Here is a 144,179-nt window from a genome sequence, read left to right on the forward strand (position 1 = left end):
AAACCAAAATGACCTCATTGACTTGATCAGAGATCTTGGTCGCACCAAGTTCAGTGCCGAGCTTTTGTTGTCTATGCTCAAGCAGTGGAACTTGGATGACACATGTACCACCTTCACCCATCAAGATGAGCTTTGCTTCTGCCACAATGTGACAGTCTGTTTGAGGTAATTTGAATTGCCTGTAAACCAAAAGAGTGGAGTCTCTTCATTGACAGCTCATCCAGGAGCATCAAAGCTGTGCTGCTCCATAATGGGAACAAGTACCCATCTGTTCCACTTGCTCACTCAGTGCACCTCAAAGAGGATTACAACAACATGAAGATCTTACCAATCGCCTTGAAATATGATGAGTACAGTTCAAAATGGTAGCATTCTTAGTGGGTCTCCAAGGTAGTATTACCGAGTTTTCCTGATATTCTTGCCTCTGGGACATTAGAGACACAAAGGCACATTACCAAAGGTGGGACTGGCCATAGTGGACGAAGTTCTCTGTGGGGAGAAACAATGTCAAATGGGAACCACTGGTTCGCCTCCAGAAGATGCTGATGTCACCACTGTACATCAAATTGGGCCTAATGAAACAATTTGTCAGAGCTCTAGCTAAGCAGTAGACAGCCTTCAAGTACCTTCAAGACATTCTTTCCTACTCTATCTGAGGCAAAGGTCAAAGATGGTGTCTTTGTTGGACCACAGATAAAGAAGATCCTGAAGTGTAAGGAATTTCACAAGAATCTAACTAGGAAGAAGAAAATGGCTTGGAACAGATGTGTCGCAGTAATTCAAGGCTTCCTGTGCAATCACAAGGCTGAAAACTATATGGAGTTGATTGAGAATTTGGTGAAGAATTTCAGTAAAATGGGCTATAGAATGTTTCTCAAAATTAATGTCCTTGATGCTCATCATGAGACATTCAAGGAGAACATGGAAGCATACTCAGAGGAGCAAGGTGAGCTCTTCTACCAGGATATACTGGATTTCGAATGCTACTACCAAGGAAAATATCATGAGAACATGATGGGAGACTAAATCTGGGGGCTGATTCATGAAAGTGACTTACAATATCACAAATCTCAAAAAAAACTGCTCACTTCTAAATCTTTTATAAATACATGTTAATTGTGACATGTTAATTATAATTCTTATGTTGCTTTTTATGACTTTATAAGAAGCATTTTCATGTTTTAAATAGGTAAATTGCAAAATTTGGCTATCCTGGTCACAAAAGCAAAGCTTTATGGAAATAACAGATATTTTCTATACTTTTTAGGGATGAGCAATTAGGAAAATACACTTAGGCCCGGATTCTGTATAGGACGCACAGTCTCAGAAGCTACCTAAGCGGCTTTTGAGAATGGCACATGGGTGTCCTATACTGAATCACGCCTAAGCCCGCCTAAGAATCTGATTCTCTAACTGACATCCATGTTACAGAGGCGGGTTAGAAAGTGAGGTTGCCGCTGAGCTTATTGAAGCAAGGGATCTCCCTGCTTTGATAAGTTTAGCGGCAACCCATCCCTACCCCCCACAAAGACTACCAGCAGGAGGCATGCCCAGTCCCTCCTGCCGTAATCTCCCCCATCCCCTCGTACATTGCTGGTAGGAGGGATGCCCAGTCCCTCCGGCTGACACTGTCCCACCCTCCTGAATGTTTGCCCCCACCCCCACCAGGACCCCCTAACCCCACCTGGATCCCTGAACCTGGAATCATTGGCCAGATGGATGGCTCCTCCCTGCATCCAGTTGTCAGGTCTGCCTCTGCTGCAATGGTGGGCACACCCCTTCCTGGTATATCATGGGATACACCGGGGAGGGACCTAAGACCCTGACTGGCTCAGGCGCTTAAGCACCTGGGCTAACCAGAATCATAGACATCTCCCAGTACATTATGGGATGCACAGGGAGTGGCCTAAGATTCTGATTGGCCTGATCACCAAGGCCCCCCCCCCCCATGGGATGGAAAGATGCTGCACAGGGGAATGGGAGGAAGGGATGAAAATGCTGCACAGGGAGGGGGGATAGAGTAAATGGTAGAGATGGGATTGGAGAAGATGAAGGGAGAAATACAACAGGGATAGAAAGGGCTTAGTGGGAGATATCTTACATATGTGGAAAGTAGGAAAACATGCAAGGGAATAGAGAGAGGGAGAAATGTTGGACATAGGGTAGAGAACAGGGAAATATGGTTCATGGGGAGAAAGAAATGGTGCACATGATAATGGAGGTGAGGAAGGAAGAAATGCTGTATGGAGGGAAATAGAGAGGTTTGATCCTGGGCACAAGGCAGGGAGAGAGAGAGATAGATGGTAGACAGTGGGAAAGAAACAAAAATGTTGGATATGACAGTAGAAGGGCTGGACAGAGATGGAAGATGGATGATGAGCATGGAGAAAGAAGGAAATGTCAAATGGCCAGGAGACCCTGACAAGTGAGTTAACAGAAGACAAACAGAAACCAGAGCATGGGACTAACATGATTTGAATAATAAAATGACAAGACAACAAAAGGTAGAAAAAATAATTTTATTTTCTATTTTGTGATTACAATATGTCAGATTTGAAATGTGTATCCTGCCAGAGCTGGTGTTAGACAGCAAGCATGTACTAGGACCTAACAGAGAGAGGATGTCTTTTTTGTTTATTTTGTTTACACTACAGCGCTGGCATGGGTTTAGAGAGAGCAAAGGGGGCTGAGGTGGGTGAAGAGGCTACAAAATAAACCCACCAGGACATCTGTTAAAAAAAACACCCTATTGGGTGGGAAAAGTGAATCAAATCAAATTGAAAAATCAATTCAATAGGCCAAATTAAATTGAATTGAAAATTTTTTCCCCTAAATCAGGCAGTACTAGTAGTTAAAGAGCAGACATGGACCCTTCAGGTTTTATCTGCCATCATTTACTATGTTACTATGATAAAGATAGGATAGCTATTGTGGCGGGGCCGGGGGTAAGCCTAGCGCTGGCAACCCGGCTCCCGCCCCAGGCGTAAGGACGGAGCGCTCCCAGGAGGACTCCCACTGGATGAGCAGTAGAATAATTAGTGGAGACTGCGTTCTTGGTAAAGTTCAGCTTTTATCTTTATTACCCCTAGTTCACAGCACTAGGGTTCCAGTAGTCCCTCTGGTCTGAGGAGACTTAAAACAAAACATACTTTCATAAGGTTTCTTCCTTACAATACAGTCCAGCCTGCTGCCCAGGCAGAAAAGCCAAAAAAATAACCAAAACGTTTTCTCCTTAATTTTGCTCCTTTTGTTTGGAAATACTTCAGGAAGCTCTGTGACCTAACCCACCCGAAGTCCAATGCCCCCCCACTACCCTATGCTCCTGGGTAGGGCCAGGGAACTTTATATAACCCAACCTTTTATGACTGGTGTAAGTCCCCTCCCGAAAGTTCTCTGCTTCAGGGTTACACAATGTCAGGTCTCTGAGTTCCGTTATAGAGAATGACACGGTGAAAAAATTGGTCCCCGTCACCGCCCCGTCCCCGTTTCACCATCCCCGTCACCGCCCCGTCCCCGTCTCACCATCCCCGTCACCGCCCCGTCCCCGTCTCACCATCCTCTTCACCGCCCCGTCACCGCCACTGCCACCCCATTCACCGCCCCGTCACCGCCACTGCAATCCCATTCACTTTTCTTTATTTACGTATAAAGGAAACATTCTTTAAAACTTTAAAACTTAGTTAAATATTAGTTAATAACTATACAAAAACAAAACACGCAGAGAAAAAATTAATTAATATAAATTCCCTGACTTCCCTGCACTGTCCCCCCTTGAAGGTCTGTCCCCATCCTGAAAGCCTGATGCCCCCCCCCGACGTCCGATACATCCCTCCCCCCGAAGGACCGCCGACTCCCCAACAATATCGGGCCAGGAGGGAGCCCAAATCCTCCTGGCCACGGCGACCCCCTAACCCCACCCCGCACTACATTACGGGCAGGAGGGATCCCAGGCCCTCCTGCCCTCGACGCAAACCCCCCTCCCCCCAACGACCGCCCCCCCCCAGCTTCAAAATGATGCCTGAAGTTACCTTGGGGGTTCTGAGCACTATTAATTTTAATTTATTACAGCACTCCAGAAATATTTTTCTAATTGTTTTAACTTGGAAAAGCGAACCAGGATTGTCTTAATGAAAGGCTTATGTTTGCACTGCAGCCCTCCTGCCCTCGACGCAAACCCCCCTCCCCCCAACGACCGCCCCCCCCAGCTTCAAAATGATGCCTGAAGTTACCTTGGGGGTTCTGAGCACTATTAATTTTAATTTATTACAGCACTCCAGAAATATTTTTCTAATTGTTTTAACTTGGAAAAGCGAACCAGGATTGTCTTAATGAAAGGCTTATGTTTGCACTGCAGCCCTCCTGCCCTCGACGCAAACCCCCCTCCCCCCAACGACCGCCCCCCCCAGCTTCAAAATGATGCCTGAAGTTACCTTGGGGGTTCTGAGCACTATTAATTTTAATTTATTACAGCACTCCAGAAATATTTTTCTAATTGTTTTAACTTGGAAAAGCGAACCAGGATTGTCTTAATGAAAGGCTTATGTTTGCACTGCAGCCCTCCTGCCCTCGACGCAAACCCCCCTCCCCCCAACGACCGCCCCCCCAGCCGACCCGCGACCCCCATGGCGACCCCCACGACCCCCCCACCCCCCTTCCCCGTACCTTTGGTAGTTGGCCGGACAGACGGGAGCCAAAACCGCCTGTCCGGCAGGCAGCCAACGAAGGAATGAGGCCGGATTGGCCCATCCATCCTAAAGCTCCGCCTACTGGTGGGGCCTAAGGCGCGTGGGCCAATCAGAATAGGCCCTGGAGCCTTAGGTCCCACCTGGGGGCGCAGCCTGAGGCACATGGTCGGGTTGGGCCCATTTGCCTCAGGCCGCGCCCCCAGGTGGGACCTAAGGCTCCAGGGCCTATTCTGATTGGCCCACGCGCCTTAGGCCCCACCAGTAGGCGGAGCTTTAGGATGGATGGGCCAATCCGGCCTCATTCCTTCGTTGGCTGCCTGCCGGACAGGCGGGTTTGGCTCCCGTCTGTCCGGCCAACTACCAAAGGTACGGGGAAGGGGGGTGGGGGGAGGTCGTGGGGGTCGCCAGGGGGGTCGCGGGTCGGCTGGGGGGGCGGTCGGAGGTTCTTGGGGGGGGCGGTCGTTGGGGGGGAAGGGGGGTTTGCGTCGAGGGCAGGAGGGCCTGGGATCCCTCCTGCCCGTAATGTAGTGCGGGGTGGGGTTAGGGGGTCGCCGTGGCCAGGAGGGTTTGGGCTCCCTTCTGGCCCGATATTGTCGGGAAGTCGGCGGTCCTTCGGGGTGGGGGTGCGAGTGGTCCTGCCGGGGGGGGGGGATGTATCGGACGTCGGGGAGTCAGCCGGGCAAGAGGGCTTGGGCTCCCTCTTGCTCCGATCGCGGGTGCGGGTGGGAGCGCTTGCGAGCGGTCGTTCGGGGTGGGGGTGCGAGCGGTCCTGCTGGGGGGGGTGAATCGGGCGTCGGGCGGTAAATAGCGGTTCCTAGAAGGGGGTACATTGGCCCGCGGGGACAAACCTGTTCACCGTTTCCGCGGTCGGTGAATGGCCTTGTCCCCGTCACCGCAGCGACTGCTAGTTTTCTTCCCCGTTTTCGGCGGTGACCCGCGGCTTAAATGCGGTGGCCGCGGGTAAACCGTCACCGTGTCATTCTCTATTCCGTTACACTTCTCGGGGAAGTTAATTAAAGGTTCTCACCTCCTTCCCTTTATCTACATGGCCTCCCTCTCAGGCTCTAAGTGATTCATTCACACATGCTCACAGTTCTGCTACGGGAGAAAGAACGCTACACAAAGATACATTCACTTTCATTCCCCTCCCCCATTCATACCTTGTTAACTGTGATTCTCGAGAAGATCCCATACTGCGAGACTGCACTCCATCTCACTGCTTTCAGATAGCTCTCCCTCTAATTCCATTAGGGAATCTCCACTTTCTGAGGCAGGGTAAGAACTCCCTTCAGGGACAGCTAACGGCCAGCCCTGCCCTAGAGGTCTTTCTACTCCCCTGCACTTCTGCTTAGGAGTCAGAAGTCTGTTAGCTCAGGAGGGTTGTAAGACCAGCTGTGCTTTAGCTAGGGTCTGGGACAGAGACCTCCTAGCAGGCTCTTTCCTGCTTAGCACGGCATGTCTCTCCCCTGCATTCCTCCCTCCAGTCTTCTCCCGAGTGTTCTCCCCTGCAGTCTTCTTCCCAATCTCCTCCCTAGTGTTTTCACCTGTGCTCATTTTATGCTGTAAGCCTAATCTCCCTCTCCCTCTGGGTTCATCCTGCTTGCCAGCCACACCTCTCTCATTAACCATGCCTGTGCTGGTTTTCTTTCCTAGAGGTTTTGTTGGAGATTTGCCCAAGGTATTATAAAAGGGATTATAGTGCCCTAAACCAGATGTTATGGTTTCTGCCCTTCTCTCTCTGCCTTGCCCTGCCTGTTGGCTCTTGGTGATAGGTACAGGATTATTAGGCAGCTTCCTGGGCTTAGGAACAGGGGCCAGCCTTGCAAGGCAGGGTTTAAAGCTGGGTTTAAATTGCTGATAGGCTCTTCCCTGTCACACTATTTATGCAATCTTTTTTTTCTTTTTTTTAAAATCTTTATTCAGTTTTCAGTCTAAAAACTGCATAAAGGAATACATACAAGTAGTTTGAAAAACAGCACTTAAATCTATCAATAAATACATGAGAAATCATTTTCACCCCCCTCCCACCCACCCTGATTCCAGTGTATTCAATAAAACCTTACACCAGTACATACATGTAGTTAATAAACAAATCCTAATATAAGATCCCTCTCCCTCCCAACCACTCCCCTTCCCTGGATGTGCAAATCAAACCAGTAATAGGGAAATAAACCATTTAATTAAAATTAATAAAATTGGTCAATGGACCCCATGCCAGATTAAACAACGTGTTATTACCCATTAGTTCAGAATTCATTTTCTTGTATTTATAATACAAGTATAATGAATTCCACCAAAAAGTGAAATTTAATTGGTCAAAATTCTTCCAATTTTTAGTGACCATTTGCATGGTTACCCCAGTCATTATACCAAGTAATCTGCTCTTATGTCTATCTATCAATCTTATTTGACTGCTGAACTTATCTGGTTAGATGCTGAATATCTGTGCCTAACTAGATAAATCATGCAATATAGCCAGTTATGTGCTAGGTGCTAACTGGTAATATTCAGCAGAGATAACTGGTTATCTCCTGCTGAATAATAGTGGTTAGGCACTGATATGCTGTTTAACCGGTCAGTGGTTGTATAAATAGCTTTGAATATCAGCGGGATTGATCTTTGTGATCAAAGCTTCAAAATTCTGCAACCATTCACAAAGCTACTGGTACATCAAAACTGCAATCACATACAAAGAAAGAATCCATCTTTCGTGAAATGCTATGGGGTTGTCAGGCTTCTATACTTTATTTTAAAAGTTACTGAAGGGACTTTAATTTTGGTTTGCTGCCTGACTTACATGACATTTTATAAATCAGTATGGGGTTTTAAGCCGCCTAAACTTAGGATATTTGTTAAATGATCCTATTCAAGTCTGAACCCTGTCAAGCTTGACCTAGAAAAGTCAAATGTTTGAGAGTCATTCTGAACTGGTTCAGAGGAGGTTCACCTATCCCTTTGCTAAAAATGTCAAATCTCAAAAATGAAAACAAATCATAGTAGAAACATTTGTCTGCATGGCACAGTACATATTGTAGTACGTAACCATGAAGATCTATCCCAGTGAATTATGACACCATGGAGAATCAATTAGTCACAGCTCAATGAAATCTACATTTGGAATTCGTTTTCTAATGAAATTACCTTGCTTCTTCAAATAAAAACTATTAAAACAAGGATCCTCCAGGCATTTAGTGTTACTATGACAAGTATGAACTGCATGACAGGCATTTTCATTATAGGAAAATACTTAATTTTAAAGTAAAATTATCAGAATTAATTACGAAAGAGGAAACATAACCTTAAGCTGAGAAATTATGTTTTACTTCTTCAACTAATCATGAGCAAATCTCATTGAGAACTATGAAATAAAGTCCATTTTTGGTACTTTGAGTTGAAATGAGCATAAGGGAAGCATTAGCAATTCTCAGGTATGGATTTCTAGTTTTATTGTGTTGTGCTCTCCCAAAAAATATCATTTGTTTCATTGTACATTATGGAGCATGTTGGAAAACAGGGTGGGTGATTCAAAATCAGGAGGCACTTCAGTTTTTGGACTATGCACTGGCTCCAAAGTGAATACATGTCCTTAGTTTCCTTTTGAAGATTGCTCTGGGAAAACGTGCCAAGATTAACATTAGATTTTCTGGCAGATACTTTTGTCCCCTGAAAAACAATGCCACCTCAACTTAACCCAACTCTGGAAATATCTCTGCAAAAAAGTAGGTACAAGTGCATGCAAGGTTTTATCCACAAACAGGTTGAACCATTTCCGAAGAGCCCTTTAGTTAGATAAATAACCATTTGTAAAGAAACTTTTTTTTTTAAGTTCAAAAATATATATATATATATTTTTTTTTTTATAATTCTTTATTCATTTTCATAATTACATTAAATGTATATATATATTTAATCACATTAACAATAAATATATCATTTAACATTCTATTATTTGTGCAGTACATCCTTTTCCCCCCCCCCCTCCTCCTTCCCATCCCTCTCTATCATATGTTCTATAATCATATAAATTCTTTATTCATATTCATAAATTACATTAAGTGTTATTTATATCTCTATTCCTCTTCCCTCCCTCCCATCCCTAAACTTCATTTTTGTATGATATATGTTAAAATAAAATATCCCCCCCTTTCTTCATAAATTAATAAACATAAGGGAAATATTTCTACTTAATCTTGACAATATTGTGTTAATGGTTTCCATACATCCTGAAATTTTTTAAAATATCCCTTTTGTAACGCAGTAAACCTTTCCATTTTATATATATGGCATAAAGAATTCCACCAAAATGTATAATTTAGTCTTTTCCAATCTTTCCAGTTATATGTGATTTGTTGAATGGCAACCCCTGTCATTATTAATAATAATTTATTATTGTTCGCTGAAATCTGACTTTTTTTTCTCATATCCATACCAAATATCACAGTATCATAAGATAATGCCACTGGGTTTTCTAATAAATTGTTAATTTGGTCCCAAATTGATTTCCAAAAATTATTAATGTATGGGCAATGAAACAATAAATGATCTAAAGTTCCTGCTTCTAGATGACAATGCCAGCATTTATTAGACAAAGAACTATCTAATTTTTGCAATCTAACAGGGGTCCATAACGCTCTATGCAATAGAAAAAACCATGTTTGTCTCATAGATGCTGATACCGTACATTTCATCCTCCAAGACCAAATTCGTGGCCATTGAGATGCAGTAATTTCATGCTTAATCTCAATACTCCAAATATCTCTTAAACCAGTTTTTAATTTCTTCTTAGTAAGTTCAGTTAATAATTTATACCATTGGGCGGCCTGGTGACCCAAGAAGTCTGTCTGGAAACAAAGAAACTCCATACTATGATGATTATTAAGGTTTTTCCATTCAGGGAACCCCGCCTGAATGGCATGCTTCAGTTGCATCCATCTGAAATTTTCTGATTTTTTAAGTCCAAATTTATGTTGCAACTGTGAAAATTCAAGCATAGCACCATTAGAGATGACATCATCCAATATACGTATTCCTGCTATCATCCAATGTTTCCAGACTAGTCTTTCTCCGCCAATTTGAATCTTGGAGTTTACCCATATAGATTGATTTGTAGATTTGTAAATTGGAATAGTTGTTAAGTTACTTATATATCTTAAAGTTTTCCATGTATCTGCTAGTATTTTGTTATCTTTACTATAGTTAGGCATTTTGATACTGAGGACATGGGACAATCGCAATGGAGACATGAGTTGCCATTCTATCCTTAACCAATCTGGGAGTTTTTCCATGAGTTCTGGGAGGATCCAATACATACCATGACGCAAAATATATTTAGATACATTAAGGGGCTCATAATTGAAAGAGAAAAACATCCAAAAACCGGCTTAAGTCAGCACTTGGACGAACATTTCTCAAAAACATCCAAGTGCCGATAATAAAACCGGGTTTGGGATGTACCGTATTTTCACGCAAATAACGCGCACCCGTATAAAACGCGCACACGGGTATAGCGCGCAGAAATCACGATGATATGTACAAAAACTTTGGTATACCGCGCTCACGGGTATACCGCGCATGCTGCCCGACGCTCCTTTCGCCCGCCCTGACTTTCCGTGCGCTGTCCCGACTCTCCGTTCACCCCCCTGACTTCCGTGCACTGTCCCCCCTTGAAGGTCTGTCCCCATCCTGAAAGCCTGATGCCCCCCCCGACGTCCGATACATCCCTCCCCCCGAAGGACCGCCGACTCCCCAACAATATCGGGCCAGGAGGGAGCCCAAATCCTCCTGGCCACGGCGACCCCCTAACCCCACCCCGCACTACATTACGGGCAGGAGGGATCCCAGGCCCTCCTGCCCTCGACGCAAGCCCCCCTCCCCCCAACGACCGCCCCCCCCCAAGAACCTCCGACCGCCCCCCCAGCCGACCCGCGACCCCCCTGGTGACCCCCACGACCCCCCCACCCCCCTTCCCCGTACCTTTGGTAGTTGAGCCAGAAGGGAGCCCAAACCCTCCTGGCCACGGCGACCCCCTAACCCCACCCCGCACTACATTACGGGCAGGAGGGATCCCAGGCCCTCCTGCCCTCGACGCAAACCCCCCTCCCCCCAACGACCGCCCCCCCCAAGAACCTCCGACCGCCCCCCCAGCCGACCCGCGATCCCCCTGGCGACCCCCACGCCCCCCCCACCCCCCTTCCCCGTACCTTTGGTAGTTGGCCGGACAGACGGGAGCCAAACCCGCCTGTCCGGCAGGCAGCCAACGAAGGAATGAGGCCGGATTGGCCCATCCATCCTAAAGCTCCGCCTACTGGTGGGGCCTAAGGCGCGTGGGCCAATCAGAATAGGCCCTGGAGCCTTAGGTCCCACCTGGGGGCGCGGCCTGAGGCACATGGTTGTGCCTCAGGCCGCGCCCCCAGGTGGGACCTAAGGCTCCAGGGCCTATTCTGATTGGCCCACGCGCCTTAGGCCCCACCAGTAGGCGGAGCTTTAGGATGGATGGGCCAATCCGGCCTCATTCCTTCGTTGGCTGCCTGCCGGACAAGCGGGTTTGGCTCCCGTCTGTCCGGCCAACTACCAAAGGTACGGGGAAGGGGGGTGGGGGGGTCGTGGGGGTCGCCAGGGGGATCGCGGGTCGGCTGGGGGGGCGGTCGGAGGTTCTTGGGGGGGGCGGTCGTTGGGGGGGAGGGGGGTTTGCATCGAGGGCAGGAGGGCCTGGGATCCCTCCTGCCCGTAATGTAGTGCGGGGTGGGGTTAGGGGGTCGCCGTGGCCAGGAGGGTTTGGGCTCCCTTCTGGCCCGATATTGTCGGGAAGTCGGCGGTCCTTCGGGGTGGGGGTGCGAGTGGTCCTGCCGGGGGGGGGGATGTATCGGACGTCGGGGAGTCGGCCGGGCAAGAGGGCTTGGGCTCCCTCTTGCTCCGATCGTGGATGCGGGTGCGGGTGGGAGCGCGTGCGAGCGGTCGTTCGGGGTGGGGGTGCGAGCGGTCCTGCTGGGGGGGTGAATCGGGCATCGGGCGGGGTGGGAACTATGTTTAAAAACTTTTGTATACCGCGCTCACGCATATAACGCGTGAGGGGTATGCGCGGTAGGTAAAAACGCGTATAACGCGCGCGTTATATGCGTGAAAATACGGTATTTCTAAACGACCTAGGCCTTCATAGTGCTGCTAAACGACCAAAGCTAAACGGGGCGTTTCGGGAGGCATGATGAGGGCGGGAGTTGGGCAGTACATGGGCCGGCTTAGACTTAGTCGTACAGCATGTATAACTGAAAGTTATACAGCCCACGATCGACGAAACTTGGACATTGTGACTTAGACCAGTGGTTCCTAACCCTGTCCTGGAGAACCATCAGGCCGATCGGGTTTTCAGGCTAGCCCTAATGAATATTCATGAGAGAAATTTGCATATAATGGAAGTAAAAGGCATGCAAATCTGCTCCATGCATATTCATTAAGGCTATCCTGAAAACCCGATTGGCCTGGTGGTCCTCCAGAACAGGGTTGGGAACCACTGACTTAAACCATGTAAAACATGGTCTAAGTCACAAAAACCAACCTAAAGTCACCAGATAAACACTGCAAACACATAAAACAGACCACCACATACTACCCCAGTGATCACTGACCCCCCCCACCACCATCATCACCTGGCTGCCTGGCATAGGAAAGCCTAGTTGTGCTGCACAGAGAAGTCTTAAACAATCTTGGGGGTGGGTTAGGGACCCATGTAGAGGAGGACCCATGCCCATAAGCACCTGTAATCACTGCATTGATATTGAAACATGTGCACTCCTCTATACACCTCCAAAACCCTTTTTTACTGGCATATGTGTCTCCTGCAGCCATAAGGGCTATTGGAGTGGTAGATAAGTGGGTCTAGGGGATTCTGGAGGTGGTTTGGGGGGGCTCACCGTAACTTATAAGGGAGCTGTAGGGAGGAGAAGCCATGGTACCCTTTTTGTGTAGTTCACAGCAGTGCCCTGTAAGGTACCCCACTGTTTAGGTGGCATGTCTGGGTGTGCAGTCCATCACTTTGCCGACCCCTCCCATGTCCAACAGGGCTTGTTGTAGGCGTTTTGGACTTGGATGGAAAATTGGACGAAAATGTGGTATAAAGATGGACGATTTAGTGGCTTGGACGATCAGATCGGCAAGACGTATAATTAGACGATTTTCAAAACAAAAAAAAGTTGGACGTATCTTTTGAAAATGTGTCTTAAGCTCTTTCAATTATGCCTCTCCATGGGAGTAATTCTTTAAAGTGACTTTTATTAAATGGCGATATAGGTTTCTACCACGGTCCAACAAGATAAATGCTCCAACACTCATAGAATTCCTAGGAGCATCAGAGCATTTCCCTCTGCCAGCCCGCAGTAGAAACCTCTACTACAGTTTAGTAAAAGGAGCCCTAAATATGCAAATAAATCACCAGAATACTGGAATTTGCACATGTATGTGTATACATATGGACTTAATGGACTAGATTCAGTAAATGATGCCCATATTTGGGCACTGAAATAAATCCACATGAAGTGTTATTTTATAAATAGCGCTCCAAGATGCATGCTTTAACTGCGCACGTGGAGGGGCATAATAATAAAAATAACATCTAAGTCCCATTTTGGCCTAAGGCCTTAAACGTTGAAAGTAGATGCAGGGAAAATGTCCATTATAAAAAAAAAACATCCAAAAGGAGGTTTTATTGATAATGGCCTGCCTCTACATTCAGCTGTTTAAATGCTCAGACCACCACTACGTCTACACTAGCACCATATAATCAACCTAAAAAAAGTCTAACTTCCAAACACCCATAACAAGAGCTTTTACAATCAGGCTTTTTGATCGTCCAAGTACCCATTTTAGACTTTTTTTTTAATTATGAGCCCCATAGCTTCTATAGTACATAGTTTGCAGGTAGGTATTCACATGAATGGAGTATGGGTAGCACTCTCAATTGAACACAACATTTATAAATACTAAACTGCTGCGGAATTCTGAGGTTAGCTACCAGCTTTATACTGATGATATTTTACTCTTGCTACCTGTTAATAGGATCGTGAGGGATATGGAAGAACGACTGCAAGTAGTGATGACGAGTGTGATGGAATGGATGGAGAGTAGCAGATTAAAGCTGAATGTACAAAAAATGAAGATGATGCTATTTCAGAGATCACAGATGCAAGAAACTCCTGGGTCTTTACAGCTTTGGAACACCCTGATAAAACTTTCTGATGAGGTTAGGTACCTAGTTGTTGTGGTGGACTCAAAATTGATCAAGCCATGTTCAAGATTTGATAAAAAAGATTTTTTTTTCAGATTGTGGCTCTTCAATAGGCTTCAACAATATTTGCCTGTTAGCATCTTTAGGGTCATTTTGCAGTCATTGGTATTATCTTGTATAGACTATTGTAATCTTGTGCTTTTGGGTTTACAATTAACCCTGATGCGTGCGCTACAGGTGGTTCAAAACTTAGTGGTTAGAACTTTTTTTTTTGTTTGGACAGGACTGAATGTGTCACAGAATATTATGTGAAGTTATACTCGTTGAAGTTGAAAGACCGTATATACTTTAGACTTCTTGTGATGGTCTACCTGTGCTTGAATGGTTTGGCTCCTGCAAGTTTGGTGGGTATTATTCAAGCTTATGTCCCTTTATCCAAGTTGCGCTTTGTCCATCATGGCAACTTGTTTGTTCCATAGGTAAGGGAATTGAGATTGAATACCTCATGTGCAACTATGTTTTCCTGTAGGGGCCCTCAGGAATGGAACCGCCTATCCTTGCACATTAGAAAGCAAAACAATCTCGAGGCATTTAAGAAATTACTGAAGAGGCATTTATTTTGCAAGATGAAATATGGGCATTAAGAAATTTGTATTTTATGAAAGCGCTGGTCGCTTACCTTGTTTGTTTTATATATATTTTATGGGTTTTTTAAATTATGTATGTTTATATTGTGAACCGCCTTGGGAAAGGCGGGTTATAAATAAAATAAAAAACTATAAGTGATGCACATGTTTCTGGAATTTAGGCATGAGCATTTATACCAGTTCTATGCAGTTATAAGTGTTTATTCCTAACTATATTTGTGTGCATATTTTGTAGTCACCAACAGTTCTTGTCCAATAAGAAAAGTCTCTGCTGCAGACCTAGGTGCCAGGTCTCTGGATACAATCTTTCACCTGAACCTGATTCCATGACCACCAGTATACTTCTTTGAAGTCTAAGCTATCTTTGGAACCTGGAAGTCCATCAAGTCCTTTCAAGGTGAAATGCTCTAAATCAAACGTAACCTTTAATATTAGTCCATCTGGTGTATCCTTCGCAAAATGAAGGGATCCCAAGCTTGTGTAAAATTCCCCCTCCCCCTTCTTGTTCAGATGCCTTCTCAGCCTTTTTCTATAAAAATCAGTCTTACATGAAAAAAAAACATTATGCAAATCACTTCTTCCTAGAATTCCTCTCAAATTATAACATCAGTTCTTAAAATGAGGATAAGGAATTTATTTTGTTTTTTAGCCCGTCCTCCCCAAAAAGGCCAGAACGGGTTACTGGGTTACTCGCTCATCGATTACTGCCCCCCCTGCTCAAATATCCAAAGCCCCAGACAAGTTCCTAACAAATCTATACAACTAGTTAGTAGAATTCCCCATAGGAAGAGGACACATCATCATCAGACCCATCAAAAAAGACAAGGAAAAAACTACCTCTCAACCTGACAACTACAGACCCATTGCATTAACCCCATCTTTATAAAACTTATGAAGGGAATATGTCAAACTCAACTAATGAACCACTTAGAACAATTTCATCTACTTCACAATTCCCAATCAAGCTTCAGACTGTCATTCAGCCCTGAGATGGTAATTGCCTCTATCCTCAGTGACCTATACAGCTTTTTGAGCAAGGGACTAAATAAATACACTCATACTCCAACTGGACCTCAACAGCGCCTTCGATCTAGTGGGCCATGACTTGTTACTGCTCTGCCTAGATTCCTTCAGAATATCAGGATATGTTCTCAGCTGGCTCCAAGGTTTCCTGAAATCTCGTAACTACCAAGTTCATTTCAAAGACACATTTTCCAACAAATGGGCATGCAGTTGTGGCGTTCCACAAGATTCCCCATTATTCCTCCTTCTTTTCAATGTCTACCTAGCCTCCCTAGGAGACCATCTAAGCAGTATAGACTGCCCATTATAGCTACGCTGAAGCCATCACAATTATCCTCCCTGTTACCCACCTGACACACATAGAGATGTGAAGAATTCTTCTCCACCATAGAAGACTGAATTAATCTTTCCAAGTTAAAATTAAATACTGCGAGAACAAAATTCTTCATAGCCACATCCACCAACTTCACAGTGGATTCCCTAACCCTGAGGGGATCGAACTTCCCAATCTCCCCTACAAATAAAATCCAGGTTGTTCACCTAGACAGACAACTAACCATGTTAACCCAAGTAGATCATGTCATATGCAAAGATTTGAACACACCTTTAAAACTTAGATCCGTAAGAAAATAATTCCAACTCCTAGTCCAATCACTGGTCCTAGGTATCCTAGACTACTGCAACATTATATACTTAGCAGGATTACGCAAACACTTCCGGAGACTAAGCATCAAACATAAAACTGCAGTTAGGCTAATCTTCAATCTTAGAAAATTCGACCACATCTCATTCTACCAAAAATTACACTGGCTGATGATAGAGAGATGAGTACTCTTCAAATTCGGCTGCCTCTTCTACAAGACATTACATGGCCTATTGCCCAACAGTGGCGTAGTGAGGGTAAGAGGTGCCCAGGGCAGTGGTGCCCCTCACCTGCCCCTTCTGCCATGCATGCATGTCCCTTCCCTTCCACTACCTCTTTAACATTTGCGGCGTGAGAAGCAACCCCAACCTGCTGCTCACACCAGCATTGACTCTTCCTTTTATGTCACTTCCTAGGCGCAGATCTAGGAAGTGATGTCAAAGGAAGAGCCGAAGCTGGTGCAAGCAGCAGGTTGGGGTTGCTACTCGCGCTGTGAATTTTAAAGAGGTATGGGGAAGGGAAGGGGTGCGCGTGCAGTAGTAGAATGGCGGAGAAGGAGCAGGGGGGGGGGGCTGAGAGGAGGATGGGAGCTGGCACCTCTACCAAGACAGCAAACCTCCCATCCCACTTACTATGCTACTGCTGCCCAACTACCTTACTAATAAATTCATATTAGTCAGACCTGACTGATCCACATGTCATCAATCATTCTTCATCTTCCCTTCAATTAAAGGCTGCACTCAAAAAAGATTAATCAACAGACTACTATCCTACCAAGCTGCCTCCAGAGACCCAGAATTGAACCAAATTGTCAAAATATCAGCCTCCGTCATTTCAGAAAGCTCCTAGAAACACACCTATTCCCTAAATTTGGCAGCCCATTTTAAGATAATCTCATCACGAACCTTATAAATCTTATTATTAACTGCTAGGCCAAGTTATGTAGCCGTTCCATGACATTCTTCAGCTCTACCTCCTTGTAAATCCAAATTGCCAACCTCCTTTGACAATCCTCTGTTAACCTTCTTTGCCAAGTTATGTTATAGCTCACTGTCTTTGGTCAGTTTTATCTCTTATGAAAACTGCATAGAACCAAAAGACTTATGTGATATATAAATAAAATTTTATGTTATGTTAAATCAAAAGGCAACAACAAACAAACGATTCAACTTGACTGCAGTTAAAAATCAAAACGAGAAACAAAAAACAGAAACTGCAGTGATGATGTATAGGACGGCAGGGCCCTGCATCGCACAAGAGCATTTATGGTTATTCACCGCTGTTTCCAGTTTTTATACAGTTGTTATCCATCAGGTTACTTTGTTCTGATATATGTTAGGACCCCTGAGGAAGGAGTGTTTCTTTGAAACACGGACCGTTTTGGGTCCAGTCTTATCAGTCCTTTTGGAAACAAACTGTTTTATGTTTTTTATGATTGTCTAATAAAGCCTTGGCATCCTGTACATCATCACTGCAGTTTCTGTTTTTTGTTTCATGTTATATTAAATCAAACAAGGTGGCTTTATGATCAGCATCTAAAGCTTCACAGGCCTTGCTGTACAGCTCTCACATGTAATGGATCTTGAAAGCCTTTATTATTTCCTGATCAAGAGGCTGGACTACTGTAATTCTCTTTTAATCAACATAACTCAAAAAGAAAATAGACGTCTCCAAATCGTCCAAAATACATCATGCAAATTAATTCATAAAGCAAAGAAATTCGATCATGTTACCCCCTTATTAATCAAATCACATTGGCTTCCCATAACTCATCGAATTACCTTTAAAACTTTATTTTTGGTTTACAAAACGCTGACCTTTAACGAACCCCAATTCATTGCTAAAATGATTGTCCCATACAAATCCTCTCGTCCGTTAAGATCCTCCTCATTGCAATTACCTTCAATCCCTTCGCTAAGAATCATAGGTACAAGACGAAATGATATGTTTTCTATGAAAGCCCCTACATTATGGAATTCTCTTCCAAACTATATTAAAAGCGAAACAGACCTTGTCACATTTAAGAAAATTTTAAAAACATATCTATTTCAAGATGCATACGACTCATAGAACATAACTTTTCAAGTTTTCACATTCTTATTAGATTTTCTTAACCCATTTTCTTAACCCATTTTTCTTAACCCTAATGTACTTTCCTTTTGATGTTAATTTCTATTGTAAAACAACATTGTAACTTTTTCCCTTTTTTCCCAACCCCTCGTGTCAGTCCAATACTGTCTGTCTTTTAATTAACTTTTGTTATCTAAATGTATTACCACAATCTGATGGTTTTTATATTGTACATCGCTTAGATATTATTATAAGCGATTTATCAAATAAAGATTAAACTTGAAACTTGAAACTTGAAACTTGTTAGAAGGCATGAAGAAAACTTCAACGTCAGGATGTGAATTTTCCAGGTCTTACTCACAGTGTACTGGTGCATTATCCAAAATCAGCAATACCTTAAATACAAGGATTTTATGGTGGAGAAAACGTTCAACTTCTGGAAATAAACTATTGTTGAATCAAACCCAGAATAACGCAGATGTCATCTAAGCTTTACGATACCATCTACAGTGGACCGGCATGCAGTTCAGGTTCTTTCCTTTAAGTGCTGAGGAATTTAGGCTAAGTGGCTGTGCTTTTTTTCTTATTCACCATTTGCATTATCCACAAATTTAGCTGCTTCTCCATCTTTTTCATTGATTGATACGAAGAGTTTTGGAATTTTCCTGTGCAGCTTCGCAAAAATGATGACAACTATCTTTCTCTTTTGCCGGATGGATGGATGCCGGATGGATAAATGTGGATTTATTCACATTTATCTTGCCGCTGACAGCAGAAACAGACATGCCAGAATGAAGCCTGTCTAAAACACACATTTCTCACTCAGACATATGACATGCTTCTTTCACTTTTGTTGCTTGCAACTCACTCCGTTGATGCTTAGTGGCCATTTCTGGAAACAAAGCCAAAACCACGAAGTGAAAGTAAAAAGAAACAAAGCTTTTTTCTAAGGCTGGAGACCTGCAAATATGTGTGTGAATGGCGAATAGCGGTCACAGTGCATGCAACCGCAGATAAGTGAACTCAGGAATCGGGAACACGCAAATAATGAGAATGGACTGTATTATTTTTGCTGTTGGGAAGTGTGTTAACTGACTATTAGCTAAGTCATTTGCAAATATACCAAATTTAGCTTCAAAAGCTCGACATCTGGATACCAGATTTGTAATTGTCTTTTCTCTTCCTTGTAAGGATATATTAAGTTCATTTAAATATCTAGTCATATCAACAAGGAAAGCAACAGCTCCCAGATGCTCAGGATTACTCAAGAACAAAAGAAACTCAGCTGCTTTTATAGATGTCAATTTTTTAAGAAATTCATAGACTTTATTACGAAGGCTCCAGAATCTTTGAATACTTTACTTAACCAGTGTATATCATTATGCAAAAGAAGATCATTAAAATCAGATGAGGCTTCCTCAAGGAAACTTCAAAAAAAGGCAATGCTGGAATGGGAAATTGCATCGAATGAAATTAATCATTTGCAGCACCACATGCATTGCATTTGTAAATTCAGCATTAAACTTTGAACGCAAGACAGATTGATGAATAACACAGTGGCATGATAACGGTTTTGTTTGAAATTCCATAACACATTTCATCAATCCTCTTTCTTTTCCTGTCATAAAACATGCTATATCTGTTGTTAATGATATTATTTTAGAAATTTGCAATCTAGGTTCATCCCCAAAATTTTGAGTCCTTGATAAATGTCCTTACCTCTTGACTGTTTAACCATTGGAAGCCATGTCAACAGATCGTCAACAAATTCTTTCCAACTGAAAAATTGAACGTAAGCATGCCACTTCTAAACATCAGTGCCATCAGACTTATCACGCACCAGTGCAAAAACTTTTATGTTCTTCGGATCATTAAATAACTGTTGGAACACATTTTCTGCTAAGTCTTCAAGTTGGTTGCTTGCTATGCTGTTTGACAAAGAAATTCTAATGATAGCTTCAATGACTTTTTTGTCATCAAACAGCATAGAAGTCATTTCTATCATGCACCCTTTGGCAGCTTCTGCATGAAAGAATAACTTCTTTCATCTACCCATAGTCCACATAGTATGAAGCAAAGCCTCAGCTGTTTTTTTGCTGAACTTTTGTGGCTGTTTTTCATTATAGCCATGCTATTTTCAAGAACTGTTTTGAGGGCAGCCACTTTATTCAAGCAAAGACTTGATCCTCAGGGATATTTAACAGTGAAATCTTTGAGTTTTGTTTCAAAGCATCTCTTAATATTGCTACTTTTTATCACTGCTACAGTCTTATTACAGGTCAAACAGAAGGGTTGTGCACAGGGCCGCACCAGCAAGAAAAAAAAAAAAAGATACTCCTTTGTCCAAGTTTCATGAACTATGTGATTTTCACTATTTTTTTTTGCTTCTTGTTTGGTGGTGTCATTTCATTGGAAAAGAAGGGAAATCAATTTAGACCAGAAACTGAAATGCAAGATATCAAAGTTGCACATTTTCCAAAGCTGACATGTTCCAATCAATAAATACTGAATAAAATACTCTTTTTCTTTCTTTCTTGTCTGAGCATTATGGTTTTCCATTTGTTGTGGCCCCAATATCTTTCTCTTTTCTTTTTTCCAGGCATCCTTTCTTCCCTCTCCTTCACACTTAAATGTTCCCTCATCTCTCTAAAAGTTTCTCTTTATTTTCTCACTGTCGTCTTGGTCCAATATCTCTTCCCATCTCACTTCCTTCCTTCCCCCCTCCTTCCCTTCCATTGTCTATTATCTCTCTCCCTACCCTCTGCCCTAAGATCTAACATCCCTCTATCTAGTTTCCTTCCCTCTTTCCTCACCTGATAGTTTAGAAGAGAATTATATTTATACTTTAAGACCAAAATTCTATATTTGAGTTCTGCCGATTAAGCTCACAAACTTACCTCAGTACACTTACATTGGCAGCACTGTACAAACAACTTGGTAAGATTTCATAACCTTGGTATATCAGTGTCTCACAGGTTTGTTCATGTTGATGTGTGGCGGTGTCTTGTTGAGTGGCATTCATTATTGTTGCATGCTTTTGTGTGCCCTCATGAGAATGTTGGAACTTGAATTAAAGCAATGAACAGACATTAAATTTCTTGTTTAAACTTGGCAAGAGTGGAAGTGAAATCAGGGACATGTTAGTCCAAGTTTATGGAGATAATCCATGAAGAAAATGGCAGTGGACAAATGGATTAAAGTTTGTTTGTTTTGGTTGGTTTATTATTATTTATAGATTTCAAGTTACTTATCAAGCATACAGACTTGAACTTAGATCATATTCAAAAAGAAAATACAATGGCTACAAGCCATCAAATATAAGGCAATTAACATTAAAGTTCAATTTTACTCAAGTCCACATTTTGATCCAAAATTTACTCTTGGCGAGAAATAAAGAAAATACCCTAAAAAACAAGAACTTGAAGCTGAAAGCAAAATGTAATAAATACTTTCTTCTAATGAGCTTAGGATTTTTCTTTGCCCAGTCGGGTGAGTGACAAGAAACAAGTTAATTGAAATGGTTCAAAGAAAACATACTTATTTGCTTGGTGATGCATGATACATTTACAGGGGTGACACAAATAAAAGGTAGCCCCCAAAGCTAAGACTCCTGGCTTAAGTAACAGAAATTCAATCCTACGCTTCTGCATCTGAAGTGATAAATAAATATTCTCAAAATCCACGACTTATGTGGTTGGAGAGCTACAGTTATTATCAAAGTCGCTGGAGTAACAATTTATTTGACGTCTCCAAAAGAGCCGAGACGTCCATAGCTTCTTGGTTTATTTGTCCTTGAATTTGGAATTGATCTCTTGAAGGTAGGTAATAAATCTGAGAAACTGGAGGTAAAAGTTCCTCAGATATACCCAAAACCTCTTGAAAATATTTTTTAATCATTTCTCTCGGGACCACCATTGTGACCCTAGGAAAGTTTATCAACCTTAGATTTGCATGCCTGTCACTTCCATTATATGCAAATCTCTCTCATGCATATTCATTAGGGCTAGCCTGAAAACCTGATTGTACTTAGTTTTGTTTTTGCGACCAATTTTATGGGGGGCTGAAGCTTTAAAGTGCTGAAGTGCTTGCTTTAAAGTGCTCAAGTGCTTAATGGAGCATCTCCGTTTCACTCTGTATAGAGCTTCTTCAGGAGAATTGAGTCTGTTAGCTTAAAACGCTAGTATGACTAATATTCTGTATTGTCGCATTTATCAATTTTCTAGCTCATAAAGGACATGCAGTATCAATACCATCCTTAGTTTGAACTAGGATTTTAAAAGAGCCAGCAGTCACCTGAGCACACATTGTCTAATGCATACATTTAGTGGCACTACCTATATAAATGGTGTAAGTTGGGGGGGGGGGGTGCCCCAAGTCAAGTGATCATGTTGCTCTAAATCTGTAGCTACAAAAATTACAAGTCTAATAACAGAGAAAAGAAACACCACCTTGTGTGAATCTCTTTATAAAGCTGGTTAATAAAACCAAAGAAATAAATAAAAATACATATTAAGAAAGAGTTAACATGATATCATACTGAAAGCAAATATGTTTCTAAGGTAGATCTTGTGTTTAAAGATAATATATCATATGAAACCAATTAAAACACATCTTTTAAGCGATCCACAGGATGCTTTATGAAGAAAAGAGTCTAAATATACTGTAGCTGAACATTGATAAAGTATGTGATATGGGGTAACATAAGAAAGTAGTGATTAATCTAGTAAAGTTAAGACCTAGACAAAAGTTTACAAATGAAATGGCCTTTGGGTACAAACAGCAGCCATGAATTACTGATAAATTACATAATACATGGTGGGGGGAATGTATAAAATAGGACACCTTTAGTGATTTACTTGTAAGGGCTTTACTTTGTATACTGTATATTCGTTAATGGTTTTCAAGAGGAAATTGACATAAAACAGCTGCTTCTGTTGATGTTAGAATTAGTAATAAACAGGCTCACAGAAGTCAGAGCACACTAAGGAGGGCAAGTAAAGAGTGGGAGCAGGTTAATGTATGAAAAATATTTGTGATCTGAGGACAAACAGGCATAATAATCTCACATATGGGTGATGTCATTCCAGGAGCTCAGTACGGACATGCCAAATGTACTGACACTTTAAATCTTTAGGCAATGCCCACACCATGCCATAAATGCCATCAATTTCAATGTTGAGGGAAGATAAATCTATAAATATATGAAATAATCAAATCATTAAAACTAACACCATTCAATACTAAAATGAAAGCCACTATAGCATCTAATGTAAGGAGTCTAAATCAAAATATTATCATGAATATTCAAATTACGATTGAAATTAAGTCATAGTCCTAATTGAAAATTTAAATATTTAAAGAAAACTGTAGTGGACATATCATAAATTATACAGACTTCAATCTTTGGAACCTCTTATGATGTATACCATTTCAAGCTCCTATCCTGTATATTGTTATAATCATTTATGTCCACCACCTCTTACCTATGAAAAATCTTTTAATATATTTATTACAGCCAGATTCTTTTCTTGGGCGCTAATTCCCAAGGTGGACCCTAGAATCTGGTAACTGATTCAGGTTATTCTTCCCAAAGTGCATCACTTTGCATTTGTCCACATTAAATTTCATCTGCCATTTGGACGCCCAGTCTTCCAATTTCCTAAGGTCCGCCTACAATTTTTTCAATCCACATGCGTTTTAACAACTTTGAACAGTTTAATGTCATCTGCAAATTTAATCACCTCGCTCATCATTCCAATTTCCAGATTTATTACATTTAATAATTATAGTTACTTAGTTTAATGAATTTAAAATTAGTGTTCATTACAATAGTAAATTCAATAAACTAAGTAACTGGAAAAGCGGAGACTCAGAGGAGACATGATAGAGACCTACAAGATCATGAAGGGCATAGAGAAAGTGGAGAGAGACAGATTCTTCAAACTTTCAAAACATAAAAGAACAAGAGGGCACTCGGAAAAATTGGAAGGGGATAGATTCAAAACAAATGCTAGGAAGTTTTTCTTTACTCAGCGGGTGGTGGACACCTGGAATGCGCTTCCAGAGGATGTAATAGGGCAGAGTACAGTACTGGGGTTTAAGAAAGGATTGGACAATTTCCTGTTGGAAAAGGGGATAGAGGGGTATAGATAGAGGATTATTACGCAGGTTCTGGACCTGTTGGGCCGCCGCGTGAGCGGACTGCTGGGCACGATGGACCTCAGGTCTGACCCGGCAGAGGCATTGCTTATGTGCTTATGTGCTTATTTCTTGGGTCAGAGCAAGGGCCCGTGCTTTGATGCTCCATAATGCACACTCGACAATCCTCTTGATGCACATTCCCTGATTCACCTAGCAGAGAGAATGTTGAAGAGTCTGACTCAGATATATCCAACCACTCAGACTAAGATCAGCCAGACTTGTCAACAGAAGAATCTTATGGCATTCCTTCTAATCTTCTGCTCCACCTCAGAGGCAAAAGTTTCCACCAGAGAGCATATTTTTCACTGACTTTGTCAAACAGATGGATCATGCTTTACCCATTAAAATGGAAACAGGAAAAACCTTGCTCTGACCTTTTTGAGCTCCTTGACTATGAATTGCATCCAAATGACTGCATAAAAGTATGTACCTTTACTTAGGGTCATGAAAGATGCCCTATTTAAGGAGTGGAAAAACATTCTATCAGTCCACAGAGCTCCCAATGTATAGAATAAAAAAGTATTTAGGTTTTGAGAGAGCACTTCAACACCATTCTCTAGTTGTGGAATCTGCCTTAAAATGTTCACACACTTCAAGATCTTATGCTTCTGCTCCTCCAGGCAGGGAAGCTAGGATATTGCAGGGAAGCTTGAATATTTAGACTCCTTTGGTAAACAAATTTTTCAAGTTTCCATGTTAACAAAATACTGGATTACCAATTCTATTCCTCCATTTATTTAAAGTCCTTACTTAAATAGTCCTTACTTAAAGTCTTTAACTGGTTCTCTTCCTATTTCTCAAATCACACTTCCGTGGTCTCCTTCAATAGCTCAACATCCACAGTTTTTCAAAATATCTTTGGCATTCCACCAGGATCTATACTATCCCCCTGCTCTTCAATGTCTACCTGGCCCCTTTAGTGACACTGTGCCAGTCTATCGGTCTTACTGCTTTTGCTTACGTGAATGATATTCAGATCATCCATCCCATTGACGCATCCAATCCCAATGACATTAATCTCATTAACTCAAAATTAGACAAGATCAGCCAATGGCTCTGAAAATATGCTCTTTCTTAGAATTTCCAAAACTAATTGAGAAAGAAGGAAGAAAAGGATCAGAAAGGTAAACACATAGCATGAGTAGAAAGAGAATACACATGCTAATCAAACAATCTAAGGGTGTTCCTGTAAGAAGCAGTGAGAAACACCAGGAGCATTGGGCAGCCCCACACCATAACTAGAAAATGCACAGTGCTATTCCATTTAGGTGAAAAATAAGAAAGTGACAACCAATAGCATACAACTCAGGTCATGGTGTTTTTAATAGTATCCAGGAAGTCTTTGAGATCTACAGGGGGTACGATTGTTATATGTGACCTTTATCCTTGTGGGGTACATGAGACCATACTTAGCCCCGATATCTTTCAACTCCTGACAATGAGATAGGAACGCTTTCTGCTTGAGTGCAGTAGTTTTTGCCAGATCCGGAACAATGAAGAATTTTTTCCCTTGATGGAGAAGCTGTAGATGCTACTTTGCTGCAGTCATGATTTGCAGCACATGTAGAAAGTGCAGTATTTTTGCGACAATAGGCCTCGTTGTGGTCTGCTGCGTGTAAGAGTATGAAGGGAAACGATGGGCGCGCTCAATTTCAAGCAGGACCGTAAGTGTTAGGCCCAAGATTTTAGGCAAGAAAGTAGTGAGGAAGGCAATCATGTCAGAGCCCTCTGATGTTTCTGGCAGGCCAATGATTCTAATGTTTTTCCTTCTGCTGCGGTTGACTATGTCTTCCATGTCGCGCTAAAGTGTAATAATCATTTTTTCATGCTTTTCAAGGATGAGACATTTGTTTTGCAGTGTAGCAGTTTGTTCTTCCAAAGCATCAAGACAGTGCCTGGCATTCACAAACTGAGCATTTAGAGATTTGATATCCACTCGCACCATTTTGGTTTCCTCAACCTGCTCTTGCATAACATGCTTAAAGGATTGCATTTCTTAAAATGTCGAGCTGCGATTCCTCGTGCTTCAACACCATTTTTTCCGGGGAGTCAGTCATAGGTCGCTTTCCGCTGGGTAGCTGGGTTGGGGTCGAATCACCTTTAGAATATTTTGGTGATGATATAGAGCAAAGTAAGCTCAATAAGATGTTAGCTAGAAACACTGTAAAACGAGGCAGAAATAGTCTCTATAATCAAGTAATTAGTGTTGGTGTGGAAGAGAGATTACTCCATGCGTCTGCTCTCCGCTCTTATCAGACTCCGCATTCTTCTAGACTAGCAATTTCTACATGAGAAAGTGATACCTAAAAGGTAATGTATTAACAGTGTTCAAGTGAACTCTACAATAACTTATCTACAATAAACATTCAGTCCAAACACAATGGATGTAATTAACATTTACTGGGCAGCAATACCACAGAATTATTTACCTTCAGGTGTGAAATTGGTTTCAGGATAGAATGGGTATAGTTTTGGTTACTAATTATAGTAATGATAATAAGAAAGTAGGAGTACCAGCAAACTGTACATGGAAGACTCAAATAAAATATTGTAGTCTGTGGAAGGCAAGCAATGGAAATTTGATCTCAACTATTGTAAAAAGGATATTTAACCAATAAAATACTCCACATACAAAAGAGTAGACAGATGTTGTTCTAGTATACTGAACTTTCACCTCTGTATCTGGCTAAGGAGACTGATTCTCCCAAATAATGTATAATGTGTCACTTATACACCTTCTAAAGGTCAAGGAACAGATATGTTTACCTACAAATACTCTAAATCCTATTGCGTTCTGGACTCATGCCCCCCAGAAATCATGAAAGCAGCACCTTTAGTATTTAAACTATCGTTGATGGAATATTTGGCTCATAACCTAAAAACTGGGAAGCTCCTCTCTAATAATGGTCACATAATAATAACCCCAATTCAAAAAAATCAAAAAGAATCTTCAGCTATAATATCCAACTACAGACCAGTATCATCCATTCCGTTTATTGTAAAAATTATAGAGGGATTGGTACACACCCAACTGATGGATTATCTGGATCAGTTCTCTCTCCTACATGAAACTCAATCCTGTTTTAGACCGTTATTCATTACTGAGACAGTAATTGCGGCTATTTTAGACAATCTGCGCCTACTGTTTAGTAAGGGCCTTAATGCCCTGGTTATGCAATTCGATATGAGTTCTGCCTTTGATCTAGTAGACCACGGGAAACTGCTGCAATGCCTAGATGCCATTGGTATCAGGGACGAGGTGTTGAATTGGTTCCGTGGCTTCCTTATGTCCCGCACTTATCAAGTACGTTTTAATTATGAACTTTCAAATACCTGGAGCAATCCATCCGGTGTGCCACAAGGGTCTCCGCTATCTCCATTGCTCTTCATTGTCTACATGTCCTCACTAGGCATGCAGCTAACCCAGTTAGGGATAAAACTATTTAGTTATGCAGATGATTTTACGATCATCATCCCATTCATTAATTCTATCTCTGAAACTATTCCTAAAGCTTCAGAAGCCATAAACGTGATGGAGCACTGGATGAAAACCTTTAGGCTCAAACTTAATTCAGAAAAGACAACTTTCTTCGTTGCTTCGCCACATCCGCTTGACGCCAAATCACCACTATGTATTAATAATCTTAATTACCCTATCCAACCTACCATAATGATACTAGGTGTAACTTTGGATCAGTGCCTAACCATGAGAGACCAGGTGGACTCCTTGATCAGAAAGGGATTTTTCACTCTCTGGAAACTCAGATCCATTAAAGCTTATTTCGATACAGCGGCATTCAGAACCCTAGTCCAATCCCTCGTACTGAGTCTACTTGACTACTGTAACATCGCCTATTTAGCAATTTCCCAAAAGAACATGCAGCGTTTACAATTGATGCAAAATGCAGCGGTCAAACTGATCTTTGGGCTGAGGAAGTTTGACCATGTAACACCCTACTACCGGCAGCTGCATTGGCTGCCAATGGAGGCGCGCGTAAAGTTTAAATTTGCCTGCTTCTGCTTCAAAGCACTACATGGACTTGCCCCTAAATATATAACTGACCTTTTCATCTTCTCAGCCAACAGACACAAGAGAAGCTCACATTCCAACTTCGTTTCTCCCCCAGTGAGAGGTTGTAAACTGAAAAAACACCATGAACATCTTTTCTCGCACCAAGCAGCATCATGGGGTAAAGACCTAGAACAATTGCTTTCGCCCACTACTTATGAGGAATTTAGGAAACGTCTGAAAACACACCTGTTCCTAAAGTATCTAGACAACTGATCCTCTCTTCTCTCTCCCCTCTATAGCGATTAACTTGTTCTATTGATCACTCTCTCCTCAAAAATGGATTTCCTGTCCTATTAACCCTCTTTCTTCGTCCCCTCTTAAAGTCAATCAATTTGTACCTTTGCTTAATCTTTGTAAACAGCATAGAACTTCACGGTATTGCGGTATATAAGCTGTTATTATTATTATTATTACAAGGAGCCGTTAAAAAGTTATCAAACAAACAAAGTTGGGGCAGTCTCCATCGAGTTCTATACACTTACCCCCTCTTCTATGAAACTACACTAGCTTTTTGTAGTGCAGAGAGCCGCGCTGAATGGCCCGCACTGCTCCTGATGGTCATAGGAACTTAATGAGCATCGGGAGCAGTGCGAGCCATTCAACACGGCTCTCTGTGCTAAAAACCGCTAGCGTGGTTTCGTAAAAGAGGGGGTTAGTCCAGTGATTTTCCACTTTTTTCTTTCTGTCAGTAAAATACAGAATGAAAAAAGTAGAAATCGCTGGACTAAGTAGGAGGGATTCAAAAACCGGAGTAGATTCCTTCTGCACAGCTCTCAGACATTGGGATATTACCCATCCATAAAGAATGACACACCTACTGCACTAGAAATTCCAATTATTGCCTACTAGCATCAATAATTTTTAGCGCCCAGTTATCAACACTAATTGACTTGTTAAGCAATTAAAATTGTATGCAAAATTTGGGGTGCTATATATAGAATTAGGAGGATAATAGTGTTAAACATACATATTAATTTAAATGCCTGCATTGGTGTTTAAATTAATATGATGAATGAGGAAAAATATATGAAAATACTGAAGAAAAAAAAAAAAAGCAAAGCTGGGACAGACTGACAGTATTTTGGGCCTTCGGGCAATAAAGGCCAAGGGCCCCTAACCACCTATCAAAAATGATTAAATTAGGTGGAAGCTAGGGGAGAATGTTTCCTCTACTGCTGTAAGCCCTTAGGTACTGTCCTATTGTTCCAATGGTCAGTCTACCCCTGCTAATTACTCTTGCCGACTCTGCTGTCAAAATGGCTGCCATGACTGGGGTATCATTCCTCCTCTAACTATACCATTAGACTACCAGGGATTGTATGGTAGTCCTGACAAGGTGGGGTTACTCTTTGTATTATTATTTTTTGTACTGTGATTATTTTGTACTGTGATTTTGTACTGTGACCTCGCACAATAATTTATATGGTAGACGGAGTGTCCCAAATAAGTGCTTTTGATACAAATTTTAGCAGGAATTTAAGTCTTTAAATTTGGGATAGTAAACTCCTTAGGAATTAGCCTTTCTGTAGAGTTATGATATCAGCTGTCACAGTGTGTTGCAAAGTTAGCCATGGTAAAAGCACTGTGGTTCTGCTTTCATTGACTGTGGTCCATGTGTATGGAGGTTCTGTTTTCATTGACTGTAGTCCATGTGTATGGAGGCTATTTTGCTTGGATGTAAAATATAGTCTTTCATTTAAATTATATCTGGTTTAGCATAGGGATGCAGACTGCAATCTGTGACAATCCCCAGTGGCATTGCAACCCACGAACGCCCCCCCCCCCCCCCGCGATCGGGCACCCTCCTCCCCGCGATCAGGCACCCTCCCTCCTGCGATCAGGCACCCCCGCCGCGATTCGGCATTCCCCCGCCGCAACCTGAAGTCCCTCAGACCTACCCGAACCTCCTTCTTACTTTCAGCTTGGCCTCGGCATCGGCACTGGCATGTCCTGTGCGTTGGTGCTGATGCCCGAAGATTGGCCTCCTCTTCTGTGCTGGGCCTTGAGCATCTGCGCATGCTCAAGGCCTGCGAGTTCACGTTCTCTCCTAGATTCTCGGAGATCTTGGAGAGTACGTGAACTCGCAGGCCATGAGCATGGGGGGGGGGGAAGCTCGTAAATCGAGCCACGCTCGGTTTCCGAGGCCCTGATTTTACAAATGTTTTGCTCGTCTTGCAAAACACTCGCAAACCGGTGCACTCGTAAACCAAGGTACCACTGTATTTATTTCTTATTTATAAAAGTAACATTTTTCCTTGTGATTTTGCTTTTATAATTGATATACATGTTGACATTTTTATACATTTTATCATATTTATGTATATTTACATATCTATACAGGATGATATCTCTATATAATTCATGAAGTATTATCATTTGTTTTAAGAACATAAGAATAGCCTTACTGGGTCAGACCAATGGTCCATCAAGCCAAGTAGCCTGTTCTCACGGTGGCCAATCCAGGTCACTAGTACCTGGCCAAAATTCAAGGAGTAGCAATATTCCATGCTACCGATCCAGGGCAAGCAGTGGCTTTCCCCATGTCTTTCTCAATAGCATACTATGAACTTTTCTTCCAGGAACTTGTCTTAACCTTTCTTAAAACCAGCTATGCTATCCTTTCACACATTACTTTTCATACTCCTGACGCTGGCTTCTTGCCAAAACATAGGCTATATTGGGTTATTCCAATATAGGTCATCTTAGTTTCTGTTCAGGCCATTTGTGTTCTTGTAGCCTGGTTCTATAAATGGTGCCTAGGTAAGGCGCCATAATTATGGACCCCTAGAGACACCTAACTTACCCCCTCTTTTACTAAACTGCGATAGCAGTTATATCAACCCGTTTGAGTATAATGTTATGTCCTTAGACCTAGTGACTATTCAAAGAAGCAGTGGCGTACCAAGGGGGGGGAGGGTGTGAGGGAGTGGGGGTGGGGGGGGTGGGGGTGGTCTGCCCCAGGTGTAAGCCATGAGGGGGGTGCTCCCGGCCTTGGAGTCATGGCCTGGGAACTTCCCTTCTCATGCCCCGACCCTCGCTTACCCTACTGCAGCAGAAAGCAACCTGCAAAAAGGATTGCAAGTTCTTTAGCGATCCTTGCAGATTGCCATAGGCCTCCGGAGTTGTCTCCCTCTGCTGCGATCCTGCCTCTGATATCAGAGAATGGGTGGGACCGTGGCAGAGGCCTATGGCAACCTGCAAGGATCGCTAAAGTACTCATGATCCTTTCTGCAGGTTGCTTTCTGCTGCAGTCGGGTAAAGGGAGGCCAGAGGGGAACACACAGGCCTTCCCGGGGGGGGGGGGAAACAGTCCTTCGGGGGGGACGATAGTCCTTCGGGCGGGACAGTCCTTTGGATGCAGGCCTTCAGGGAGGTGCAGGTCTTCAGGGGTTTAGAAGGGACAGACCTTCAAGGGGAGGTGCAGTCCTTCACGGGGTGCAGGCCTTCAGGGCTGGAGTGTAGGCCTTCGGGGGGGTGAAGGCCTTCAGGGGAACAGACCTTTGGGGAAGGTACAGGCCTTCGGGAGGGTGCAGGCCTTCATGGGTGGGTGTAGGCCTTCAGGAGGAACATACCTTTGGGGGGAGGTGCAGGCCTTCAGGGGTGGGGTGTAGGCCTTCAGGGCGGGTGCAGACCTTTGGAGGGAGGTGCAGGCCTTCAGGGGTGGGGTGCAGGCCTTCAGGGGGGACAGACCTTCGGGGAGGTGAGGTTCAGTCCTTTGGGGTGGGGGACAGGCCTTCAGGGGGGACAAACCTCTAGGGGAGGGGATCCTGGTGTAGAAGTACACAGAGGGAGGGAGGGAAGGGGGGTTCAAAGATACATGCTTATGCTAGACTTTGGGGGGAAGAAATAATGGTCTAAAAACAGAGGAGTGGGAGAAAAATGCTGTATAATGGAATTTAGGGAGGGAAGGAACAGAAAGGGAGAGAAGTTGGACACAAGGGATGGTGTGGAGGGGGGATAGAGATACTGGATAGGAGGATAGTTGGGAAGAGAAAGGGAGAGATGGTGGACCCTGGAGTGGTGGGGAAAGAGGGAGAGATGCTGGATGAAAGGGTAGTTGAGAAAAGGTGAATCTGTGGATGGAGATGAAAAAATAGGAAAGATGCCAGACCTCCGGGGGAGGGAAGGGAAACGGAAGTAGAGGACAGAGATGGCAGATGGATGGTTAGCACGGAGAAAGAAGAAAGAAGGAGACCCTGGCAAGCAAGACAACCAGAGCCTAGGACCAACAAGGGCCTGGGACCAACAAGATTTGAATATTGACCAGACAACAAAAGGTAGAAAAAATAATTTTATTTTCTGTCAGATTTGAAGAGTATCCTGCCAGAGCTGGTGTTAGACCGCAAACGTGAACTAGGATTTAACAGAGAGAAGAAAAGTACTTTTGTTTTTTTATTTTGTTTACACCACAGCGCCAATGTGGTTAGGAGAAGCCAAAGGGGGTGAAAAAGTTATAAAATAAACCCACCAGGATGTTTGAAAAAAAAAAACACCTAATTGGGCAGGAAAATCGAATCGAATCGAATCAAAATTTTTTTTCCTGAATTGGGCAGCACTAGTTTGTGCTACTGTCTTAGACTTTAGGACCTGGGAATGGGGAGAGATGGCATCCTCAGTACTTTATAATGCAAGTGAAACGAGGATTTGGTCAGACTTTTGAAGGGTCTGCAGAAGAAAAATATTGTATAGGCCGGGGACATGAGACAGCAGGAAATGGGAACTTTTCTTCCTTCTGTTTTTGTGAATGGCAAGACTGAGGATGTCAGAGAGTTCAGTTAAAATATGTGCTTTATAAGAAAATATAATAATGTGTTTTATAAAATTTATAAGCATTGCTGGCCTACCCGGTGAGGTGTTCCTAGTGGTGGTGGTGGTGGTGGCAGAGTGTCAATGTGTTGAGAGGAAGAGGTGGTCTGGGAAATTCTGCTGAGCAAACTCTGGGCCCATTTCCACCCCCCATTTAGTCCACTCCACTCAACTGGTTCACACACTGAGTGGGTCTTTGGGTGTTGTGCCTGGGTAGTTGTTTTGGAATCCCTTCCAGTGGTTTGTCAGTATCTCCTTCTGGTCCAAGGAAGGAAACTTTGTTAACCTTAGCATTGACCTTCAGAATATGTTTGTAACAGCACTGCTTGTGTGGCATTAGGCTATGTAGTGATCGAAAGAAAAAACCAGACCTTTGCACATTTTTGCACTATATGGTGGGTGTATAAGGAGATTCACATTTCCTGCATAGCTAAGTCTATGTGAAATTACCTTGTTCTGTATTTGACATCTAGCAAGGTCTCTATTTGGAAGGAAAGATCTAAGCTTAAAAATGAAGTGGCCAGAAGTTATGGTAAAAGCAGATAGTTTTAATAAAGGTTTGGACAATTTCCTGGAGGAAAAGTCCATAGTCTGTTATTAAGACATGGGGGAAGCATCTACTTGCCCTGGATCGGTAGCATGGATTGCTGCTACTCTTTGGTTTTTGATCAGGTACTAGTGACCTGGATTGGCTATCATGTGAATGGGCTACTGGGCATGATGGACCATTAGTCTGACCCAGTTAGGCTATTCTTATGTTATGTTCTCATCTGTAGGGGCCTTTGTTTTCACTTCTTATTTTAATGTATTTCTTTTTCTTGGAACTTATGAGTGTTTTTTTTTTTAATGGGAACAAAAATGGAAGAGAATTAATGTGTGTGGAATGGGCGGGGGGTGTTAACTAATTTCTTCAGCTAAATAAGTTTACTTTGGTGTTCAGAAGCCAGGCCATTAAAAATGGATATACTAACAGTATAGGATCCCTAGAATAGAGGTTCCCAAACTTTTTAATGTCTCCTTTTTTTTACCTATCTTCCTCTTTCTTTCACCCCATCCCAGTATCCACTTTCCTCACATGTTCTTAAGATAAGCCATGCTATGTCAAGCCAAGTTCCTTGGGCAGTCTGCATCATAAGTAGCTGGCAAATACCAAAGAGTAGATCATATTTTTCACAGTTGATCTGAAACAATGTGATGGCTTTTACTGGTCTTTTCATTCAGTCATCTCCGTTCTGTTCTTCATACTCTCTTTCTTGTTTGTTCTCCTCTGCTTAGGCTATCGGTCCCAATCCTAACTCTTACCCCATTGGTTCAAATTGCCACCTTTCCAATCTTATTCCTATTCCTCCTCTGTTTCTCATGTACCCTGTAAAAAAGTCTTTTGTCTCCACAAGTTTGCCTACATTCATCTTTCTCTCTCATACTTACCAATTCCCAGAGCATTGAACTACTCCTACTAAAAAGACAATGCAGACAACTAGAAAGAAAATGGAGGAAAAACAGTCAAGATTCCACAATCATGACAAAACAACTACAAACAATACAAAACACAGCCCTAAGACTGGTCTACTCACTGAAGAAATTCGACCACATAACAGAGGCATACCACAGCTCACATTGGCTCCCAATACAAGTGAGAATACACTTCAAATTTTCCTACCTAATATTTAAAGCAATAAACGGAGAAAGCCCAGCCTATTGGAACAATTAACTAGTTCAATCCACCTCAACCAGACATAGGAGAACCCACACACCCTCCAACCAAAAACATCAAAAGTAAAAATTGTACGACAACCTCCTAGCCACTCAAGCTGCAACACTCGACCCCCAACTCTACAACCTATTCACCTCGACCACAGACTACAAAACCTTCAAAAAAGAAATAAAAACCCTTCTGTTCAAAAAAACACATAAAACCGAACTAACTCAGTCATAATTGTCCCAAGCATCACCTGCAACTACTCCATATGTACTTCTAATGTCATGACAATTCAGACATAATTTATGTTATGTTAGGAATAATGGTTACATATAAAAGAAAATTTTCACTGCCTGTTTCTATTCTGACCATTTATTCAGTTTCATGGTTATTACCAAAAATATTTTTTTACATGGGGGGGATGTCAAAAAGTGATGGGCCCCGGGTGCCACATACCCTAGGTACGCCACTGCAAAGAGGTCATTTTATAAGCAAAATTCTTAAAGTTAGGAATATCAGTCATTTCACTACTGGGCCCCACCTAACTACCATATTATTGGGTGCTTTATACACAGTTTAATTAAGTAAAGGCATCAATCTAACTCCAAAGACTGTTTCAAACCTGCACAAGAAGCAATATATTTTCTTTTTCATGTGAACGATTTTAAGGTACTAAAGGGAAATGCAGTTTCCTTTATCACTGAATTCAGGAAATAATTTATAATGTTTGAAGTGAATTAGTGAAAGAAGGAAAGAGATTAATGAGTAGGGGCGCCCAAAAGAACTGAGGTAAGGTAGCAGATACACTATTGAAACTATCTGCTTTCTTTCCATTCGCTTCTTGTTCCTGATTTTAATTCTTATAATTAGTGTATGATTGTATGGCTTAATATTTTTCATATTTTGATTTTGAAAGATGTTTCATGATAATATTTTCTGATATTGTTCTGTGTCTTGCCCACTCACAAATTTCTGTGTGTTTTGTTTAATGGTCATTTGTAAAACGCCTAGGTTTAGGTGGTGTATACATTTTTAAAATAAAATAAATAAATGGGGGGGGGAGGGAGAGGGATTCTATAGAAGTTGCCCAAAATTAGACAAAAGGATGATGCGCGTTAAGCATGAATTCTATAAAAACAGTTCTACATGGAACTCTTTATAGAATGCTAGCTTAGTGTGCAATTTCAGTGCCAGTCGCATGTCAATCAAGCACTGGTGCCAGTTATAGAATCATGACCAGGTAAAACATAGGCACCGGATATGTAGGGCAGGGTTTTGAAGGCCTAAATTTTTGGCACCTATATTTGATGTGAATCGTGTCTACGGAGGCGTCTGCTGGGGCCTAAGGTCATTTCTGATACTAACCACGTCTCTGTCAACCTTAGGCGCCAGTAGGCGCCTCCATGGTTGAGATTCCCACGCTGGAAGTATAGGCACCGGTAGGCACCTATCTTTTTTTAAATGCAATTTTAATTGCTTTTAAATGATACAGCCAATTACTGCATTACTTAAAGGCGATTAAACCAATTGAGTTAGGCAGCAGTAGGGTGCCTACCGCCGCCTATCTTTTGGCACCGCTTCTAGATTCAGGGCCTTCGCGCCTAACTTTGGAACTCCTCTCGTATGAAGAAAGACTAAAGAGGTTAGGGCTCTTCAGCTTGGAAAAGAGATGGCTGAGGAGAGAGATATCAACGAAGTCTTCAAAATCCTGAGTGGTATAGAACGGGTACAAGTGGATCGATTTTGTACTGTATCAAGATTTACAGTCTAGGGGACACGTGATGAAATTACAGAGTAACCAATAGGAGGAAATTTTTTTTCACTCACAGAATATTTAAGTTCTAGAATGTATTGCCAGAGGATATGGTGAGAGCGGTTAATATAACTGGTTTAAAAAAAGGTTTGGCCAAGTTCCTGGAGGAAAAGTCCATAAACTGCTGTTGAGACAGACATAGGAGAAGCCACTGCTTGCCCTGGATCAGTTTTCCCACCGTCGGGGTAGGACTATCGGTCAAGCACTCCTCAAATCTGAAAGGATTAGAATGGACCCCAGTAAGATCAAGGGCCATGAAAAATGCCAACAGTGTCAATGGTGCCACTTGACACTGGAGGGCCCCCAATGGACTGACCCTCAGTCGGGGTATGTAATCAAGGCTAGGACTAATACCAACTGTAAATCCCTTCGAGTCATCTATGTTATTGTATGCCCTTGCAATTTGGTGTATGTTGGGCGCACCAAGAGAGCGATTAATGTTCGTCTCAACGAACATAAATCAAGGATTACAACACTAGCTATACAAGCTCCAATAGTCCAGCATTGTATCGATAAAGACCACGGAATCCACCAACTTAAATGGAGAGTCATAGACCATATGGAAGTGAATGAACTAAAAGGGGACTGGGAACAGAGACTTAACGTGCTTGAGCAGCGGTGGATTTACCGCTTAAACTCAGTAGTTCCATACGGACTTAATAACGAGCTAGAGTGGGCTTCCCTTATTTAGGATATGTCAGGATTTTAGATCGAGTTAGGTCTTGAGGTGTCCTCTGGTCTTATATAGATTCAATGTACCCAATTATAAAAGAATTGACTCCAACCCCTGACGTCACTACTCACAAAATGGTGGACGGTGACGTATGGTGGGAGGGAGCCTATAAATCATGTGATTTTAAGCCGGCCATCCATTTCGCTTTGGCGCTTTGGAGGCAGAATGTTTATGAACGGTAAGAATGATTTAAACACGTTTTAGATAACTATACTTGGCAATAGCGTTTTAATAAGCAGGGAAGGTGGATTAGCGTAATTTACACTTGTATTTTATACTTCACAGGGAGTTGGAGCCTTGAGAAAGCCCACTAATATACACGGGCGAAACATGTTGGTGTTGTCGTAAAAACTCCCATGCACAGCGTCTTGCTAAACAAGCCAACAGCTTAAAGCTAAGTATCCTCAGTAGTGAATTACACACTTATAAAATTGCAAAAAAGTATAAAACTAAAAAATATATTGGTTCCAATGAGGAGGGTGAGCATAAAGCCACGTACTATGAGAGTATTCGAGTATGTGGTGGCCCGCTGAGGTACCATGAACTATTAACGAATATAAAACTGAATGAAGGTAATTAATGCAGTGAGATAATTTCTCCCTGCTGAAGTATATATATGCCCTGGATCAGTGGCATGGAATGCTACTACTATTTGTTTTTTTGCCAGGTACTTATGACTTGGACTGGACTCTGTGAAGATGGGATATTGGCTAGATGAACCATTGGTCTGATCCAGAAGGCTATTCTTATGTTCTTATGATGCTTGTGTCCAGCTACTGTCAGGTACAGAAATTCAAGTATTCTATAGCCACCTGCCTAAATCCTCGGCATACCCTGAACCACCCATGCTCCTCTTCTGGCCATGTCCTCTTTGGTATTGCATAGAAGATGTTAGGTGCACAGGTTACAGAATAGGGGTGTAGGACGGCTCTGCACATAACTACTAATGATTGTCAGTTAGTGCTTGTTAATTCCACTAATTGGTTGTTATCACCTATTTAGTTAATTAGTTGACTCACAGATCAGCAACCAATAGAGAATCCAGCAGCAAATGCCTACATAGGGCTAGATTCACTAACCTCCATTGCGTTCCCGATCTGTGGCCAATCCATGCAGACCCTACAAATTTACAAAACAAAAAAATTAAAATGAGGGGGATCGGAGGAACCACACGGATCCTCCAACCACACGGATCGCTAGTGTGCAATCCTGACGCATGTGCAGACCATCTGTAGATGGTCTGCATATGCGTCTAAGAGTCATCTAGAGCCGTGACTTTTTTTTACTTTTACTAGTCCAGCGAGCCTGTGGTTTTAACCCGGGCTCGCAGTGCGGGGAAGTGCAGGAGAGTCGGGGCGGCAGGAGAGATTCGGGGCAAGAGCACGAGATCGAGGCAGGCAGGAGACAGCAGGAGATCGGGGCAGGCAGTAGATCAGGGCTGAGACAGGGAAGCAGATCGGGGCAGAGAAGCAGGGTGGCAGAAGGCAGGGCAGTCGGAAAGGACCTCAGCAACTGGTCCTCAGCAGTCGCTTCTTGTGTTGATCAGCCAGCCCAGTCGGTTTGCAAGATTTCTGTAGTGAATCGCGTCCCTGCCTACTTTGCATGCCATTCCCCTCATTTGCAAGCATGGATCGGAATCGGATCGGAGGAGAGGTAAGTGAATCGGGCCAGAGTAAAATCGGGTCACAAAGGAGTCACAAACCGATCGGCTCAAACAGCTAATAAGTATTAAAAGATCTTAGCAACTATTGAGATAAGTGAAACTTTATTTAAAATCTATTTAAAAACTATTTATGATTCATATTCAGATTTTGGTAAATGATAAAGAAATAAGAAATAACCTAGACCTATGAGGATTTAACACTTAATTCTCTCCGCTAAGAAAAATCACATATTGAGCAGTGGAGTGGCGTTTCTGAAGTCTTTGGTTTAAGAGATAGCCATGCAGATGATAACATGCAATTGGAAGAACTATGATCGACTTAACTTTCCTTTCTGGTGGGTGAACTTATGCTCCAGCTACAAATATGAAAAAATGAATGCTGAAATCTTGGGCATAGTAATGTATTTAACTTGGTTTGGGGCCCATTGGTATCTTTTATTGCTTCTATATAGTTGTCATTTCTCTTCAATTTTTGTCTGATTTCCTTACACATGCAGGTTGGGAATGTATTACTACTTTAAATAAGAGTGGGTTATTGGAAGGAAAATTGCATTTATATTATTGACTAGCTGATGCCCCGGCATTGCACGGGTATTTAATTATAGTAATAACACTGTAAATGGATTCAAATAAAGATACTTTATAGTGGTGAATGAAATTATTTTTTTACAGCTTTATAAAAAGTACAATATTCAAATTATAATGTGAAATATTTGACAAAATGAAGACAATACAACACACACAAATCTTGATTATAAACAACATTTTTAGTTTCACCTCCAGGAGCAAGAACATATAAATTCTTGGGTGAAGAGACCCCCAGAACATATCACCCCAGGTAGTGAAGGATCTGTATACCAAGTTTCGTTCAAATCGGTCAAGCCATTTTTGAAGTTATGTGAGAATGGCAGCTTTTTACTTTTTTCCCATTGACATGAATGGGTGAAATCTGATGTTCTGTTTGTAGCTCCGCCCATGTGTGCAGGTGGGCCGAGAGACCCCCAGAACATATCACCCCAGGTAGTTGGAATTACTGTGAGAATGGCAGCTTTTTACATTTTTTCCATTGACATGAATGGGTGAAATATGATTTTCTGTTTGTAGCTCCGCCCACATGTGCAGGTGGGCCGTGAGAGCCCCAGAACATATCACCCCAGGTAGTGAGGGATCTGCATACCAAGTTTCGTTCAAATCGGTCAAGCCGGTTTTGATCTACTGTGAGAATGGCAGCTGTTTACATTTTTTCCATTGACATGAATGGGTGAAATCTGATTTTCTGTTTGTAGCTCCGCCCATGTGTGCAGGTGGGCCGCGAGACCCCCAGAACATATCACCCCAGGTAGTGAGGGATCTGCATACCAAGGTTCGTTCAAATCGGTCAAGCCGTTTTTGAAGTACTGTGAGAATGGCAGCTTTTTACTTTTTTTCCATTGACATGAATGGGTGAAATCTGATGTTCTGTTTGTAGCTCCGCCCATGTGTGCAGGTGGGCCGAGAGACCCCCAGAACATATCACCCCAGGTAGTTGGAATTACTGTGAGAATGGCAGCTTTTTACATTTTTTCCATTGACATGAATGGGTGAAATCTGATTTTCTGTTTGTAGCCCCGCCCACGTGTGCAGGTTGGCCACGAGACCCCCAGAACATATCACCCCAGGTAGTGAGGGATCTGCATACCAAGGTTCGTTCAAATCGGTCAAGCCGTTTTTGAATTACTGTGAGAATGGCAGCTTTTTACATTTTTTCCATTGACATGAATAGGTGAAATCTGATGTTCTGTTTGTAGCTCCGCCCACGTGTGCAGGTGGGCCGCGAGACCCCCCAGAACATATCACCCCAGGTAGTGAGGGATCTGCATACCAAGTTTCGTTCAAATCGGTCAAGCCGTTTTTGCGTGATCGCGGCACATACACACACACACACATACATACATACACACATACATACCTCCGATTTTATATATATAGATTAAGTAAAGGGGGTGGGGGAAAAAGATTCCTTTTGAATATTTTTAAGTTCAAAGTGCTTTTCTTGATTTGTTATAAGTTCAGATTCATATGTATTATACTGCTACTACTTGAAATTCAATAAAAATTTATATTCAAAAAAGAGAGTATGAAGATTTGTATAAAGGAACAGAGAAATGAATTAAAACATATATTTACTTAGAGTGAAGATATATTAGTACTGTGATTTAAGGCTCTAAGTATAAACAGTGATTTGGATAGACCATTTTAGAAGAAACTGTAGTTTGACTAAAGAGCAGCATGGGAATGTGGATTTCAAGCAGTGGTTTAGTAAGGGTGGGGGAGGGGGAGGGGCTGTCTGCCCCGGGTGCCATCTTGGTAAAGGCACAGCCACCTGTCCTTTCTGCCCCCCACCCCCACTCCTTCCCCACTCCCACTGCTGCGCATGCATGCCACTTCCCTTCCCCCATACCTCTTCCCGGCATGAGCAGCAACCCCTGAGCTGCTGTCGTGCTTGCGTCAGCTCTTCCTCTGAGATCACTTCCTGGATCCTGGCCTAGGAAGTGACGTCAGAGGAAGACCCGATCACGCACACGGCAAGAAGGGGTGGGGAAGAAGCGCCACTGCCCCAGGCACCTCTCACCCTCACTATGCCACTGATTTCAGGAATCAGGTTCTGAGTCCTGAGTTTGTTGGATTCCCATGAGAATGGAATAAGTTGCTGCAGGTTTCAAAAGGCAGGATAGTCAAAATCTCTGGTGACACAGTAGGTATAAATCAGGTCAGTTCAGGGGTACCCAAATGACTCCTGGTTTCCAAAGGGAGACTAGTGCAATGAGGAATGAAAATGTATAATGCATTTCTATTTAGCACTCTGAATTATTATTACGTTCTTCTGGATCTAAGTTCTAGCCCCTGAAACACAATACTGACAAGCAATGAACCAGGCCAGGTGTTAGAAAAATAAAACTATTTATTTTAAAAGAAGTGACAGCTGAAGTAGTCAAAGAGTAAAACTAGGATGTGAAACTTATGCACTGAACAAGCTAGGGGCCTTTTTTATCAAACTGCGCTAGGAGTTTGAAACGCAGAGAGCCGTGCTGAATGGCCCGCACTGCTCCTGACGTTCATAGAGTTCCTATGAGCGTCGTTAGCAGCGCAGCTCTCTGCACTAAAAACTGCTAGCACAGTTTGATAGAAGAAGCCCTAGGATGCTTAGGTAATATACAATAAACACTATTGCACTATTATTGCATAAACACTCACTTCAGAGTAAACACACAATTACCCTACAGGCTTTAAATTATGCCTCCTAGACTTTCCCTTAGGTATAACAGAGCTGTATACAACCTGTTCATGAAGAGGTGTCTTCCTGGGTTAGCAGAGGAACTCTGAAGCAATTCCTAGCACAGAGTCAGGAGGAGGTAGCCCAGCAGAGGTTATGAGCTGCCGAGGGCAGGAACACAGGAACTGTTGCAGCTTGGATCTGTGCACCGGTTCAGGCATCTGGAATCAGATTTGAGGATCAGACCTCTATAATCTCCATGGATGCTTCTTCTATATCCTTCAGACAGAGGGCTTATCTTTGAAAATCAAACCTCTGGATAAAGTGTGAATGGATATGTAAAAACTGAAATGCGTATAATAAAACACCACTAGAAAGAATGGCTAAGGAATGCTGATGCTGAGCAAAAGCTGAGCACCATTTGTCAGTGGATTCACTACATTTGAATTTAAGTTCTACCATCACCACTTACATTGACACTAATTTGGGATCAGCTATTGACCAGATTGGCACAGCTTTTGGGACTCTGTTTCATATTTTAGAGCCAGTGCCTTCCTTCATTGTATGTATATATATTTGTTGTTACTTTGTGTTTTGTTTTTATCATTCTATATCAATAAACTTGTTGGTTCAGCTACTCCACTTTTCCGGTTTCTCTGAAGACTGGGATTTGTTTGTTGCTTTACTCTTTGCTTAGTGGAGATTTTTGTTTGTTTTTGGAATATACTAAGAAATGCTATTGAGCCTCAGAATGAGGCTTGGAACACTCATTGGCTAAAAGAAAATGCAGAAATCATTTCCAGGAAGGAGATCGGAGGCTACTAGGGACCCTTTTACACCAATTTACATAACATAACAATATGCTTGTATACCACAGCTACCTTTCAGTTCTGTTTGATTTACAGAGTAAAGATACTGGACATTCACAGTGAATTACAATCCATTATTAAAAAAAAATTACCAAACAAGTATGTTTTTAACAATTTTCTAAATGCCTTGAGGTTTAGCTTCAGCTTTCTTCTTAAAGAGGACACATGACACCTCTGTTTCACTTTTTTTTTTTTTAAGTTTTATATAAAAGATTATTGAGGCAGTCCTATGATCTTGGGCAAATCACTTAACCATCCAATGCCCTAGGTTAAAACTTGGACTGTGAGCCCTCCAGCGGCAGGGAAAATACCTGTGTACCTGAATGTAACTCACCTTGTTACTACTGAAAAGGTGTGAACAAAATCCCAAAGAACAAATGTATATAATATAGTCAGTCTGCCACCATCTGCTTAGTTTAGGCCTGCTATTTAGAAGACCAAAATTAAACTTCTTCAGAGTCCAGAGTGGTTCCAGAGAACTGGAAATGGACAAATGTTCTCAAAAAACTCTGCACCAGTTAGTCTGATTTCCATGGTGAGCAGATTAAGAGATAGTGTGATCTGAGGAAGCATGGCTTTGGTAGAAGTAGATCACCAAGAAAAAGTCCAAAAGGTTTATTCACCACAACTTAATTAAACAATTGTGCTGAATAAATTTCTTGGAATTTTTCTCAGTGATCTGCTCCTTGTGTTTGCATCATTGTGGAGCTCCTTGCAGATCGACTTCCTTTGTGTTTTTGAGACCTTTACTAGAACTAGCCCCCCCACACCTTTTTACAAAACCGTGATTGTGTTTTTTAGTGCAGGTTGAATGCTCTGTGCTGCTCCCGATGCTATTACGGTTTTGTAAAAGGGGTGGTAGGCCTTGTCAGATGAATCTAACCAGCTAGTGTGGAAAAGAGGACTACATATGGGGTATTCAGATTTCTGCAAGGCCTTTGACACTGTACTGCATAGAAAGCATAAACAAATTGAAATCAGTTGGCAGAGCCATAATGGTATGCTGTGCAACTCTCCCCCCCACCCCAAGGCAATCCACTCCCAAACTCCACCCTGAATCTGTCCCAAATCTGCCCCTAATCATGCCTTCTTGCCAATAGGCACTGGTAGGTGCCAACCAAGGGCTCCTTTTACAAAGCCATGGTAGAGATTTCTAACACAGTCCAATGAGGTAAATGCTCCAATGCTCATAAGAATTCTATGATCATTGGGGTATTTATCTTGCTGGCCTGTGGTAAAAACCTCTACTACAGCTTTGTAAAAGCCAGCACAAGTTACTACTACTAGTACAACTAATTGCTTATATAGTGCTGAAAGGCATATGCAGCACTGTACATTTTAACATTTATAGATGGTCCCTGCTCAGAAAGGCTTATAATCTAACTTGGACAGACATGATATGATATATATAGGGTTGGGGATGCAGATCCTAAGGTGAGAGGAGTTAGGAATCAAAATCATTCTCAAAGAGGTGGGCTTTTAACTGGGCCTTGAACACTGCTAGAGATGGAGCCTGCCGTAAGGATTTGGGCAGCAAGGCAGAAGGGACAGAGTCTGGAGTTGGCAGTTGAAGAGAAGGGCACAGACAGGAGGGAGTTACCAGGTGAGCGGCGTTCACAGGGGGATCATAAGGGAAAATAAGTGAAGAGAGATAATGAGGGAGTGCATTTTTAGGTCAGTAACAGGAGTCTGAATTGTATTTGGAAACGGATGAGAAGCCAATGAAGTGACTTTAGGAGAGGGGTAACGTGAGTAAAGTGGCTGTCCCAGAATATGAGTCATGCTGCCGAATTCTGCCCATGTCACGCCCCATTCTGACCCAGCCCTGCCCCCAAACATCCTCTCGGAACCATATCCGGAAAGGCCTCCGAGCATGCGCTAGTGTGACATTACCTCGTTGCATCTTCACATGAGTATATGCCTTCCACACACGGCCCCAAGCTCAAAGTCCTTCAAAACCTAGACAAAGTGCTGGGTCCCAAAAAGCCATCCGGACAGTTCCCCTCGAAAAAGGACATGTCCAGCTATATCCAGACATCTGGCGTTAGGCGCCTACCAGCAAAATAATCTTGTTTTTAATCATTTCTAATTGGTTTTTAATGGTGCTTTCAATTATCAGTGTTGATTAAGCCAATTAAAAAAATTAAGATAGGTGCCAAGATCGGCAAGGTACGCCAATCTAGGTATCTAACTGTAGAAATCATTTATAGCACTGAATAAAACAGAAAAAAGCATGTGTTGAAACTGGATTTTTTTTTTTTTTTTTGCATCATATGGAATAATCTCCTTGAATAAAATGTTGTGCTTATCATATTTGTCTCCTTAAATGTGGTCTTATATCATTTTATAAAATACAGATATTTGCTCATTTCAATTGCAGAAATAATGACATGGGTTAGAAATGCTTTACTGGTAAAACACTCACTGCCTTTTGCTTTATAAAATCAAAATATGTATCATCCAAAGAGAATGAACCAAAACAAGAGAAATTATTTAAGCAAAAAGACAAATGTCATCTTGGGATTGTTTGAATAATGAGGGAATAAATAATATACTGTATAATTGACGTGCAACCCAAAGCAGACTAATAGCTTCTTCTTTTGGGCTTCGGGGCTGTTGCTGCATGGCAGCCACTAGCGCGGCTTTGTAGAAGAGGGGGCTAGTTTCTTACTTTTATTTTATTTTTTTGATACTACAGTATTTCCCTGAAATCTGATTTGCTTATCAAGCTGATGTCTGCTTTTCGACTCAGTTGTCGCTAATATACCTAAAATGCCATGTCACTCCTAGTAAAGTATCCTCTGTTACAGATGTGCTAAGCCACCCAAATCTAATTTAGGCAGTCAACCACCTGAGCTAGATGCCAGTCTAAGAATATGTCACTGTCTTCTTCCTGTCTCCCAAGCTTCATTTCCCTGTTTGAGATGCCAATTGCTGAAATCAATAACATTCACTACATCACCCACAAAGAAGAGAGCAATGTTCATTCAACTTTTGTGTAGAAGAGCTTGCTAATTGATGCTTCATTGATCTGACCTTCTTGGTGCAGTTTTCTCTGCTACAAAAAAACCAGATGCCTTCGACAAGCTATAGCTTGCTGTGGAGATAGTTTTAAAACTAGTGGCATAAATCGATGCAGCTCGTATACATCTTAAAAAAAGCGACTTTCCCTTGTAAAATTGCTGTATGTGTACAATCAAAAGCAGAAGGCAAACATATATATTTACCACTGCTCTTGAGCATAAGAACATAAGAACATAAGAAATGCCTGCACAGGATCAGACCTGGGGTCCATCCAGTCCGGTGATCTGCACACGCGGAGGCTCAGCCAGGTGTACCCTGACGCATACATTAGTCACTCGTATCCCTCAATGTGTCCTGCAAGAAGATGTGCGTCCAATTTTCCCTTAAATCCTAGAATGGTAGTTTCTTCCACCATCTCTTTCGGGAGAGAGTTCCAGGCGTTCACCACTCGCTGTGTGAAGCAGAACTTTCTGACATTTGTCCTGGCAGTGTCCCCTCTCAGCTTCAGGCCATGACCTCTGGTCTGCCAATGTGAATAAAGCTATTTCTTGCTCTCCATCCTTTCCCCCTGCTGGTGAGTGAGCTTGCTCCATTTTGTCGATTCCTTTTAGCAATTTAAAAGTCTCTATCAGATCCCCTCTCAGTCTTCTCTTCTCAAGGGTGAATAATCCCAGTTTTCTGAGGCGCTCCTTGTAGCTCAAGTTCTCCCTACCTTCTACTAGCTTCGTCGCTCGCCTCTGCACCTTCTCCAGCAGTGTTATATCCTTTTTCAGGTATGGAGACCAGTGTTGGACACAGTATTCCAAGTGTGGTCTGACCATTGCTCTATAAAGCGGCATTATGACCTCCCTTGATCTACTCGTGATTCCCTTCTTTATCATGCCTAACATCCTGTTAGCTTTCTTTGCTGCCGCTGCGCATTGAGTCGACGGCTTTAGGGTCCTGTCTATCAGTACCCCCAAGTCTTTTTCTTGTTCGCTCTTCCCCAATGTTATACCTAACAGTTTATACTCATGCTCCTTGTTTTTTCTGCCCAGGTGCATCACTTTGCATTTTTCCACATTAAAACTCATCTGCCAATTTTCTGCCCATCTCTCAAGTTGCTTCAAATCTCTCTGAAGTTCCTCGATGTCTTTTTGTGACCTGATTGTCCGGCATAGCTTTGTGTCATCTGCAAATTTGACAATAACACTGGTCGTTTCTTCTTCCAGGTCATTTACGAAGATATTGAATAAGATAGGCCCAAGAATCGAGCCTTTTTTCCAATCTGAGTACTTCCCATTTATGCCCACTCTCTGTCTTCTGTTTTCCAGCCATTTTCCTATCCATTTTAGTATATCCCCTTCTATTCCATGACTTTGTAGTTTTTTGAGAAGTCTCACATGAGGTACTTTGTCGAACGCTTTCTGGAAGTCCAAGTATATTACGTCTACCGGTTCTCCGCTATCGACTTGTTTGTTCACTCCCTCAAACAAGTTGCAGACATAGTTATGTATATGCATATCTGACAAGCACCCTCCTGGGATTCAAGACAAAGTTAGACAAGTTCCTGCTGACCAAGAACGTGCACTGGTAGGACTAGTCTCAGCTAGGGCCAGGGCAGGATTAACCAATAGGCCAACTAGGCATGTGCCTAGGGCCCGAAATGGTCAGGGGGGCCCGATGAAGAAAGGCATCAACATTGTTTTTTCCAAACGGCGATGGGCCCCTTCAGCATTGATCAGCAATGCGGGGTCCCCCCCCGATCAGCAACGCGGGCCCCACCCTGATCGGCAACCCCCCCCCATCGACGGAAAGTAAGACAAGCAAGCAAAGCGGGTAAGAAAGGCAACGGGAACTGTAATTTTGCAAGCGGTGCTGCTTGCCCAAAGCTTCCCTCTGATGCAGCTTCCTGTTTCTGCCTGGGTCATGGTGGAGTGAGGCAGGGCAGGGGGCCCAGTGCACTTGTGTGCCTAGGGGCCCTCGACAAATTAATCCTGCCCTGGTTAGGGCGCTGGTCTTTGACCAGAGGGCCGCCGCATGAGCGGACTGCTGGGCATGGTGGACCACTGGCCTGACCCAGCAGGAGCAATTCTTTTGTTCTTATGTTTGCATTGTACAGCCGCAAACTCCGTTCCCAGGATCGCCTACTTTATATCAGCATAAAAGTATAAGCAGGCGGTAATTTTTCAGCTAGCATGTGCTAAAAACGCTAGCTTACCTTAGTAAAAGGAGCCCTTGGTTTAAGAGGGCAAGTAGGCTCCTATTAGATGCTATTTTGTAAAGTCACATGTAGGCGCCTGTGGAGATCATTTTCAAAAAAGAAAAATGTCCAAATAATGGCCTAAAAGGCAAATTGACATCTATATGGCCGGAAAATGTCCAAAGCATATAATCATTGAGATATATAAATATGATAAAACATATCATTATTTCATTTACCCCTCCCCCATTTTACAAAAGCGCAGAAGAGGTTTTTAGCGCCAGCTTGTGTGCTGAATGCTCTAATAGTCATTGAGTTCCTATAAGCATTGGAGCAGCACAGAGCATTCAGCAATTAATTGTATTATGATGCAGAGCTTTCATGTTTATGTTTTGTTATAGATTTTATTATTGTTGTGTATTTTATTTGTGATGATGATTTTATTAGTGTTATTTTGTGCTTCTCCTAGAAGGTTTGATAGGCAAATTATAAATATTTTAAATAAATAAACAGCATCCATGGATGCTAGTTGCTGAAAAAAAAAAAAAATAGACGTTCCCAAAGGGGAAATTCCATATGCATTGCATAGGCGTGACATGGGCAGTTTAAGGAAATAGACATTTTGTCTCCATAATGGATAGGGTTGGGTGGGGAAAAAACACCTTTAGTTAGACCTACTTTAAAAGCGTCCAAGGTAATGACAAACCTGTCTTTTGACCCAGCAGCGATTTGGTTGAGTTGGAGAGTGAAAAGCAAGAATTGGACATTTGTGAGAATTACTGGGGAGTTGTTAAGTGCTGTTATCTTTCTGTCTGTGACCCATTCTGAACCTCTTTACCCTCATCTATCCTACCATGTTCCTCTGCCTCCCACTTCTCTAACTGCACACCTGTCAGAATTTCAGCAACCCCTCACCCCTCCTTCCACTCCTCTTTATCTGCATGTTGTCTATCTCCCACTGTTTGTCCACTTCAGCCAGTCAGTCAGTCCTCTATATCTGCCCTGTCTGTCTGGACTGTGTGCTGTGAGTTGAAGAGTGAGCACTGAGTGCTGCAGCTGTGTGTGTCAGGACTACGAGGAAAAAATAGCCAAGGAGGCGAAAAACTTCAAGCCGTTCTTTAGATATATTAAGGGAAAATGACCCGCGAAGGAAAAGGTGGGACTGTTGGATGACCATGGAATAAAGGGAGTGCTAAAGGAGGACAAAGCAATTGCCGACAAACTGAACACATTTTTTGCATCTGTATTTACCGAAGAAGATTTACACAGCATCAGGCTAAATGCTGGAAACGAAGACGGAAAGCTGACAAGATTGAAGGTCAATCTAGAAGAGGTGTATAGGCAGATTAAGAGCGATAAATCAGCGGGACCAGATGGCATCCATCTGAAGATCATCGAGGAACTGAAAGGGACCATAGCTGAACTGCCTCAATCTGTCGATCAAATCGGGAAAGATTCCGGAAGACTGGAAGGTGGCGAATGTTACACCGATCTTCAAGAAAGGTTCGAGGGGAGATCTGGAAAACTACAGACTGGTGAGTCTGACCTCAGTACCAGGAAAGATGGTAGAGTTGCTGATAAAAGGACCGCATCATTGATCACCTTGATGGACATGGGCTGATGAGGACCAGTCAGCACAGATTTAGCAAAGGCAGATCGTGTTTGACGAACTTGCTGCACTTCTTTGAGCAAACAGGCAGATAGACAAGGGTGACTCGATCAATGCCCACATGCTCCTGCTTATCATGACTCTACCCTCAAAATATCCACCCCTACCTGTTGCAGCAGCTTACCAGTATTAACCTGAGCCCAAACCAAGGGGGCCTCTGCCCACTTAGGCCCCCCCTATGGCTATGTCACTAGTATACACAGAACTAACCCATTTGGAAAACTTGTTCCCTAAGATCCATTCTTTGGGTGCCACAGGCTTGATTAAAGGAATTTTCAAGTACACCTGGATAAGTTGCCTATACATGTTATAAACTCCAGAAAGAATCTCTCTTTGGCATAATGCAAGTACTACATTGAGTGTTAGCAGGAAAGTTGAGAGAATGAGCTCATACTTCAGATGCCCTAACTTAGGAATGAGGTTCATTGCTGTAATGGTATGTGAAAAAGTAACCCGTGTGGAGACATTGCACCTAAGATAACTACAGAATAGCCAAAAGAGAAGAAGAACTTCCATTAGACATAATATAACTCCATAAAATCCTTACACACTGAACCACTAGACTGGCCCCAAGTAACATTCCATTAAATTATTTGTGAGAAATTAAACTTTGGTTTTCTGCCTATCAAGCAACCAGTAAGGGCAAAAAGAGTGTTTCTGAGCAAAAAGAAGTTGCTGAGTTTCTTTTAGTAAGGAACACATGCACAGTAAATATACATACTGATTTGACATACTGTATGTACACCTCATACAAATGCTAATTTGACCTTTTTTAAATACTTGGTGTAAATGTGACCTTTGCATTCCCAGTATGAATATGAATCTCAAATTTATATCTGTGTCAAAGTGTCAAGGAATGTGTATAATCAGATGCATCTGGCTTTATTTGTTGCTGTGCCTATAGCATAAATGTACAGTATGTAAACTCAGTACATATTTTATAAAAGCCTTTGAGGGGGGGGGGGTAATTTTACAGATGATTGCATTGCTTTTCCACATGTGTACCCTGCAGGGTTTTCAACCCATGAGTCCTTTCTTTTATCCCAGAAAACTATCCCCCTCTTTTACTAAGGTGCGTTAACCGATTAGCATGTGCTAATTGATTTAGTGCACGTTAAACACTAATGTGTCCATTGACTAACATGCATGCATTAGATTTAGTACGTACTAATCAATTAGCGCCCCTTAGTAAAAGAGGGCCTGTGTGTGTCCATTTACAGCTGTTCTGTGAGGTTAAAATGAATGTCTGCTTTTCAGAAGTATGCACTAGAGAGTTGCACGGGGACAGAAATCCCACCCATCCCTGCCCGTTCCCGCTAGGATCCTCTCTGCCCCACCCGCCCCGCCAGGATCCTCTCTTTCCCCACTCGTCCCCGCAAGGAATTACCTCCATCCCCGCCCGTCCCCATAAAAAGCAGCAATTACTTCTGACAGGATCATCAATTCCACAGTTTCTTTTGTGTTTGCGTTGCTGTTTTCCTTGTGGAATCTCTTTGGTGGAGCCCCCTCTTTTAATAAGGCTGACGTATCCATTATATTATACGGACAAACCCTGCTTCCAAAGCCTTCCATCCCCGTGGGAGTCCCATGGGCTAGAGGGGGTCCCCGTGGGAGTCCCGTGGGCCAGAGAGGGGTCCCCGTGGGAGTCCCGTGGGTTAGGGGGGATTTCCACGATCCCCATTCCCGTGCAGACCTCTGGTGTGCACATTCATAGGTACATAGCCTCTCCACTTCCTACCCTTGGGAAAACCTCTTCCAACAGTGTATAAACTAGGGTAATTTTATAAAACACCACCTATATGGGAAGTCCAAAAATATGCCTTTAAAAAAAAAAAAGAAATTTCAATTATTTATCAAGCATTTAACATCTTGTACAGAAAAGTTTGATACAGTCACAATTTCTAAAAAAAGGAAAAAGAAAAATAATTAATAAAACAATATTGACTAATCAATCTCAAGTTCACAATTAGGGATCCAAGATTACTTTAAAGCATTTTATCATAAAGAAATTACTAAGACATTTTAAAAAGAAGAAACAAAAAACATCTGATGCCTGGGGTGAGAGAACTAATCTTTTTCATTAAGAGCTCAAACTTCATTCTCCCTCGAGGTGTTTCAAGGATAAAAAAAAGCTGGTAGTTGGGAAGGTTCAAAAAAAGACTTATTTCACTGAGCAATACTTTACTATACATTTACATGAGTATTTCAAATGAAAAGTCCCTCCTATTAAAGTAACTCCAAATTTCAAAAGTAAAAATTGATGCCTCCGCTTTTGTGTATCACAGGATACATTAGGAAATATTTGAATCCTAAGTCCTAACAATTCCTTATGTCTATTTTTAAAGAACATTTTCAGGATCCACATTTTGTCCGACAAAAGTGCTACTGATAGCAGAGATATCTAACTGATCTTCCTCTTGATTCGGAGTTTGCTGATCTTATCTTCTAATTGGAAGATAGTAAACCTGTGAGAAAGGAGGAATTTGGTCCTCTAGAACCAATAATACCTCCAGGAAATATCTTTTCAAAATTTCTCTTGGTGTTACTGTGAACACCTGTGGGAAATTCAAAAATTGTAAATTATTACTCTGATGATTATTTTCTAATATTTCTACTTTTCTTCTCATAAGAACATAAGAACATAAGCAGTGCCTCTGCCGGGTCAGACCACAGGTCCATCCTGCCCAGCAGTCCGCTCCCGCGGCGGCCCAAAACAGGTCAAGACCTGTCTGAATCATCAGAAGTGGCTCCCTTGCCTTCTCAGATTTATATTATCTTTAATCAAAGTCTCTTGGATTTGATTAATCTCTTTCAAATCTTTATCAGTTTTATCTAACTGAGATTTTGAAGAACTCATTTCAGTTTTGAGTCCTTTCAGTTCTTCCTTTTGTTCATTAAGTCTTCCCTCCAAAGATTGAATTTGAGGGCTTAAGAATTTACCTAAATTTACTACCAAATCCCATAAAGAATCTAAATTCACTTCTGGGGGTTTAGTAAAGGAAAATGGATGTAATTGCACATTCAAGTGTTGCTTACCATACTGCTTTCACCTCCTGAAGGCCTCCGTTACAGTTTTGCTCCTGTTCAATAGTTGGAATAACTACAGAGTCTGTCACTAGACTCTCCTGACCATGGGGAGAGTCCAAATCCACATCCACCGGCGTTGACAATCGAGCCTCCAGGAAAGGGGTCACTACCTCCTCCAGCGTGACCTGTACCCGAGTCGGTGAACTATATAATAAACTTGGAAACTAATGTCAGGACTTAAGGTAGTATCAAGCCCTTGAATATCCGCTGTGGCTCTGCTCACTGCCAGTGTCTCCTGCGGGCGTCGTTCCGACTAGAACGTCTCACGCTGGAGCCGCCTCAAAAGTTCATCAATTGTGCCGAGAGCAGCAGCCTCAGGGCACTGCTAGGCTGCAGCGGTGCTCCTGGCACGTCTCTTTAGCATAGCTTAAGGTAAATTTCCCCTTTAACAAGGAAAACTACCAGAAAAGAAAGAGCGCTTTGATGTGGCTTCCCCTGCTCAGATGCTTGAGGCCATCTTGGATCTAAAAAAATACGCCTGTTTTGATCTTATTTTATAAAGGCAACATAGGCACCTGTGGGAGTAATTCTATAACAGGGTGCCTATGCATTGTTTATTCAACAAAGGAAAGTAGATGACTACTTTACAGAATACTAGCTTAATAGATGAAATCTGTGCAAATAGTTAGATGCTGACGTTGACGTGATAACGTTGGTCTCAGCTGATTGGGCTCCCTGCCCTCTTTAACCTCTAAGAAAAAACGCCGCCGCCATTTCTGAGGATTCAGTGGTCATAGATGCTGATGGTTTACTTGTTAGGTAGGTGGAAAAGGAGGGTTGTAATTTGAATATAAGTTATATTGAGAACTCTGCTGCTTATATTTAGAGCGTCCTGATACAAATAGGTTTTTTTTTTCTAAGGGTCAAGCCTTGAAAAAGCTGTTCATGCGAAACATGTCAGCACTAGAATCCCTAGTCAGAGACCATTAAGCTTAAAGCTAAGTATCTGTCAAATATTTATTTATAATAAAAAGTAAAATAAATTAACGTAAACAGGCAATAATAGTAGAACTATGCTCTTGAAATAAGTTTATATCAAAGATCCAGTGACGATTAGACACATAAAGCTTAGGGCAATGAGATATATTGAGCTCTAAGTGGTGTCACTGAGGTTATCTGGAAAACTGTTACAGGGGTCGTTTGGAAGACAGCTTAAAGTAAACGCTGTCTTTATATCCATTGTTATAGTTAGGTGCGAGAATGTCAGTCATAGAGCTGGTGTAAATACTTGCACCTAAGTTCCAGAGATATATGCATAGAGGGGCATATTGAGCCAATCAGGGCCTTCGGCCCCTCCTACTGCATCCCAAGATGCATTGGGAAGGGGAAGCCCCCATCATTTCCAGTACACAGCTCTTTAGGCAGGAGGGAGTGAGCTTCCCTCCCACCGAAGGTACAGGAGGGGTCCGGGATTGTGGGAGATGGCCCAGGAATTTTGGAGGATCTTGGGGGGGGGGACAGAGATGTCAGGGGAGGTCCAGGGAGGTTCAGGGGAGGTCCAGGGAGGATATCAGGGGCATGTCGGGGATGTGAGGGGGGATATGGGGGATGTAGGGGATGTGAGAGGAATGTCGGGGATGTCAGGGGGATGTGGGGAGATGTCAGGTGATGGGGGAGGTCTGGGGATGTCAGGGGCAGGGTGTAAGGCTCCGCAGCTCAGCTGATCCTGGCAGATTAGCTGAGCTGCTAGGAATCCCCAAAACCAGCTCAGCTAATGGGAATTCCTTCTGCCGCGATCAGAGAAGGTAGTTGGTGGATACGTCTACAAAACTTGCTTTTGTGCGTTTTTCACATGGACATTTTTATTTTTGAAAATGGGCAAAAAATGTAGATATCCTAAGGACCAAAACTTATACCTAGCTCATTTTCAAAAATAAAAGATAGACGTTTGGCAGCTTTGAAAATGGACATTTTTCCTAATGGCTTTGTGGACATCTTGCACAAAACATCCAACCCCAGACTTAGGCAGTTTGGCCTGGTTACCTTTCATTTACAAGAATTCTGAAAATGTTATTTAACTAAACCTTTTTATGTTCTGCTTTGTAATACATTGACATTAATTGTTTGGCAAGTAGTCAATTGGAAACTTTCTTTTTCTTTTAAGTGTACAAAGTGTCCCCCCCAAAAAAAAAAACCCCCACCAAAGTGGTTTTTATCGTATTTTCCACAGAACTCGACTGATTCTTATGAAATTTACCCCCTCTTTTACTAAGACGTGCTAGCCGATTTAGTGCATGCTAACCAAATTAGCATGCGCTAAATGCTAACGCATCCATAGAATATAATGGGCGCATTAGCATTTAGCATGCACTAATCGTTGGCACGTGCTAAATCAAATAGTGTGTGCTAAATCTGTTAACGCACCTTAGTAAAAGGACCCTTTAGTGTGTTGTGTCCTGAATGAAGTTGATGTAAAATGTTGTAAATATTTCCCACCATGCCACAACACTACCTTGTGAAAATGAATTGCGAATTGAATAAAAACATATCAAAAAATTTTAGGGCTTATGTTGCAGAAAAATGTAAAGTCAAAAAGTAATATGGGTCTGCCTGCTGTATCACATTATGTAGATAATTTCTTGTGACTCATTGCATTGGTGCAACGCGCATGTTTCTTGCCTTGTTAACATTTATTGTACTTAATATACCAAACTCAATAAAATTTTTTGAATGGCAGAAGCCAAGTATTAAGAGGCAATAGTACAACAGGTGATCCAGTGTCCCTATATCAAGATGACAATGCCAGCATCTATTAGACTTTGAACTATCTAATTTTTGCAAATGAATAGGGGTCCAAAAAATCCTATATAACAGAAAAAACCAGGTTTGTCTCAGAGATGCTGACACTGTACATCTCATTCTCCAAGTCCAAATCCGTGGCCATTGAGTAAATCTGCTGCTTAATCTCAATGCTCCAAATATCCCTGAGGCTCGTTTTTGGTTTCTTATTCAGATATTAATTTATACCACTTGGCGGCCTGATGCCCAAGCAAATCTGTCTGGAAGCATAGGCCCGGCAAGCTATACTGATAATTTAAATTTCACCACTCAGGGAACCCCTTCTGAATGGCCTGATTCAACTGCAACCACTTATATGCTTGAGACTTTGTAATGCCAAATGATTGTTGCAATCGCGAAAAACTGAATACATCTTGAAATAAAAAAGTTTTTAAGTTAGATTTGAATCTATCCAAAATGGATTCCTCATGAAGACACAATGAGATCCATAATAAAGGGGTGGTTACAGAGAAGATCAATTTGCGAGTGGTATTATAGACAATTTGACGTAATGAAGTATGCACCGTTGATTTTAACAGGCACACTAAAACAGGGGAAACAAATCCACAAAAATCAAACAAGCAAGAGCAAAGTGGAAATGTCCAATCAGAATGGTGCACAAAAAAGTGTCTCTCAACTCATCTGATAAATCCAAATGTCTTTATTCATCCAAAATAACTCATTCATCCAAAGTAACTCAATGACTCGACATGTACATGTTTCGGCCACCCGGCCTGCATCAGGAGTCTATGAATTATATATATAAACAATAATGACTCAATAAACATAATCATACATAAAAACATAAACAACAAATATTAACAATATTAAAAAAATTTAAAAAATTTTAATTTTTTTTTAAAAAAACAGCAAAGAATAAAAATCATATTTTGATCAAATAACATATAAAAAGTACATAAAAATATGTAATACATAAAGAATCCATCATTGTTAAACACAAAATATTGTGAATGAAAAAATATAAATAAAAATCCATAACCACTGCATAAATACAAAGGCCTGTCTACATCTACACAAATTAAAAGATCATAAAAAAGGCTTTTCAAAACTAATATGTGCAAACTAATCAATAAATAAACAAACACCTGATAAACACTACATGAATAATACGTTAAAAGTGTCATGGCTAAAGGATAATAATGAATACATAGAAAAGGTCCATTGAAACTAATGATTACAAATTATTCAATGATAATCAACCAATGAATGAATGTGCCATGAAAATATTATAAATGACCTATGAGTCCAATAAGATAAAAAGTATGGATCACAAAACAACTATGGAATATTAAAAACTATGAGTCAAAAATAAAATAAACACACAAACATAAAAATAAATAGGACTAGTTTTAATGTAATGAAATAAATGACAAACAATTTATAGCCCCAGTGGTCAGTATTAATACATATGATGGATGGAAAATGTATATAACAAGATGGAGAAAACTTAAAAATAATGATATAAAAAACCTATATTGTATCAAACACATATAAGCTTGTTCAATAAGACAAGGGAAGGACATACATTTATTCAGAATGCAAAAATAATTATACCTTAGGAGTCTTTGGGTTTCAAATGGACAAATAGGATCTAAAACTGGCTTCTGCAGTAATAAAAATGAGGAAAATAAAATAAACAATGCCGAAAAATGAATGCAGATCAAGAATAATAAAGACCTAAGGTAAAAAACGTGAAAAAGTCAAAAAACAAAGTGTAAATACCGTTGTGAAGCCGAAAAGGAAGAAACACCAGAAAAAAGGAGGAGAAGGATACAAATAAGTAAAACTGAGCCTTGTAGCATTGTGAAACATGACGGGCCATACAGTGAGAGAAACCTAAATCGGAAAAACGGAGAATACCTACTAAGGGTGAATTGAAGAAGGATAAGGTGATTTAAAAAGACCCAAGAAAGGTACCCTGAGAAAGGTAAAAAGAACCGAAAGAAACCAGAGAAAAACTTACCGAATCTTGTGATGCTACAACACATCACGGCCTTGCTGTAAAAGAAAAACCAGGTCGGGAAAAGGCAGAGTTTAAGAAGGAAGACAGATCGAAACATGAGAGACTCAACATAGAAACATGAGGTCATGGACTATTTAGTTATCCAACTATTAAAGGGAAGAAAAGATTGAAAGCATTAGAGTTTATATGCTTATTGGGCAGCTAAATTGGATGAGGACATTTTAGGACTGTTAAGTGCTGTGTTGACTTTTATACAATTTACCCCCTCTTTTACAAATCCATGCTAGAGGCTGCCGCTACACTAACTGCTCCAAAGCTCCTAGAGATTTAAAGGGCTTTGAGGCTTTTGCCAGGCAGCTCTGTAAAAGGAGGGGGGTTAAAGTTGAATTAAAACCATTGCTATTTCAAAGATTTATGATAAATCAAAGATGATGCATGTTTTTAAAAATATATTTTAATTCTGTGATTCCTGATTTTGTTTCAACTTCTTGTATTATGTACTCTGCCTAGAACGGAGAGATATAGCAAAATATAAATTAAAATATAAATGTAAATACAGTAATACCTTGGATTGCAAGTAACTTGGTTTGCAAGTGTTTTGAAACATTTTATTAAATTGTAACTTGATATACAAGTAATGTCTTGCAATACAAGTACATACAGTATACACACATCACAACTGAGCCGATGGTTCTCTCTCTGATGCTGCAAGAGTGTAGTGTCTGTTCTAACCGAGCAAAGTCTTGCATTATGAGTACATAGAGTGTACATTCTTTACATCATCACAACAGAGCCGATGGTTCTCTCTTTGACGTTGCAGGAGTGTAGTGACTATTCTAAATGAACGAGGTCTTGCAATACAAGTACATATAGCATTTTGTATTAAAGTTTTTGGGTTGTGGAATGAATCGTCTGAGTTTCCATTATTTCTTATGGGGAAATTCACTTTGATATACGAGTGTTTTGGATTACAGGCATGTTTTCAGAACAAATTATGCTCGTAAACCAAGGTTTTACTGCATTAGTAAATCAATTTCTACATGAACTTTGCATTTCCATGCCCATTCCCTTCTTGTACTCTTTTTGTGGAACAGCCTCCCAGCTAATGTTCAAATCACTTTTTCCTTGGTTTACTTTAGTAGGGAATTAAAGGCACTGGTGTCTCTAAGCTCCATCTTCAGTTCTGCTATCTTAGGAGTGGGCAACCTAAGACCCACCATTGAATTTTATGCGGCCCCTTAGGCCATGGGAAATCTACTCAGAAAATATTGTTAAACAGAGTTTTGGTCAATTTTAAAACATTTATTTATTTATTCTAGTTATTTATATAATGCAAACTAAACTAAACTTTGGATTTATAAACCGGGTCATCATCTAAACAGGAGTGTGACTCGGTTAACAGTAGTTAAGAAAAAAATACATTGAAAATATACATAAAGAAAAGGGATAAGAAGAAAAAGACAATACAGAATAAATCATAGGAAACTTAATAAGAATGATTTCCAAAATGATTTGCAAACAGAAATGTTTTCAGGGTTTTGCAAAATAGTTGGAAAGAGCCTGGACCCCTTATAGTAAATGCCAACCCATTCCAAATTTCAGTCAATTTATAGGAAAGAGATTGGCACAGTTTACTGACAGCTCTAATTCCCTTGAATGAGGGAAATGAGAGTTTAAATCTTTGGGTACTTCTCACAAAACATGATCTCTGAGCATTCTAAGTGGTTCATATTCAGGTATTTGGACTTTGGCCCTATCTGTCTCTGTGGGCTCACGATCTATCTAACATACCTGGGAGGATTGAGTGACTTGCCCAGGGTCACAAGGAACAGTGCAGGGCTTGAACCCACAACCTCAGAGTACTGAGTCTGTAACTCTAACCACTAGGCCTCTCCTTCCTTGGAATACCAAGGGGCACCTAACGCTGCCTACGATACCTACCTGAAAAGTAGGCATGGTTAGGGGTGGAGAATAGGTGTGGTTGACTTAGGCATCACTAAGCATCTGTGATAAACCCCTGGCCTAATATACAGTACCACAAGAATGCCTAACAATGCCTAAACATGATTCTTAAGCAGTGGCTAGTGTTTGATTGACAACCACAATGACTGGTGCCTACAAGTTAGACATGTTTAGGCACTGTTTATAGAATCACGTCCTCTGTGTAACATGGTTGCCCTCCCCTGCGTTATCTACTATGCATTGCTGATTTGAGCTTTAATGTGCCCTGTATAGGGTGCCCCATAAATCCTATAACTAGATAGATGAACAGTGTGTGAGCTTTTGGACTCTGTAAACTCAACCCTTGAAACTTCTCTTTTGTGATTTAATGCATGGTACTACATAGTTATATCACCACTAACTTAACACTGTTGTAAAAACCTTTCAATAGCATTTGGGCAAAGAAGCATACGGGTTATTTTGAGCAATGTGAACCGCTATGCTGGCTTTTTAAGGCCACTTCAGCAGTATATCAAGTCCCAATAAAGAACAGCGATTTTCCCAAGGCTCCATTTTGGATGCAACTCACTTATCAGCTAAGCTAGTAATGCATTGTGGAAAACTAAACACGTCTGGCTGGCTTTGTATCTGCAAAGCACGTTGATATTTTTCCCATCACCTTAGGAATATTTGATTTTTATGATTCTCCATATTATGCCATTAAAATATCAACTGGAATAATTTTGTAATCCTTTCCTCTAGGGTAGATGTGAAAATCTGTGATTCGTCACAGGAAATATGCTCAAAATATATAAGCACCAGATGTTTAAGTATGGTAAACCCAAAGTAAACTTAAAGTAAACTGCAGTGAGCAGTACGTCAATAATGAATATATGTTTTATTGGTTGCAAGCTATTTAATCAGAAATCATATTTCAGCTCCAGCACAGTTTCATTAAAGCTTCTTATAACTCTACCCTTAATAATTACTGAGATAATGCAAAATATATATTTTATTAACATCCACTGATGAGCTGTTAAAGGAAAATTAATGCTATGGTAAGGTTCAATATTTAATTCAATATCTATTTTTTTATTTTATGAGATTTTCTTTTGAATAATATACAGTAACTCCATTGTGGAAAGTCATCACCTGTATAAGCGTGGCTATAAGGGACCTTTAATTAAAATGTGTTACCACATGGTAACTGATAGTGTAAAACCGCAGTAAAGGATTTTGCAGTATTCTGGAGGGAAACTGTGCAGTAAACTGTGCAGTAAGGCCCAGGTTCTCTGTTTGGAACCGATTTTGGCAGCCGCCTAAAAAGAGGCTGCTGATTGCCTGTTAATCTTGCGATGGTGTCTGTGAAAGAGAAAGGGGTTATCTTCCACTAATGCTACCATTCCACCTCCATACAACAGGGGCTGCTAGGCCAAGGATGAATGAACTACATGTCCCAGACCGCAATGGGCTTTACAGCTCAGTGCTGAGCCACCTTAACAAGGTAACCCTGCTGAGTCAGGACTCAGCAGGGATATGTTTATCTGCCACAAAGGAGATTCATTCCAAGAGATCTCATGGAAGAGAAAAATCTCTGAGGATGGAAGGAGTCCCAGGAAAGAGAGAAGCTTCCCCTTTCCTAGCTGTAGGCTGAGGGAGCCTTGGAAAGATTTGCGATGTGTGCAAGAACCTCCGGGGGTAACTGGTCTCTACTGAACAGGGTAAGCCAGTGTCTCTCAAACTTTTTTTTTACCTCTTGCACACTAAATGGAGAAAATGTTTTTCACAACACATTATAATTAAAATTATAAAGTTGTAAAACCAACAAAAAATTAACCCCCCCCCCCTTTTTCAAAACCACACAAGCGGTTCTTAGTGCCAGCCATTGCACTGAATACTCTATGAGTGCAGTGGCGTACCTAGCACATGTGACACCTGGGGCCCATCATTTTTTGACACCCCCTCATCTGTATGAAAAACATGATTTTTAGTAACAATCCACAAGTCACACAAGAATGTACCTAGGAAAAGGCAGCATCTTACATACTGCAGTGAGCAGTACGTCAATAAACCCATTGTAAAACTAAACAATCCAGACTAGTACAGATCAATCCTACACAGTCAATCCTAACAGGAAACTATGTCTTTTCAAACACAGAACACAGAAAACACCTTCGCCTAGTATGGAATCACAAACTAACCCCTCCCCCTTTTACAAAACTGTAGTGTGGTTTTTAGCCATGGTGGTAACAGCTCAGATGCCAATGTTAAAAATGCTCTACAGTTTTGTACATGGGGAGATAGAATAAAAATACGTAGACAAAGATTAAACTGAAGCACCAAGAAGCTGGACTCTGCATACAATGCAACACCACAGAAACAGCAATGCATCTCCCCTAAAGCAAAAAAAAAAAAAATAATAATAATTTTTTTTCTACCTTGTCTTCTCTGATTTATGCTTTCCTCATTTTCTTGTCACTCTCTTCCTTTAATCCACTGTCTACCCTCTCTCTGCCCCTTCTATATGGCATCTTCTCTCCTATTCACCTTCCGGTAACTTTATGCCTCCCCCTTCCATCTATCCCACACCCCCATGGTCTGGCATTTCACTCTCTCCTCTCCCTTCCCCCCACTTCCATCAGCAAATGCCCCCTTTCTCACTCTTCACCACGCTTCCGTACCATCCTGACCCCCTTTCTCTCCCTTCACCACCCTTCCATACCAATCTGACCCCCTTTTTCTCCTTCCACCACCCTGCTATGTTCCTTTATCTCTCCATCAAAATCAGCAAGGTCCCACGATGACTACTTCTGCTGCCTCTGCTCTGGAAGAGGTAAGTGACGTTGGAGAGGGCTGGGCTGGCAGACGCAGGGATTGCAGTAAGGTCCCACGATGACTGCAGCTGCGGTCCACCCCCCTCCGACGTCACTTACCCCTTCCGGAACAGAGGCAGCAGAAGTTGTCATCGCGGTACCTTCGTGCACTTCAGTGCGGCTGCCGTATTTATTCCAGAGCAGAGTCGGAATACAGCAGCCGCGCTGTGGTGCTATTTTCAGCAGTGCGGGAGCTTCCAGACCCAGCCAGCCCTTGGAATGTGTACCCGGGGAGGATTTCCCCCCCCCCCTTGATACGCCACTGTATGAGTGTCAGAACAGCACAGAGCATTCAGCACGCTGGACGGCACTAAAAACTGCTTGCGCAGTTTTGTAAAACAGGGGGAGGGTAAATTTGAGAGTTATTTATTTAAAGTTCTTTAAGCTATGTATGGGTAATTGTAATAACGGTGAAATTAAAGTAGATAGAATAAAATTGATAATCAATGCAATGAATATGCTTGTTTTTGAGTGCAAATTAACTCCAAATGCAACTCAATAGTCAACAAGCAGATATGCATTTCATCATCCATCATCTGCAGTCATTCTCTTTTTTTCAATTTCTGTCTGAGCTGAAATTCCAAGTTCGCAAAGATAAGAAGATCCAAACAGTAACAAAGCCTTGATTACTTTGTTGCTCAATATAAACAAAACTAAAATTACTTGCTGTTAGTTTTCAAGGACCAATCACGTCATAGAATGATGCTTGTCTGGGCTGTTGTATCCGTATGTACATAGATGCTCATAACATTGACATAATCTTGCTTACGCGACGTACATGTCATCTATTTTAGTGTATACTTATGAAGGGACTTTTTAAAAATAAAGTAAAATTCTGGAATCTCTCGTGGCACATCCAGAATCTCTATGGGGCACACCACTGTGCCCTGGCACACAGTTTGAGAAACACTGCTCCAGAATTAGCAGGAAAAATTGCAGAGTTTACAAGTTGTTGTAGTTGTGAAGGCAATAATAGTGTGTGATTGAACATGGACACTAGGCAAGAACATGCTTCAGACAGAGTAGCATGGAGGGGCATTTTTGATATAATATCTAAATTCAAGGTTAGTTGTCTCTCAGAAGATGACTAAAATCTAACAACGATAATCGAAAAACACCTAACACATATGGCATTTTTTTTGAAAATCACTAACATAAACAACTGGAAAATTGGTGTCTATAGATGGTATCACTTTTTCACAATAAATGTTGCCACGCATTAAAAATGTGCCACAGAAAATGTCTGCAGTCTTATCATACTGTGGTGTATCTAGTATATGTGACACCCGGGGCCCATCATTTTTGACACCCCCTCATCTGTATGAAAAACATGATTTTTAGTAACAATCCACACGTCACACATGAATATCTAGGAAAAGGCAGCATCTTACATACTGCAGTGAGCAATACATCAATAAACCATTGTAAAACTAAACAAGCCAGACTAGTAATAATAATAATAATAACTTTATTTTTCTATACCGCCATAATCTTGCGACTTCTAGGCGGTTCACAATGAAAAAAAAAGCTGTACAAACAGCGAATTACAGAATATAGGTAGATAAGAGAACATTGAAAGGTCAGTGAAATTACACGGTGAGTTACAAGGACAGTGAACTACAAGGTTCACAATAAGTAAAGCTATACAATCAGCGAATTACAGAGTAAAAAGATAAGAGAACATTGAGTGGTCAGTGAATTACAAGGTGCAAAATGGTTTGAAGAAAAATATACATAGGTTGTTGAGAAGAATTAACTTATTTTTGTATTTCATTAAATGACCGGGCACCAGCAGGAAACTGGGTATGATTGTGTGGAGGACATAATGGCAGACAGAGAATAAAGGGTTCCTATTATGAGGAATGAAGGAATTCGGGTGAGGTGTGGTAGCTTTGGTTGAGGGGGGAAAAAAGTCTGGCTAGGGTATGAATTTCATAAACAGGGTGGTCAATCCCAAACAGTACAGATCAATCCTACGCAGTCAATCCTTACAGAAAACCATGTCTTTTCGAACACACAGAACACAGGAAACACCTTCGCCTAGTATGTAATCACAAACTAACTCCTCCCCCTTTTACAAAACTGTAGGGGTTCATAATTAAAAAAAAAAATCTAAAAAATGGCCTAAATGACTACTTGGATGATCAAAAAGCCTGATCGTCCAAGTACCCATAACACTGCACAACAATTTTTTGGTTAAGTCTTGATTCCTGAAAAGTTTTTGGTGATTATGACAGGTACCAACTTGGTATGCTCAAATATGGTTTTGGTTTTACTGCATCACGTAAGAACTATGAGAAATAGACATTTTTATGTTTACTGACAATAAAATATATAGTCAAGTTTACGTTTCGCACAAGCGACTAAATGAAACAGAATTAAAAGTGTTTTGCTCCCGAGTTTCTTTTATATTCAGTGTCTGGTGCATCACGTTGTAGCATCCAACAATAGTCGGCAAGCATTGACGGATTCCAATTGCCCTGGTATCGTTTCTCCATCGTAGCTATGTCTTGATGAAACCTTTCACCGTGCTCGTCACTCACAGCACCGAGATTTGCGGGGAAGAAGTCCAAGTGTGAATGGAGGAAATGAATCTTGAGTGACATATTGCACTTCATTCTCTTGTATGCTTTGAGAAGTTTGTCTACCAGCTGAATGTAGTTTGGGGCTCTGTAATTGCCCAGAAAATTGTCAACAATGTCTTTCAAGGCTTTCCAGCCAATTTTTTCCGGCCCAACTAACAGATCTTCAAATCGCTTGTCACTCATAACATGTCTGATCTGGGGGCCAACAAAAATACCCTCTTTGATCTTGGCATCAGTTATTCTTGGGAACATCTGTCTTAAATAACGAAAACCTTCCCCTTCCTTGTTCATTGCTTTCACAAAATTCTTCATGAGTCCCAGTTTAATGTGAAGAGGAGGCAAAAATATCTTTGTCGGGTCAACAAGCGATTCATGTGCTACATTTTTCTGTCCTGGAACTAACTTTTTACGGAGTGGCCAGTTCTTTCTAGAATAGTGCGACTCTCTGTCTCGGCTGTCCCATTCGCAGATGAAACAGCAGTACTTTGTATAGCCAAGCTGCAGTCCTAGTAACAGAGCAACGACTTTGAGGTCTCCACAGATATTCCAGTTATACCTGGTATACTGGACATACTTTAGTAACATTTCCATATTCTCATATGTTTCTTTCATATGTGCTGCATAGCCAACAGGTACTGAAGGATAAACGTTGCCATTGTGCAACAGAACAGCTTTCAGGCTTAACATTGACGAATCAATGAAAAGACGCCACTCTTCCGGGTTGTGATCACAACCAAAGACCGAGAACAATCCTTCAATGTCACAACAGAAACAGAGACTGTCGACTTGTGCAAAAAATTTGGTTATATCATGATGCCGGTCTCGAAACACAGAAATTTTCGTACCTGGTGATAGCAAACACCATTCCTGCAGTCTCGAACCTAGCAGCTCAGCTTTTGCTTTTGACAGACCCAAATCTCTGACCAAATCGTTCAATTCGGACTGTGTTATCAGATGTGGATCGCCTGATGAGGATGGTTCAAAATCCGGGTCAATGTCACTGTTAGAACCCTGCACTGCAGTTTCTTCATCTGGTTCATCTAAGGTCCAATCCTCTGGTGGTTTCGGAACTGGAAGACTGTCATCATGTGGCATGGGTCTCATTGCTGAAGGCAGATTAGGATATTCAATTGACTTCTTGTTTTTGGCAGAGAAACCAGACACATTAGTCAAACAGAAATAACAGTCCGTCACATGGTCTTTCTGTTCTCGCCATATCATCGGAACAGCAAATGGCATCGTCTTTCGAGTACCTCTGAGCCAGGCTCTCAGACTAACAGCACATGTCGCACAGCAAATGTGAGGCGCCCATTGCTTGTCTTGATCACCTATTTTGCAGCCAAAATACAGATGATAGGCTTTCTTTACAAGGGCAGTCATCGAACGTCTCTGAGGCGTAAGTGTATATTCCCCACAGATATAGCAGAATGTGTCGCGGCTGTTACGACACCGACGAGACATATTGCCCGACACCAAAACGTCTATAGCATCAAGCTTACTTACTGTTATATTGCTACAGCTACTATACTACTATACTTTACTATACTGATACTATATACACACACGGACTATCTATATTAACCAAATGAGCAGGATCGGTGTATGGAAGCCACCATTATAGCATGGTGAGACAGCGCAAGCTCGTTCAGACCTGCCCAGACATGCCCAGGATGTCATCTTCCATAAAACAGCTTCCAACCTGGCTAGATTTTATGCATGGACATACCCAGGCGGCACAAACCGTTGTTGATAAGACACTTATGGGAGAAAAAATTGTTTGCATCCAAATATAAGAAAAAATCACGACAAAATTGAAGATTTCTCTGAAATGGTACGTGATGGGTAATTTTTGATGTAATATTCATGATCAGCACCCAAAATTCTATAAGAAACACCCAGCAGTGTTCAGGAAGCAAAAACTTTGTTGTGCAGTGAAGCTGGTTTTAGACGTATCTAAAGCCAGCTTAGGCATTTCCCCTGCCACTAAACGCACAGAGAGAAAAGAGGCGTGTTTAGAGGAGGGGAAAGGACGGGCGGTGGGCCGACCTACACCCAGGCATGCAGCAGGTATAACCAAAACCTTAGGCAGGTTGCCTAGTCGGCACTTATACGTTTTGACTTAGACAAAGTCAAAACAGGTCTAAGTGCCGAAAAAGGGGCCGCTGAGCTGATCATGGCTGCTGCAATCAGCTCAGCGGCTCCAGCAACCTGCCTACCCCCTACAGCAATGATCATGGCAGGCGAGATGCCTCATCTCCCCTACCATGATACCATCACTCCTCTACCCGAACTGCTGCAACCCGCGGCAGGAGAGATGCCCTATCTCGCCTGCCGCGGGTCACGGCAGTTCGGGTAGAGGAGTGATGGTATCATGGTAGGGGAGATGAGGCATCTCTCTTGCTATGATACATCACCCCCCCGACAACATCGAGGCAAGAGGGAGCCCAAGCCCTCTTACCCCGCGGCACCGCCCCCCCCCCCCCGATTACATTCGGGGCAAGAGGGAGCCCAAGCCCTCTTGCCCCGCGGCACCCCCGACCTCTCGGACGACATTGGGGCAAGAGGCAGTCCAAGCCCTCTTGTCCCACGGCACCGACCCCCCGATTACGTTCTAGGCAAGAGGGAGCCCAAGCCCTCTTGCCTCGGGCACCCACGGCACCCCCCCCCCCCCCGATTACGATCAGGCCAGGAGGGAGCCCAAGCCCTCCTGGCCTCTTTCCCTCCATCCCCTACATGATCGGGCAGGAGGGAGCCCAACCCCTCCTGCCCAGGCGGACCCCTACCCCCCACTACACTATGGGCAGGAGGGATCCCAGGCCCTCCTGCCCTCGACACAACCCCTCCAACGACTGCCCCCCGAACCCCTGACCAGCCTCCCCACCGACCTGCAAACCCCTGCTGACCCCACGGCCCCCCCACCCCCAATCCCACCTTCCATACCTGTAAAATGTTGGCCGGATGGATGGGTGCCAAACCTGCTCGTCCGGCAGGCAAGCCGGCTGCAGAAATGGGAAGGATTGGCCCAGGCATCTTAAACCCCACCAACAGGTAGGGCCTAAGGCACCTGGGCCAACCAGAATAGGCCCGGGAGTCTTAGACCCCTCCTGTGGGTAGGGGCCCAACCCATCAAGCCCATAATCCCGTTCTCATGGTGACCAATGCAGGTCACTAGTACCTGGCCAAAACCCAATGATTGAAGTCTACAAAATCATGAGTAATGTAGAAAGCGTACAAGTAAATTGATTTTTTTTATTCCATCAGAAATTACAAAGACTAAGGAACACCCAATTAAGTTACAGAGAAATACTTTTAAAACCAATAGGAGGAAATATTTTTTCAATTAGAGAATAGTTTAAACTTTGAAATATGTTGCCAGAGGATGTGGTAACAGCGGTTAATGTAGATGGGTTTAAAATGGTTTGGACAAGTTTCTGGAGGAAAAGGCCATTGTCTGCTATTGATATAGACATGAAGAAGCCACTGCATGCCCTGGGATTGGTAACATGGAATGTTGCTACTATTTGGGTTTCTGTCAAGTATTTGTGACCTGGATTGGCCACTGTGGAAACAGGATACTTGATTAGATGGACCATTGGTCTAAACTAAACTAAACTAAACCTTAAGCTTATACAGTATACTGCATCTTCTCTATAAAAATAGAGCTCGACATGGTTTACAGAAAATTAAAGAAGAAAATACAGTAGAGATAGGGATAATATAGAAGGAAACGAAGATCACAGTTTTGAAAAAAGCCAAGTTTTCAAATGTTTACGGAATAATTGGAGAGAGCCCAGATCACGCAAATGGACAGGAAAATTATTCCAGAGCTCAGTAATTTTGAAAAGAAGAGACTTCCCTAGTTTTCCAGTATAGATGACGCCTTTCAGGGTAGGAAAGGATAATTTAAGTTTTTGAGTAGGTCTGATAATCTCAGATCTTGTAGAATTCCAACATAGAGGAAGGAAGGAAAGATGCCTTACAAGATCTTAAATGTAAAGCAAGCACATTTGAACTAGACTCTAGAAATAATTGGGAGCCAATGAAGTTTTAGCAAAAGCGGCAAAGCATGATCAAATTTATTTTTTTGCAAAGATCAACCTAGCTACAGTTGTCTGGATCAACTGAAGTCTTTGAAGACTTTTCTTAGTCAGGTTAAGATGAACGCATTACAATAATCCAACCTTGAAAGAATAATTGATTGTACAAGAACAGGAAAATGTTGCTGATGAAAACAGGATCTCACCTTCCTCAACATAAGGAGACTAAAAAAGCATTTTTTCACCAGATAATTAAGATGTTGGTTATTATGTTTTTACTCTGTGCATATACTGGATCTTTTCTTAATTTATTATTCTTTTTTTCATTTATCATCCTCTCTTTTACGAGAATAGGAACTCCTAATTGCAGTGAACTTGAATTGAACAGTTTCTGGCTATTTTCATACTAGGTTTCCTATGATAGCACTGTGCTTATTTCAATCAATTTTTCTGAATATTTTGTTTGGTTTGATTTGTCTTTGACATTTCATAAATACATTTTTTAAAATACTTAAAAAAATTACTGTCAACAGGGTCTCCAGCTAATCCAGAACACTGTGGCCAAGTTGATCTTCGCAAAACGCAAATCTGATCATGTCTCCCCACTTCTGGCCAAACTTCACTGGCTCCCAGTGATTTCCAGTGTTCATTTCAAATGCATCTGCCTGGCTTTTAAGATCATTCACGGCATCCTCCCCCCCCCCCCTAATCCCACTGTCTTATAACTCATCGAGTCCTGACTCCACCAGACCCACCCAAAAACATAAACTATCCTTCGCCTCTCTACATGGTATTCTCTATGCAGGTAAACTGGGAAAATCCCTCCTCTTCAAAATCACAGGGCTTTGGAACAATCTTACTGTCCCACTACGGAACCTGAGCTACCCCCAATTATTCCGTAAGCACCTGAAAACTTGGCTTTTCACAAAAATGTAATGCTCTCTTCCCCCCTGTAAGCAAACACAACCCCTTATTCTTCTCTTCCTATATTTAAGTTTTTGTAAACCATGCCGAGCTCTACATCTGTGGAGAAGATTGCGGTATATAAACTTAAGGTTTAGTATAGCCAGCATGGTTAACGAGAGAGGTGAAGAAAGCTATTAGAACTAAAAGCGAATCCTTCAGAAAGTGGAAGAAGGATCTGACTGAAAATAATTATAAATAACACAAGGTATGTCAAGTCAAATGCAAGGCGCTAATAAATATAAATATATGTCACACCCTCAGCAGGAAAGGAAGATAATAAAATACACACTAGTTGCTTTATATAATTGCTTGGTCCAGATCATATCCATTTCCATATCCCTCTCTCTCTCCAGCCTGTCTTTCCAGGCCCAGCACATCTCCTCTCTCTTCAACACTCCCTTCACAGTCTTGCACATCTCCCTCTAACCTCTCCAGCCCAGAACTACCCCTTCCCCCTGCCCAGCACATCTTTATCTCCCTCCAACCCCCAGCCCAGAATAATTCCATCTCCCTCCAGCACCTTCCCCAGCCCTGAACCTCTCCATGTCCATCCAAAACCTCCCCCAGTCTAGCACATCTCCATCTCTCTAACCGCCACCCCCTCATTTTAGTCCAGCATATCTCTATTTTCCTCCAAACCACTCTTCTAGTTTAGCACATCTGAATATCAGCCAGGCCTACACAAGCTCTAGGCAGCCAGCTGCCAATAATTATCCCCCAATATTTGGTGCCCGGACATGGCCTGGCACTGAATGTCAGGAGGTAATTGTTTCACTATTTCTTATGGGAGATAAGGGGGTTTTGTTTGTAGTTGTTTTCCATTGTTACTCAGGATAAGTATACTGTACATGTTAGAATAAAGAGCTACCATAAGAACACACGTTGTTCGAAATTCATTCTTAATGGATTCAGTACAGACACATATTCCTACAATAAAGCTTTGTGATATTTATAATATTTAGTATTTATAACAGCAGGGGGGAACCAAAACAATAACATAATGGAAAAAAAACATGAATTGAAAGGTTTATGCTCCACATTGTCTTCCTATAAAAAACAAAATGCACCAGTACATTCAGTTAACATTATCGTTAATGTGCACTTGGGTCTCAGGGGAATGTTTTGAAAATGCTGCTACAGTGTGCTTCTTTTGTTATGCATTGGTCTGTGTTAGAATTATATGTTCTTTTATGTTTTAAGGGCATTATCGGAAGATTCTGATTTCTTTACTTCACAAATCCAAATCCAGACAATGGTTCTGAAATGCTAGTAAATAGTATTTAAAAACTATTGCTTCTACTTAAAAGTAACAGCACAATTTTTCTTGAATTTTTCTATACTCTGGTAATGCTTCTTGGGAAGAGTATCAACATGTGACTGTATTTAAAGAGCACATAACGCAGGTGCAGCTGTGGATGATTAAATACTAAAATGAGTTTGAATCAACTTGGTTGTTAGCTTCAAAGTATTTTCCCAAACCAAAATAATAGATGAACGGGGGAAATGCCCTTAGCTAGATTGTTATTTTCATAATATTCTTTTTCTGGATTTCGGTATTCACTTCGATTACAGTCTTTGTTTTCTAAGGGCTTGATGTTCAGACAGTGGGAGGCAGCCTGCCTAAGTCCCATAGTCAGTGGTGAGCCCGGATATTCAATGCCAGGTCATTTCCATTGACTGTCATTTGAATATCCAGGGATTTTTTTGAACTGCTGTAACCTACCCCTCCCCCCTTTTACAAAACCAAGCAAGAGGTCTTTAGCATCGGCCAACATGCTGAATGCTCTTGTGCTGCTCCAATGGTCATAGAGTTCCTAGGAGCATCGGAGCAGCGCAGAGCATTCAGCGTGTCAGCTGGCGCTAAAAACCTCTTGCGTGATTTTGTAAAAAGGGGGAGGGACGGGTGTTAACCGGTTAAGTTGATATTCAGTGCTGACCAATTAAGTCATAACTGGCAAAGGTAGGACTGCTGTTTAGATGGTCCGATTTGCCCACTAAACTTATCCAGTCAGTGCTGAATATTTCTGGTTATTGCACAATATAGATGGGCTTTTAGCTGCTAGCTGCGAATATTCAGCAGAGATAACTGTCACTAAAAACCTTCATGGCGTGGGGACAAAAAATTATCCCCGTAGTGGAGTGCATATTTTATCCCCGTCTCCATAGTCTTAATTTTCTTCCCCAAATCACCCCGCTCAAAGCAAAAACATGCTTTTATGCAATTTCATGAGCCTAGGGCATTGCAAATAAACATTTTAAGCAATCTATCTATCTATCTATATATACAGTATATATAAACACTCGCAGGGAAATTGAAAACAATGCCAGTTCCTGCTCGAAAGAGCTTACAATCTAAACAGTTCTTCACTGTCAGTTTAATTTCCATCCTATAAGTTCACATAGAATTTTTCTTTTTTCAACCATCTTTATTTTCTCTTCTTTATTAATTTCCAGGTACTTTAGTTAGATTGTGAGCCTTCGGGACAGTAAGGGAATTTTTTAAGTACCTTCTTACTTCTCATTTATAATCTTAATGTATATTTTCTTCAAACCGCTTAGAACCTAACGGATGTAGCGGTATATAAGAAATAAATTACATTACATTACAAGACAGATAAACAAGATGTCATGGATACAGTTAAGGGGAACGGTTAATCTGCTCCTTGTGACACTGGGCAAGTCACTCAATCCAACCCCCATTTCCCCAGGTACATTAGATAGATTGTGAGCCCTCGGGACAGACAAGTTAAAATGCCTGAGTACCTGAATAAATTCATGTAAATCATGTAAACCATCCTAAGCTCCCCTGAAGAGAACAGTATAGACAAATAAATAAAAGCAGGACTGAATTAGCTTGATCTTGATGACAGGAATCCAGTTAGCAATCCTAGCCATCAGGCCAGCCCCACTCCTCCTTTCTTCAATGCTATCTGGTTCAAGTAATCTTTTTGAATAATGCTAGGTAAATGAGTAAAACAACCTGTTCTGTAGTGTGGCTGTGCAAACACTTCTAACACAAAGCTACTAAATGCTACTGCTGATATTTTTAGCACTCTGTATCTAATACACACCAGCATTCTTCCAAACAGAATTTGATAAATTATTCTGCCCTTATGTGCTCTTCACATTCAGCTGCATCTATCACTCTCTGTCTGAAGATCCCCTGCTCAGAGAGCTATGAGGCTATATGTACTTCTGCAACAACAAAACATGGCACGGAGACTCAGAAATGAGAGCAGGCCCAATGACACGTTTCTCACCAAAGCCAAACTTAAAGTGGGTTATTGATGTCCTAGGACACAGTTGCCCCCCGATATTCAGTGTTATTTATCTGGCCAGGAACAGCTCCTGGCCTGTTAAATAGTGTTTGGCTGGCTAATGGCTCATATTCAGTGCAGACCAGACAGCTATCTCCCACTGAATATTAGTGGTTAAACTTGACTAGCTATATTGCATATTAGCCATCAATTTTAAGCACTGATTGGCCAGATTTAGTGGCCAAATTGTGCTGTGCAGAAAGCAGGTTTAATTTTGTCTACTATAACCTAGACGGCTAGTGATTAAAATTAACTTAACTGAGTTTGAGCTGGTCAAAGATAGATTGGATATTTAGTGCCAGTCACTGGAAATGGCCTGGCCATGAATATCAATAAAAGAAAAAATCCCTTGAGAAACATGTAAAACTGTACAGTATAATCCAATAGATCCTCAACACTAGCGATGTTAGTTCACAGGGAGTACTGTAGACGACTATTAGCTACTAAGTTCCTATGGAGGCTCGGGTGTTGTTTAAATTAGGCTGTTTCTGTTACAAGGCTGTTTATGGTATAGCTCCTTTTTACCTAGTCAACAGATTTTACTTCATATAGACATAGTAGAAGAACTCATCCTTTGTTTAACTTTCCATCTGTCCAGGGTTGTATGATTAAGAAATTTCTTAACCACAATTTGGCAGTTATTCATGACAATGACTTTCGAATACTATTGCTTACAACTCGTTCCTATAGACATTTTAGAAAACAATTAAAAATCTATTTCTTCTCTAAATATTTGACTGACTAACTAATCATCTTATTTTATGTAATATGCTTATTTTTATAATCTTTTGTAAACCGTGTTGAACTTCTGGTTAATAAGCACAATATTATGTTATTATTGTGTTATGTTATCTGTACAATTACAAATTTTATATATGTGTACCCTCAGTGTGTAGTCATAAGCTATGAGCGAGATAACTGAAACAGTTCAGGCTCTGTTGCTTAGACTTTCCACGGGATTATTTCAGCCCTTTAACACACACCATCATAGGCCCACACAATGGGGCCCATAATCAAAATTTAAAAATGTCTAAAAACCCACCTAAGTCAGCACTTTGACGTCCTAATAGACAGGATGTCCAAGTGCTGATAACCAAACCGACTTTCTGGACGTGTAGCGGGATTTCTTATGTCTCTGATTGCCACTGTGCACCCAGAGCTGAAAGAGATATATCTGAAGAAGTGGTCAGGGCAGTATATGGGAGGGATGTGAGACGACTTAGACTTAGACGCACTGCAGGGATAATTTAATGTTTTACTAGACATCTTAGACGAAACTTAGATGTTGTGAGTTAGACAATGTGAAAACAGGTATAAGTGCAAAAAAGAAATCTAAAGTGACCAGATAACCACTGCAGAGACAAAGTAAAGACCCTCATACACTCTCCCAGTGTTCACTGACCCCCCTCACACACTCTCAATGATCAGAATAAAAAACTACATACCTATCTCCAGAACATCAGCACCTGGTATAGGAAAGCCTAGTAGAGCTACACACAGATGTCTTAAATAGCCTGGGGGGTGGGTTAGTGAACCAAGGAGAGGAGCAGCAAGTCCCTTAAGCCACTCTAGCCACTACATTCATGGTGGAACATGTGTGCCCACTAAAAACCCCCAAACCCTACTCTACTGTGATATAGGTGCCACCTGCAGCTATGAGGGCTATTGGGGTTGTAGACAGGTAGGTATAGTGGGTTTTGGGGTGCTTGGGGGGGCTCACCATAACCTATGAGGGAGTTCTGGTGAGATGTTTATGTGCCACCCTTTATGTGAAGTTCACAGCAGTGACCTGTAAGGTGCCCCACTGCTCTGCTGCCATGTCTTCTTTCACTTTCAGTAGCAGTACTCACTCGGTGCATTAGCGCAGAAGGAGAATTTCTTGCATCCAATTCAAACAATTTGATTATTTTATATTACAACGTTGTTCTCCACATGACTCTTAATGTGATACATCGGATATCCCGGACCCTTGAGGAAGGAGTGTTTCTCTGAAACACAGACCATGTTGGGTCCATTCTCTATGTATATGAGAACCATTTTTATGGATTACAATTCTGTATAGACTTTTTATAAAGATTCCTGTACCTTATACATTCCACTTTGCAGTCTTTTCCTTGTTTTTGCCATGTCTTGGTGGCCAGTCCATTACAGGATTGGCCCCTCCCACATCCTAATGGTCTTGGGACTTGGGACTTGGACAAAATTTAAGTCAAAAAAGTGGTATAAAGATAGACATCCTGGCAGGCGGTCTGGGTGACCCGATGGCCTGGACATCCAGATAGACAATTTTCTAAAAAAAAAAAATTTAGACGTATTTTTCAAAAATGGGCATTTTTCCACTGCCGACTGTGGGCATTTAATTCCATACGTCCAAATAGGACTTAGACGTATGTTTTGATTATGCCCCTCCACATGTGTGAAACAATATAAATGAAATAGTGAGTAAGTGAAATCAAAAGGCAGTTAGTCCAAAATGTGCACCATGTACTCTACATATCTCACAAATTATCCATTGTTTGGTTGTTCTTCAATGGGGGGTTGTAACGGTTCTGTGAAATGGCGTGCAATCGAATAAAACTGCCTGTCGCCAAACTGTGCTTAATCCATGGTTCTAACAAGCTAGGTTTCAAAACAACTTTCCCTTTCTTCAGGAACCCCCCAAAAAACAATAACAAGAACCAAAATAGTAAGGCACACCGTGGTGACTGAGCTAAAGCATGGTTATTTCATGTAGTTGTACATTTTGGGCTAACTGCCTTTTCATTTCACTCATTGGCAGGCAGCTTTGATTATGGGAGTTAGCAGTCTCCCTCCCGCATCTTAATATTGGCCCCATTGTCTCTACTTCTTGTCTGGACAAATGAAAGGGAAAATTGTAACAAAAACCAACATGCTTAGAATTATAATAAACAAGTCAGCAATGCTCCTGCTAAGGTGGACAGTAGAGAATGACACGGGGACAAAATGTTCCCTGTCAAGTTTCAAGTTTATTTATGGCTTGATATACCGACCATCTGGATTGTTTACAATATTAAAAATTGGAAAAATCTTATATAGAAATTTGGTTAAAATAAAATAAAGAGGGGGTAAAACTAGGACTAAGACAAAATTAGACTTATTAGAAACGAGAGGAACTGGGGAATAGGGAAGTTTTAATTACAATATGTAAATAAAAATAAAAGGAAGAATAGAGGGATAGGAAGTAATAGAAGGGAGATGGGAATGTCGCTTCTTAAAAGCATTTTTTTCCCTTTAATAGGTTCTTAAGTGCATTATTGATAGGCATCTTTGAAAAGGAAAGTTTTAAGGTTTGTTTTGAATTTATTAAGAGAATTTTCACTATGAAGATAAAGTGGCATTGCATTCCAGAGCGAGGGTGCGACTACTATAAAAATGGAATTTCTAGTATAGTAGAGGTCCTTGATAGAGGGTACTGTCAGTAAGTTCTGATTTGTAGATCTAAGGGCCATAGGAGGGGTATGTGGGATGAGATATTTGTCAAGAAAAGAAGGAAGGTGGGAGGTTGTAATTTTAAAGATTACAAGAAGAATTTTATATGTTGTTCTGTGAGAGACTGGTAGCCAGTGTAACTCTCGAAGAAGCAGGGTAACATAATCATATTTTTGGCCTTATTGATAAGTTTGATTGTGGTATTTTGGATTAGTTGTAATCGATGGGTTTCTTATTGAGTTACGCTGTGGTAAAGCAAGTTGCAGTAGTCTATGTGTGAGATGATTAATGAGTGAGTTAGAATTTGGATCGAGGTGGGTTCTAGAATGGAGGTTATAGATTGAATTAAACAGAGTTTGTAAAAACAGTTTTTGGTTAGGGAACTAATATGATCATGATAGGTAAGATCTTTTATCGAAAGTGACTCCTAGTAGTTTGAGTTTTGGTTCAATTTGGAAGATATTTGTTCGATTAAAGAGTCTTTATTTTTATATGGGAATAGAAACCCTCGTGATTTAGCTACGTTTAGTGAGAGTCTGTTAATTCGGAGCCAAGAGCTGATTTTGTTGAGTGTAGAATTGATTTCTTGAATATCATTGATATTGGCCGGGTTGAGTGGATGAAGGAATTGAATGTCATCAGCATAGGCAAATGGAATAAATCCGATAGATTGAGCTAATGTCAGAAGCGGGGCTAATGAGATATTGAATGATAGGGTGGGAAGGATAGAACATTGTGGAACACCATAAGTTTGAAAGATCGGGGCAGAAGAGATTCCTTTGGAGTGGACTTGAAAGTTCCTATCAGCAAAGTTAGAGGAAAACCAGAGGAGAGCTGAATCAGTTATCCCGCTATCTTTGAGACGGTTGAGAAGTAAGTCATGGTCAATCGTAACAAAGGCAGCTGATAGATCAAGGGATATCAGAAGAACTGATTTCTTATGGTCATGATAGTAATAGATGGTGGTAGTCAGGCCTAATAATGATAGTTCTGTTGAGTGATTAGAGCGAAATCCATTTTGGTTAGGGTGTAATGCATTTGTTTGTTCAAAAAATTTGGAGATCTGGAGAAAGACAATTTTTTCTGTGAGTTTAGGAAATGAAAGGTAGGTTAGCGATAGGTCGATAATTGGAACTGAGAGTTTCATCCAGATTTTGTTTTTTAAGTTTGGGAAAGACTAAAGCTGATTTCTAAAATTTTGGGACAGTATTTTGTTGAGAAGCTTTTGGAAGCCATTTCTAAAAGAAAAGGACCTAATATTGGAAAAAAAAATTTAAAAGAGTAAGTGGGATGTTTTCTAGTGGATTATTAGAGGTGTTCATAGATCGAATAGTTTTCTGTAGCTGTGCTAATGAAGAGGACTTAAATTTTGAGAGTGAACTAAAAGGAAGGTGATGATCCTGATTTGGGGGCTCTGAATAGTTTGGGGTGAGGTGTTATTAAAGTTTAGGTGAATGTCTTTTATGTTTTGATTGAAATAGTTAGCCAGATCAGTTGCTGATGGTTGATTGTGTGGGGTTGAGGTTTTTTTGTTTTTGAGTAGGGGGAGAAAAAGCAAACTATAGCGTATAATACTGAGGTATTACGGGCCATTTTAATATGATTTGTATAATATTCCTTTTTTGCAGTTTGTATGGCGTGTTTGTAGTTGGTTGCTAGTTCTTTGTATTGAATAAGGGAAAAAGTTGATCGTGATTTTCACCATTTGGATTCTGAGGAATGGAGTTGTAGATGAAGGAGTTTCAGGTTTTCTGTAAACCAGGGGTTTTGGGGGGGTATGAATGATAGGTTTTTTGTTGAGTAGGAGCTAGGGTATTGATAAGTAAATTTGTTTTTTCATTCCAGATGGTTGATTGTTCTTTAGATTCGAGTGCGAGTTCATTTACACCTAGGTTGAGAGAGTTTTGAATTGAAGAAGTAGTAATTTTAGAGAAATCTCGAGAGTTCTGAATATGATGGGGGGTAAGAACATAGTCTGTAGGTGAGTGAAGAGAAAAAGTAATAAGGACATGGTCTGACCATGGGAGGGGGTGAGTTGTCAGGTTTTGGAAGAGATGGGTTATTGTTTCTGGGCTGAATATCATATCAATAGTGTGTCCTGCTTGATGGGTAGGGGAGGAGATCAGAGGGGTTAGGGAAATGTCTGAGGTTAGAGTTAGCAGTTTGGTGGTGTTGAAGTGGTTTGGTAGGTCAAAGGGAATATTAAAGTGACCCAGTAAAATGGGGTTGAACTGGGAGATGCAGAAATCCTTGATTACAGATAACAGAGAAGAAAGAGAGGATTTAGAGACGGGGTGGGGGTGGGGGGTTAAGGTAAATAAGTAAGAAATTGAGGGGTGGATTATTAGAGAGTGGAAAATATAGAGTTTCTAGTGGCGAAAAATTAGGAGTGAGGAAGGTTCCAATTTTAAGGAGAAATGAAGTGTGAAAGATGATGGCTAAGCCACCACCTTTTTTTCCCATCGAGTTCTTTTCTTGTCCCTGCCCCATTCCTGCAAGCTCTGTCCTCATCTGCACAAGCCTCAAATACTTTAAAATCATAAGTGTTCAAGGCTTGTGCAGTTAAGACAGATCTTACAGGAATGGGGCAGAGACAGCGACAGCGAAAAAACTCACAGGGACGAGAAGGGGAAAGTGAGTTCCTGCAGGCACGGGGACAAATTTGTCACCGTGTCATTCTCTAGTGGACAGTTTCTGCTTGGTGAGCAGCCTTAAATGTTGGAAAAGCTTGTAGGGGCTCTGACATACTCAAGTGAATTAAGCACCACACTGCTTCTGAATGACATAGCCATTTCTGACTCCATTAATATGGAAGATTTCAGCCAAATGCTTTTAAACGATAGCTTCTCTTTTATTTGTAATTTCAGACTCTATTGATTTCCTTCTGTTCCCTTCATTATGATTTCAATTGATTACCTTGGCAACTGCAATAACAATGATTGTGCTTGACACTGCTTGAGACTCTTGAGATGGTATTTGAATAGGAATGATATAATTTGGGGGAGGAGGAGGAACGCCTGTGAGAACCTTTCATTGCTAATAGAACTATACATTTTCTTGCTTCCCTTTTATTTCAGTGGGCCTCTGTGGTCAAGTCTTCAGGTCACTGAGCTGCCTCTGCTATATTTTTGTAGAGGATGCACAGCAGTGATCTAGGGGGACACTTCTACAGCCTGTTATATTTCTGTTCCTGCAGCCATCTCTCGTGGTAGCATCCCATGTAAGAGTGAAGCTCTCATGTCCCCTACATATTAACACCTCATTTTATAGCAGGGGTTCTCATATTCAGTCCTCAATCTCCAGAACCTAGCCTAATTTTCAGGATTTCCGCAATGAATGTGAATTGACCTCGAGGACTGGATTTGCAGACACATAAACGCATACAGACACAAATGCACAATAAAATGAGTCTTTATAAAATGACCCTGGCTAATTGTCTCAACAAGAATTACACATCTTGAGGGACGCATTCCATTTTTGTTTTTTAGCAGCAGAGATACCGCAAGATATGCCTTTAACCAGAAAGCCCAGCACTTGCAAACTGAAAATAAAAAAAGAAGTCTACCATCCCATCTCAAAGACTTTAGAGTTGATCTCAAAGCGATTTAACAGTCCGGCTAGTTAAGTCACTTGTGCAGGGCTATCCGCTGATATTCAGCAGCACTTAACTGGTTAACACCACAAATGATCAGAATTAGATGATTTCAAAAAAAGCCTGAAAACCTATTTATTTCAAAGAGCTTTTGGGACAGAGGACTAAATGCCTGATATGAAGCTTGATATGTTGCCCGAATCTGAGCAATTATTACTGGCCCTGGATCATTCTGAAGCAGTGTATCACAAACTGTGTGCCACGGCACAGTAGTGTGCTATGAAGACATTCCGGGTGTGTCACTGAGGATTCAAGAACAGATGATGAAGAAGATAAAGAGAGAAAGAATAAAACAGAGGAAAAAAAACCCACAAACTCAAAAATACAAAGAACAGAGTGGAATTGTCCTAATCAGAATGATATGCATAAATAAAGTGTCCTTCAACTCATCTGATGATTCAAATGTCTTTATTCATCCAATAACTCAATAACTCATCCGATGACTCACTCGACATGTACATGTTTCGGCCAAACAGGCCTGCCTCAGGAGTCTACAAATACATATCTAAACATATAAGCAGGTTAAAAAATATGTAAACAAGTGAAAGAAATTGGTTAAACAAAAATATTATATATATATATATATATATAATGCATCAGATCACAGCTAAAAACACAAAAATATATAAATATCAATCTTTAACAAAAAAGAAGAAAAAGCAGGTGTTAATTATATATTTTTTAATGAATGTTTTTTTGTATTATGAATTAACACCTGTATTTGTAGACTCCTGAGGCAGGCCTGTTTGGCCGAAACATGTACATGTCGAGTGAGTCATCGGATGAGTTATTGAGTTATTGGATGAATAAAGACATTTGAATCATCAGATGAGTTGAAGGACACTTTGTGCACATCATTCTGATTAGGACAATTCCACTCTGTTCTTTATATATTTGTGCTCTTTTTTGTGTGCTACATAAAAACATTTGCTTTGTTAGTATGCCAGAGCTAAATTTAAAAAAAAAAAAAAAAAGTTTGCAGGACACTGTTCTAAACGATAAGTTTTGTTTGTTTTATTGTATTGCTTGTTATTGATTCTTGTGTTATGTCTCTTGTGATCTGCCTCGAATGGTAGATAGTACGGAATAGAAGATAGTTTTATTTATATTTATTTAAACAACTGCTAATTTGAGAACTGGCTATTTGTAAATAATCTGGGGGCAGAGATGGCACTTTTTAAATTAAGTACCGATATTCAACATTTAACCACCTAAGTTAGACGGTCAAATCGGACCTGATAAAACTCTGCCCTATCTTTATCCAGTGTTGCTAGATGTTTAAGGTCCCCTTTTATCAAGCTGCATAAGGACTTTTATTGCAGGTTTGGTAACAGAAAATAGTTGGAGCAAGATCTGGTGAGTAGGGGGGGATGGTCTATACACTGAAATCCCAACTGTGTCAAAACACCCATCATTTTTCCAGCCTTATGAGCAGATACACTGCCTTGCAAAAAGATAACTCCTTTCTGCAGCTTCCCTCTCCTTTTTTTCTTTCAATGCCTCCTTTAATCGGCACAATAAGTTACAGTAACATAGAAACATAGAAACAGAATATGACGGCAGAAGAGGGCCGGTGGCCCAACAAGTCTGCCCACTCAAGATCCCTCCCTCCCTGGTATACCCATCTTTTATGCATAACTCTGTAGCACCCCACACCTGTTTGTCCCATCGACTTTTGAAGTTGAGTATGCTACTAGCCTAGCTACTAGTATTCTGCATTAAATGTTTGGTCCCTTGGAAGATAGTCAGTCATTACAACACCTTCTTGATCCCAAAACACTGTGGCCATGACCTTTCCTGCTGACTTTAGGGCTTGACTATTCTTGGCCTTGAAGAACTTGAGTGCTGGACTGTTGTTTTGTCTCAAGTTTATAATGGTGTATCCATGTTTCACATCAACAGTAACTAATTCCAAAAAGTTGGTATCAGTTTAGTGAAAATGCTGCCAAATCAACTTGGAAGTGTCCACTCAATGTTGTTTCTCATCAGCATTCAAACATTTGGGCACCTACTTCGTTGACAGCTTCTGCATACCCTGCTGCTCGTGGATGCTCATAGAATTCCTATGAGCGTAGGAGCTTATACCACAGCATCCGGCGATTAAAAAAAAAATGTAACACAGCTTGATAAAAGGGTGGGGTGGGGGGGTTGTAACTGCTGAATATTGCACAGCCAGACACCTAAACCCATATATTCAATGCTGGTGCCCAGACATGGCCTGGCACTGAATATCTGGGCATAATGCCGGCGGTACATAAAAACATTGACCACCTCCTGCTGAATATTTACCCCTTAACTTATGCACAGTGGCTTTTGTATGCAACGTGATGTTTTAATTTTCCATTGATCTAATAAACACTTTCACAAAAAAGATGTACAATGTCTGATGGATACCAACAGCACAGTTCAGGCTTAATCACAATGTGCAATTTGAAAAAATAGAGGAAAAAGCCTAAGACTGAGGCCCTCCCACCACCACAAAAGGTGGTTAGGCGGAGATGCATTTTGGCGTCCCATTTAAATTTCGATCGGATACATTATGCCCTGAGGCAGCAGACTTGTGAAACGCTGGCCACTGTTGGTGCACCGATCAAACAGAAGATAAGTGGAAAGATATTTTTTCTTCTATCTTTTAAGCACAAATAGCATAAACAGCACCGTATAAGGCTTTTATCTGTCTGCAATGAAATAGAGGTTTTTTTTACCAGTGAAGTTAACGCCTAGCCACCTTTAACCACCTTTTGTGGCGGTGGGAGGGCCTCAGTCTGAGGCTTTTTCCTCTGTTTTTTTTCAAATTGCATATTGTGATTAAGCCTGAACTGTGCTGTTGGTATCCATCAGACATTGTACATCTTTTTTGTGAAAGTGTTTATTAGATCTAGTGGGTTTTCACAATATCTGAGTTTTTTTGGCTATTCATTTTCCATTGAGACAACTGAACCTGAGCCCAATTATATATATGTCACCTAAAAAATCAGACCCTAGGTGCTGCTAGGTGCCATGCTGTAGGCGCAATTCCAGGGCATACATTATTTAAAATGTGTTTTTAATCAGTTTTAAATGGTGTGTTGAATTACCATGCCTATTAAAGTCGATAAATGCAATAAACTTAGGCGCAGGTAGGCATGAGCTAGGCTTCTATCTTTCAGTGACATTTACAAAATATGGCCCTAACCATATGATCATTGTGATCTGCCTTGAATGGTAGATAGTGCGGAATAGAAGATAGTTTTATTTATATTTATTTATTTAAACAACTGCTAATTTGAGAACTGGCTATTTGTGAACAATCTGGGGGCAGAGATGGCAGATTCAGAACACATCTACTCCCATCCCAACCTGCCCTGGGATATGTGAGTGTGCCCTGCAGTAAACACTTTTTGCCACGGTAAGCACACACTAGTGCTTACTACTGCTTAGTAGAAAAGGCCCCTAATTTATCTTTCTAGGTAGTATATCATACAGCAAGTCAAAAACAGCAAAATAAACTTTAATAAAGCAGAATATTGATTGGGAAAAGTTTTGTGTTATTACAATTTATTCCCATAACAATATGCAGTCTGAGAGGAGATTTAACAGCATCACAATTTTTTCCTTCTATTTACCCTGCCTACAGAATTCCCTCCTCCCTTTTCATGTTGACAGATTCACTAGACATCAGATTAACTGCACCAGAAAAACTAATTGCATGCTCTACAAACAGATCCTTGCAATTCAATAGGGCATATTTAAACAACATTACACCTTTTTCTCAGCTATATACAATGAATCTGTAGCACAACTGAAGTATATCAGTTGAATTTCTTGAAGCATAAACTTGCAATTGTTGTATAGCATTTTTAGTTAGTGTTCTGAAAGCAAATTATTGCTGCTTATTCAGATAATACAGTTCCTAAAATACAATTAGAATTAGACTTCCACATAAATATGTGCATTAAAATTAAAATGACATCTATTCATCAAACTGAGATCAAAAAGAATTCAATGACCTCACAATCAAGTCTTAGAGGCTGACCCAAAGCAGAGTATCCTAACTATAGGCAAGGAATGAATACGTCCATACATGTTTCCCAAGCCCAGTTCCTCTATAAAAAAAATCTCTTACAATATATTTCTATTACACAGGGATACTTTTACTAAGCTGTGATAAAAAGTAGTCGTGGAAGGGCATAATCAAAAGAAACGTCTAAATCCGATTTGTACGTAGGGTGGTAGTCACTCAAAATTGGCAGTGGCAAAATGTCCATTCTCAAAAAGTACATCCAAAATGGGATTTTTTGAAAATCGTCTACCTGTACATCCAGGCAATTAATCGCCCAAACCGCCATTATGTCTATCTTTATAACACATTCTCAACCAAAAATTTGTGCAAGTCCCAAACGCCCAGAACAAGACCTTTTAGATGTGGGATGCCCAGTCCCTCCTGCCAGAATCCCTGAAGCCAGCCACCCCATCCCCGAATGTCCGTGGCAGGAAGAGTGCCCAATTCCTCATGCCACCACCCCCCCAAGACATCCCCGGCAGGAGGGATACCCAGTCCCTCCTGTCTGAACCCCCGAAGCCGCCCCACCCTCTGATTGTCTGCAGCAGGAGGCATGCCCAATTCCTCCTGCCACCACCTTGCCCAGACATCCACCAGCAAAAGAGATGCCCAGTCCCTCCTGCTGGAACCCTCACCCCCTAAGATCATTGGCAGGAGGGATGCCCAGTCCATCCTGCTGGTACCCACCACGCCCCACCTAAGATCATCGGTAGAGGGGATGCCCAGCCACTCCTGTCAGTAACCCCCCCACCAAAAGGCATGTTCCCGAAATCCCCCCTCAAGCCCACCTGGACCCCCATAGTACCTTTTTTAGTTGGCCAGTCAGAGGGATGCTTCCTCCCTCTGGCTAGCAGGCCCGCCTCCAACTGAATGGCGGACTTGCCCCTTCCCAGTGCCTCATGGGATGCAACAGGGAGGGACTTAAGGCCCTGATTGGCCCAGGCTCTTAAGGCCCCTTTCATTGGAAGGGCCTTAGACACCTGGGTCAACCAGAATCTTAGGCCTCTCCCCCAGTACATTCTGGGATGCTCTGGGAGTGGCCTAAGATTCTGATTGGCCAGCTCCCTTAGGCCACCCTCAAGATGGGGCAGTGGGGACTGGGCATCCCTCCTGCCATTAGTCTTCGGGAGGGGTGGGGGGGGTTCCCTGCTGCAGCCAGTAAACTGATTGTGGCAGGCAGATTCGCTTGCCATGATCAGCTCAGTGGCAACCTGATTCTTTAACTGGAACTTATGACATATATGCCAGTTAGAGAATTGTGATGTTAGATGATTCTATATAGAACACCCGTGTGCTGACCTACATTTAGTCATACTGCAGGGATACTTGAAAGTTTTATGAGGCTGCCTGGAAAGAACTTATATGTTGTGACATAAACGATGTAAAACCAGGTCTAAGGGCATATCTTACGGCATCTCTGCTGCTAAAAAACGAAAATGGAATGGGTCCCTCAAGATGTCTTCATGTAATTCTTGTTGTGGGAATGACGAAAGCTACTCTGAAGCAATTTCAATCCCTATTAGGGCGTTTAGCCTTTGCCTTGTGTATTATTCTCATGGGTAAGATATTTTAATGTAGAATGTCCTTAGCGACTGTGGGGGGGTGCTGGAATCACCCCTACAAAAGAGTCACCGCATCGATGAAATCAGATCTGTGTCTATATATGGCTGTTTGGGGGAGGATGGGCTTCAATGGGTGGGAGGGTTTAGATGGGCTGGAGTAGGTTTTAATGGAGACTTCGGCAGTTGGAACCCAAGCACAGTACTGGGTAGAGCTTTGGATTCTTGCCCAGAAATAGCTAAGAAGAAAAAATTTAAAAAATTTAAATTGAATCTGCTGTGTTTATTATGTTTATCTATGAGTACGGTGTAATTTTCTTCGGTCATTTAACAGGTAAGCATTCTGGCAGAGGCATCCGGCAACATACGACGAGCCTCTGGCGGTACAGGTTTTGGTGTCTATTTTCAAGGTACCTGGTGCATTGAGCAGTGGTCTGCTTTCTGGCATGAGACCGGAATTACTAGGGCTATTACCTTTCTAGAGCTATTCCCGATATTGATTGCTATGGCGTTATGGGCCCCACAACTAGCCAATCCACCACATATTATTCAGAACAGGCAACATGGCGGTAGTAGATGTAGTGAACCTTTTACACGTTAGATCGCAAGGGGTGATATCTATTTTGAGGCAGTTAGTTTTAAAATGTTTGTGTTTTAATATCACTTTCTGGGCAGTGCATATCTCAGGTGTACAAAATAACATAGCAGATGCTCTTTCTTGTTTTAAGATGGAAGAGCTTCGTCACTATACACCAGCGGCGCACAAACACAGAACACCCTTCCCCTCAAAGCTCTTGAATTTTGCCCCCCCCCCCCCCCATATGGCGAATGATCTTCTCAGCACTATCTGAGGCAATGCAGAGGAAATGCAATGCAGGAATTTCCTCTTTCATGCAATTCTGCAGGGATAATTGGTTTCAGGGGACATCCATCTCCCAAGGTGTGGCTCCTATATCTCCTCCATTTGAGGGAGAACGGATCATCAGTATCCAGTGTGCGATCACGACTGGCTAGAATTGGATTCATTGCCAAGGCAATGGGTGGCAAGAATCCTACCAATCACGTCGCCATACGCCACATACTAAAAAGGTTGGGCGATGCAGCGTCCCAGGACCCCAGATGTCAGAAGGCCCATCATATCCGCCATATACGCAAATACATAGGCACATTTACTCAGATACATAGATACATACATACAAGTTTAAAAAAAAAAATTGTTGCGGAACCTGGGCTCTCTCTAACTATTCCGCAAGCAACTGAAAACTTGGCTCTTCTCTAACATGTAATTCTATTTTCCCCCTTACTCTTCCATTCTATATGTATGCTCATTTAAACCTTTTCCTTTCTCTTCTTATATTTTAAGTTCTTGTAAACTGTGCCGAGCTCCACTTCCGTGGAGAAGATGCGGTATATAAACTTAAGGTTTAATTTAGTTTAGTTTAGTCTAAGCAGTGTACATTACATTAAAAAAAAATAATAAAAACTTTGGGGGGATATAAATAAGACATGAACCAAAACAAGACAAACTGAAACAAGTAGGAAAGGGGGGATGAATTACAATCATAATAAGAAAGAAAGACAGAAAAGAGCAACACAGTAGGAAAGGAAGGCTATGCTCTTCCTTATTTAGTTTTTATGGGGAGTTGGTGGTCTAGGACGGATAGGATGTCACATATCGTAAGTGTCCCTAAATAGAAAAGTTTTTAAGTTCATTTTAAATTTATCTATATTTTCTTCCCCTGTTAAGTAGAGTGGTAGTGAGTGCCAGTGTGTGGGCGCAGTAACTGAAAAGATTCTTTTCTAGGTAGTATCGTAGAAAAGGTGTCTTAAGGATGGAACATGTAAGAGTGATTGATTGCATGCATAAACACATAAATACAAGCACACCTGGGCAGATATAGAGAGTTGCACGCCAATACACACACACACACACACACACAACACATACACACATATATATATATACACACATGCATACATACATAGCCATAAGTTTAATCAGATTTTTTTTATACTGCTTTTTCACCATAACATCAAAGCTGTTTAGTGATATATAATTAAAATCCACACCAAAACAGAACAATGGAGGCTAGATGTGATTAAAAAAAAAAAAGGGTTAAGATTAGAATTCATCTGTGAAAAACAGGAGAAAAAAGACTCAGAAATGAAACATAAAAATATCAGTCACCCCTTTCAATGGCTTAAAGGAACCAAAGAGTGGTTAAAAACTGCCTTAGAGCAAAGAATTAGATGGAGTAGTGGTAGAAACAGGCAGAAAATTAGATGGCAATATAAGAGTCAGAATTATTATCTGACAGCTAGTATAAAATCCAGACGGCTGATATTCAGCGTGGTTTAAGTTAACAGGAGCCTGCTTAAATGACACTGAAGGGGCTGGTCACCAATATTCAGTGGCATTTAATGGGGCAGTGCCACTGATTAACATCTGTGACTGCCATGGCACTGACCATTCCATGGTCCAGGGCAGCAGTTATGCAGGCACTGGCTATATGTCAATGCCCACCTAGTTTCAAGTTTAATGAGGATTTGATTAATCGCTTAATCTAAATTCTAAGCGATGTACATTTCGATAAAATTACAATGTAAAAGGGATAATACAATAAATGAGACTAAAACAGACTATTGACAAAATTTTACAAGACTGGAAACAGAGGGAAAGGATGGGTAAGAAATTACAATGTAAATAAAAGTTAAAGAAACATGTAGGGAAAACACATAAGGGAAGGGTAATAATAATAATATTGTTAAGATAAGATTGTAGAAAGAAAGTAAAATTAGTTCTAAAACAAAGGATTAATTTAAATAGAACAGGTAATGATTAAAAGGTCATTTTTATGATTAATTTGTGAAGGCGTCATTAAAGAGAAAAGTCTTCAGTTTACATTTAAATTTTTCTATGTTAATTTCTTCTCTTAAGTGACCAGGGAGAGAATTCCAGGTTTGGGGAGCTGTAACTGAAAAAATAAACTGTCGTCGAGTATTTATGATTTTAAGGGAAGGAATCGTTAACAAATGCTGTTCGGTAGATCTTAATGTTCTATTGGATGTGTAAGGGATTAATAATTTGTAAATGAAAGCAGGGGTTTTAGAAGAAAGAGATTTAAATGTGAGCAAGCAGAGTTTGTATATTATTCGATGTGCCACCGGAAGCCAGTGGGCTTCCTTAAGAAGGGGTGTTACATGATCAAATTTTTTGGCTTTAAAAATGAGCTTAATGGACATGTTTTGAATTATCTGTAGACGTTTAATTTCTTTTTGAGCTATTCCAACAAACAAAGCATTACAATAGTCTATTAAGTTAAGTGGGCAATGAGGATCGCACATAAAGCAGTCCTAAATTTGCCCACTTAGCTATGCAGGTTCTGGCTCTTGAGTCTCTGGTTAACCTGGATATTTGATACTGGAACTGGATTAGATTTAGCCCACTATGGTCAGTGGTTTTAAATCCACTGAATGTCATAAGCTGAATATAGGAAGGTGCGATTTTAAGCCCATCCTGAAAACAGAAATATTATGCCCTGAACGTATATGAGAGGGTGCTGAAAAGTTCTCAGCCCAGGAAGGTAATGACACGGAGTCATGAAACTTACAAGTTATTCAACATATTCACCCCTAAGTTTAACACACTTGGCACATCATGTCTAAAGTTTCTGTAAACCTTCCAAAAAAATACTCTGATGTTCGGTCACTGAAATACTGCTCCGCTGCTGCAATCACCTCCGAATTGCTCAAAAATTGTCGCCCTTTCTAACTCTTTTTAAGGTTTGGAAAAAGAAAATAGTCGTAGCAAAATCTGGTGAGTGTGGGGGGGGGGGGGGGGGGGGGGAATGGTCTATACACTGAAATCCCAACTGTGTCAAAACATCCATCATTTTGCCAGCCTTATGAGCAGGTACACTGCCTTGCAAAAAGAGAACTCCTTTCTGCGGCTTCCCTCTCCTTTTTTTCTTTCAATGCCTCCTTTAATCAGCACAGTAAGTTACAGTAGTATTCTGCATTAAATGTTTGGTCCCTTGGAAGATAGTCAGTCATTACAACACCTTCTTGATCCCAAAACACTGTGGCCATGACCTTTCCTGCTGACTTTTAGGACTTGAATTTCCTTGGCCTTGGAGAACCTGAGTGCTGGACTGTTGTTTTGTCTCAAATTTATAGTGGTGTATCCATGTTTCACATCAACAGTAACTAATTCCAAAAAGTTGGTATCAGTTCAGTGAAAATGCTGCCAAATCAACTTGGAAGTGTCCACTCAATGTTGTTTCTCATCAGCATTCAAACATTTGGGCACCTACTTCGTTGACAGCTTCTGCATACCCTGCTGCTCATGGATTATACACCCAACATGTTCCCTGGATATCTGTAGTGTCTAAGCAATTGTTTTAGCTGATATTCACTGATCTGCCCAAATCAGGTCAACAATTTCAGGAGTTGGTACTGTTTGATGCCTCCCAGACCTTGCTGTTTAGTCTCAAAATCTTCATGCTGAAAGTTTGCACACTACTTGTTCGCTGTGGAGTATGATAGGCATTTGTCACTCAATGTTTGCACTATATATTCATGGATTTACATTGGAGATTTCTTCTTCAGGAATAGAAGCTACATGATGGCTTGGAGTTCCACATTTTTCATTGACATGGTCCAATCGATGATCTGAAACAACGTCAAAACATGGCATTACGATTTTGCAAATTGGCACTTTGCTATAGTGGCAAAAACGCTCAGACTTTAGGAAGTTGGTCAGGCTGAGAACTTTTCAGCACCCCCTCGTATAGAAGCATCAGCTTCCATAAGTAAGGAGCCCTTGAACAAAAAGCTTGAGTGCAAGCACATTCTAATCAGATTTTTCTAGGTGATAGTAGAGCAATAAATTGGCCTGAAACAATCTAAGATATCTATTTGGAACACTGGGAAATAATAGGTATGTTTTGAAGACTAAATTCAAGATTTTATACAAGCAGTTCTCAACCATGAGGTCTCAACACACTGGTCTATTATGAGGATCAGAGTTGTGGGATGTGTTGTGAAGCTAGAACCAAAGGGAAGCTGCTCTAAGGCAAGGCTGGCAGCACGGAGTACAGGCCGGTGGCAGATGAAGCAGCTACACAAGCTTTAGTGTACATCCTTAATTTGTTGTGAGTCACACACCTTCCCAGAGTAGCCAGTAGCAAGCTGCACTTAATAAGCTTTCACTTTCAATGACTGCATATCAGAAGTGGTAGCTTAGTTAGCATGGTTCACTGCCAGCATCCTGGGGAAGGAGTGTGGCTTACAGCAAATTAAGGAAAAAATGTCAGAACTTTTCTAGCCATATCTCTTGCTGCTGGGCTTCTGCTTATTCTGCCATTCTACCTTCAGAGCCAATACCCTGCTGCATTTTGGAGGGGGAGATGCTATACTTTTGATGAGGGAGGGAAGGCAAGAGAGAAGAGGATAGGGAGATGATGAACCATAAGAATGGAGGGTAAAGGAGAAAGTACAGAGAGCTGCTGAACCATAAGGCTGGAAAGGAAGGGAGATGGACCATAGGGGTGAAGGAAGGAGTGATGCTGGACCATAGGAAGGAGAAGAAAAAGCAAAAGAGGGAAAGAAGGGATAGGTAAATGCTGGGCTATAAATGGAGAAGGAAGAAAGAGAGAAAAGACACAGGGACATTCTGGGCTTCAAGTGTGGGTGGAAAAAGAGAGGAGATGCTGGGCTACAAGGATATAGGGAGGGAGAGGGAGGGGAGATACTGGGCATAGCAGAACCATGTTATAGAGGTTATGAGGGAAGTCAAGGAGATGAGTGAGAAGAAGATGGTGAACATGGAGTAGAAATGTGGTAATTGGGAGTGGGTGAAATATAGAAAGAAAAATTAGACTAGGAAAAGGAGTGAGACAGAAGATATAGGAGAATTAGGGGGTGAGAAGAGGAGAGATAAAGCTGATATATAGGTGAAAAGTAGATGGAAGCCTGGAAAGTAAGATGCTGAAATTTCAGTGGGCAGTCAGGCAGAAAAGAAAAAGGATATATATGATTATCTCTGGAAAAACTTGAATAAAGTCATAGATCCAAAATGTTAATAATGAGCAATTTTCATGTCATGGGTTCATAAACAATCTGAAATGCTAAATTTGAACTTCTATATCTTTTTTCATATAAAAGGATGGGGTTTGTCCTATTTTATTTATTCAATTTTCTATACCGTTCTCCCAGGGGAGCTCAGAACGGTTTACATGAATTTATTCAGGTACTTAAGCATTTTTCCTTTCTGTCCCAGCGGGCTCACAATCTACCTAGGACAATGGGGGGGATTAAGTGACTTGCCCAGAGTCCCAAGGAGCAGCATGGGTTTGAACCCACAACCCCAGGGTGCTGAGGCTGTAGCTTTAACCACTGCGCCACACACTCCCCTAATTTGTTTTATTACAAATTACAGGTATTTGCTCTAATAGAATTCATATAACCTTTTTTTTTTTTTGCTTTTGCTGACTTTAGTCATATTTTCTTAGAAAAAGTCATACGTCAGAGCATATGTAGGGAGGGAATGGAAGAAGAAAATAGGAAAGAAGAGAAAGGACACATGGACAAAAGCCACTGGAGAGTTAGCAAAGGACAGGTGGGAGGAAAGTAAAAAAGAAACTAGACCATCATGCTTGGAAAAATAATGCCCAGAAAACAAAGGCAGAATATAATATTTTATTTGAGTTTATTAATTGTAATAGGATAGCTGTGGGAAATATGGATTTCAGATATCTTGGCACTTTGCTTAGTCGAAGAAATGCATTTCTATGTTGATATTTCACATGTTGTAAAGTTTGACTTCAATTTTTGTCTTCATATTTCTAAATCTAATTTGTGATCACTTGTTCTGTATTTGGTGAAGGTCTGTCTGTGATTTGCATGTGGCTGAGGCTGTGGTATCCTGTTTGCATGTAGATTCTGTGTAGAACTCTGAGAAGTCCCACTTGTTCTGTAGATTTATTGGTGTTCCTGGACAGCAACAACAAACAAAAAATCCAACAGAACTGCAGTAAAGTATCAAGAAGAAGAACAAAAGCAAAAACTGCAATGGTGATGTACAAGATACCAAATCTTTAATTAAACAATCATCAAAAATAGTCTTTAAAAATAATCATAAAAAAATAATAAATAAAAAATATATAATCATATAACAGTATGTATCCAAAAGGATTGATGAACCTGGACCCGACACGGTCTGTGTTTCAAAGAAACACTCCTTCCTCAGGGTCCTAATTGGTATCATATGCAGGAAATCTGATGTATAATAACGAGAATAGGCAGTGAACAGCCAAACAATCTGTGAGAGCTCCTATGCTCCTGCATATGATACCAATTAGGAATCCCTGAGGAAGGATTGTTTCTTTGAAACACGGACCTTGTCGTGTCTGTGTTCATCAATTCTTTTGGAAACAAACTGTTATATGATTATATATTTTTTATTTTTTTATGATTGTTTTTAAAGACTATTTTTGATGATTGTTTAATTAAAAATGTGGTATCATGTACATCACCACTGCAGTTTTTGCTTTTATTCTTGGTGTTCTTGGACCCCATGTAATATTTGTAATGCTGCCTATTGTTAGGGTTCATGTTGTTTGAATCATAGGAATTAGTGCTACTGTTGAATGGTGGATTCGTAAGTCATGGCAACTATTTTCTTCTCTCTCGAAAATGCACTAACACTGGAAAACTAACATATACAGTACATTTGAAAGTGTTGCCACCAAATGAGAGGTAAGTGCTGCAGTCTCTGGTAGGGAGAAGCAAAAATCATAACATTTGAAATCATCGTTTTATTATGGCAGAATATGTACAACATGAGCAACAAAGTAGAAACTGTTTAACTGTTAACATCCTTCAAAGTAGTCTCCCAGGTTGTATTTGTGTATCATCTAGTTCATAAAGGGCACGCTGTGAAAGCACAGTATTACAAGTCATTTCTGCGGTACCACCTGTGTCATTTAAGGAAGAGTGACCAAGATGATATAGGAAATGGAACTACTCTTTTATGAGGAAAGACTAAAGAGGTTAGTCTCTTCAGCTTGGAAAAGAGACAGCTGAGGGGAGATATGACTGAAGTCTACAAAATCCTGAGTGGTGTAGAGAATGTCACGGTGACAAAATTCATTACCGTCCCCGTCCCCGCGGATAACCGCGGGAAATAATCCCATGTCATTTTTTAGTGTCTATTTCAACCGCAGTCCTTCTACACCAGCATTCTTCAAAGCAAAGCTTGTGGGTCAGTGGTTGTGGCCATTCATACTCTGATTCTTCCCTCTCTCCTTAAAGAATGACATGAAGATGGTTTACCATGGTTATCCGTGGGGACGGAAACGGTGATGAATTTTGTCACCGTGTCATTCTCTAGTGTAGAATAGGGTACAAGTGGATCAATTTTTTACTCCATCAAAAATTTAAAAGACTAAGGGCTCCTTTCACAAAGGTGCGCTAGCGTTTTTAACGTACACACCGGATTAGCGTGCGTTAGCTGAAAATCTACCGCCTGCTCAAAAGGAGGCGGTAGCGGCTAGTGCGCGTGCTATTCCGCACGTTAAGGCCCTAGCATGGCTTTGTAAAAGGAGCCCTAAGGGACACCAGCCCCCTCTTTTACTAAGGTGCGCTAACCAATTAGCGCGTGCTAAGCGCTAACACGTCCATAGACTAACATGCATGTGTTAGCATTTAGCGCACGCTAATCGGTTAGCGACCTTAGTAAAAGAGGGCCTAGATGAAATTACAGGAAAATACCTTTTTAAAACCAATAGGAGGAAATATATTTTCACTCAGATAATAGTTGAGTTCTGGAACGCATTGTCAGAGAATATGGTAAGAAGGGTTAACATAGCTGGTTTTAAAAAATGTTTGGACAAGTTCCTGGAGAAAAGTCTATTGCCATTGAGACAGACATGGGGGAAGCCACTGTTTGCCCTGGATCAGGAGCATGAAATGTTGCTGCTATGTGGGGGGTTTTTCCAGGTACTTGTGACCCGGATGGGCCACCATGAAGATGGGATACTGGGCTAGACGGACCATTGGTCTGACCCAGTAAGGCTGTTCATATGTTCTTATGTCTCCATACTCCTTATGACAAAGACCACCAACCATTTTAGTAGTTTTCCTTTGGACCGACTTCATCCTGTTTATATCTTTTTGAAGGTGCAATTTCCAGAATTGTACACACTCTTCTAAATGAGATCTCACCAGAGGTTTATAGAAGGGCATCATTACCTCCTTTTTCCTATTGGCCATTCCTCTCCCTATGAAGCCAAGCATCCTTCTAGAAATGCATACAGAGACATACACCCAAATACCCATGCACATACATGCACACACAGACAGACACTCACACATATATACAAAGGATTGGAAATTATTTCATGAAGTATGCTTTATATGCATTCACTACTAGGGACCCCCTTCACTGCTGAGCTATCTTTTTATGTTTCTGATGTGTATAATTTTTGTTGTTGTACTGTGAAACCTAATCACTATTCTATATCACTTTTTTAATTGTTGCCATGTATGGTGACTGAACTATCTGCTACTGGTTACTATGTGCATGACTTCTTAGTGGTAAATGGTCATAGCAATACCTATTACCAACAGCTGGGATTAATCAGTAAAATAGCATATTTTAATGGTAGCCCATGTTGATAATTTCTCCCCTGATATTACTAAAGTTGGAAGTTATCCATGTGGGCTGCCAATGCTAAAATAGCATGAGTCAAGGGGGAAGTTGTTTATGTGGATGTAGCAGCACAGCTAGCGGCTAGCTGCATGACCTCATGAAAATGTGGCAAATAAACAGGTTGCAGGCAAAAGCCAATACAGTAGTACTTTATCCATACCAAAAAGGCTTTAATCTGCCCTGTTACTTCACAGGCTCACGTAGTCCTCTCAATAAAATCTCTCGTTTTCTCTCTCTTAATACTCTTAGCCTGGCCCAAACACTACAGTAACTAATTCCATCTCAGGTCCCTTTTGGACACAACAAATTCATATATTTTATGAATATTTTGCACAGTTCTCTCCTTTCTTGGAAGTCTTCTGTTCATGTACTCTTGTATAATCAACCCCTGGAGGCTGACTTGACAACTTACAGTTTCCCACCCCAGGGAAGCTCTTGGGGTCAGGCTACTCTTCTTCCCCCAGGACTGTAGCCTTCACTATCTGTCTCTCTCTGTATTGCTGCTGGGAGGTCCTCACTCAAGAACTGCTTTCTAAAGGCTTCTTGACTCTGACTCTCTCATTACTCCATTGGAGACTCTCTTCTAGCCCAAAATGATCATATCTATTGACCCACCACTGGTTGTGTATGTGTGTTCTTAGGTCTGTCCTATATTTTTATGGCGTTCCTTTTCTATTTATTTTATGTATTTATTGTAAACCACTGAGAACTGACTAAAAATTTGGCTGTTTCTTCTACAAGGCCCTATATGGTTTATTGCCTGATTATCTCACCAATCATTTCTTATTTTTCAGATCTGGGCGGACCTTTCAATCCCAGTCACTCTTTTCCTTCCCATCTGTTAAAAGTTTCTCGCATAAGAGATTAATCAATAAATTCTTATCCTACTAAGCAGCTTCTAAAGATCCAGAATGGAGTCATCTTGTCTCTTCATCTACATCATACAGTTCATGCATTTTAGGAATCTCCTGAAAACTCACCTTGTCCCCAAACCTGACGACCCAGTTTTAAATTAACCCTTGTTGACCCAAGACTAGACAACTTTCACTCATCATCTTACCCCATCACTAACCTCAGTGTTTTGTTTATTGTTTTTTTATGCATTTGTAAAACTGTATTATTCTAATTTGTTAAAAATTACTGTTCCTTGATGATTTTTACTATCCTGTACACCGCCTTGAACCGAAAGGCTAATACTCAGCAGATGTAGCTCCACCTACCCTACCTTCACAATGGGTTACTGTACAGTTGGGTTCTCTTACCATGAGTCTAGTTATTTTAGCAGAGGGTCTCATTGCTTAAAATGGGACCTGAGCAAAAAAATCACCCAACTTGTAGTAAAACAACCCAACTTAACAGTACCCCACTTTAATAACTTCCCATGTTAGTGGTAAAATAACAAGTCTTGATGATAGTCTACATTGAAAACTATGGCCCCCTTTTATCAAGCTATAGTTGAGCGTTTTAGCACGGGCTAGTGAGGTAAATGCTCTGAATGAGTGTTGGAGCATTTACCTCTCCGGCCCACGCTAAAACACTCTACCGCAGCTTGATAAAAGGGGACCTATATCCCTAGTGGTAAAACAATACATCTTAATCACAACCTATAGGGGGAAGTGCATAGCATGCGATAATACCCTTTATTACAAGGCTGTGTACTGTCCTTTAGTACTTCTGCAGCTGAATGAAATAGCTTATATCTAAAGCACTTGTGTCTACTATAATTCAAATTTGTTTTGTTTCTCTTTGATACACAATGTAACTGCACGAAGAGGAACATTTTGATGCTTCTGAAAATGGGAAAACATTTTAAAATAGCCCAAAGGTGTACTATTTCAGATTTGACACCACTGCAAATTACTGCTTCTTGCTACATTAAAAAACTGCCTCTCGGAGTACCTAGAGTTAATGACCTGATGAAATCAGGGCACTGCTTATCCTTGAAATTGAATTGTTGGAATTTTTCTTTGGACTGAAAAGCATCTATGGGACTGTGAAATACATTCTGAAAGTACTATTTAATCTGCAGGAGAAGTAATCTAATAAACAATGAAGAAATGGAATTACAATCCTCCATAAATATATTAATATGAAATGCTTTTATGTACTCTATTGGAATTTGAAGTCTCATAAGACAAGCGCATTACCAGGTGCAGTGTAGTGGATTCCATTTGTAAAAATCCTATGCTAAGGAAATTCTGCTTGTAATAAAGTAAATCCTTTTTTAAATTCTTATAGCAGTCTTTTCATGGATGTAATTATTGGTTGTTTTTATAACTTATTCAGATTCAGTTTCAAGGAGCAGGCGAAGGCTCCTGGCATCTCACTGAAGAGAGACTGATGAGATGGGACCAGGAAGAGTGAAAGAGATGTGTGTGTGTGTGAGAGAGAGAGAGTGAGTGAGTGAATGAGAGAGAGAGAGAGAATGTCTTTGGCTGCCGGTCTTTCTAGCACTCTCATAGTACATGATGGCAGACACAAAATTGCCTATCTGTTCTAATCAGATGATTTATCCGCTTTAGATAGAGATAGATAAATTCCTGTATGCCATCCAAAACCAACTCTCCCTTCCCACATGTCCTTTTGCTGACCACTCAAATTTTTGCTTACCACTGCCCTCTATGGAGGCAACTCTGTAGTAGGGCAGTTACGTTTATGCACTCATGCACATAAATGTGCAGAATGGTGGCACTGATGAACTCATGTGCACATATATGCATGTAAATGTCAATATTCCCCTTAAGTGCTATTCTTTAAGAGCATGTCTAAGTGGCATAATGCCTAAATGCAAGGGAAGGGAAGTGCACGGGCAGTACTGCAACTTATACACACATCTTGCAGCATGCTCTTTCCACATTGGGCACCTGATCTACAGCTGGTATAACTGTGGGTATGCAGATTCTAGGTTCTATAACAGTGTCTGGGCACCCATATGCCCTTAAAGAATAAGCTTTCAACCTGCAGCAACAAGATTCCTAAACAGCGGTGCCCATTTAAACAATTATCTCCTACTTTTGTCCATATGACCATACCATGTGCAAAAACTTTTAAAATGATAACCTTAATTGCTTCTACTAGTGAGCCATTTCAGGTGTTGTCACCTTCAAATGTGTTTCTTATGAGATATAAGAACACTGGGCCAGAGCAAAGGCCCATCAAGCCTATTATCTTTTTCCAACAGTGGTCAGAACAGGTCACAATTGCCTGGCAGACAGGGCCAGGCCAATCATTAGGTCTACTAGGTGAACACAGTTGGGGGGAGGGGGTGGCAGTGGTCTGCAACTCTACAAAAGATTCATCACTGCCAGTGCAGGGCCTTCACAATCTGTGCATATTCAAAGCCTGTCAGGAGCTAGACAACCTCCAAACTTCTTGTTTCAGAGGGGTCAGCAGGCCTTTAGCATGTGCAGATGCTCAAAGTCCCAAGCCAGCACTGGTGAGGCTTTTTATTACACATTGATTGCCTGAAGTTGCCACCCCGGAGGGACTAGGAAGAGAAAAGAAGTAATTGAATACCCTAGGGAGGGAAGGAGGCACAGGTGATGCTGGATACCTCAGGATATGAGAGGAATACTGAACACCTTGGAAAGAGGAAGTAGGGAAGGAGAGAGATGCTGGATAATTTTGGGTGGGGGCAGGTAAAGAAGGGAAGGAGAGATACTGGACATAGCAGGGAGATGGCCTTGAGCTATCCCTTGGACAGCTGAAAGTTTGCCTAGAGTATCTGATACTCTTTGGCTGGCCCTGCTGGCTGAATTCCAGAAAGAAGATATTGCTTACACTGAGGGATAAGCAGTGGCTTTCATCAAATCTAACTTAGTAAAGATCTATGAACTTTTCCAAACCTTTTTTCAAATACTTTATTTTTATTGAAATTTTTTGCTTTTCCATTGGGTTACAACTTTTAGACTTTATACAGAAGTTAAACCTAGCTATGCCTCACCTGCGTACGTCCCAGTTTAGCAGGAACTTGTCCAGCTTAGTCTTGAAACCCTGGATAGTGTTTTCCCCTACAACAAACTCTGGAAGAGTGGTCCAGCTCTCCACCACTCTCTGTGCACAAAAGTTCTGCATCCTCTAAACTGTGTTGCTTCCTCCCAGTTTTGCAGTCCAATTGCATGGTTCTGCATTTCTTAGTATTAAGTCTTAGCTGTCAAATTGCAGACCATTCTTCAAGCTTTACTAGGTCCTTTATAATATTATCCACACCATCAGAGCTGTCTATCCTATTTCAAATTTTGATATCATCTGCAAAGAGGCAAACCTTACGACATACCCCTTCAGCAAAAAAACATAAAAATGTTGAAAAGAGCAAGTCCAAGAACCAAACCTTGCGGCACATTACTGGTAACATCCCTTTTCTCAGAGTGAGCTCCATTTACCACTACCCTCTCTCACCTTCTGTTCAACCAGTTTCTAGCCCAATCTGTCACCTTCAAACCCATAATAAGTGCAGTCAGTTTATTTATTAGATGCCTATATGGAACAGTGTCAAAGGCTTTGCAAAAATCTAAATACACCCTCTATCCAACTCTCTGATCACCCAATCAAAGAAACTTTTAAAATCTTAGTATTAGTATTCAAAACCCTTGATACTAACGAACCCCAATTTATCAATAAAGCACTTATTCTTTATAACACATCGCGTTCCCTTCGGTCTACTAACCAAAAACTCTTAGTGGTTCCCTCCCTGAAAATTATTGGAACTCGACGACAAGATATGTTCTCGGTGATGGCTCCACAACTTTGGAACACTTTACCCCAGCAATTGAGAGAGGAAAATAATTTGAGTCATTTTAAAAAGTAATTTAAAAAGCTTTCTTTTTATAGACGCTTTTAATCTATAAATTATGTTCAAAAATTTTTTACATTACCTTCCAGGTTTTTACCTTCCCCCTCCTAATGGTTTTTTTTTTTTTTTTTCCATTTATGGTTCTCTTCTGTACCCTAAAAATATTGAATTGTAGTTCTGCCCTAGTGTCTCGGTTGGTCTGTATGTCTGTTGGTCTTAACTTTTGTTTTAAAAATTTTTAAGCATTATATTAAAATTAATGTTTGGGTTTTTTTCTTCTCTATGTTGTAATTCGCTTAGTAAAAATTAAATTAAGCGACTCATCAAATTAAAATAAAACTTGAAACATGTCATGCCTCTAGTGAAACCATGTTGCTTCAACGTCTGTAATCAATTGGATTCCAGAAATATCATTATTCTCTGTTTTAAAAGTGTTTCCATTAATTTACTTACTACAGATGTCTGACATAGGGAACTACAGTCGGGTATCTCGTACTTCCAATTTTGTGGAGATAGACTACTGCCCTCCAGGACCACTCTCAATTATAGAGAAGCATTGAAAATGTCAGCCAGCAGAACCACCAGAACATCCCTAAATTCCTTCAGTCCATAAGAACATAAGAATAGTCTTACTGAGTCAGACCAATGGTCCATCTAACCCAGTATCCCATCTTCACGGAGGCCAATCCAAGTCACAAGTACCTGACAAAACCATTTGGTTATACTCCATTTGGCCTCATCGCTGTCAGCCTTTAGTTTAGCTAGTTCCTCATGAACACATGAAATCATTCAGGGTCTACCACATCTCCATTCTTATTTGTGTTTGTCTTCTGCAGTCCTGTTCTAGGCCTTTCAGCTGCGAGCACAGAACAGAAATATAGTTTGATAAGCAATTCAGCCTTATCTTTATCAGCTTCTATATATTCCTCCCCTATAACTTTGAGTCTCACAATGTCACTTTTGCTCTTCTTCCTATCACTAACATATCTAAAAAATGTCTTGACTTGTCTTGTCTCTTCTCTCTCTTTTGTGCCCTTTCCTGGATTACATCTTTCGCTCTTACTTTTACTTCCCTACCCAAGTCTGGCATCTCTCTTCCCTTTGCTCTCACTCTCCCCTCACTAGTCTGGCATCTCTCTCCTTCCTTGTAAACCCCCCTCCCCCCAGTAGTCCAGTTCATCTCTCTTTTCCTTTCTCCTCTTCCTCCAGATCCCCCCTCCCTCCCTTATAGGTCCAGTTTCTCTCTTCCCTCCCTCCAGCTGCCCCCTCCACCTTTGCAGAACCAGCTCCTTTTTCTTCTCCCTTCAGCTGCCCCTCCCCCTCTCCTTTATAGTTTCCGGTTTCTCTTTTCCTTCCCTCCAGCTCCCCCCTTTACATGTCCAGCTGCACCCCCCCCCCCTTACAGGTTCAGTACTTTTCCCCAACCCCCTCCCCATATAGGTGCAGTATCTACCTTTTCCCTGCTGGTGTAGCACATCCATGGCTTCCTTTCCTTTCTTTTCCTCACCCCTGCCAGCTGCTGAAGTGCACTTTGCTTTGGCACTTCACACAGGCCTTCTCCAGGATCTGCCCTCTGCTGCATCTCATCCACCATGTATAAGCAGGAACTTATAGCACAGCATGTGGGAAGCAGCAAAGGGCTGGTCCCGGAGCAGGCTTGTGTGAAATGCCAAAAGAAAAGTGCACAACGGCAGCCGGCAGGCATGGGAAAGGGAAAGAAAAGGATGTTGCGGATGTGCTACACCTGCTGGGAAAGGGAGAGTAAAGGGACAGAGTCATCTCTGGGGTATTCTGGGGGGGGCACAGTGGGATGCTGGGATCAAATTATGAAGCCTGACCGAGAGAAGCTAGAACTTTCAAGGATGCATATAAATAGATTATATTTTGTTGAAATGGCCAACCTCCTTAGAATGTGTGTAAATATAGTGCACTTAGCTGAAATAGTAAACCTAGTTTTTATATGTGTTTGACTTGATATAAACGTATGCATATAAGTAGGATGATCGATGGGTCGATAACATAAGTAGGATGATTGATTATGGCATAATTATGCCATCATTAAAAAAAAAACAAAAACCCTCTGTATCGTAATACCTCTACAGAAGTCCCTTGTAACTCTGTATGGAGCACATGCATTGTAATACCTCACAGAAGCTCTTTATAACTCTATAATATAACACCTCTACAGAAACTCATATATTGTAACACCTTCACAGAAGCTCATGTAAACCCGCTATGAATTGACTCTCCAGTCATTAGTAGTAGTATATAGAAGCTCTCAATAAACATAAACAACACTTGGATCCTGCACATACTCCAAGCCAAACTAAGCTAAACTTGTGGATTCCTTACAGATTAGGAATTTGATTTTTTTTGAAAGTTCCATTTCCCAGGACCCCTGTCATTTACAGTTTACCTATTCATAAGTCTCTTACATCACCTCCTAGTAGGCCTATTGTCTCAGTGATAGCTTAGGTTCTCTTTTGGAGCCATTATCCATTTTATTGATATGTTTCCAGTGCCTACCTTTCATGTAGCCGCAATTCTATAAGCAGGGCTGTTGCGTATCGACACATGATCGGCAGACATTTTTAAGGTGGCTGCCAATAATGGCACTGTTTACAAAATATGGACCTTAATGTTTTTGTAATCTTGGATTAGTTTTAGCATTTTTCAGCCAGCCCTTGCTCTGACGACATAGTCATGTTATTGGTGCGCATAAGATGGCCACTGAAACACATTGAGTTTTCTAGAGAATTTTAATTATTTAAGGTGGGCATTAGCTCCTGTATTGATTTTGACGGGTAAGGTTTTTTTTGTTTGTTTTTTTTAGAATATTTTGAAGAAAAACAGTCCCTTGCGATCTTAATGAGATAATTTTTAAAGTTAAATTTGGTTTCTATGAATAACAGCATGTGCTAGGACTGAATTATAGCCTTTAAAAATACTAAAAAGATATTTGTGAAGTTTGTTAGACTTTTGAAATTTGACTTTTAAAGGAAGTGGCTTTTGACCTGTTTGCTACGGATATGGTTCAATCAATGATCTTAAACAATGGGCTCCTTTTACGAAGGCGCGTTAGCGGGTTTAACGCGCGCGACTTTTCATCACGTGCTAACCCCCGCGCTAGCTGAAAAACTACCGCCTGCTCAAGAGGAGGCAGTAGCGGCTAGCATGGCCGGCGGTTTAGCGCACGCTATTTTGCGCGGTAAACCGCTAACGTGCCTTCATAAAAGGAGCCCAGTGTCAAAGCATAGAATTTTGTTCCTGCAAATTGGCACTTACCAAAATAAAATAGCACTGTTTTCAGCTACAGTGGCAAAATAATGCTCAGAATTTAGGAAGTTGGTTGGTTGGGCTGAGAACTTTTTAGCATCCCTCCCCACCCCCCTCCTCCATATTGGCATTGTAGGTCTTCTGCCTCTCTTGTGCACTTATGATTAAGGGAATAACATTTCCTAAGTTATTTAAGACAGAGTGGACCACAGTTTGTGATACGGATCATACATAGGTACTAAACATTTTCCCCAATGACATAAAAAATGGGAAAAGGCCCTTTAGAACATCTGACCCTATGATGCAGTAAAATGAGTTCATGGAGCAGGGACCAGCATTCTCCAATCATATACTTGAAGTTAGCATAATTTGTCAATTTAAGAACTGACACAATGTGATTTATCAGGATTAAGTAAAGGTCTTACTTTTTGCACCAACTTAAAGGTTCAATGAATTTCAAATGAAAACAAAATTTCTGTAAAATGAATAGAACAACAGAGCTGAAAGAATTTTTAATAAAACTAGTAATGTGTGAATAACAGTGAAGCATCACTCCATCACACTAGCAATGCATTTAAATTGAAAAGTGTGTTCACATCTCCCTGTATCAAAGCATCTATTGAAACTTACAATGGTCTGGGTCGATAGGCAAACTTTGCTGTACAATATATATATAATATGGAAATCTTGTTAAAATAGAATATGAATCTCACAAACAGCTGAAATTTAATAAGATTATTAATAAACCTGCGGAGAAGGGTTAGGCTATAGCTCAGTAAAACAACATGGATTATAGAAGTCATTAATATAAACAGTTGAGAGGATTCCTTCTTAGATGGAGATTAAGGTTGCAATTTAAAAATGCCACATGACCCTGTTGTTTGGATATGTCTTAATAATGATTGGATTAACCATGAAACAGCAATGATAATACAATTACAGTATGGAAAAACACATTTGTACATATTTCCTAAACTCTATCGTCAGGGTAACCTGTGGCTGCTGTGCCCATGTGCCAACTATTGTTAGCATTGGTTAACTTTTTGTGGCTTTGGTTTTTTTAAACTTTTTCTTTTTTTACAAAGTTTTGTTCAAATTTATCATTCATAAGATATATTTAATACATGTTAAGTGTTCAGCAAGATGTAAAATGACTGTCAGTCACTAATGCTGGCTTTTACAACGTAGAGGTTTTTACGACAGGCCGGCAAGGTAAATGCTCCGACGCTCATAGAATTCCTATGCGCGTCGGAGCATTTACCTTGCTGAACTGTGGTTAAAACCTCTATCAAGGCTTTGTAAAAGGAACCATTAATCAATACAGGAAAAACAAAGGGCTCCTTTTATCAAGGAGCACTACAGGGGGTTAGCGCGTCAGACATTTCATCACACGCTAAACCCCGCAGCAAGCCAAAAAAACTAACACCTTGTCAATGGAGGAGTTAGTGACTAGCGCGGCAGGCAGTTGAACGCGCGGTATTCCGTGCATTAACTGCCTACCGCATCTTGATAAAAGGAGCCCAAAGTATCACTATAGTGCGGAAATCCATTTAGGAAGATCTTTAAAAGATATTCTATTTAAGGGTGTATTGCGAACACTTTCTTTCAATTTTGTGGGCTGGATGGAATTCTGATATGGAGATAGATGGTGGATATGATTTATTTCTTTATTTCCATATTACTAAACTCTGTGATGCTACCTTCTATATGCTTATTTGAAGATAAGTGTTTTTCATTTCTTTTTGACGATTATTATTGTACTAGTCTTTAAGCCTGTTACATTAACAGGTGCTAGAATATGTGTGTGTAGGTCTTTCTTTCTTTTTCTCTCCTTGGCCGCTTTCTGTCTTTCTCTTTTCTCGGCTGTCCACAACCACACCTTGCCTGCTTCCCCTGTCCAGCAGTAGCCCTTCTCCCTTCCTTTTACCTCCCCCCTATCCTGCAGCACCCCTTCTGTGCTCCCCCTGTGCAGCAGAAGCCCTTCTCCCTTCTTTTAAAGTCTCCCCCTGTCCAGCAGCACACCTTCACTGCTCCCCCTGTCCAGCAGTAGGTCTTCTCCCTTCCTTTTACCTCCCCCCCTGTCTAGCAACACCTCTTCCCTGCTTCCCCTATCCAGCAGTAGGCCTCCCTTCCTGTTATCTCCTGCCCTGTCTAACAGTACCTCTTCTGTGCTCCCCCAGTCCAGCAGTAGGCCTCCCTTCCTATTACCTCCCCCCTGTCCAGCAGCACCTCTTCCCTGCTCCCCCTGTACTGCAGCACCCCTTACCTGCTCCTCCTGTCCAGTCCGGCAATCTCTAGTCATCGGGCTGGCTCCTGCAGGGAGTCTCGTTCCTGCCTTGTCCCTGCTGGGCTGCTCCTCCCCCTCCCGACCTGCCGGGAGTATTTTAATTTGATCAGACGCTTCCTGTTGAGGGAACATCTCCTCACCGGACTCAGCGGCGATCTCCAGCCATTGGGCCGGCTCCCTCAGGGATCCTCATTCTTGCCCTGTCTCCGCAGGGCTGCTCCACTCCCTCCCAACCTGCCGGGAGCATTTGAATTTGACCTAACGCTTCCTGTTGAGGGAACCTCTCCTTGACGGACTCAGCAGTGGGAGGGTTGGATGGGAGGTTCAACGGGGGTTCGGGTGTGCCGGGGAGGGGTGCGCCGGGGGGGGGGGAGTGACGACGACAAACTCTGCCTTACAGTGAGTGAGGGGGGATTCGAAGCGCGAATGCGCACTCCTACCTGCCACGGACATACGGATCACGGAACACGTAGATAGGAGTGCGCATGCACGCTTAGGGTTTTATTATAGATAAGGAAGGTTTAGGGACTGTGAGTACAATGATGGTCCCTGTTGTACAACTGGCACTTGTACTTTTAGTAGTACTTTTTGCATGGATCGGTTGGTGACTGAGCACTTCACTTATATTAATGAATATTTATTATTACTACACAATATATTGTGATTTTTATATACATATTGTTTCTCTAACTTGTGGAGTATTTTTATGAAACTGATTCATCAACACAAGTAATTACTACTTAACTCCTTAATATTGGTGATTTTAAAATAGTAAACAGCCTAATGCAAACCCCACAATAGAACAAGCTTTCCCAGTTGCAACTAACCAGCAATGATTTTGCCACCTATTTTACCAACAAACTTAAAAGTCTCCAAAAGGATTTACAGACAGTCCCATCAAAGCTTCCACCAGCTAATGAAGAGAACACTCCCCACCCTCCCTCTCCCTGCACAGTCATTCAGGACTCATTCAACCAGGTCAAAGAGGAAGCTCACAAAAAAAAAATCCTGAAAGATCTACGGCCTATAACTTGCCTTCTTGTTCCCTGCCCTGCCCAAAGAGTGAAGAGTCTCTGACATCAATTTAATGCATTTCTATTCAGAATGGATCTTCTTTTTCACACCTTGAGACAGCTCTAATAGCGAAACGTCGGTGTGGCAAACCCCTGGTTACAGATGAGCTCATTCCTTTGTTTATAAATGACTGTATTTATTTGCATTGCACAGTCTTTTTGCATGTTTAGTGCTTTTAAGCCACTGAAAATATGTGAGTGAAGGGGGAATTTTATGCCAGTGATCACCCTTTATAGTGCCTACCATCATATGGCAGACAGTGAGGTTGTGAGGGTTTTTATCCTCCTCACTTTCATCATTACTGGCTATTCTCATTGCTGTGGTAAATACCAGTTGTTTTCTAAGTAGTATTGTTGGTTTGAAAACTTATAGAACAGACAGTCTGCATTCAACTTAGTGATTGGCTAATTGAAAGTTATTGGATAGACCCATGTCAGTCTGGCCTCAGACCAGGTTGCAGAACAGAGACAGTTCTTGATAATCTGCACAGAAACCATGACGATGGATCTGCCTCAATACTAGTGTTGATGGATTTCTCAGCAGCTTTCAACACTGTGGGGGAGGGTCCAGATGCTCCTGGCCCACTTATGTTGCCTATGGTTGCCTAACCCCAGATATTTAGCAGCACTAATCAAGACAGCATTGCTAAATATCAACTCTGACCAGCCCAGAAAAAGTGGACAGGTCAGGGGTAGCATGGGGGGGGGGGGGGCACTGGGGTTCAGCTGGAGAAGGGTTACCATATTTTTCTCAGTAAAATCCTGGATGCCTGACCCTGCCCCCAAAAGTCTCGTCTCATTATTCCTGACTTCTGGGTCATGTCTGGGGGGCCTTCGAGCATGAGTGGACATGTGTTACATCATCCATGCATGCCCAGAGGCCCTCCACACATGGCCAGAGATTTCCAAAACCTGGACAACTGCTGGGTTATGGAAAGTCCTTCCAAGCACCTGGACAGCCCTCTAAAAAGAGGACCTGTCTGGTTTTTCCTGGATGTCTGGTAACCCTAAGCTGGGGGTTATGCAAGTCCTGGCGGATATGCAGTACCAGAACACATATAACTAAGTGGGTAAATTTGGGACAGTTCAAAAACAGTTAATATCAGCCAGGACCACACATAACTAGATTTTCCTTTTTTAAGTGGCCTACAATCCCTCTCCTGGCCCCTCTAAAAGGGCCTCTCTCCTTCCTATCCCCTCCCTCCCATCCCACAAGATTGAAACCTTTCCTCCCCCCGCAATAGCCCACCAAGCCCTAAACCCCCAATCCAGATAGTACCCCCTCCAAGAACCCTGGTAGACCTAGTGGAGGTGATGAGGCAGAAACAAAGCCCACTCCCTATTTCTTTTTGTGGCTGCCATTGGAAAATAGCTGCTCTGACCTCTTGTGGTAAGCTTATAATACTACGCAATATTGGGAAGCTAATGAGGCTGGCCACGAGTTGCTGTAAGAGGTTGCGGCACCATTTTCCAATAGCAGCCTCAAGGGACAGGAGTAAGTAGGCTTTGCTCCTGTCCCCATCGACCCTACTAGGATTACTAGAGATATCAGGTAGGCCCAGGAGTTCTATCTGGACTGGGAGGTTAGGGATTAGGATGCTATTGCATGGGAGAGGAGGGGTTTGACTCTTGCAGGCTAGGGAGAGGGGTTAGGAAGGATAGGAACTCTTTCTTAGGGCAGGGAAGTGAACCACTCGTGTTATACAAGCTCTAGCTGAATATCGGCTGGGACCCACATAAACTTTGAGAGCCAGCCCCACTGGATTTAGCCCCCGATATTCACCGCCAGACAAAGCCTGGTACTAAATATTCAAGGCTAATCTAGTCACTGACCACCATTGGCTGAATATTGCCCAGACTGAAATTACCTATTTAACCAAAGGTTGCCATTTTCAAAGTTCAAAACAATACCCTAGCAGGCAAAATACTCACAAGTTAAGTTTTCTTCTCCTCAAAATATCCTCTCATAGTCTAACATCACCTTTTCTGAACTCAAATGAGACCTAGAAAGAGCACCTCTTCTAAAATTGCTCCTTGTATCTGCATGCTGATTGACACTTGTAAATCTACTACTAATGTATCTAAAATTCTGTCCTTAATCTCTCTCATTTCTTTTGTATGAAGTAGAAGTTGTTTTTAATAGTCATATAATAAATATCCCTAATAATTTATTATCTGAAGTCCAACTCTTTGAACAAGTAAATTGATTCTTCATAGGAATTCTGTTATTCTCACTGTGCATTGGTCTGTTAAAAATTAATGGATACAGTATAAATGTTTTCCCCCCTTGGTAGCACAAGGCATCATTGGGTTCCTTACTAAAGCAATATGTTCCTGTCAGAGTAGACATTTTTGTTGATGAGAGTGGGTAGGTGGACTAGACCATTTACCAAGCACTCCTCTGAGATGCAACGGTGGTTTATTTTCTTGATTTAATATTGTGAACCCCCAGAGTGTAAAGAAGAGGAAACTGTTCATTGCATCTTACCTGATTTATTAAAACTATTTATTATGGGGAGAAAAAAATACAGCAGTGTCAACAATACAGCAAATACTGTCATATGCATAATATGTGAGACAATAACCAACTAAGTTCTGGCACAGAAAATACAAGTAACTGCACATAAAATGCTTGCAGACCTTAGGAAATTGGAAGATTGGTCGTCCAAATAGCAGATGAAATTTAATGTTGATAAATGCAAAGTGATGCAAATTGGGAAGAATAACCCAAATCATACCCCCTCTTCTACAAAGCCATGCTAGCGGCTGCCATGCGGTAACGGCCCTGTAGCCCTTTAAATCTCTATGGGGAAAGCCACTTCTTGCTCTGGATCAGTAACATGGAATGTTGCTACTATTTGGGTTTCTGAATTGGCCACCTTGAAAAGGGTTATTGTGCTAGATGGACCACCGGTCTGACATAGTAAGACTATTCTTATGTTCTTGTGTTCATATAAATGTCAATTTTTAGCCAGATAGTTTTAGCAGTTATCAGAAAAAAAGAACCAAAACGTAAGGGACTCCATCTCAGAACAAACAAATCTATAGATCCTATAGGCAATATTGAGTGCTGTTGCTGGGATACTGAGAGAAAAGGCATCCACTTGCCCTTCTGCGATCTCTAAGGTCATCTCAGCATGATCCTATGATCATATAACACCAGTTTTGAGAAGCCTACATTGGTTACCAATCCAGCAGAGGATTATGTTTAAGGTGTTTCTGTTAGTATTTAAGACACTGAATTATTCCACCTCTGTGGTGAATGCAACTGGTTTGAAATTATATCAGCCCTCAAGGTCTCTGAGATCTGCTAATCAGACAAAATTGGATGTCCCTTCAGGGCAAACTGTAAGACTGGAGCAATATTGATCATCTATTTTCTATATAATGGGCCCTAGGATATGGAATGAATTACCTGGTGAATTGAAATTGACACACAGTTTAAAAGAATTTAAGAGGTTTGAAGACACTTGTTCCAGCAGAAAAAGGAACCTAATAAACTGAGATGTAATTGTAATGCGAGGAGAGTGTGGTGTAGTGGTTAACGCTACAGCCTCAGCACCCTGAGGGGTGTGAATTCAAACTTCCACTACCCCAGGTATATTGGATAGATTGTGAGCCTACCAGGACAGATAGGGGAAATGCAGAGTTCTCGAGCAGGACCGTTTTTAACCTTTGATCCACGTTTGTTGCCATAGGACTTTCTTTGGGATATGTTCCATTTAACATTTTATTATTCATAGGACCCCTGAGGAAGACAGGGTTGTCGAAACATGGACCGTGTTGGGTCCATAGTCCCCATCATTTGGGTCCTAGACATTTTATCATGTGAATTAAATGACTGTATTTTCAATAAAGCCTGCATCCTGGACATCTCATCCACAGTGTTTTTGTTTTTGAAGTATGTAAACCACTTTGAGTGCAGTTATATAACTGAAAAAAGGCAGTAGACAAACGTATTTATCTATTTCGTTTTCTAGACCGTCCTCCCCAGGAGACCAGAATGGATTACAGTGATACACGCACAGAGGGCTTCTTTTACAAAGGTGCACTCGCGTTTTGTTTGAACATCATTTTTATTCAAGAGACCACAATAGAAACAGGCATAAATCCAAAAATACAGAACACCAGTGCAACACAAAATTGCAGATACATGCTGGTCATACAGAGGCAGAGCAATCCTCAACAGAAGAACAAGAGAAACCACCAAGCACAGGTCATTCCCAATAAGAACAGCCCACCTCTTATGGAAGCCTCAAGACTTTTTATATGTTAGTGGAAAACAGACCCAACCCACCCCCCATAAGGTCCCCCAAAAGAATAAACACTCAAACCAACCATCGCAGATCAGGCATCCAAACATGCAAACCCCGTCCATACACTCCATACCCCCCATCCAGTCACACCATCCCCCCCTCCCCACCCACCCCACGCCGGAGAACCAGAGGTAGCTGCAGGAACACCCTCCAAAGAGCCATGTAAGCCAGAAGCTCAGGGTTAAAAGAACATTTAAAATAACAAAGTTCGAACCGCGCCAGCTCAATCATCTGAGTCAGCCAGCTATCCAAGGGGACAGGTCCCACCTGCACCCAATATTGTAAGATCGTTCGTTTAACCGTTAGTACTGTCATGTAGATGAAGCGCCTTTGTGGCATCGTGAAACCCTGCTCCTCCAACAGAGACTGGTCCCCGAGGAGCAATGTCTTGTAATCCCACTCAACTGATCGTTGCAAGACCAACTGCAACTGTGCAAAAGAAAAATTCCAGATAGATAAGCCAGGGCACTCCAAAAAGGAATGGATGAGCATCCCCGGGGCTCCTGAGCACCTAGTGCACATCGGGTCTTCCCATAATCCCATGCCCGCCCCTCGCTCTCGAGTAATGTATGCCCTGTGGAGGATTTTAAATTGAGTTTCCTGCCAAGCCGCAGACTTCACAAAAGCATGCAAAGTGGAAAAAAGATCGAGAAACGTATCATGGGTATATTGAGCGGCAAGATCGCGGTTCCACCGGTCTCTGAGAGCAGCTAAATGGTCCTGGGAGGCTACAGATCGAATCACCCTGTACCATACCGACAAGGAGCTCTGAGAAGCCGAGATATTAAGTAGGTACGCATCCAAAGAGCCGCACAGCCAATCCGCTCCAAACTGTTGATGCAATGTCTGGCAATAGTGCCGGGCCTGTAAATAAGCAAAAAATTGCTGGTTAGGGATGCCACATCGTTCCCGAATAGAAGCAAACGAGACAAAAGTACCCGTATCAGCCGCAATCAGAAAAGATAGGTTAGAGGCCCCTCTAGAGGCCCAGGAGACGAATGGAGAATGGCCGAGACCTGGTGGGAAGCCAGGATTACCCTGAAGTTGCAAAAAAGGGGAGGCAATCGGAGACCTGTCCTGCAATCTACGCCACCACTGCCAAGCCAAACGGAAGGGACGCAAGAACCGCAACTTAGAAGGCAACACTCCGCCCCCCGCCTTACTCGAAGACACATGGAGAAGATTGATAAAAGTGTAGGGTGCGCACCACCCAGTCAGCCATCCAGACGGAGAAAAACGAGCAACTCCAGTCACCCCTTCATGTACAAAACGCAAGAGAGCCGCCACATTATACGCACGGATGTCCGGGAGGCTCAAGCCCCCCTCCCCTTTAGCGAGAGTCAATTTCGCATAAGCTATCCTCGCCGCCTTCTGGCGCCATAAAAACGAGGTAAAAATGGACCGTAGCCGCCCCACATCTCGCTGCAGCACCCAAAAGGGCACTGTTTGTAAAGGGTACAGCAATTTGGGTAGGAGGATCATTTTAACCAGAGCCGCCCTCCCCAACAGGGTCAGTGGGAGATCTCGCCAGGCAGAGCACAAGTTTTGAACTTTATCAATAGCAGCTAGCACGTTACTTCTGTACATAACCCGAGGATCAGTATGAAGATAAATACCTAGATATCTCATCGGCTTCCGCACCGGCGGTATCTGCAAATTAGCATGCCAAGGTTCAGGACCCAGGCCAGATAGAGGAAGAAGCTCGGACTTAGCACAATTTACTTGGAGACCCGACAGTACACCAAACTCCGCTACCAAACGCAACGCCACCGGCAAATGAAGGGGCGCCTGATCCAAAAATAATAAAATGTCATCCGCAAACAACGTGATACGGCACTCCACGCTCCCTATCTGGATTCCCCGCAACAAAGGAGTATTACGGATCTTAATGGCGAGCGGCTCCAGTGCCAAGACAAACAGAAGCGGGGAAAGGGGGCATCCCTGACGCGTGCCCCTACACAGCGAGAAGGGGGACGAAAGGCCTCCATTAATGATAAGTCTGGCCTGCGGCAAAGTATATAAGCCCTGAATCCACATAAGGAAGTTCCCGTCCATGCCATACTCCCGAAGCACCCAAAAGAGATACTGCCACGAAATACTGTCAAAGGCTTTCTCCATGTCTAACCCAACGATAGCAGAGGTGCCCCCTCCATCGCGATGTTCATGGATCGCCGTCAAAGCCTTAAGGAGATTCATAGAAGCATACCGTTGGGGTACAAATCCAACCTGATCATCCGCGACAAGCTGGGGCAAGACCAAATTCAGTCGTGCTGCCAGGATGGAAGCCAACAATTTAACATCTTGATTCAGCAATGAAATCGGTCGGTAGGATCCTACCTGGGTAAGATCCTTTCCGGGTTTAGGGAGCAGGGTGATGTGGGCTATGTTACTCCGGAGACCAGAGGTAGACGCGGCTAAAAAGTTAAAGAAATTCCCCAAGGGCTGCGCAAGAAGATCAGGTAAGAGTTTGTAATATTCCGGACCAAAACCATCCGGCCCCGGAGACTTAGTAAGCTTCAACTTTCGGATCCCTAAACGAACTTCCTCTAGAGAGATAGGGGCACTCAGGTGTTCAGCCTGAGTAACGGAGATCCGTGGGAGACAAATATCCTGGAAAAAGGAATCGCGGTCCGCCTCCGTAAAATCCCTTCGCGCATAAAGAGCGCTATAAAAAGCCACAAACTGTTCCTGGATTTGGGCTTCCTGCGTAACGCTATCCCCCCTAGCATTCTTCACCTGCCGGATGATTTGTTTCTTCCGATAAGGCCGAACTAGGTTCGCAAGCAGTTTACCCGCCTTACCTCCCCACCGATAAAGCCGAAACCTCTGATAATATAGATTCTGACGAGCCCGATAGTCCAATATCTCATTGATCTGACGGCGTAACAATTTGATCTGTTGTCCATCCGACGCCGTCAAGGACGTCCGGTGACGGGCACGTAACACAGCCAAGCGGTCCGTAAGAGCAAGAAGTTTCTCTCCCTGCTGTTTCCTTTTAGTGGCCACATATTGAATAATATGGCCCCGCATCACCGCTTTAGAAGCGTCCCAGAACACCTCGGAGTCTACGTCAGGGGTATCATTATGCGCAATATACTCCAGCCAATGGGTCCGCAAATAGAGTCCAAAATCTCGGTCCGAGTACAAAGCCGCCGGGAACCGCCAAGTTCTATCCCCCTTCAGGCCCGTGATCCCTAAAGTAAGCACCACCGCCGAGTGATCAGAGAAGGGGACATCTTCAACAGTAACCCTATCCACGCAGGCGAAAAAATTGGTGGACACCAGAAAGTAATCCAAACGGGAATACGCAGAATGAGGGTTAGAGTAAAAGGTATATTCCCTATCAAATGGATGAAGAGTTCTCCAAGCGTCCACTACCTCCAGCTGAGCACATAAAAAATTCACCCCCATGCGAGCATAGTGTCTAGGCCGCGGCTTGGCAGGAGAGCAATCCAAGGTCGAATCAGCAGTAATATTAAAATCCCCCCCCACAATCAATTGATAAGTGGGATATTGAGCTAGAATTCCCAGCAGCCCAGAAAAAAAACTATGACTATAAACATTTGGGGCATATAGGTTGCAGAAGAGGAGCTGAGAACCCCAGACCTCTCCCACCACAATGACATATCGGCCATCTCTATCTGAAATAATCTTATGAGTTTGGAATGGTAAGTGTTTGTGCAGTAAAACGGCCACCCCTCTCTGCCTTCCATTGTAAGCGGAGTAACTCACATCTCCCACCCATTCTCTCCGTAGTTTCTCATGTTCAGTACCCGTCAGGTGTGTTTCCTGCAGGAAAGCTACGTCAACGTGGTGTTGCCGAAGCCAAGTGAGGATTTTTTTGCGTTTAACTGGAAAGTGTATACCATCTACATTCAGAGTAACTACAGTTAAGTTAACCATAACTACTGAGCAGAAAAAGCCACCATAGCAATCTATTTGCACAGAAAGAAAAGCATGCCAGAAACCGGACCTCCCAGCCAAGCCCGGCTCCAGAGAAAAACAGACGTCCCGCAGCCCCTCCGGCCCCCCAGTCATCACGACCCTTAATCACCACCCCACCACCCCCATTCACACCCCCCCCGACAAGCATCCACAGCCATACAACACACATCCTACCCCCCCTACCACCACACGCCCTACTCCCGGAAAGTCCTCCCCTGACTCTCCAATACCCCAATCCCAAGGAAAACTGTCTGCACACAACCACCCCTCCCCCCTCCCTTACCCTAAGCCGATATCTGGCAGAAAAGGACATCCCGCTAACCGAACCTTGACTCCCTATCCCACCCCATAACACCCCAGTCTATACCCACTCTATAGAGCTACCAGACCCCTGCCCACAAACTCCTACCCAACAAAGCAATGAACGGACACGTATCAGAACTTTAGTAAGTGTCCTTAGGCATATGTTGTTTAAAGATGCAAAGGTAGGCCCTGTTTATCTTTCCCTTCTTTGAAGATGGTATAAGGACATCTATGTTTGTCTTTCTTTCTTTGACATGAATGTTTAAACAGAGTTGTAGTGAAGTGAATTCAATTGTTTTGTTAAGCCGTATTTACAGACAGCTTTAGTTAAGAAGCTCTGCTGGTCAAGGCTTTTTCTTACCTTTTGGACTTCAATCTCTAGATAGGAAAAATGCTGATGTGTTTAAAGTTTCATGTGACCTGTATCCATATATGGTTTGTATTTACGTCACATGCCATCACATGCTGACAAACCTGATTCGTATAAAAGATGTGAAACTCATAGTAAAAGACGGACATGTTTTGAAAGATGGTTTCTGGTCTTTAAGATGTGTCCCCAGGTACCTGACTTACATATGACAGAGACAGAGAAAGTATGGGGCAGGAATTGGGACCTGAATCCTTTTCAGTTGGGGGCTTGTCCGCGATGGGCAGATGATATCACCGGTATTTTGTGAGTATTTCTGAATTTTTTCTGTTCTTTAATACTCACTAGGTAGTGGTGACCTGTACCCACCCTTTATTTTAAGTTCAAGCTTTGGGTTCTATTATGGAGTTTTTTTGGGAAAAATCTCGGGGTACTTTCGGTAAGCGCCCCTCATGAATATATACGCAGCTGCCATTCTTTCGGAAAGAATGAAATTATTTATAGAACCCCCCTGCCCACTCTGTCATTTGTAAGGTTAAAAACTTTTATAGAGTATAAGATTTTATTGTCTCTTATTACTGTACCTCGCTTATAAGGTAAGATAAGCGAATATTTTTGCATTGTTATATTGGCTTTGTAATGAGTAATAAGGCACTTAGGTTACTCCTAGACAAATGAGACTTGTACGGCTGTGTGTATGTATGACATTTTTTCCTTCAGCTCCCATCTTTCTGTGTCACCAATGTTTACTACTGAGGTAGGACATGCTGTTATGTGGAATGAATTGAATGCGCTGTTTGAATCAGTCTAAGATCTTTCCCTTGTAGTTAAAAAAAAGAAACAAGAAAAAGAAAAAATTCCGTTTTAAAGGTTTTCTTTCTTGTGCAGAGCAAAGCTAATCTGTTCTTTGCTTTCATTATCAGGGTCTGTGCATGAATGTTTTTGTCCCTTCCCCCAGACTTCTCTGTTTGGGCTTCCACTGACCCCCTATAGTGCTTCTTTGAAGTTACTCATTCTTGGTTTTATAAAGCAGTAAGGTGAGATTCCACTGCTCGTCTCTTGACTTTTCTCCGGCATTATCAAAACCACCATCTCTTCTTATAATACGCCCATCGCTCTTGTTGTCAAAGCTGATGGCATTCCCTGTTTCGTCCTAGATTTAGGGCTGTTAGAGTTTTGGTAATTCTCATTGCCCTTATGTTTCTTCCACCATTCCACCGGCAGCCAATGATTTTTTTTTCTGTCATTATCCTAAAGAATGCTTTATTTTTAGTCCCTGTTGGTGAAGCTTTTCAGCTCTTTTTTCTGCCTTCACCTTTAAGCAACAGTATACCTAGTGTGGAATGTCCTTCGGGCTATTCTACAAGTCATGCACTGCCCCTCATGGTCCTATTCTTATTTTGTACAACTTTTTGTGTTCCATAATTCAGGAGACCTGTCAGGCTGATAGTTTGTACCTTTTATAATGGTTGTCTGTGTGTGGTCACAAGGTGTCATGAAATAAACTGCACTGGTGTACATCTGAAGTGAAATACCTGGGTTTTGTCCTGTCTCATGGTCAAAGGAAAATCTGCACTTTCTGCATTGCTGCTATTCTGGATCTGCCCCTCCCAGTTACCAAGAAAGACATGCTTACTTTTCTTGCTATGATTGGTCACTGCCGCCAATGGATCTCTGCTTGTTCCTTCTATGACCAGATTTTGAGACAGACCCTGGTTTCTGAAATGACTGCTCTTATCAGATGGACTTATGAAATGTTGGACATTTAAGATGTGCTTTGGTTTCTAGCTCAAGTTTGGGTTTTCCTGCTTATGCCCACATGTTTTATCTCTTTGTTTGGGACTATTGTAACACCATGAAGGGAGAACATGGCGGTAAATTACGCTCTGTTGCCTTTTTTTATAGTCACTCCTGTTCAAGAAAGCCCTGGCTGCTTGTGCTATTGTGGTAGAGATGGTTACTTCTCTGATCCTAGGTCACCCCATTACCCTTCATACTTTTCACGATGTCCAAGCCCTTCTTTTAAATAGGCTTCTGGGTCTCAAGGGTGAACAGGATTCTCTTCCTCTCTTTTTTCACAGCTTCCTCTGAATTTGATGCCTGGCGTTTGGCAGGTGCCCAAAGCCGCCCTTTTGGACGGACTTTGGTGCAAAGAGGGGAAACCCTGGATACCAGCTGCTAGCTCTCCCTTATTCATTGCCCAATATCATGGTATTGGTTATCGTAGTGCTCGCTCGACATTTTAACTTCTTGCTAGTGATATCTTCATTCTTGACCTTTTGCTCCTTGATACAGATATATATAGCTCAATAATTACAGCTGGCACGGTTGTGAATTGAAAATAAATTGGAAAATACAATTCCTTTCTAGTGTTTTAGCTGAAATTAGGATGTTGCTAATTTAAAATGGGTTTTTCCGGATTTATACATAGCCATCCCAGATCCGTTTTGGCACAGATATTTCTAATGTTTTCCACGGGTCCTCTTTATCACTGCAGAGATAGAGACGCTCCAAAGAGACATTAGCTTTATGCCTTTTTTCAAATATGAGATGGTTATGATATACATTATTTGTTGTTTTGGTTTTTTTATATCAATGTGTTTATTTGCAGAGTTAAATTCAGCCCTGCACACTTGACAGATGAAGAAATAGCTCCACGCTTAAAACTTTATGTTTTGTCTGTGTCATGTCTACTTGTCTTAGTTTAGTGGGTACCCCAGGATACATAACATTGGCCATTTCTAGAGCTCTTTTTCCACTTCTTACTAGCCTAACTGCGCAATGTTCTTTTACTTATAGCTTTTATATTCTGAATATAGTTTAGTTAGGGGTTATAAGAAAAAGCTTTATTTTATGCAGCGTTTATTTCGTGGTGTTCCCTACATATGATCCATACATTTCTGAATACATTCAGTATATCAGTATGGTTTCTCTGAGGTGCATAATAGTTATATGAAGCACGAAAAAACATATCCTTTTGGATTGTTCAATTAAGAACCTTAAGTAACTGAGTATTGTCTCTCTTTTGCCATAGCTATGTCAAGTACATGAATTGGTATTGTTGCATGTTGCCACGTTCAGTGCAGGCAACATGGTTTCTCTTGTTTTCTATCTCTTATTTGGATCACATTGGAGTACAGCTGCTGAATGATATTTGGAATGCTTTTCAAGCATTTCTTTTCAAGTATCTCTTTCTGTAGGCACAGACATCTGGCTGCTCTCCCTTTGAGATTCTCACGGGATGACCTTTCCCTGCCCCATGGGTAGATTTTCCCTTGATACAGGAGGAATACGTCTAAAAGCTAATTGAAATATTAGGGCTTGTTCAAAGAAACGTGTCTTGCACTTCTCCTTTCTCTCCACAGATTCCTACCCATTTTTTCCAGCCTGGTGATTGTCCAGAAGCTTTCCAAGGATCGGAAGCAGACGGATTTCCCCTTTGGCCTTCCCACTACTGTGATCGCTGCGACCAGGCCCGCTGCACTCACTGAGGAGTTTCCTGTTTGGATCCACGCAAGTCGCTTGAAGAGGGTTAACCTAAAACCCCAGAAGCAAGTCTTCCCTGCGCAGATTTCACCTCCTCCAGTGGAACAACATGATGATCTCATTGCAGCATTCTACCAACTTTATCATTCTCTTACTGGCACCGCTGCTGCTAGTTTTTCTCCCTGTATGGATCATTTCTAACTGGGTCTACAGGGATGATGTGTTCTGGGTCCACGACACTTTCTGCCCATACCCATCTGTAAATGACACTCCTACTGTAAACAGCACCCCCGACACCTCTTTGCGAACACGACGTCAAGCTGGACTACTCCCTCGCAAAGGCTGTCCTTCAATTGGAATCCAGAAAAGACCGATGCTACCCTTTGGTATAATTCCAGCAGTGTGCAAGTTGCCACCTTCTCCTTTGAGTATTGTGACATTGTGGACTGTTCATCAATTGATATCCCAAGGCTGTGCCATTGGTCCTCAGAGATTCCTAAAACTAAGGACATATATGTATATGTTACTGACTCACGTTGGGGGGTTAAGTGTGCATTCTGGGGAGTGGTGGGGTGGAATATTAATACTGACTGGGCTTATAAACTAGAAAATACCCTGAAAAACAGTGGACCAAAATGGTAAATCACTGCTTACTTGTATGACTCTTCATAAGGTTGGACACTGTTATAGGAAAAGTGTTCCTGTACAAATTATTAAGCTTTCTCTTACTATTGACAACCCTAGACCTACTGATGAAGGTATGTACATTATGGACATGTGGTTTAAGGGTGGGTCTAGCTATCATCAGTTTTCTTACGGGATCTATCTACCTCCACTCATCTTCTCCCGCCATTTTATGGGGGCCCCAAAAAATACTAACCCACTGGCCCCTACATTCAATAAACTTACTGACATGATGGCTATTGCCAATCCCACTTTTGAAGATATTGTGGCTGTTGAGGTAGGGTTTTCAGAACGTAACCTTTGGTTAGAATGGATGAAATTCACTGCTGATCAACATAATAAGAGTAATTGTTACATATGTGCTCAAGCTAGACCCCATCTAGGAACCGTACATCTGGACCTCCCTCCTGGTATCCAACCATGCTTTTTTGGGTTATTTACCAGTATCTCCTCTAATTTTACCTATCCTCTTTGTGCACTGTAGTGTTCTAAATACCCTTTGTTGCCAGGACAGCAAAAGCTTGATATTGCCGTTATCATCTATAAGGGCAATTACATATGTCATGTTTCTAATCTGACACAGAGTAGTTTTGTAGGTAATTTACCCCCAGGTTATTGTTCTGTCTTGGCTCATAGGTGTGCCCCATTGTTGCTGCATCAGAGTTGATATTTACTGGCTTTATGGAGACTTTTGGCTCCCTGTTAAGCTACCCAGCCAGTAGATAGGCCAGTGCACTTTAGTTAAGGTTACCATGCTCCTGCATATCTTTCTGAAAGGCATCCTTCCTATTCACATGGTTTTTCCTCTTTTCTGTCTTGATATAAATCTGATCACATGTATACATAAGATGCTATAGGGGTCCCAAGAGGGGTCCCAGATGAATTTAAGGCCCGAGCTCAGGTTAAGGCTGGGTTTGAGTTCCTTATTCCCTTTATTACTATTAATAAGAATGTTGATCGGATTAGTTAAAATTATTATAATCAGCAACGCTTTGTGAACTATTCTAGGAACGCCTTGCAAAGTATTACTGATTAATTAGGCTCCACTTCTCAGATGGTTCTCAAAATCATATGGCCCTAGATATGATTTTAGCTGAGAATTCTGTTAAATTCTCCTCAGTATTTTATGCTGTTGTACTTTTCTTTCTGACAATATAGGTCCTACTATGGACATTCAGAAATTAGCAGACCTCTTTGCTGAGTTCAAATGTAACTCTTATTTATCTAATTTTTGGGATCAGCACTTTAGTTGAATGCATAATCTCTTATTATTTGCACTCTTGTCTTGACTGCTCATGTACTGTGTTATTCGTATTACAGCTCCTAAAAAGACCCCTCCTTGAGAGACATACCTAAGGTATCACTCCCTTCCAGCTCATGCTGTGTATTTGTGACGTCATTTACATGACGTAAGAGGGGAATTGAACGGACACGTATCAGAACTTTAGTAAGTGTCCTTAGGCATATGTTGTTTAAAGATGCAAAGGTAGGCCCTGTTTATCTTTCCCTTCTTTGAAGATGGTATAAGGACATCTATGTTTGTCTTTCTTTCTTTGACATGAATGTTTAAACAGAGTTGTAGTGAAGTGAATTCAATTGTTTTGTTAAGCCGTATTTACAGACAGCTTTAGTTAAGAAGCTCTGCTGGTCAAGGCTTTTTCTTACCTTTTGGACTTCAATCTCTAGATAGGAAAAATGCTGATGTGTTTAAAGTTTCATGTGACCTGTATCCATATATGGTTTGTATTTACGTCACATGCCATCACATGCTGACAAACCTGATTCGTATAAAAGATGTGAAACTCATAGTAAAAGACGGACATGTTTTGAAAGATGGTTTCTGGTCTTTAAGATGTGTCCCCAGGTACCTGACTTACATATGACAGAGACAGAGAAAGTATGGGGCAGGAATTGGGACCTGAATCCTTTTCAAGCAATACTCCCAACAAACCCGAAAGCCCCTACCTCCCAGAAATACGTGAAAAGAAATCCCCTCATGCCCCGATGAAAAGCCCAGCAGTCCCAAAAACAACATCCCCTCAGGGGGCAACCCAGTGAAATCAATAAAGAAATACACAGTAAGATCGGAGCAAAGCACAGGTATTTCACATTACAATCTCCCAGAGACCCACTGGAGCCAGAGAACGGCTACCCCTGCATACCCAAACAATCCACCCCAGACCCAGATCCCCCCTCCAACCCACCCCAAGGTCCAGGAGAGAAAAGTGAGAAGACGCTAGATACAGCAAGCAAAAACCCAGATAAGGAGGAAATCAGAAAAGCGAGGGGGACTCAACAGCACGCGCCCCACTCACTGCCCGGCTGAGAACCGTAGCCATGAAGGCAGCAACGAGCAGAAGCAGGCTCACAAAAGGGGCACATAGCCTCGAGCCCCCGCCTAGCAAGAAGAATCACATGAGCAGGATAGTAAAAGAAATAGGAAAAATAAAGGATAGGACCCCGAGACCATTTCCACTCGGTCTAGGGCCCAAGGATCACCAGCTCACACTCCCAACTGGAGACAACAGGTCCTCCCCGGATCCCAGAGGTCCCCAAACAACAAAGAAGAGAGGGAAAGAGAGGAAAAAAGCCAAATCAAATAGGTGAGCATCACAAAAAGTCCAGATCAGCAATGTTACAGCAGGGTATCATCCTCACAAGGCACAGAGCTGGATCGAGTCTCCGTTGCAGTGCAGACTGGAAAGGTAAGGTACAGGCAAGTGCAGGATACTCAGTCTGGCAAACTCTCTAGAAAGGCTCGAATCTCCGCCGGGGTGTTAAAATAGTGCGATTTGTTGGCATGGTGGACCCTCAGTTTTGCCGGGTATTGCAAGGCAAAACGCAGCTGCTTCGTGTGGAGCTGCGTGCAATACGGAGCCATAGCACGGCGCTGCTCAGAGACCCGAGGGGAGTAATCCTGAAACAGGAGAAGCCGCTGGCCTTCATACGAGACTGTGCCTTTCGCTTTATATTGAAGCATAAGCTTAGTCTTGTCAGCGAAATTAAGAATACGTGCAATGACCGGCCTCGGCTTCCGTTCTCCCTCCCTGTAGGCTCCGATCCGATGCACTCTCTCAACCAGGAGGGGCGAATCTCCATTATCCATCTCCAACTCCTTAGGTAGCCACGTGGAGACCAGGTCATGCAAACTCGCACCCGAAATTGATTCTGGAAGTCCGATAAGCCGTATGTTATTTCTACGGCTCCTGTTCTCAATATCTTCAGCCCGGTCCTCCAGTTTGCGGCACTTCTCCTCCAGGGCACGGACTCCCGCCTCCAGAGCCACCGTGCGATCATCCTGCTCCGAGACCCTGTCCTCCACGTGTTGCAGGCGAGTGGTCTGCCGCTCCACCGAGTCTTTTAGACCGTCAACCGTGGATTGCAAGCGCGTTAGCTTGTCGTCCAAAAAGGTTGTAAGATGTTTTTTCAGCTCCTCGATTGCATCCGCCTGCAGCATGATGGTGGGGGTGAGCTGCATGCGGTCAGATGAAGTATTATCCGCCATCTTAGCTGGTGTAGCAGGGCCTCTTACAACTTTAGTAGACCTCTGGACTCTGGCCGGCATAACGAAGCGCCCCTGCCAGAATTGGTACAGACGAGCAGCCAAGACCTTGCCCCAACCGGTAGCTAAAGAAAACAGGCTGGAAATGCAGATATATAGCGGGATATGGCTAAAAATCAGCCCAGAGTTCGGGAGAGGTACTCAGACACGTCTGATCAGGATGAGTGCATCACGTGACCCCCGCACTCGCGTTTTGAGCGCATGCACCGGATTTGCGCACACTATAGTGCACACTACCCGAAAAACTACCACCTGCTCAAGAGGAGGTGGTAGCGGCTAGCGCGTGCTAAGCACGCCCAAAGTTTTTGAGGCATACGAATAGTGGTACATTCACATTACATTGCCATAAGGTACAATCACATTATATTGCTCTTTCCCTATACATGTGACAATAGTTCTTAGGGTGATTTCGAGGGTATGTTTATTGTGAATGTATATTGTAATCCACTTGGAAAGATTGATATCTTTCCAGAAGCAGCCTCAGTTTATTGGGTTTTTTTTTTACTTTATCTTTATTGAATTTTGTTTGTTGTGAATTGACAGTGAATCTTCAGAGATAGCACATTTATTTACCAGGGCTGCACATCTATTAATCACAATTAAAATTTTTAATTGCATAAAGCACTGCCCCCTTACATTTCCTTCTATAATCATACATTGGCATACATAGACAGCAGAAATACATTCTCAGAATCAACATGTTTTAATTACTAAAATGATTTTCTTATAAAATGATTAGAAAAATAAAATCACCAAGCAACAAAGGTAAGAAAAATGATTTATTTTCATTTTAGCAATTAAAACATGTTGGTTCTGAGAATTTACTTCTGCTATGTATGCCAATGTATGATAATAGAAGGAAATGTAAGGGGGCAGTGCTTTATGCGATTAAAAATTTTAATTGTGATTAATCACAATTAATCAATGTGCAGCCCTATTATTTACTAGACAGTCAAATAGTTTCATTTGATTTGCAGATCACAATTGCCACATATATATAAGGTCGCTTATTCACAATTATGGAGACTATTACATAAAATATAAGAAAATCCATTGAGTCACTTCTTGTTATGTGGTGAAAATTCCTCCCTTTCCCTCTTGGTTCCAAATTTTTCACTAACAATGTATCACATAGAGAGAGTATATGTGCTCAGAGCGACCTATACAGGTATCCCTAAAAATGATTGCTCAATAACAGCCCAACCAACCCATGGTGAGAGACTAATCGAATCTCTCTGACATGTTAGTTTAGAGGTTCAGTAATAGGACTGGAGATTGAGAAGCAAGATTAACCTTTACCCTCCACTGATAGCCACACAATTCTGAATTTGTGTTCCCCAAAGAAAGCTTGAAATTCTACTTTTTTTTTGGGGGGGGGGGAGGGGGAGAAAGACAAGGAATATTTTGCAATAGGTAATGCAACTTAGACAGCACATTCATTTTAAGAATATTAACTCTACCTGACTATGCTTTGGGCAAAATATTCCAACTTCCCAAACCCTTTTTTAATCTTGAGCAACACAGTGGTGTAAATACATTTATATAAGACTTTGAAAATCTGTAATCATCTCTATTTCTAGATAGTGTAGATTGCCTGTTTTGATCTAGGACTAGCAAAAAAAAAAAAAATTGAGTGTCACACTTAGGGCCTGTTTTACAAAGCCACGCAGCAACAGCCCTGAAACCCATAGAGATTTAAAGGGCTTCGGGGCTGTTGCTGCGCGGCTTTATAAAACAGGCCCTTATTGTCATGAGTACCAGAGCCTAAAAAGTTAATCGATATTTATTAAATGGACCTCAAAATCCACAGGATATAGCTCTATGAAGTAGCAAGACTTGGAAAAGGGAGACTTACGGATTATCACTGGTCCGCACCGGAGAAACAATTAGCTAGGGAGAAAAACCCAAAAAGAGGAAAAAAAACTCCCTAGACTTCTAATCATCGGGCAAAGTTTCAACCAAAAGTAGGCTCAGGAACTCCTGCCATTAAGGGAAGTAATGTCAGGAAGTAAGCTTAAAAAAGCCCAGGGAAACAGCTTATCAACAGCATTTTACATAAATACATATGAAGCAGCTGATAAATGTAAAAGCATAACACTTAGCTTAACTGTAGTTTTCGCATTGCTGTCTGATGTATCTCGTTACACGGCTCTCCAACAACAGCCCAGGGCAGAGCCGTGAAAGTTTGGCCGCAGTCCTTGGCAGGAAACAAAAAACAGCTGTAGGCTGCTAACAACCCGGGTTCTTACGTCTTGCTACTTCAGGGAGCTATATCCTGTGGATTTTGAAGTCCATTTAATAAATACCAATTAACTTTTTAGGCTCTGGTACTCATGACATTAAGGGCTCTTTTTACAAAAGCGTGGTAGGGCCTTAATGCGCAGAATAGCGCGTGCTATATTACCACGGGTGCTAGCCGCTACAGCCTCCTTTTGAGCAGGTGGTAGATTTTCAGCTAGCGTGCACTAATCTGGTGCATACGTTAAAAACGCTAGAGCACCTTAGTAAAAGGAGCCCTAAGTGTGACACTCAATTTTTTTTTTTTGCTTTATTACTGGATAGTAAGAGTGTCTTTAGCTCCTGATTGTATATTAATGTAGGACTAACCAGAAAAACCTCAGAATTACTAAATACATTACATTATATTATGATTTATATTCCGCCACTACCCTGAAGAGTTCAAAGTAGATCACAAAGAAAAACAATGACTATGATCAAACCTAGTTAAAGAATAGTAATATGAATAATTTGTCTGCAACAAACCACCTAAAAAGTTCTTAAATAAATGTATTTTTAATAATCTCCTAAATGTCATGTAATTACCTGCAGCTCTTATTTTTTTAAAAAAAGGAATCTTATTCTACATCATAGTTGCCTTACAACTATGATGTAGTTTAAGACTTGAAAATGTAATATTAAACAAATTTCAACACTGATGACCTATTCTCCCTGATTGTAAAGAGGTTAAATCCAGTAAGTACAAAGGAGACAATCCATATAGAATTAAAAAAACCACTGCATCCAGGCAGTAACAGGAAGACAATACAATAATTTCATATAAGGGGTAATCCTGTCAAATTTACATTCCCCCCACCCCCATTTTTACAAAACCGCACAAGAGCTTTTTAGCACCGACTGGGGCGCCGAATGCTCTGTATTTCTCCAATGTTCATAGGAACTCTACGACCATTGGAGCATTCTGAGCGACGGCCGGCTCTAAAAACCTCTTAGAACAGGGGTCTCAAAGTCCCTCCTTGAGGGCCGCAATCCAGTTGGGTTTTCAGGATTTCCCCGATGAATATGTATGAGATCTATGTGCATGCACTGCTTTCATTGAGACCGTGGGAGATTGCTGATGATCTCCTGCAGTCAATAGCAATGCTGAAAATTCAATGCTGGTGTCATATCCAGCAAATTGCATTGAATTTCCAGTTTATTTTTGGCTAGCCGAGACAGAGTTGGCTAGGCCAATATTCAGTAGCTAGTCACCTAATTCTTAACAGCCAAATATATACCACCCTTTTAGGCACTGATCAATAGTCTGACCGCCCACCTAGCCCTCAGCAGTACTGGGAGTCAATAAGGTATCTCAAGAGTAAAATTTAATTTAATAGGAAGAGAAATGAACTGATATACTGTATTTGCAGATTTTCATTGGCAATCACATTCCCTACTGCTGTCTAGAATGTGAACATCGCGTAACCCGTCTTGCCCCTATCTTCACCATTTTCCTGGCACCTTTACTTACATTAGCACAATCACCAGATCTATTTTACTACTTGGGATCTAGCTAGATACTTGGGACCTGGGTTGGCCACTATTGGAAACAGGATGCTGGGCTTGATGGACCCAGTATGGCAATTCTTATCCTGCCTTTCTAGACTGCAATTAGTCCAGAATACTGCTGTTAAATTGATTTTTGGGAAGCATAAGTTCGATCATGTGACATCATTGCTTCATAATCTTCATTGGCTCCTTGTGTATTTCAGAGTCCAGTTCAAATGTGCTTGTGTCATCTTTAAAATCCTTCATGGCATTTTCACTCCCCTAGTCCTTTTATCTTGGAATCTTTATAGATTCTCTTTTGCAAGGGGTGACCAACAACTCAAACTATCCTGTCCTTCTAGTAAAGGTATCAAAGGAGCTAAGATCTTTGGTCACTCTCTGTTTTTTAAGTTTCCTCAACTCTGGAATAATCTCCCACTCTTTTTAAGAAGTTCCGTCTCCCTTTCTTTTTTTCGTAAGTCTTTGAAAACTATCCTGTTCACTAAGCATTTTGGTAACTAACTCCTTTTCAAATTCCTTTCTCTTAGTCCTTTTTAGCCTAAACTAATTATTGTAAACCGAGACGAGCTTTCCTGGATTGAAGTCTCAGTATACAAACCCAAGCATTAGATTAGATTAGATTGTACAGTATATGTGGGCAATATAAACATCCTTTGTACCTTAGATTCCTCAGCTCCCAAGAAATCTCTTATTACAACACAAAATTTATACAAATTACATAATAATTTTATACTAAACCTAGAGAAATCAAAATTTCTCTTCTTCACTAATTAGATTAGTCCTACTCTTCCTGTTTCCATCCAGTTATGTGATACCCCAATATCAAAGTTTGTGAATCTTGGGCATCATCAGTCTTGGACACTCAACTTTAGGCCCCAGATTTCCCAATTAATATAGCGTTGTTTCTATCAACTTCATCTGGCCTGGGCTACTGTTTAGACATGTTGTTTTATTATTAACCCCCTGTTATTAGTAACATGGTCTCATTGCATAAAATGGAATATGTTCTAGAGTAGCACAAGTTATTGCTAACTTCGCCCCTAACTGTAATGTAACACGGACTGAAAAACTGCAAATGTCAGTTGTTGAGTTGAGAGTATTGCTTGTTTTCCATTAATAACATAGAAATATAGGGAGAGCTGGCGCATTCCCATATATTTCTCAAGCTCCTTTCTTTTCATAACTAAAGTACAAATAATTATCCTTGTTTTTATTTTTATTTTTTTACACTGAAATTGGGCTAATGTCTTAAACCTTTGTCACATCTCTGAATGTAATAAATTCCTGACCCCTGATTTTATTCATGAGAAACTGCTTCACGGAGAAATGGTGTAAACATATTACAATTGCTTGAGGCCTGTTCTGCTCCACTTTGCTTCCTCTACGTGCTCTGTGTGCTCTATCTATTTTCAGATCTTCTGCACTCCAACAGCAGCCTTTTAAATATGGCTCTCTCCCCATTTTTACCACAGACTCACGTTTCTCATGCCTTTGGATGCTTTGACATTATTTGCTCGGTCTCTATTTTTACTTCTTTCTCTCCCTTCAAGCTTCTTATTTTACTTGAAAAAATCACACCAATGTGTTACCAGTTATTGAATGTTAGCTATTCTTAGATATATCTAGAGTTCTGGTAATTTGTGTGACTGTTTTGAAAATGAGCCCTATTAAGATTTGTTCATAACCCTAACATTCACAGTATAACACGATATGTAATAGACTAAAGGTGCGTCACATCTTATTCCAATAATTCTTCCAGTGGACACAATAAAGAAGTAAATGAACGAATGTGTGCCCACCTTATTCTCTAATTCTTCTTAGAATCAAATGTGGCTAATTTAAAGCCCCATGCATAAGAAAGCAAGCTAATGAATAAGAACAGCAACACAGGATATCTTGGTTAGACTGAGCCATAGTCCCCCCCCCAATTTAATAAATGGTGCCTACAGTTGGATACACAAATGCACCTAATTTTAGAATAGGATTAGCTATGTGCATAGCTAGCAAATTTGCACTAAATTGCTCTTAATTGGAGATTATGTATCAATAATTGGCATTAATTAGCAGTTGCATATGTAAATGACTTACACCTTATTCTATAAACTGAACACCTAACTTCTCTTGTGCTTAGTCAGTGGCGTACTAATGGGGGGGACAGTCTACCCCAGGCGCCACCTAGGTGGGGGTGCCAGCACTCTTTTTCCTCTCTGACCCTCCCCCCCGAACCTGCTGCTCACACCAGCGTCGTCTCTCCCTCTGATGTCACTTCTGGGTCCTGCGCCTCGGAAGTGACGTCAGAGGGAGAGCCAATGCTGACAGCAAGTTGGTGATGCTGCTCACACTGGGGAAGTTAAAATAGGGATGGGGTAGGGATGGGGTATGCGTGTGCGACAGGGGGGGTAGGGTGGCGAAGAGGATGGCGAGGGGCACCACGGTTGGCCCAGGTGCCTTAGGCACCACCTGTGGGCGGGGTTTCAGCCGCATGGGCCAATCCAGCCCCATTCCGGAGCCGGCTGACCTGCTGGACGGGCTGGCTTGGCACCTGTCCAGCTGGCCAACATTTGACATGTATGGGGGTGGGATTGGAGGTGGGGGGATCGTGGGGTCAGCGGGGGGGTCGCGGGTCAGTGGGGGGGCGGTCATTTATGGGGGTTTTTGTCGAGGGCAGGAGGGCCAGGATCCCTCCTGCCCGTATTGTAGTGGGGGGTGGGGGTAGGGGGTCTGCCTGGGCAGGAGGGGTTGGGCTCCCTCCTGCCTGATCTTGTAGGGGGTGGGAGGCAAGAGGCCAGGAGGGCTTGGGATCCCTCTTGCCCTGAACATAATCGGGGGGGGTTGGGGATTGTGGTGCAGGAGGGTTTGGGTTCCCTCCTGCCCTGAATGTAATCGGGGGGTTGGGGTTCACGGGGCAGGAGGGCTTGGACTCCCTCTTGCCCCGATGTTCATTGGGGCTTTGGGGGTGCCGCAGGGCAAGAGGGCTTAGACTCCCTCTTGCCCCGATCTTCATTGGGGGTTTGGAGGTGCCACGGGGCAAGAGGGCTTGGACTCCCTCTTGCCCCGATGTCGGTGGGGGGGGGTGGATTGTGTAACCGGTGTTGTTTTTGACAGACACCGGTTACAGAATCCAGCTTTTAGGCGAAAGACTGGCTCCTCCTTTGCCTAAAAGCCCTTGTGTTGGACGTTTGGGGCTTAGGCGTTTTTTTGGTTCATTATGGGGTATAAGTGTAGACGTCGTGGGGGTATAAGTGTAGACGTAGTGGTGGTCTGGGCGTTTAAACAGCTGAACGTAGAGGCAGGCCATTATAAAAAAAAAACCTCCTTTTTGACGTTTTTTTTAATTATGGGCATTTTCCCTGCTTCTACTTTCAACGTTTAAGGCCTTAGGCCAAAAGGGGACTTAGATGTTTTTTTTTATTATGCCCCTCTATTTGTCCATTTGTTTAATGTATTTTTTGTGTGTATGAGTTTTTCCTTTTAATAATGGAGTTCATTTTTCTATTTCTTTTATATTAAGAATTTCTTTTACCATGTAAATCACCTTGATTTGGCATTGACTGAGATTGGCGATAAAGCAAGCTTTTAATAAACATAAACTTAAGCCTAAACTTTAGTTAGTATTCTATAAAGAACTACCTTAATAGAATTCATGCTTAGTGGGAATCAGCCCAATGTCTAACTCTGAGCGCCATTTGCTGAATCTATCCCAAACTAATTAAAAAGATAACTGCATTTTATTGTAGTGTCTTGAGAGTTTTAATAAACAAAGTCCCATTGCTTTCCCAATGTCTGTCTCATTTTTTTGGACATAGACCAAAAAAATCCACCCGGCACTCCTATTAGGTTCTAACTACTGGACTTGTTATCAGAGCCTACTCTGGCCAATCCAAATCCAACTTGTCATTTGTAGGACACAGACCTTAAATCATGTAAATCAGGGATGTCCAACCTGTGGCCCAAGTGCCGCATGCAGCCCCGTGAAGTATTTTGTGCGGCCCCTGTCGAGGGCGCTGCAGTATTTTCCTCTGCTGCCCTGGGTGTTTACTGTCTTGCCGGCTCCCTCATCTGTCTTGCTGCAGAATTTGCACGTTTGTGCGGCCCCAGAAACATTTTTTCGACCAAAGTGGCCCAGGGAAGCCAAAAGGTTGGACACCCCTGATGTAAATGATTTATAAAGATAAATGAAAATAAGGAAAACAGGATCAATGAAGAGCTGAGCTGTAAGATTCTAAAACATTGCATCTAACAGCATTCTTAAGATCCATCATATTGCAATGATATGTTTATATAGTAGTACAGTGGTACCTTGGATTACGAGCATAATCCGTTCCAGGAGCATGCTCGTAATCCAAAATGCTCGTTTATCAAAACAAAGTTCCCCATAGAAAATAGTGGCAACAGCAAGGATTTGTTCTAGAACCCGGGGTCTATACCTATCCGGTGCCGGGTGCTGCAGTGCCATCTCCTCCGTCTGCCTCCTCCATGGGTCATCTGAAGAAGACCCCCCACAGTGCCGCTTCGGGGGGGGATGCCAGCCGCTGGAGAACCCCACAGTGCCACTTCAGGGGGGGATGCCAGCCGCCGGAGAACCCCACAGTGCCGCTCGGGGGGGATGCCAACCGCCGGAGAACCTCGCAGTGCCTTCAGAGGGATGCCTCCTCCCTCCGCCGGCCAGCCCTCCACGTCGGATGCCCCTCGCATGCTGGAGAACCCCCACCCGAGCCCATACAGCCGAGCACCGCCCCACCCGCACGCCGCGCATGACAAGCACGCCAATGATTGACGCTGTGCACGTCACACGCAACGCACAGGGGGGTCAGCACCCAGCCGTGTAGGCCCAGACAGAGGTCCTCCAACCTGTGGAAGGCACCCGATGTAGAAGGCTGGCCGGAAGACGGAAGAGGAATCCCCTGTAAGTGCTCGTTGATCGGGGCAGTGCTCGGTTTGCGAGTCAAAAGTTTGCTAAGTGTTTTGCTCGTCTTGCAAAACACTCGCAAACCGGGTTACTCGCAAACCGAGGTACCACTATATTTGGTTGTAGTTCGATTGTCTCATTTTGCAGCATTCTGTCATTGACGCCAAGCAAATCATTGCTAAGATTAGCAACCACTACCATTATAGCCATTCTTTTAAGCGGCATCTCTTTTACTAAGACCAAAATATTGGATTTATGTGCTGAATGGACCTTACATTTGAATTCAAACAGCTTCTTCTTGGTTGAGAGTCTACTGATGCATTTAAAAGAACCCTATTTTTGGTCAAAATTTGCTAATGCTGCTGTGTTGTCTCTTTTGACCATCAAGCTGTGTTCCTTAGCTTTCCTCATAGATAAAAGAGGTTTTATCATATCTCTGTTATTAAATTAATTGCTGTCCTACCAAGACTTTCATCATCCTTATGGCCAAAAAAATATTGTGGGATTCTCTTTTTTGAAATAGATACTGTATGTATACTTTTCTCCACGTGTACCTGAAAAAAGTGTGACCATTTTAATTCACCTATGACCTAAGTCAGTGATGGCTAACCTTTTTGAGCCCGAGTGCCCAAACTGCCGCACAAAACCAAAGAATTTCCTCAAAGTGCCAACACGTCAATTAAACCTTAATAACAAGATTTTAGTATCTAAAAACTCTTTATAAAGTTGCCTGAACTATGTAACATCATTTTTAAAGGTTGGAATCTTTGTATTGTCAGAGAATCAATTTGATTCACAATCCTTTGGTTTTCATTTCAATTTATTGGCAATTTATAATGTTTTAATGATTTCATTCAATTTAATGAATTTAGGAAGAATTTGATTCAGTTACACAATATATTTTAAATGTATTATTCACATAACATGTCAAATGTATCCTGAGTAAAAAAAAGATAAACTTCTTAAAACTGTTAACTGTGTCAAGACTCGGTGTGCATTCCCAAAGAGTCTATACATGTTTTTTTGTAAAATTTACAATCAAATTAGAAAATAGTTAAATCATTACATTTCTAATAATATGATGTAAAGAAAACAAAAGAGCTTTCAATTAAACCAACCGTTTTTATTGGAAATTCCAGATTGGAATACAACAGGGCCATGTAAAGTCCCTTTTTTAAATAACATCTTTAAATAATATTTAAATAACTTAGAAAGTGTCTTAACTGCAAACTGAAAACACTGCTTCATGTAAACATATGCATTGGGCATGCTCTGAAAAAAATTAATGTGATTTTTGTTGTTGCATGCATGCTCATAACTTGTCAATCCTTGGCTCATAGTGCGTTAATTTCAGAGCAACACATGCAGCACTCATGTCATCCGTTAATCTGTTTCTAGCATCAGATTTTATATGATTCAAAGCCGAAAACAGCTGCTCACAAGCATAGGATGACCCAAACAAAGTAAGAAGAGCAATCCCAAGTGCTTTCATGGACTTAAAATTGTCTGGCAGAGAATTCCACGCTTTTAGGATTTCATTTTCAGAACTGCTAGCAGTGATTTCATTTGTCACCCTTTCACACTCAATACGTTCAAGAGCCGCACGCAGGTCATTGAATTTACTTTTCCAGATAGAGCTTTCTTGAAATTCCAGTAGCTCCATTTCCAAATTTTGAATATCCAACCACTGTAAGCAGGAAAGATCAAGATCTTCAAATGTGGACTTTTCTGGGGAAGTTATAAATGAAAGGGTTGTCTCTATCTTATGGAACTGAGAAAATCTTTTACTAAAATTCTCCTTTGCTTCGGCTACAATGGTGGAATATGCTTTGTGGATTTCCTGGTGTTTTTTATGACTGTCCACAAATGTTGTAGAATTATCCAAATGTATTTTTAGGTTGGGAAAATATTTTAGCTGTCCACTCTCAAGGTCTTTTTCAAAAACATGCAATTCTCTCTCAAAAGCTTTTATGTCACTAAACATGCTTTCTGCTGTTTTTCCTATGCCTTGTAATTTTTTGTTTAGTACATTAAAGTGGTTAGTAAAATCTGTAAAGAACATGAGGTTGGTAAGCCAGGCCATGTTGCTGAGTTGAGGATAGTCTTCCCCCTTTTCGTTCATAAATAGCCTAACTTCTTCCAAGCAGGCCACAAATCTCTCTAACACTCGTCCTCTGCTCAGCCACCGAACATTATTGTACATCAGTAAAGTGTTATATTGTACCTGAACCTCATCAAGAAGGGCTTGAAATTGTTGAAAATTAAGAGCACGCGCCATGATGAAGTTCACCATTTTTGTTACATCTTTGAGGACATCGTCAAGTTTTTTGCTGCTTTCTTTGGCGCAGAGAGCCTCTTGATGTATTATGCAGTGAAATTGAATCAGTGGATGTTTTGCTTCCTTAGCAAAGAAATGAATGAATCCTGATGTTGTCCCCACCATGCTAGGTGCTCCATCGCTAGTAACTGAAACCACTTTTTCTGGACTTATGTCTAGTGATGAAAAAGCCTCCATCACAGCATTGTGGATATCTATCCCTTGTGTTCTTCCAGGCAAAGACAGCAGTTTTACCAGCTCTTCTCTCATGATGTCACCAGTAGCATAACGCAAAATGAGCGCTAGTCTTGCATGGTTAGTAATATCTGTACTTTCATCCAAGCACATGGAGTAGAAGGGTGCTTTTTGTAAGTCGCAAGTAAGCTGTTGACTAACATCAGCGGCCATTCGCAGAACCCTATCTTTTGCAGTATTTCTGCTTAGCGGCATCTCAGAGATGCGCTGCAAAATTTTATCCTTGTTTTGAAAATCATGGAAGAGTGAATTACTCCCAGCCAAAATTGCCTTTTTGATAAAATCTCCATCAGAGAGGGGCTTACCATGTTTTGCCATGCACAGTGAAATTTGAAAGCTGGCAACTGTAAGATGATTAGTTTTTGAAAGATAGTTGCTAAAACTAAGAGACTGGGAGTGATATTTCTTTAATTTTCCTACAAGGAACTCTTTTCTTTGAGCTAAACCAAGTTCAGCAACACTGTTATGGTTGGTCTCAAAGTGACGTTTGACACTTGATGTGCAAGACACAACACTTTCATTACACATAATACACAATGCTTTCCCACTGCGTTCAATCACTCCATATGTACTCTTTCCAGGCCTCTTGGAATGGTCTTCCACTATCTGTTTTTGCTTTTTTTGCTGTACTCATTTTCTTTGTTCAAGACTTCAAGTCTACAAAAAGATAAAATTTGTATAATAAAAAAAATCTAATGAAGTGCTGTATACAAATCCGTCCCCATAAAAAAATATGTGATTGGGGAATTTTACTAATTGTAGACATCCGTTTTGGTCAAAAAATATACTGTCCGGGTGAAAACCGGACTTGTGCAACCTGAGTGTATGGGAAAAGGACTTCTATTTTTCATTATTGGAGCCTTTGTTATTTTATTATGATGTTTACAAAAGCACTGTGAAGGGCCACATATACACTTTACTGTTTTTTGCTATATTGAGTTTTCCATAAGGTACAGCGCAGAGGATTAGTGTGTTGGTTGTTCACAGAGAGCCCAGCCCTCCTCTCAGCTTACTGAAATTCTCTATGCAATCATCATAAGCAGCTTTTTTATTTCCTCGAATTTAGCATGTCCCCCATGGAAGATACAGAGGTTTTTACAGAGGAGCACATTATTAGACACATTAACTTCCCCCCATATCCTCACCTCTCTAGCATGGGAGCACTAGGAACTGTTCCTGATTACAGATGTCATATGTGGAGTCACACTACAGCCTCACTGAGTTCCTGTGACAGACTCAGTGTGAAGCTTCTCTTCCTCCCCCCACTTCCCCCTCACACACTGCCTGGCTCATAGGATACTAAGGGGAAGACAGGCAGGCTAAAAATCCACTCACAGGACTGCAGCCAGCACAGGAGGATGGGCCGCGGCCCACCGGGACAATGCCCGGTCCTCCCAATGGCCAGTCCGGCCCTGTTGCCAGGTGAGCTGCAAAGCAGACACCGGCACACTCGCCTCCCACCGCGCCGCATATCTTAATTGCGGACTAGAGAGTTGCGCGGGGACAGAAATCCCACCCGTCCCCGCCAAAGTCTCACCCGTCCCCACCCATCCCCGTGAGGAATCCCACCCATCCCCGTGAGGAATCCTTCTGTCCCCACCCGTCCCCGCGAGGAATGTCCTCCGTCCCCGCCCGTCCCTATAAACTTCAGAAATAGTTATTTCATTTAATTATGCTACTGAATTAAAGGCTCTGGTAGAAACCCATTTACAAATAAGCAAAAAGACTATTAATTTGGAAATATTAATTGGGAAGAATACACACTTTGTAAACGGGTTTCTACCAGAGCCTCTTTTGTTTATAAATTTTTATCAACACAACTAATATACAGTGGTGCCTCGCATAACGGACGCCTCGCACAGCGAACGCTGCGCATAACGAACTTTTTGTCTTGCTCCCTATAACGAACTTCGTTTCACACAACGAAGTTGCCCGAGGGGCCCGGGGGGGGGGGCGGAACTACTCTCGCCGCTTCCTAATGTGAGCCGGGAACAGCAGCACCCTCCTGTCTGAATGCAGTGTTCCATCATCTCCCTCCACCTTACCTTAGATGCCGAGTTTTCCGGCTTTCTTTTTCGGCCAGCCACACACTTTCAAAGAGCAGCACATGCGCGCATGCTCTGTTGTTCAATCTTCTCCTCTGACGCAACCGGAAACTGGAAGTTGCAGGAGAGGAGAACATTGATCAACTTCAGCAGCTGCGCGTGCACAGCTTTTTGAAAGCGTGCGGCTGGGTGAAAAAGAAAGCTGGCAAACTCTGCATATAAGGTGAGGTGGAGGGAGGGAAATGTAGGGCTGCAGAACGAATTATTTTGTTTTACATGTATTCTTATGGGAAAACGCGTTTCACACAACGAACGTTTCACATAACAAACTTGCTCCTGGAACGGATTAAGTTCGTTGTGTGAGGCACCACTGTACTACTTTATCCTGAAGCAAAAAAAAAAAGAAAAAAAGAAATAGAATTCTTTTCCTACCTTTGTTGCCTGGTTTCTGCTTTCCTCATGTTCTCATTCAGTTCTTTCCATCCACTGTCTCTCTTCCTTCTGCGTCTTCCATTTGCTCTGTTACTGTGCCTCTCCCTTTCTCCCCCCTTCCAAATTGGTCTGGCAACCATCTTCTTCCCTCTGCTCCCCCCATAGTCTGGCATCTCTGTCTTCTTCCCTGCCAGTGTCTTCTCCCCACTCTCTCTTCCCCATTTCCTTTCAGCGTCCTTCTCCCCCCCATCTTCCCCATGTCCTGTCAGCGTCCTTCTCCCCCCTCTGTCTTCCCCATGGCCTTTCAGCATCCTTCTCCACCCCCCGTCTTCCCTATGTGCTTTCAGCGTCCTTCTCCCCCCCGTCTTCCCCATGTCCTGTCAGCGTCCTTCTCCCCCTTCTGTCTTCCACAAATGCTTTCAGTGTCCTTCCCCCCCCACCCCGTCTTCCCCATGGCCTTTCAGCGTCCTTCTTCACCCCTTTGTCTTCCCCAGTGCTTTCAGCATCCTTCTCCCCCCTCCTTCTTTCCCGCCCCGGGTGCAGCACAGCCGGCCAGGTCCCCTTACTTTTGTGGCGCTTCCGCGACCGACAGACCAACAACAGCCCCGGTCTGACAAACCTCCCTGCCCTTAACCGCGAATCTAAATTTCCTTCTTACAGCTGCTGTAAGAAGGTAATTTAGATTCGCGGTTAAGGGCAGGGAGGTTTGTCGGACCAGGGCTGTTGTCGGTCGGTCGGGTTAGCGCCACAAACGTAAGGGGACCTGGCCGTCTGTGCTGCACACGGGGCGGGGCGGGGCGGACCGCCCCCCTCCCTTGGAAGCCACTCGAGCCGCGAGGCTACTCCTCCTTACCTACCTGCCTACAGCACAGAGCTGAACGGAAGTCTTCCCAATGTCAGCGCAGACGTCGGAGGGAGGGAGGGCTTTGTTTACCGACGTCAGCGCTGACGTCGGGAAGACTTCCGTTCGGCTCTGTGCTGCAAGCAGAGCAGGTAGGGAAAAAAGCCGCGTGACTTAGTACATCCAGTACATCCCGCAGGAACTCCGCGACCCTCGGAGGCGTCCCCACGGGATCCCCGCGACCCATGCAGCTCTCTATTGCGGACCTTCCCGCGTGCCAGCTGCAAGGCCTTTGCGTGCCACAGGTGGCACGCGTGCCATAGGTTCGCCATCGCTGACCTAAGTAATTCTAATTAATAGCCAATCTGTCGATCAAATCGGGAAAGATTCCGGAAGACTGGAAGGGGTGAATGTTACATTGATCTTCAAAAAAGGCTCAAGGAGAGATCCAGGAAACTACAGACCAGTGAGTCTGACCTCGTACCAGGAAAGATGGTAGAGGCGCTGATAAAGGACCGCATCATTGATCACCTTGACAGACACAGTCTGAGGACCAGCCAGCATGGTTTCAGCAAAGGCAGATCTTGTATGATAAACTTGCTCCACTTCTTCAAGGGAGTAAACAGGCAGATAAACAAGGGCAAACTGGTCGACATTGTATATCTGGATTTTCAGAAGGCGTTCAACAAGGTTCCACATGAATGACTACTTTGGAAAATTGTGAGCCATGGAATTGAGGGTGAAATACTCACATGGATTAAAAACTGGCTGGAGCATAGGAAACAGAGTGGAAGAGCATCACCAGTGGGGTGCCGCAGGGCTTGGTGCTTGGACCCGTGCTCTTCAACATCTTTATAAACGATCTGGACATTGGTACGATGAGTGAGGTGATTAAATTTGTGGACGATACGAAGTTATTCAGAATAGTGAAGACACAGGGGGATTGCGAAGATTTGCAACATGACATAATCAAGCTGGAGAAATGGGCATCGAAATGGCATAAGAACATAAGCCATGCCTCTGCTGGGTCAGACCAGAGATCCATCATGCCCAGCAGTCCACTCATGCGGCGGCCCATCAGGTCCAGGACAAATAAGGTTCAACGTGGATAAGTGTAAAATGATGCATGTCGGTAACAAAAATCTCATGCACGAATACAGGATGTCCAGAGCGGCACTTGGAGAGACCTCCCAGGAAAGAGACTAGTGAGTTCTGATTGACAAGTCAATGAAGCCATCCGCGCAATGCGCGGCGGTGGAGAAAAGGGCAAACAGAATGCTAGGAATGATAAAGAATGGGATCACGAACAGATCGGAGAAGGTTATCATGCTGCTGTACTGGGCCATGGTGCGCCCTCACCTGGAGTACTGCGTCCAGCACTGGTCTCCATACATGAAGAAGGACAGGGTACTACTTGAAAGGGTTCAGAGAAGAGCGACTAAAATGGTTAAGGGGCTGGAGGAGTTGCCGTACAGTGAGAGATTGGAGAAACTGGGCCTCTTCTCCCTTGAAAAGAGGAGATTGAGAGGGGACATGATCAAAACATTCAAGGTACTGATAAGGACGGGTTGTTCACCCTCTCCAAGGTAGGGAGAACGAGATGATACACTCTAAAGTTGAAAGGGGATAGATTCCATATGAACGTAAGGAGGTTCTTCTTCACCCAGAGAGTGGTAGAAAACTGGAACACTCTTCTGGAGTCTGTTATAGGGGAAAACACCCTCCAGGGATTCAAGACAAAGTTGGACAAGTTCTTGCTAAACTAGAACGTATGCAGGTGAAGCTGGACTCATTTAGAGCACTGGTCTTTGACCTGGGGGTCCACCGCGTGAGTGGACTGCTGGGCACGATGGACCACTGGTCTGACCCAGCATCAGCAATTCTTATGTTCTTATGTTATTATATTATTTTTAGGGTTATAATTTTCAAACCATAATAACTTATTCTTTACTTATGTTTACCTAGGCAAATCACACATCATTTTTCAACATAAGGCTTATCCATCGGTGAAAAACCCATGCAGCTAACTTTGCACATGATCTTTTTCTACTTGAGACAAATTTGTGGGAAAACTCATTTTTTCAGTAATAATGCATCTGTTCAAGGGGGATTGAAGGTAACAGAAGGTTTGGAGGGGAAAGAACAGTCATCAATTCCTGAAACTCTCATTTTGCCTAGTCTCAGAAAATATAACTTGTTGCAGAATGATTTATTGTGCAGACACTGCTTTCATAAGAGAAATAGGTAGTAAGCCTCTGATAGCCCTGACACAACCTATTACCCACCTTTTCTCTGCTCTTCAAGCTCAGAATCAGATTCAGAAAGATAACATTTTGGGCATAGCTTCTTCTGTGAAACTACAGAACATAAATATTTCAGGAAAGGAGGAAATATTTTTCCTTCTCATAGTTTTCTTAATCATAATCTATTGACTTAGAATAGAGTAAATATTACTGGGACGAAAAAAGCGTTAGATTAGAGCAGAGTAACATATTGCTTTTTGGACCCTTGTCCTCTCAAGGTAACACAATTTCTTCCAGCTGATGCACTACTTTGGCAACTGGCGACTGTTGATATGGAGGAAGGATGCTTGCCTAATTATTGAAAAAGATGAATTGCAACACTTTTTTCTAAAACATCTTCTCCTGATCCCAGTTCTATGTGGAAATTATTGACTGATTCTGAAAGTGCCATTTTTGACAAAGCTAATAGAGAAAACTACACTTAATCAGATCTCTGACTTCGCAGAAAGTAGTCAGGGTCTACAGCACAGATTGGGCACAGAGCAAAAATGGTTTTAGTCTCTGCTTAACTGCAAAAGTAAGCAATGTACAGTTATATTTCTCAACTTTCTGAATGCATCACTCTCATGGAAAAATGGTTGTTAGTTTGGCAGCTATGCATTAATGCAAAGAAATACAGGGTGAAGTTTTAGCACAAAGATATTCAAGGGAGCTGCATGTAATAAGTGGTACCATTTACAGAATAGCACTTAGTACTCATTTTTTTCAGCATTGATTTTTCAATGCCATATGTAGAATATTGTCCTATATGTAGAATATGTAGAATATATGAATATGTAGAATATATGAATATGTAGAATATAGAATATGTAGAATATTGTCAATATGTGGAATATTGTTAGATCAGAAAGTTTATGACATCGGGATGGTCTGTTAAAACTGAAAAAGGGGGATATAATCTTGAAAAAGCCTCACGGCGAAACATGTCGATGTGACAAGCCCCTACCCGATCCTATTAAGGAAACAACATATATTTAAGATAAGTCAACTTTTATTGCAAAAAACTTTTATTGCAAAAAATTTTTTATTGCAAATATTTATGAGAGCACTATGCACTTTATAAAAGAAAAGGAATTAAAATAAAGAAAAACAGATAAAAATTATTAAAACTATTAAAAAAATTTTTTAAAATATTCTTTGAATGGGCGAATGAAGAAGCCACAGCCATAGCCACTAAGATCATTTTGTATCGCCGAGAAAAACGAGCGAACAATAATGGCATGTCTGAAGCCCTAAACAGCCAATTATACAGTAGTTGATGAGATAGTAGTGACATTAGTCCTTTGATATTGAATATAAATTATGGACCAATGTTGAAGAAGAGACTGGGTTATTCACGAATATTGTCCTACATGCATAGAGTTGCACAGCTTGTGCTGCTAAAGGTGTGGTGTACATTTAGGGCCAGATTCCGTATATGTGCCCCCAAAAAACTGTAAATGCCAAGTGGGTGCCATTTATAGAATAATGCATAGTGCCAGGATCTGTCTATATTTCAACAGCCATGATTTTTCAAAAATGGCACTGCACACATGAGACAGCCGTAATGGGGACATAATTTGCCACTCTAAGTGCAGCCAATCAGGAAGATGTTCCTTGAGCTCAGGAAGGTCCCAATACATACTCTGACGCAGTATATAGGCCTGATGATACCTATAAAAGTTTGGGAAATTTACCCCACCCACCATAATTGGTTTTTGTAAAGATACTAAATCAATTCTAGCAGTTTCACCTAACCAAATAAATTTGGTAAGAATACTATTCATCTTCTTGTAAAAGGACCCCTGAAAATAAACTGGCAACATACCCATTTGGTAGTAAACTACAGGCAAAATCATCATCTTAACCATTTGGACTCTCCACCACCAAGACAGATGTAGTGGGTTCCATTGCTCACACATTTCTGAGACCTTTAGCAATAAGGATTTTTCATTTACTTTCATAGCTCCTTCCAACTTTTTCTGAATCCAAATACCTAAATATTTTATACCCTCTTCCTTCCAAAGAAAAGGGAATATGTCAAATAATCCTTTTGCACAGTGTACGTTTAGTGGAAGAACCTCCGATTTACTCCAATTTATTTTATATCCTGAAAATCTTCCAAATCTGTCAATCAAATCTAGTAAATGTGGGATGGTAGATTCAGGATTCCTCAAATGAAGCAAAATATCATCTGGCAAGCAGGCATACATACACTAGATGATGTTATATCAAATGGGAAAATGCTTGATTTTTCATAACTGCAACAATCTTTTGGTATTTCAAAGTCTCAAATTTATAAGTGGTTGCAGTTGAAGTAAACCATTCAGAAGGGGGCGAAATTAAAAAAAATTATTATAGCTTGCAGGTTCCAGACAGATTTGCTTGGACATCAGGCTGCCCGGTGGTATAAATTAATATCTGAATTCTTGAATAAAAAGCCAAAAACTTGTCTTAGAGACATTTGGAGCATTGAGATAAAGCAGCATATTTGCATCTCAATGGCCACGAATTTGAACTTGGAGGATGAGATGTACAGCATCAGGATCTATGAGACAAACATGTTTTTTATTGTCACATAGAAGTTTCTGGACCCCTGTTCATTTACAAAAATTAGACAGTTCTAAATCTAATAGATGCTGGCACTGTCATCTTGATGTAGGGACACTGGATCACCTGCTGTTCTATTGTCCTTTGATACTTAACTTTTGGAAGTCAATATGGGGACAGATTAATACCATACTGGAGGCATCAATTCCATTGACGTATGACGTTATTGCATATTAAGCCCCCCATGGACCGCTATAAATGACTGCTTTTCCTAATTATGATCGGGATAGCCATGCAAATGATTACTCGCAATTGGAAGAATTGGGATTACCTTTGTTTTCCTTTCTGGTGGGCGAGCTTATGCTTAACTTATAAGTATGAGAAAATGAATGCTGACTTGCTGGGGCATAATAAAATAT

The sequence above is a fragment of the Geotrypetes seraphini genome, chromosome 1 (genome assembly GCF_902459505.1).
Source record: "Geotrypetes seraphini chromosome 1, aGeoSer1.1, whole genome shotgun sequence".
Lineage (NCBI taxonomy): Eukaryota > Metazoa > Chordata > Amphibia > Gymnophiona > Dermophiidae > Geotrypetes > Geotrypetes seraphini.